This window comes from Schistocerca piceifrons, chromosome 3 (genome assembly GCF_021461385.2).
Source record: "Schistocerca piceifrons isolate TAMUIC-IGC-003096 chromosome 3, iqSchPice1.1, whole genome shotgun sequence".
Classification (NCBI taxonomy): Eukaryota; Metazoa; Arthropoda; class Insecta; order Orthoptera; family Acrididae; genus Schistocerca; species Schistocerca piceifrons.
In genome coordinates, this window is record NC_060140.1 from 108,090,852 (window position 1) to 108,202,194 (window position 111,343).

Sequence of the window (111,343 nt, forward strand, 5' to 3'; positions counted from 1 at the left end):
TCCCAATCAGTTGTTGGATGGTGAAAGTCTTTTGCAACATATGTACTAGCGGCTGAGGTTTTCTCTAAAGTTTTTTATACACCTGGAGTGAGTCTGATGATCGACAAAAAATTACAGTTATAAATTGACAAGCCAAAACATTATGACCAATGCCCACTGCGATGTTGGCTGCGACTTGGTGGCGTTGCCGGCTTGTGACGTGGTAGAAAAAGTGCACTAATGCCCATTAAAATTGCAACACCAAGAAGAAATGCAGATGATAAACTGGTATTCATTGGACAAATGTATTATACTATAACTGATATGTGATTACATTTTCACGCAATTTGGGTGCATAGATCCTGAGAAATCAGTACCCAGAACAACCACCTCTGGCCGTAATAACGGCCTTGATACGCCTGGGCATTGAGTCAAACAGAGCTTGGATGGCGTGTACATGTACAGCTGCCCATGCAGCTTCAACACGATACCACAGTTCATCAAGAGTAGTGACTGGCGTATTGTGACGAGCCAGTTGCTCGGCCACCATTGACCAGACGTTTTCAGTTGGTGAGAGATCAGGAGAATGTGCTGGCCAGGGCAACAGTCGAATATTTTCTGTATCCAGAAAGGCCCGTACAGGACCTGCAAGATGCGGTCGTGCATTAACCTGCTGAAATGTAGGGTTTCACAGCGATCGAATGAAGGATAGAACCACGGGTCGTAACGTCCACTGTTCAAAGTGCCATCAATGCGAACAAGAGGTGACCGAGACGTGTAACCGATGGCACCCGATACCATCACGCCGGGTGATACGCCAGTATGGCGATGACGAATACACGCTTCCAATGTGCGTTCACCGCGATGTCGCCAAACACGGATGCCACCATCATGATGCTGTGAACAGAACCTGGATTCATCCGAAAAAATGACGTTTTGCCATTCGTGCATCCAGGATTGTCGTTGAGTACACCATTGCAGGTGCTCCTGTCTGTGATGAAGCGTCAAGGGTAACCGCAGCCATGGTCTCCGAGCTGATAGTCCATGCTGCTGCAAACGTCGTCGAACTGTTCGTGCAGATGGTTGTTGTTTTGAAACGTCCCCATCTGTTGACTCATGGATCTAGACGTAGCTGCACGATCCGTTACAGCCATTTCGATAAGATGCCTGTCATCTCGACTGGTAGTGATACGAGGCCGTTGGGATCCGGCACGGCGTTCCGTATTACCCTCCTGAGCCCACCGATTGCATATTCTGGTAACAGTCAGTGGATCTCGACTAATGCGAGCAGCAATGTCGCGATACGATAAACCGCAATCGCGATAGGCTACAATCCGACCTTTGTCAAAGTCGGAAACGTAATGGTACGCATTTCTCCTCTTTACACGAGGCATCACAACAACGTTTCACCAGGCAACGCCGGTCAACTGCTGTTTGTGTATGAGAAATCGGCTGGAAACTTTCCTCATGTCAGCAGGTTGTAGGTGTCTCCACCGACACCAACCTTGTGTGAATGCTCTGAAAAGCTAATTATTTGCATATCACAGCATCTTCAACCTGTCGGTTTAATTTCGCGTCTGTAGCACGTCATCTTCGTGGTGTAGCAATTTTAATAGCCAGTAGTGTATGTAAGCGGAGCAGATGCGGACGGGGAATCACCTTAGCGAGGATATAGGCTGCAAATGGGGAAATCCACTGAGATAGGTAACTTTGACAAAGGGAAGATTATTATTACGAAAAGAATGTCAATGTGTATCTCGAAAATGGGAAAGGTGGTCAAATGTTCATGTGCTAATGTCGTGAGCATCTTTTGAAAGATGTAGAAGAATAGTGAAACCTATCACTAGGCGCTAAATGGTGGGGCGTCCATGAGTCTTCAAAGAACGTGGGGTTCGGAGGTTTTTCTGCTCTGTGAAGTGGGGTGGATGGTGATCTCTGCCGAAAGAGCACAACTGGTACATGCACAAGTGTTTCGGAACATACCGCTCATCGTGCATTTTGAACATGTGGCTCCGCAGCAGACAAACCCTATGTGTTGATCCAACGACATCGTCAATTACGACTGCAATGGGCGTTGGACCACCGGGATTCGACTGTCGATCAGTAGCGACGGGTCTCCTCTTCGGGTTAATCACCTTTAGGCTACACTAGGTCGATGTTCTTCTCCATAAACGCCGTCGTCGAGGTGAACGACGGCTCGAAAGGTGCTGCCACCCACGGATGGGGGCTGGTGGTATCAGTATGCTATGGGAGTTATGCTCCTGCGCTTGCATGGGAGCTGTGGTAGTTATCTAAGACATGCTGACAGTTGTGAACCACCTGCATCCCATCATACTTGATTTCTTCACCGATGGCAATGTCATCTTTCTACAGTATAATTATCTGTCTCAGAGCCAGAACCGTGCTGAAGTGGTTTGAGAAGCATTGTAGTGAATTCACGTAGATGTCTCGGCGACCAAATTCGCCTGATGTAAATCCTATGGAACTCATCTGGGCCGCTATATGGCGCCATCACCGCGTACGCAAATCAGGAGCCAGTTATTTATTGCGAATTACATGCTCTGTGCGTGACATCTCATGCCACGTAGCTCCACTAACCTACCAATAAAGTGTCGAAACCTGATACGCAGAATCAGGATGTATTTCGTTCCAAAGCCGGGCAGACAAACTATTAAGCAGCTGGTGATATTGTTTTGGCTCATAGCCATCCATGATACTCGTATTGCGGCTGTAAGTAGGCTGTTTAGGTTTTTATGTTGGCGACGCCACGTAGCGCTCTGTATGAAAATCGCCGACTGTGCTGTGTGCAGTCTGTGGCTGGTTTGCATTGTTGGAATATTTGCTATTGTAGTGTTGGGTAGTTGGATGTGAACAGCTCGTAGCGTTGCGCAGTTCAAATCTTTCATTTGCTAACTATGCCTATCAGTAGTTAGTGCCTTCAGTAGTTAGAATCTTTTGTTTGGTTGGCAGTACTGGCGCTCGCTGTATTGCAGTAGTTCGAGTAACGAAGATTGTTGTGAGGTAAGTGATTCATGCAAGATATAGGTTATTGTTAGTGAGAACCATTCTTTTGTAGGGATTATGGAAAGTCAGATTGCGTTGCGCTAAAAATATTGTGTATCAGTTTAGTGTTGATCAGAATAAGTAAAGAGAGAAATATCTGAGTACGTTCAGTTCTGCTCAGCTGTTTGAAAATCAAATAACGTAAGAGGTTTATCAGCACAGTTATTTAAAAATTTTCCAAAGGGGACGTTTCACAGCTCGTTGAAAATATCTTGCATACTGATTTAATTTCTATCATGGTGCATTTGAGTTTCTTGTCTACTGCGACAAATACACCACATTTTTACACGTTAGCCCTGAATGGAGTCCGCTTGCCCGATAAACTAACGGTTTTCCGAGCTCAGTTGTGGTACAAAACACGTTGCTCTTTCGCCTGCATCGGCTCTGTTGTGCCAACAGCACTTCTAAATTACGCTACCTGTAACAAGAGAGAGAGAGAGAGAGATAGAGAGAAGGAAACAGATGCTGTCAGAGAACATGTCATAAAAACTTTATGAGTTAAGTTACCATTTGCAACAAAATACATTGCAGTATACAGGATGAGTCGCGTAAGACGTAACACCCCCTTTATTCCCGAAGCGATTGCACGTATCGGCATGCGGTTTTCGGCGAATCATAGCGGACTATGGGGCACATACGTTGGTACATGCACAATAATCACAACGTTTATATTGACCGAGATAACGAAGCAAGCACATGTTTTTTTAATGGGACCCTAAACTTTTTTTACCATCATTCGAACGCTCTGGAAAAGACGCGTATAGTGATATAACGCATGCTGCTATTGTGATTCAAACTTTGCTTTAAAGAGGATGGATGAGGATTTACGTACGTAGTGTAGGCCGTGCATGCTGCAGAGCACGGCAACCCGGCCTGCGGATCGCGCGAGGCGTGTTTACAGTCTGCAGCCGCTTCCGACCGCCTCGACCTTCAATCGTACAATATTTCGCAGCGTCTTTTAAGCGAAGTTTGAATCACAATAGCAACATGCGTTACATCACTATACGCGTCTTTTCCAGAGCGTTCGAATGATGATAAAAAAGTATAGCGTCTCATTTAAAAAACATGTACTTGCCTCATTATCTAGGTCAATATAAACGTTGTGTTTATTGTGCATGTATCAACGTATGTGCCCCATAGTCCGCTATGATACGCCGAAAACCGCATGCCGATACGCGCAGTCGCCTCCGGAATAAAGGGGGTGTTACGTCGTACGCGACTCACCCTGCATAGAATAGTTCCTTAGAAACAAATTTCTGTAATCAGTGAAAAACATTATATTCACCATGTAGATTCAAGAAAGTCTTAAAGTGAACGTGTGCATTGTAGGAGAACTCAGCCAGCGCCACGAACGTCGTTGACGTGCAGCGATCGTGCGTTGATGCTGGCGTGGGACACGGCCTATGCCCTATGGGATTCGCGGCGGTTGTCCGGCCAACAGACGCCGGATAGCCCGCGGCCGTATCTTGCTCTGCTGGACATTGCTCCTGCCGTGACGTCACGAGAAGACTGCGCCTGCCAGGTGTAGCAGGCCGGCGGGCAGTCACCTGTAGGAGCAGCAGACACTCGCAGCCGACCACACCTGCAGTTACAGCGACAGCGGCAGCGACAGGTAGGCTGCATAGCGCGGCGCCGCTGCAACTGCCAAGCGTGTGGAGGCCCACCCGGCCACGGGCGACTGTTGTAGTCATATCGACCGTTGCTAATCCGACGACATCTTTAGTCAGCTTTACACCGTAGCGAATAAAAGTGAACACAAGCGAACAAGCATTTGTAGACAATTAATCAGTGCTCACTACCAGTCGCTGCAATCCGTGAACAAGTGTCTACTCTAGAGCACTGGTTGGCAACCTTTTGAGACCATTACCCCTGACTGCAATCACACCAATATTCAAGAAAGGTAATAGAAGTAATCCACTAAATTACAGGCCCATATCGTTAACGTCGATATGCAGCAGGATTTTAGAACATATATTGTAACACCCCACCCGTCACTTAGCTGGTCTTGGCGTGTGTTCACCCCAACTAATTCACTAACAGATCAACAGAGAGTGCAAACTGCCGCAATATCGGATAACGCAAAAAAGTAATATGGCCCTGTGACTCCTGATTGAACTGCAGTGGCAGTGTTGACATTAATTTATTCAGAATTGATCACTTTTAATTAAAAAGCGGCGCACATTGATGTTTTATTCAGCTATTCAACACCAGATGCAAATGTGGAACGTAAAATTAATTAAGAAAGTGACTTGGGATTTCAACTACTTGATTGAAAACAGATGCAGTCAATTAGCACAAATTTATTTCAACTCAAGACCTTCAATCATGACATTACAAGACTCTCCTAACAGGCAGTGGTAATAAATTGCGTTTGCGTGGAGTAAAGTGCGATAAATCAAAAGTAATTCCTATCGACTGACCCAGGCATAATGCGAAGTGCGAGAAGAATTCCACAATACACAGCCCATGAAACCCTCATGGAAACTTTGCCGACGTGACCCAACAAATTAATCAGTGGCCGGAGCGGGCGCAATATCACCGAATACAGCGTGGTGGAGCGGCGTCGTTGTGTGGACGTCGGCCGACCTCGTGGTGCTGCAAGGCTGCGCTCGTCTATTCACTCCTAGCTATCTTGATCAGTACATAGCTGAACCAAAACTTCCTATCTCCGAGCTCAATTGTTCCCTTTGCTAAGTCCTAAACTACAGAAATACTCACTCTTTCTCAGGCAAGCTGAGTCAAGAACGCCACGTCCACACTCTAGGCAACCTGGGAACGGAAGACTTCTGCCAGTCTGCTCTTCGCATCGGTTTCCCCTCCAGCAAAATCACTTACGCCAATTGCAGCGCAAGTCGTGTTAATTATACGTCACTTCCCAGCGCCGACCAATACCTGCTCTGGGAAGTGAACAGATTCCCACAAAATTTCCCTTCCTCTCAACTTCTTCTATTTAGCTCCCCCCAGGCCACCCATCAAGGTTAGCGTCTGCACAAACACCAAGTTTTCCGGAATTCTGACTCCCAGGAGAGTACTTCAAATTCCTTGGTCCTACATTCCCATCAGAGGTCAGCATATTTTCGTACTGTCGCTCTTCACCTGATTTACTTCAGGCTCTACGGACCGTGAATTCAGCGTGAAGTTGCTATAGTCACGAACACGCATATTTTGACCTCTGTTGACCACTCCACCGTAGCTTCAGCGGCTTTGTCGCATGTTTCACAGAAAACGGGACGACGGACATTTATCAACAGGCGTACAAGTTCTCCGTCTGTTTCCCGGTACACCAGCATGGAGTCGGAGTCAACAACCCACTCACTGTCACTCATATTAAGGTGGCTGGAGACCGCGCCGCGTTACCGCTTTCTCAGAGCTTGAGCCGCCCTAAGCTGCCTATTGTCGCTTCCCTTCACCGTTCCCCAGCCGGCCACGGTCAACTCCAAATACTTCCCTGGGGTAAACTAGCGTCCAGTAAATCGACTTGTTTCCACAAAGTTTTCATGTTGTGTGAATTACTTTAAAACCATCACCCGACATTAATTATTCCACTACATCCATACTATACCCTCTAGAAGATGCATTGTGCCTTGTCAGTCATTTTGTTCAGCCCTACTGTTCGCTCAATGTGAGTTAGGTGATCTTTAATGACTTCATGTAAGGGGCATAGTTCTTGCGATCTCACAATATTGTGTTCGAACATAATGAATTACCTCGAAGGAAACGCTCTATTGACACACAGTAAACATCGGTTTAGCAAACATTGTTCTTGTGTCTCGCATTGTCATCTATAAAAGTGAAATCGGAGCAGAATGCACCCCTCAAAGGACGCACATAGGGAAGGAGAACAGTGTCACAGTAATGCTGACCAGTGAGTATACCGTGTTCAAACATATAGAGGTAAGTATGCACATGCGCAACTAGCTCTTTATTCACATGAAGTGCTGAGTGCTATTGACAAGACATTTCAGATCGATTCCGTATTTCTGGTTTTCCGGAAGGCTTTTGACACTGTGCCACACAAGCGGCTCGTAGTTAAATTGCGTGCTTATGGATTATCGTCTCAGCTATGTGACTGGATCTGTGATTTCCTGTCAGTTCGTAGTAACTGACGGAAAGTCATCGAGTAAAACAGAAGTGATTTCTGGCGTTCCGTGAGATAGTGTTACAGGCGCTTTGCGGTTCCTTATCTATATAAACGATTTGGGAGACAATCTGAGCAGCCGTCTTTGGTTGTTTGCAGATGACGCTGTCGTTTATCGACTAATAAAGTCATCAGAAGATCAAAACAAACTGCACAACTATTTAGAAGAAATATCGGAATGGTGCGAAACGTGGCAGTTGACTTTAAATAACGAAAAGTGTGAGGTCATCCACATGAGTGCTAAAAGGAATCCGTTAAACTTAGGTTCCACGATAAATCAGTCTAATTTAAAAACCGTAAATTAAACTGAATACCTAGATATTACAGTTACGAACAATTTCAATTGGAAGGGACACACAGAAAATGTTGTGGGGAAGGCTAACCAAAGACTGCGTTTTATTGGCAGGACACTTAGAAAATGTAACAGACCTACTAAGGAGACTGCCTACACTACGCTTGTTCGTCCTCTTTTAGAATACTGTTGCGCGGTGTGGGACTTACCAGATAGGACAGACTGAGTACATCGAAAAAGTTCAAAGAAAGGCAGCACGTTTTGTATCAGCGCGAAATATGGGAGAGAGTGTCACAGAAATGATACAGGGTTTGGGATGGATATCATTAAAAGAAAGGCGTTTTTCGTTGCCACGGAATCTTCTCACGAAATTCGAATCACCAACTTTCTCCTCCGAATGCGAAAATATTTTGTTGACACCGACCTACATAGCGAGGAACGATCACTACGATAAAATAAGGGAAAAGAGAGCTCGTACGGAAAGATATAGGTGTTCATTCTTCCCGCGCGCTATACGAGATTGGAATAATAGAGAATTGTGAAGGTGGTTCTATGAACCCTCTGCCAGGCATTTAAATGTGATTTACAGAGTATCCATGTAGATGTCCATGTAGATGTAGATATTAGCAACTATCCCCAACCCAGTTTGAAAACTTTTATTTTTTAAATGATTAAACATTAGTGATATTTCTTTTTTGTAGCTGTTTTATTAAACCACAAATTAATGAGTCGATGAGACAATTCTCATTGCTTATATCTAACCACTTTTCTTGGATTTGGTCTGTTGTTCGTCAGTGCACATGGTAAGTAACACTCCAAGTCTATTCAGTTCCTTGTTTGTGTTCTCATTGCAGTCATAGCCAAATATCTGCTTTCATATCAATGACTCTTGAATGTCATATTTCTTTTTCCCGTGCTTTGTTTGAGTAGTATGTGTGTTAGAATGAATGCTGAAGCAACTGCCAGTACATTGTGAGTGTTATGTACAACTCTTAGCCAGAAAAGAAAGCGTAACTGTCCACAGTGGCGGTAGACACTTGTTACAAAAAGTTCTTCCCCTGCCCCACCCATGTCCCTAGCGGGAGTTGCTTCATCCAAACCCTGCACCCTATTAAAAATAAACCAAGTTAAAATGTCTGCAGTATACTTACTGTTTATAAACCACGTAATAGCTAGACTGCTTGCTTCTGGACTGGCAGAAACTGAAATACTTCAGGCTGCTAAAGGTTTGTGTCTGACCGCTGCCACTAATAATAGTTACTAATAATACAGTTTACAACACTATAGTCGCCAATATGTAGTTACTTTTGTGTATTGTATCGACGTATATGTAGTTACAACTGTGTTGTGTTTCAAAGTCAGTTAAGAAGCGATTTCTGGTACACTGCAGGAACTACCTACAATGTGGAGAAGAAATTTTCACGTGACATTAAGCACTTTATACGTGTCTCACTCTTATTGTCATATATGCACAGTACATGGCATAAAGAATGTGTAGGGGGTGGATATGTGAAGAATGTCACTTTAATTCTTTCGTCTCCCTAGCAGCAACCCCAACTCCCGTGCCACGCAGTAATGATAGTATTTGGAAACAGTAATTATTGGTCTTCTGCAATCAATATTAAGAATCTTACAATATGTATGATAGTAATAACAATCTCTTAAACAGAGTTTTGAGACTGAGTCGTAAGGAGAACCGTCTTGGTTTCCACCCCTCAAAAAATTTCATTTTATCGTTCAGGGGACGATTACCCTCAGGTTGGGAACTTCTGCACTAGAGGGATATAAGAGAACATAAGTTAACGAGCATAGCCCTGTAACAATGCGTTATTGTTTTTTGCCTCTAATAATCGGCACGCAGGATACAAAACACACACGCACACACAGTTTCATTCTTGCTTTTTCGATTCTGTTGCCGAGTACATTCCAATCGAAGCATCCAAATGAATGCACACATCTAAAAGGATGCGCAGTCGGACACGGAAAGGCACAATGAAATTTAAACTACAGTTATCATACTAGTAAGAGGTACATAATTTAGCAGCTGATCTAAAGTAAGTGGACACCTATTAGTGGAAATTAACATGCCGTGTTCCCACCCTGGCCGGCCGCTGTGACCGAGCGGCTCTAGGCGCTTCAGTCCGGAACCACGCTGCTGCTATGGTCGCAGGTTCGAATCCTCCCTCGGGAATGGATGTGTGTGATGTCCTTAGGTTAGTTAGGTTTAAGTAGTTCTAAGTCTAGGGGACTGATGACCTCAGATGTTAAGTCCCTTAGTGCTCAGAGCCATTTGAACCAATTTTGGAAGCTGACATATCTCATCCAAGAGGCTTTTCAGTGGGGTCAGGTCGGGAGTCTGGGTAGACCACGCCATTTCAGGAATGCTGTTGTCTACAAGCAGATGCTACTTTATGATAGGTCCACCGCCATGCAAGAAGTCACCATCTCCGAACAGTTCCTCTAATGTGTGCATTAAACAGTAAAATGTGTTCATATGCTTCCGCTTTTAGCGTTTCATTAAGCGCGATGAGGGTACCACACCACAAACCGTGGAAAACGCCCCCACAGCGTGGTGCGACCTCCTCCCTACTTCACTGTTAGCGCTACACATGTTGGCAGGTAACATTCTCCGGGCATTCATTACACCCGAACCCTTCCACAGCGTATAGTGTCATTTTCATCTCCACAATTCACTCGTTTACAGTCATCCACTGTCCGGTGGCTTTGCTCTTTACTCCACCTCAAGCCTCGCTTAGCACTGGCTGTAGAGGTGTTTGGCTTATGAGGAAATGCTCGGCCATTGTACCCAATTCTTTTTACGTCCTTACGTACAGTTATTGTAAGTGGTTGTCTCATGTCAGCGCTTTGAAACACAAAAGTGAATACTTTGACTGATTTCATGCGATTTTTACACCCTTTGCAATGATCGACGGTCCTCTTACGTCAGTACACGAGGTCTGTCTGATCTTAATTAAGTTGTGGTTGTTACTTCGCATTTACACTTCGCAATTACGTCATCAACAGTCAACTTGGACAGCTTTAGATGGGTTCAAATTCCCCTGATGAAATTGTTGCTCAGATATACTGCGACTATTCCACGTTCAGAATCTCCCTACTGATCCACTCTGCTGTTATTGCGTCTCCACTGGCAGCACAAATATCCCCACATCCCTTTACACTGGGATGTGTATGGAAACACCCCTATGTAATGCGGAACTGACCACAACTTCAAGAGGTTGTAGATTGTGTCTTGATGAATCCATCGATGATAGAAATCTGTGTCCGGAAACGTCATCAAACTCCACAACAGAGCATCAAAGTCCTAGGCGCAACAAACTGCACTTTGTATACTGACAAGCCGTAGGCATTCAGTGATCGCGACTGATTGCCTCAATCGCCAGTGGAGATGATTGAGCTAGTTGCTACGTAGACAGGCCTTATCTCCTATGAATACGTTGCTACGTTGCCTGGGTGGATGACGGTTTCTGACTCGTGTTTCCATCCGCAGTTTCCTCTTCTCCTGGAACCCACTAAAATCACCATTGTTTTTCGGTATACATGAAAAAAAACTGTTTAAAGGAAATCCGTGTCTGAAACTGATATCCACCAAGGCACCATGGCATCGCACTCGTAGGAGGCAAAGCCTGTCTATGCAGCAACTTGCTCTGTCTTCTCCACTGAGGATCTTGGCAATCAGTGGCAATCACTGGTAAACAAACAACATTGCGAGACGTTCCGCCTATGCTCCATCAGCTTGCGAGGTCTCGTTTGCTGCCGAAGAGGTAGCCTAGTGGTAGGCGCCTACACATATAACATCGACGCTCTGTAGCGTCGTTGGATGATGTTTCCTATCCTCGATTTGTTCCTCAAAGCTCATTCCTCAACCCCTCTGAGTTTGTCGCAACATTTTCGGGATACCCTTTATATCCAGTGGTGGCATCTCCTTTACACCTGAGGGTAATCTCCAAAAACCTTCGTTAGAATCGTTGAGGGGAACGATTTATAAAAATAATATGAAGGCCTAAGTATGTGTAAGAGTACTGGGTGGTTATGATTAAAGTGCAACTACGCACAGAGGTCCAAGGTGGGCTGTAATTATTGTATGGCAGTCAAACTTAGTGCGTTAACGTAGAACCGATTTGCGCTGGAAATATATTAGTTCTGATTCCGGCCACCAGGTGAAAATCTGACGCTGTATACAGTTTGTATGACGATACGACACCCTTGCTGTCATTCAACAAGCCATAACGTTAGTGAACAATATGGCTATCGAGAAGGGAGACTGTGCGCTGTTAGTGAAACTTCTTCATGTGAATGGCAGCAATTACACAGTTGCATTGAGAGGAAGGTCTGAGGAGAGGCCCAATGTCATTAAACGGATTAAAGAAGGTGATAATGAGATTCGAAAACACATGTGAGCTTGATGTTGTACATGGAGGAGGAAGGCGACCTATCCCAGTGGAAGTTATTGACGAGGTTGCTGTTGCTGTAACTGACCATGCAGCATGTGCCCTGGCTAGCGCTAGTGGTCGGGCACTGTCATGAGAATTGTTCATCCCATGGTTGTTGTTGTTGTGGTCTTCAGTCCTGAGACTGGTTTGATGCAGCTCTCCATGCTACTCTATTCTGTGCAAGCTTCTTCATCTCCCAGTACCTACTGCAACCTACGTCCTTCTCACACTGTTTAGTGTATTCTTCTCTTGGTCTCCCTCTACAATTTTTACCCTCCACGCTGCCCTCCAATACTAAATTGGAGATCCCTCGATGCCTCAGAACATGTCCTATCAACCGATCCCTTCTTCTAGTCAAGTTGTGCCACACACTACTCTTCTCCCCGATTCTATTCAATACCTCCTCATTAGTTATGTGATCTACCCATCTAATCTTCAGCATTCTTCTGTAGCACCACATTTCGAAAGCTTCTATCCTCTTCTTTTCCAAATTATTTATCGTCCATGTTTCACTTCCATACATGGCTACACTCCATACAAATACTTTCAGAAACGACTTCCTGACACTTAAATCTATATCGATGTTAACAAATTTCTCTTCTTCAGAAACGCTTTCCTTGCCATTGCTAGTCTACATTTTATATCCACTCTACGTCGACCATCATCAGTTATTTTGCTCCCCAAATAGCAAAACTCCCTTACTACTTCAAGTGTCTCATTTCCTAATCTAATTCCCTCAGCATCACCCGACTTAATTCGACTACATTCCATTATCCTCGTTTTGGTTTTGTTGATGTTCATCTTATATCCTCCTTTCAAGACACTATCCATTCCGTTCAACTGCTCTTCCACGTCCTTTGCTGTCTCTGACAGAATTACGGCCGGCCGTGGTGGCCGATCGGTTCTAGACGCTTCAGTTCGGAACCGCGCGACTGCTGCGGTCGCAGGTTCGAATCCTGCCTCGGGCATGGATGTGTGTGATGTCCTTAGGTTAGTTAGGGGACTCATGACCTTCGATGTTAAATCCAATAGTGCTCAGAGCCATTTGAACCATTTTTGACAGAATTACAGTGTCATCGTCGTACCTCAAAGTTTTTATTTCTTCTCCATGGATATTAATACCTACTCCGAATTTTTCTTTTGTTTCCTTTACTGCTTGCTCAGTATACAGATTGAATAACATCGGGGAGAGGTTACAACCCTGCCTCACTCCCTTCCCAACCACTGGTTTCCTTTCATGTCCCTCGACTCTTATAACATCCCATGGTTAACAGTACGAAAAGCTTTGCGATCTATTTTACACTGGCAGGCGAACAAGATCCAGACGGTGCAGCAACTGTAACCTCTTGATCTGCAGCAACGTTCTGAATTTGCTCTTCGGTTTCTGGCACGGATCGAAGTTGATAATATGTGCTGAGACAATATTCTATGGAATGATGAGACACATTTTACGCTTCAGGATGCACCGAATACACAACTGTCCAATTCTGGGTGCTCGAAGTGCGATTGCACTCGCCGTATGTGATTGTGTAGTGTGGATTCACAAGCACCTTTATCGTCAGTGCGTTCTTCTTTGAAGTGGATACACCAAGAAGGCCTGTCAGGTGTCCCATGACGTCTGCACATTATCGAGACCTGCTTGTGATTCCTGCTTTGGAAGAGCACAACTGTGTGAAAACCACTGTTTTCATGCAAGATGGGGCAACACCTCAGATGGCCTGTCCAGTGAAAGATTTGCTTAATGCTACGTTCCATAAACGTGTTAGCTTCAGAGGTTTTCTAGATGGGATGCAAGATCACTTGATCTTCTTAATCCATGTGACTTTTAGCTGTTGGGATATCTAAACAAAGAAAAAAACACCTAATTTACCAGGGACACTGATCTGAAGGCCAGTGCGCAAGAAAACGTTGCTCATATTGCATCGGAGCTGCAACAGTTCTTCACGAGATTTTATGGATGAGGCATCTCGTCGACGCCTTCAATGCTCATACTGAACAAATTGCGTAAGCGGCAGTTAATAAAAAAAACATTATGGCTTACTCACTTGTTTGACCCATTCTGCCCACGTCCCATTTTTAATCCGTTACATCCATTACATATGGAAACATTAGAAGACTATTCTGGACTTGCGGTATGTTTTGAGAGACGACAAGCGACTCTGAGTTACTGCCCAGACAGCAATCAGTCTAATTAGTGAACCTTCCACCTGACTGCCTGTCCCATGTGTCCGCTAAATTGATTTCACCCTTTAACCCTTTGAGCCTCATTGATTTCTAGCTGAACCCACCATTATACGTATATACAGGGTGAGTCACCTAACGTTACCACCGAGCGAGGTGGCGCAGTGGTTAGACACTGGACTCGCATTCGGGAGGACGACGGTTCAATCCCGCGTCCGGCCATCCTGATTTAGGTTTTCCGTGATTTCCCTAAATCGCTCCAGGCAAATGCCGGAATGGTTCCTTTGAAAGGGCACGGCCGACTTCCTTCCCCGTCCTTCCCTAATCCGATGAGACCGATGACCTCGCTGTCTGGTCTCCTTCCCCGAAACAACCAACCAACCAACCAACCTAACGTTACCGCTGGACATATTTCGTAAACCACATCAAATACTGACGAACCGATTCCACAGACCGAACGTGAGGAGAGGGGCTAGTGTAATTGTTTAATACAGATCATACAAAAATGCACGGAAGTATGTTTTTTAACACAAACCTACGTTTTTTTAAATGGAACCACGTTAGTTTTGTTAGCACATCTGAACATATAAATAAATACGTAATCAGTGCCGTTTGTTGCATTGTAAAATGTTAATTACATCCGGAGATATTGTAACCTAAAGTTGACGCTTGAAACCTCCGACGTTCAGTTGCGTGTTGTAACAAACACGGGCCACGGTCGGCGAGCAGCATCTGCAGGGACATGTTTACGATGACGACCGTGTTTACGAGAGTGGCTGTAGTGCACTGTTGTGGTTTGGTCTAGCTGTCGCAGTGTCCGCATGTAGCACTTGCTGTTATTGTTATTCTGCATTCGTCTCCGCACGCAGACTAACTGTAGTACACCGTGTTACCAGACGTCTGTGATAGTGTAGTGTTGTAGGAACTGTGACCATGGCGTATTCGAACTCTGAAAAGGCGGAGATGATACTCATATATGGCGAGTGTCGACGAAATGCAGCTGAAGCCTGCAGGGTGTATGCAGAACGGTACCCGGACAGAGAGCATCCAACGTGCCGCACATTGCAAAACATCTACCGCCAACTGTATGCAACAGCTATAGTCGTAGCACGCAAACGGGTCCGTAACAGGCCCGTCACAGGAGAAGCGGGTGCAGTTGGTGTGTTAGCTGCTGTTGCCATGAACCCACACATGAGTACACGGGTCATTGCGAGAGCCGGTGGACTGAGACAAAGTAGTGTCACGCGCATACTGCATCGTCACCGCTTTCACCCGTTTCATGTGTCGCTACATCAGCAATTACATGGTGATGACTTTAATCATCTAGTGCAATTCTGTCAATGGGCATCAACAGAGAATGCGTTGCAGTTCTACCTGTTTACCGATGAAGCGGGTTTCACAAACCACGGGGCAGTGAATCTACGGGACATGCATTACTGGGCCGTGGACAATCCTCGCTGGCTCAGACAGGTAGAGCGACAGCGACCGTGGACTGTAAATGTATGGTGCGGAATCATTGGCGACCACCTCATTGGTCCTCACTTCATTGCAGGTGCCCAAACAGCTGCAACATACATCACGTTTCTACAGAATGATCTGCCAACGTTGCTCGAAAATGTCCCACTGGAAACGCGTCGACGTATGTGGTACCAGCATGATGGTGCACCTGCACATTCCGCAATTAACACTAGGCTGACCCTTGAGAGGATGTTCGACGTGTGTTTCATAGGACGTGGAGGACGCATAAATTGGCCAGCCCGTTCTCCTGATCTTACACCTCTGGACTTCTTTCTGTGGTGTACGTTAAAGGAGAATGTGTACCTTGATGTGCCTACAACCCCAGAGGGTATGAAACAACTGTAAGTAGGCTGTTTAGGTTTTTTTTATTGGTAACGCCACCTCTGTATGAAAATCACTGGCTGTGCTGTGTGCAGTCTGTGGCTAGTTTGCATTGTTGTCCGCCATTGTAGTGTTGGGCAGCTGGGCTGTTAACAGCGCGTAGCGTTGCGCAGTTGGAGGTGAGCCGCCAGCAGTGGTGGATGTGGGGAGAGAGATGGCGGAGTTTTGAAATTTGTCATGAACTGCTATATTTATATATGATGATATCAAGGTAAATACATACTGCTATATATATTATGACTATTAAGGTAAATACATTGTTTGTTCTCTATTAATATCTTTCATTTGCTAACTATCTCTATCAGTAGTTAGTGCCTTCCATAGTTTGAATCTTTTATTTAGCTGGCAGTAGTGGCGCTCGCTGTATTGCAGTAGCTTGAGCAGCGAAGATTTTTGTGAGGTAAGTGATTTGTGCAAGGAATAGTTTAATGTTAGTCAGGGCCATTCTTTTGTAGGGAATTTTGAAAGTCAGATTGCGTTGCGCTAACAAAATATTGTGTGTCAGGTTAAGCACAGTCGTGTATAATTGTTCAAAGGGGACGTTTCATATGTCGACCCTTAGCCGAGGATACCTCACTGGAATCTTCTGATTTTTTTTCTTGTAGTTTGTGTAATTAGTGTAGATTTTGTTTATTGATAGCACGTAATCATAGAGAGAATTTCCTTTGTTGTTGTAGTTTTTCATTGTTGTACAGTAAAACAGTTGTGGCATGCATGTAGATTTGCACCAAGTATTTCGCAGCTGCGCTGGCAATTAAGTAGACATTATTTCCATTGCTATGTTATTTTATTTTGCTCTTCAAATTATGCTTTTCTGTGTTATCGTGTGAAATATTGTGACAATTATGGCGTGTGAAAAACGTAATACTAGGCTCCAAAGTAAACTGAGAAATGACAGTGAAGACGAAAGCAGTGTGTTAGCGCCACCGAGTAATGAATTAACTGATGTTCAAAGTAGTAATTTGGTAATTGTGCATAGGGAAATGGAGCGGGCGGCAAACAATGGCGTGGACAGTGAAACAATTAGTGAAGAGGGAAGCATTATCGATCGATCGGTCGGCAACAGCTCGCCTCAGGAATCCGAAATGACAGGACACAATTTTGCAAATACTGTAGATTCAGGTTTTGCGTCCTCACCGTTTTCCCAAGTGAGTCAAGACACGTTTTCCGCTTCTCAAAATGTGAATGTTGCCGGTGCAAATTCACTGCCGACAAGCCCTGAGGAATATGTTTCAGACACCAGTGCATTGTTATTACAGTTAATGCAACAAATGGGACAAAAGCTACAAAAGTTAGACACAACACTTGAACAAAATCAGAAACAAATGGGACAAAATCTTCAAAAGTTAGACGCAATGGAACAAAATCTTCACACCACGCTTGAACAAACACGTGAAGATTTAACTACTGAGTTACATAACATTGAATCGAAATGTCAAAAAGTCTGTAATGATGTAAAAACACAAATTTGTGAGCATTTTCAACCTATTTTTTCGCGGCATGAAAATGCATTACAGAATCACGAAGCAGCCATAAAAGAACTGCAAACCATTGTTCATGAAAATCATGAGACCTTGTGGGCTAAAATTGACTCAGTTGCATCTACCGATTCGGTTACGCAACTTGCAAAAACTCAGGAAAGCTTAAAGGACACAGCAGATTCGATTTCAACACAAATGGACACTCTGAAACTTGGTTCAGAAAAACACACTGAGGAAATGTGTTCACTATCAGAGAAAGTAGCCGAACTTTCGGATCAGGTCACTAACTTATCTACAAAGGTAGATGATGATCTGAATAACACAACACCTGTAGCCTTCACTGACACTGAAGAGTATGTAGAAATTAGAAAATTCAAACAAAATCAAAATCAAATCAATACACAGTACAAAAGAGAAATCCGGGAAGTGCAAGATCAGTTGGCACAAGTAGTACAAGAATTACGTATTTCAGAGGACACCCGCGCCCCAATACGGGAAGAGGGACATAGAAATACGGAACAGCCACAAAATAATAACACAGCGCATTTCGGAAATTATGAAAGAAATTGGCAATGTGCACCGAATTTTGAGATCGAACAGCCGACACGACGTAACAATGACCGATATGCGACTCGCCGACATGATGATTTTGACTATAAGCTGTTCATTACTACACGTAAATTCAAAACCTTTAAGAATTCTGGCAACGACATTCATCCACAAGCATGGCTCCATCAATTCTCGCATTGTTTTCCTCTCAACTGGTCGTTAGAACACAGATTAGAATTTATGTGTGGCTACTTGGAGAATGAACTAGCTGTAAGAATGCGATCGGTAATTCACGATTGCCACTGTGAAGGAGAGCTTTACCACGCCTTCCTCTCAGCATATTGGTCTCAAGCCACACAAGACCAAGTAAAACATAGCATCATAATGATGAAACGTTTCGAACAATCTGAATTTTCCAGTCTTATGAAATATTTTGAAGACATGTTGCACAAGAATCAGTACCTGTCAAACCCATACAGCCCCTCAGAACTCATCGGCATTTGCTTAATCAAATTACCTGAACATTTACGACATATTATTTTGGCAGGACGTTGCAAAGACAACATTGAAGCTTTTCAGGGACTGTTACAAGAACTGGAAAGTGACACTGACAATCGCGGAACGCAGGAGCACAACAATTACAGATCACAACAGTCGCAATTCCGCGATGAAAGAAATAATAACTGGACGCGACAAGGCTATTCTCACAACACAAATCGTGACCGAAACAGACACCACCCGTATGACAAACGTTGGCAGAGTAGTAATAATTACAGGGAAAGATCACCTCGCCGCGGTAGTGACTATCACAGAGACAATAAGAGAAACAGACAGTTTGGGAACCAAAATAATTATTATCAAGGGAGACAGAATAACTTTAGACGCAACGGTCCAGCGCGCAGTTACGATTCAGGGAGAAATTCTCCACCACTTAACCGACAAGAAAGAAATTACAGGAACTACCGACATTACGACAGACGATGTGATCGTAACGACAGACCTGAATTGCATCAGAACTGGCGGGATTTAAACAGGGCAGGGCCCTCTCGTCACGGTGAATTTGTAGAAGTTAGGTCTCCAAATCCCAATAACGACGCGCGCCAACAAAGGGACAGACAATGACTCGCACCGCAAGCAGCTGCTTGCGCCGGCTGGCTCAGAGAAAAATGACATAGACGCTAACCTTAAGAAAAATTCCAGTATTGTTTAACGACGTATACCGCATGATAATTGCGTTGAAGTTCAAACTTTGGGTACTAGGAAGAGTAAAGGTTTACATCACATTTCACATGTAAAACCGTTTATTGAAAGATAATGTGCTTTTTAACTTTGTCATTGCCATAAAACTTTTCACTTTACATTACTAGTATGCTTGTCAGACTTAGAATCTGTTAACATGCAACAATGTTTGAAGTTAAATATAAAGTCAAGAACCAAGAGAACTTATTGAAACAGAAATGATGAATGCATTGTTAGAGTGAACAGACGTCACAGTGTTATTGTGTGTGTACATTCTTGCTTGTTAGTTGCACGATTATGGAACGACTATAAGGCTTACATACTTAGAACATTTACCAGTACTGCTAATGAGATTTTAATGCAACATTTTGGTTTACTTGAAAATATATTCTGGATTTAAAGTACTTTCAGTGAGATACCAGATGGCACAGTGGTTAGTTTATGTGACAGCTACACGATTTTATCACGACGCTACTAATGAGTGACAATTTACAATGTTGCTTTTGCAGTGTTTCTGTTTTATATCTGCACAGTTTTCTGTTTTATTCTGGAAAGTAAAACAGGTTTTAGTAGTAACTTTTGTGGTATAGCTACAATGACACTGCCTTTTCCGTAGCACAACAATACGTTACAGCACAGTACTTTCCTCATCACGGCAATAAGCGTAATAACTAAGACATTTATACGCAAAGCATTTCACTTTTGTGTATTATGAGGTAAGTACATTGACTTCTGCAGAACTTAGCTTTCGGTGGACGATAACTACGACACTTCCACACAGATTATGTTGCAACAAGACGCACATTTAACGCTACAGTACACGTATTTGAGTGATTAATTTTGTACTTAAAACATTTATTTTTAAAGATTTTTGAATTACAAAGAAAGTTTTCTGTGATACATTTCATTCCATTGCTGTAATCTGTAACACCTGAGGGTATAATTACATTAATCCTCAGGGGGGTACATGCTTACTTTGTGTACCATGTGTTTGGGAAGCACAAGGAACCCTAGCTAATATGGTATTTGCTTATACAACTTTACACATCGGTACCATATTTCTCTAAAACATAAATTACACAGCTATCTGATCATTTAACTGAGAGATAAACATGTTTTTTACTACGTCAGTGACACATGTTTACGTAATTACACCGTTGGATAACTTCACACTTACGAAATTGTATTTTGTCTGTACTGTGTGAACTCTTCATATTTTTTCGGAACCATTGTGATACTATGAGAGCTTTGAATGATGTATTTGGTATGAGATCATGATTTTTAAAGTACGTTTGAGGCAGATGACACTATTGAAATGAGCAGAGAATATTTTTTAGGTTTTGAAATTATTGGAGGAAGCTACGACGATTTTGAGAGTTGACTAAGATGTTATGATATTATTACGACAACGATGTGTCTTATACTGTTGAGGTATGTTTATGATTAATAAGATGATGATACTGTATATGAGGAGTTTGATTATGCTACATATTTCTTATGATGAAATATGGAATAATGGGTAGTGATTAGGGACTCTGATTTGTGAAAAAGGTTGTTGGAAACCAAGAATCGTACTTTAAGAGTTATGAAATGTGTGTATATGCGTGAATGTATCACAATGCCGGCGAAAATTTTTTGGACACTGTTATATTTATAGGGTTTTGTTTCTACACATTTGCAACGCAAATTCTCGACCCGTGAAATTTTGTATATGATACTGTCACTGTAGCGGAAACTGCTGTCATAAATATTTCCGTAAGAAAGTTAAGTGACCACCTGCACGTAATGCGTCGTGGGCACACAGCTGTGTCAGACGCCGGGAGGACAAGTCATTAGTGAGTGCCTCGTCAGAAGTACAGGTAGAAAAAAAGAAAGGGGAGGCCATTGTCCTCGCTATTGACATTCCTTTGTAGAAAGCATCGCAAATATTACACGCTCATTACCTGAAAACATATGATTACTCGTACTTTGTGCTAATTACTGAAATGCTTATGAATTGATGGGAAATATTCGTACATCTGCACACCTGATTATGACAAGTGTCTTTCTACGAGAGTTGAGAGCTACTGACTTACGAAATGCCACATGACTATTGAATGATATTTTTATGCTTTGGTTTGTGTAATTGCTTATTTCACTTGACATCTGTTTTCCAGCTGTGTTGCAGCATTGGTTTCATAAAATAAAATTAAATGCATTTGCTAATGTGAACACTTTCTGTCAACAGATCTATTAAATAATAATTTTGTGATCCACATTCTTCAAAAAAGGAGCACTTGGAAAGGAAATAACAATAAGAAGGGACTAGTAACAGTAACTGCATACATAATATTCTTTTCAAGTACATGGTAATATTTTTTTTACAATAAGTTGTTGTGGTGCACCACTTTAATTACTTAGACATTAAGATGTGATTATACATTTCCCTTATCTGCATTGTTATCTTTAGTGTACTATTTTTTCTGCTTGAGCTATGTCATGTTTAGATATAAGCTGCTGTTTGCCAGGCATAGTGCTACTGAACTTTAATTTGTGTTACTCTGCTAAGCCAGATTTATTTTTTTGTTTGCTGTGCATTGCCTCATATTTGTTGTAATGTTGAATTGCTTGGTAATTTAGATTTACTGTAGCTTGCTTTGCGATTTTCCATTTTTTTTATTGCTGTTTATATTAATTGTTTTATGTGCTGCTGCATTGCCTCGTCCCTTAGTTTAGCATCTGAGCTCAGTAGATTTAAGTTAGCTTAAGAGGGGGTAGACTATATAAGAAACTGACTATGGAGAATAGGTAAAGAATGCGTTGCGAAGTTATATGAAATAGCTTTGGGCCAAAATGAGTATTGTACAATCAGAAATAATTATTTTGAAAGAAATATGAAGAGAATACAGAAAGCAGGGATAGATAGGACTTTTTGGGAATAATGATGAACAAAGGGAGATCTCCATGGAAAGTACTGCAGTAAAACAAACCCTGTCCTTTCCCTTTTGTGTTATCCCACTATATGTTTGTGTACCCTTGTGTATTTGTTTTCTTCCTGTCTCTGTGTACTGTTTCATAGAACTTTTTTCTCTTCTGATACTAAGTTACATTCACTATGATGCGGAATACTGTTATCCTCAAATACAATTGGCATTAATAATGTGTTATTTACTTTGTAAAGATGTTTAGACATTATTTATTCTGTTTTGTGTTAATGCTCATGTGTGAAGTTGATGTTTCAAAAGTTATTCTGATCTTTTATGTATTTACTTATGTCATAATTCCTGTAACACTGATGTATATGTTTATTTCTATTCTTTTGTAAAGCCCCTATTACTACAAATGTTATCTGTATTGTTATGTTCTTTAATGATGTATTTTGTACCTTTGTTATTGTATTTTTATGTTATCAAATTGTAATTGTTACCAGTTCTTCAAATTAAGTTACATTTCACTGCACACGTTTCTGTTGGTCATAGTAATGCACAATATGTGAGACGAAAGGACTGATAGTGTTTGCACGTGTGTTAATGATTCAGCAAGGGACTGGATAACAGCATTGCAGGTTCTAAGGACAATTCCAAAAACTTTGTGAGTGCACAAGTGGTGGTTTATGGACTTGCTATATTATCCACAAGACTCTTCAATGGTGATTGTGCACCTGCACAGTCACAACAGATGGCTGCTGGCTATCTCTACAAGGACTACAGTGGGTCTACATCTTTGATGATCCATCAATACCATTATTTCTACAAGGACTGCAGTGGGTCTGCACCTCTGGTGGCCCACCAATACCGTAATCTCTACCAAGACTACAGTGGGTCTACTCTGTGATGACCTACCTACCAATATTCTTCAAAATGTCGAATGACTCTGCTGTGGGTTTGCTCTGTTGTGCCCATTACCTGTCAGCATGTCAAGAGTCAGCACTGTCTTTCCGTTGGAAGGACAACACTCCTTCTTCAAGACTGCATGGAAATCCACTACTTCCGTGTGCATTTTCTTTTACTGCTCAGACTTTGAGAAAAACTCTGCATTTTTACTGTGATGAACAATCTGGACTGTCTTTATGGACTGTGAGAAATTTTTAGCTTTTGACCAACATTGTATCAATAAGTGTGTGCATTTGATTTCTTTGTTATTGTAATTATGAAAAATTTTATCAAATCATTATTGGCCACTGCCTAAAAAAAAATTTGTAAAATTTTTTGTGGGGAGCATGGGGGCTATGTAAGTAGGCTGTTTAGGTTTTTTTTATTGGTAACGCCACCTCTGTATGAAAATCACTGGCTGTGCTGTGTGCAGTCTGTGGCTAGTTTGCATTGTTGTCCGCCATTGTAGTGTTGGGCAGCTGGGCTGTTAACAGCGCGTAGCGTTGCGCAGTTGGAGGAGAGCCGCCAGCAGTGGTGGATGTGGGGAGAGAGATGGCGGAGTTTTGAAATTTGTCATGAACTGCTGTATTTATATATGATGATATCAAGGTAAATACATTGTTTGTTCTCTATTAATATCTTTCATTTGCTAACTATCCCTATCAGTAGTTAGTGCCTTCCATAGTTTGAATCTTTTATTTAGCTGGCAGTAGTGGCGCTCGCTGTATTGCAGTAGCTTGAGCAGCGAAGATTTTTGTGAGGTAAGTGATATGTGAAAGGTATAGTTTAATGTTAGTCAGGGCCATTCTTTTGTAGGGAATTTTGAAAGTCAGATTGCATTGCGCTAACAAAATATTGTGTGTCAGTTTAAGCACAGTCATGTATAAATGTTAAAAAGGGGAAGTTTCACAACGTATTGTGGCAGCCTGCGGCGACATTACACCAGATGTACTGCGACGTGTATGACATTCATTATGCCAGAGATTGCAATTGTGTGCAGCAAATAATGGCCACCACATTGAACATCTATTGGCCTGACGTGTCGGGACACACTCTATTCCACTCCGTAATTGAAAACGGAAACCACGTGTGTACGCGTACCTCACCCCTCACGGTAATGTACATGTGCGTCAGTGAAAAAGACCAATAAAAAGGTGTTGGCATGTGGACGTAATGTGCTGTTCCAGTCTTCTGTACCTAAGGTCCATCACCGTTCCCTTTGGATCCCTATGTAAATCGGTGCTCTCCGATACACACGATCGAACAGCGGAGGAGTGGTACTCAAACGTCAACTTTAGGTTACAATATCTTCGGATGTAATTAACATTTTACAATGCAACAAACGACACTGATTACGTATTTGTTTATATGTTCAGGTGTGCTAACAAAACTAACGGGGTTGCATTTTAAAAAACGTAGGTTTGTGTTAAAACATACTTCCGTGCATTTTTTTGGTTTGTATTAACCAATTACACTAGCCCCTCTCCTCACGTTCGGTCTGTGGAATCGATTCGTCAGTATTTGATGTGGTTTACGAAATATATCCAGCGGTAATGTTAGGTGACTCACCCTTTATATATATATATATATATATATATATATATTTAAGAGCCAGTGTCTTTGCCATGAAATCACTGATGACACTGCAAGACAGAGACTTCTAGTGGTATTGACCGACCACGGCATTACTGCACTTGGCCTTCTGTGGCCGATGTCGGAAACACGCGGTGACGTTAAGTAAACAAGTACAGCGGTGTCTAAGGAAAACTCATTGAACTGAGAATGATTTCAAGACAGTTGCGCATATACTATCAAGGGGTTCAGCGAGTCCTTGTGAAATATCCCGATAAAAGCTCTGTGGTAAGCCAACCGAAGACCCCTCACTCCCAGGTGCTACATATGGTAGTCGACTAAAGTACTGACGTACGTCTGTGAGCGTAGTGCACTGCAGAAATCACTCATAGCGTTCAGAGCAACAGTCGTGGTGGAGATTGTGCTATGCGAGAGTAGGAAATTCTGACAAATTTTATAGTGGCCATATTGGGAGATCACTGACAGTGAAAGTAAGTATATGTAAGTTATTGCAACATAAATTTGATTTTCTACTACGGGTTTTATGAGTATTATCGAAATGAAAACACTGCGATAGTATATAGTTGTGAAAGATAATTTATTAAATTTTAGGCCGATTTTTGATTGTTATTTACAACTATAGTTTGTTTTAAGTATTATGACATCAAATAAATGTGTGTGAAATTCCTAAGTGACCAGACTGCTGAGGTCATCGGTCCGATAGACTTACATACTACTTAAACTAACTTATACTAAGAACAACACACACACACACACACACACACACAACCATTCCCAAGGGAGGACTCAAACCTGCGGCGGAAGGGTCCGCATTATGACTTCATGGAAGCTTCGAGATGTGGGGATTTTTTTTAGGAAAAATGCCAGATTGCTTTGAAATACATCACATAAAATGATGAATGAAAGGTTGAAAAGCGAAACCATCTCTTAAAAAAAATTGACTGTTTACTTTTCTCCAGTGCTTACCCATAGTCATTGCTTGCTATGATAATAAACGTTAATTATGCGAAAAATTTTAAAATTGTGTTTCTTCATGTTGTTAGTAGTCATAGTCCGCCTCCGTAGCGTAGCGGTAGCTTTACTGCCTATCACGCAGGGGGACTGGGTTCGATTCCCGGCACGGAACTGGATGTTGTGTTATTTTCATCATCATTGACTAGCAAGCCGCCGAAATGGCGTCAACTGAAAAGGACTTGCAATACGGCGGCCGAACTCCCTCCCGGCCAACAATGCCATAAGATCATTTCCATTTATTTGGTAGCCATAGGGTTAACTGTTTGTTGCTGACAGCCTGTATTAGAGGCTATCACAGTTATGAGAATCTAAATGAACCTCTGTGCTGAAACAATGTTGATGATATGTGGCCCAGTGTCATGGCGCATTGTCATCCATAAAGAGTGCATCGTTATTTGGAAACAAGAAGTCCCTGAATGGCTGTAAATGGTCCCAGTTGGCTTAGTTGGGCTAGAGGACCCAGTCCATTCCATGTAAGCATAGCCCATACCATTATGGAGCCACCTCCAGTTTGCACAGTGCCTTGTTCACAACTTGGGTCGGCTGGTCCCGGCAGAGATTCGAGTCCTCCCTCGGGCATGGGTGTGTGTGTTTGTCCTTAGGATAATTTAGGTTAAGTAGTGTGTAAGCTTAGGGACTGATGACCTTAGCAGTTAAGTCCTATAATATTTCACACACATTTGAACATTTTCTTTATTAATGAGACTTGTTTTCTACAATTTCAAAATGGTTCAAATGGCTCTGAGCACTATGGTACTTAACATCTAAGGTCATCAGTCCCCTATAACTTAGAACTACTTAAACCTAACTAACCTAAGGACATCACACACATCCATGCCCGAGGCAGGATTCGAACTAGCGATCGTAGCGGTCGCGCGGTTCCAGACTGTAGCGCCTAGAACCGGACGGTCATCCGGCCGGCTACAATTTCAAATGTAATACTTGTTTCTGCTGTTTGCTTTCACAAAGTTACCCCTGTTATCTATGGAATTTCCAGCAGCTGAAGATAATTTGTGTAGAATTTAACTGTCATACCGAATAGTCTACCCGTGTAACTTATTTATACCACCTTACCCATACTTAATCAGGTCTCCAGACTTATCGGCAGCAGTAAAAATTTTCCACGAAATCTACAAACACGTTTCTCCACTTGTAAACAAAATGATTTTGTGGCCAGTTCAGGTACAATTAACGTACTTGTAGCTTCCATTACTAATGGCAGTACTATGCGAGAACACAGTGTAGCTGACCAGTACGCTGGGTGTTGACCAGACTACCCACAAATATTATAAATATGTATGTATGTATGTGCGTATGTTCAACATCTCTCCTAAATCACTGGACCGATTTCAAAAAACGTGGTACGCATGTGCCTTTCTGTCAGGCAACAATTCCTGTGGGTGTAAGAACTACCTGCCTATCATAGGAGATATGACGGCATAAGCAACGAGATGCGCCAAAAAATACTGTATCACCCGAGAAGCTTTAATACATTTATTCTTTACTACAGGGCTTCTCTTAGAATCGAATCAAGTTATGGTAATCCCTGACATCGGTTGCTCTTTTGACAGCATTCAACTACTACCAAGCGCAACGGGCTGTAGACGAAAACAATGACCGTCTCTAGAGCTATGAATATGTGTAGCCATAGAGACGTTTACAAAATCTCGTTGTAGACAGGCAAAGTAGCTGCGCCCATTGTACAGAAACTGTTTCGTAATTTAAAAAGTCATTTCACTAATACATAGAATTTTTCCGATTTTACACTATAAACACAGTTCATTTTCTGTTTTCGTCTATAACAGAAAACTGACGCAATGAATACACGAGGAATGCGGTGTGTGTCAGCTAGTTTAAGGGGAAAAAAAGCTAAAGTATGCTATTGTCATAAAGTAACACTTCAGTCACAAAGTTGCCCAGTTTTTCGGCATTTCATTTTACATACATCGAGAAGCCATGACTTAGTTCCTTAGAATATTGTAATGCGGGCCGCCGTTAAACTGCATAATGAACAGAAGTAAAACGAACTGCAAGATAGTTGTAATTGGCGATTTCTTTGTTTGTCACAACCGGTTTCACTGAATTAAAACAGCATCTTCAGGTGAATTACATAAGAAGGAAAAGTTCCGACGTAATACGTGTGATCAAAATACTACAACAACTTTTTTAAAAAATTTTAACCTCTCAATAACAATGTCAGAAAGTTGCGATTTTAACTTGTGTGTCCTCCATTTCATGAATTCCAGATGGATACGCTTATCGGCTTGACATTTAATCATAACGGTGTACGGCTGAGTGAAGGGGGAAGGGTTTGAGAAAGCGTCGGTGGGTGGGGTTAGCCATTTAGTTCGTAGAATGCCCCAATTTTGATCATTCCTTATTTATGTGTCTCGTTTTAAGTGATCGTATTTATATATAGCTTTTTTTTTCTCGTGGAGTGCCACCGCACTATTCGCCTCGATGTCCTGTTTTGTTTATTTTGACGACTTAACCCTCTTGAGGGATTTGATTTTTGACTACGAACGTTGGGGGTATCTTGGTGCGCAATTGTGTGACTGTTGGTAAGTACGTTTTAATTCTGATATATCTGTCAGGTTAAATACCGGGTGATCAAAAAGTCAGTATAAATTTGAAAACTTAATAAACCACGGAATAATGTAGATAAGGGGGGAAATATTGACACACATGCTTGGAATGACATGGGGTTTTATTAGAACAAAAAAACAAACAAAGATCACAAAATGTCCGACAGATGGCGCTGGACAGCAAAACGTCAGTGACTACGCATGGCAATCGTGTATAAAAGGAACTGTAATGAGAGAGAGAATCAGATGCGCCAGCAGTCGCAGCATGTTGACATTACCTGAAAAGGCGCTTTTAGTGAAGCTGTATTATCAGAATGGGGAATGTGCTAGTTCAGCGTTACGATCCTATCACCATAGGAAGGGGACTCGAATGGGTAAAGGTCCGTTGACAAACGCAGCTGTGAAGAGAATGATTTCGAAGTTCGAAGCCACGGGTTGTTTAGACGATAGACCCCGTAGTGGCCGACCGAGCACAAGGCGTAATGCTGCTGAGACAGTTCAGGAAGAAATGGAGACTGTAGAGGGTTCGTCTATGCACGGGGAAGTCAGCGCTCGTGCAGTCGCACGTCGCACCGGCATTCCATACATTACTGTTTGGTTGGCACTGAGGCGTACCCTCCGATGCTATCCGTACAAAATCCATCGGCATAATGAACTGCTACCTGGCGAGTTAGTGAAGCGGAGAACATCTGCGGTGTGGGCGTTTCAAAAGATGGCGGAAGATGACGATTGGTTGAGTAACGTGTTGTGGACCGACAAAGCTCATTTCACGCTCCGTGGGTCTGTCAACGCTCACAACTCTAGAATTTGGGCTACCAAAGATCCTAGAACTGTCGTGCAAACTCCATTGCACGACGAGAAAGTCACGGTATGGGTTGGATTTACCACATCTACCGTTATCGGCCCTTTTTTCTTCGAGGAAATGCGTGATTCTCGTTTTGTAACTGCTACCGAGACGGGTGGGAGGTACACCGATATGTTACAGAATCGCATCATCCCCAGCCTGGCCGATAAACACCTGCTGGAGCGTACGATGTTTATGCAGGATGGCGCTCCACCCCATATTGCTAGACGCGTGAAAGATCTCTTGCGCGCGTCGTTTGGTGATGATCGTGTGCTCATCCGCCACTTTCGTCATGCTTGGCCTCCCAGGTCCTCGGACCTCAGTCCGTGCGATTATTGGCTTTGGGGTTACCTGAAGTCGTAAGTGTATCGTGATCGACCGACATCTCTAGGGATGCTGAAAGACAACATCCGACGCCAATGCCTCACCATAACTCCGGACATGCTGTACAGTGCTGTTCACAACATTATTTCTCGACTACAGCTATTGCTGAGGAATGATGGTGGACATATTGTGCATTTCCTGTAAAAAACATCATCTTTGCTTTGTCTTACTTTGTTATGCTAATTACTGCTATTCTGATCAGATGAAGCGCCATCTGTCGGACATTTTTTGAACTTCTGTATTTTTTTGGTTCTAATAAAACTCCATGTCATAACAAGCATGAGTGTCAATTTGTACCTCTCTATCTACATTATTCCGTGATTTATTCAGTTTTCAAATTTATACTGACTTTTTGATCACCCGGTACTTTACATAAGATGTATTAAAATATCCAAAAATTATAAGAAATCTCGAAAAAATTTTAAAAAGTTTTAAAAAAAATTTGGGACGTTGGTGTAGCATTTCGATCATATATACTTCATGGGATCTTTTCTTTCTTATACAGTTCACTTGAGGATTCTGTTTTAATGCGGCGAAGTCCGTTCTGGCAATAAATATATCACCAATTGCAGCTGTCTTGCGATTCATTTCACTTCGATTCATCATTGTATTGTTATCAGAACGGAAAATCTTGATAAATGAAATAGAACGCAGGCACCTAGCAGTTGTTGCTGCAGAGCTACTCAAAGTGGTCTTCATAACCAAAACCAGTTATGCACTCGCGCGGCAAATAAGACGAACTGAGAACGCTTAGCCATCCGAATGTTGCTGAGACGGTGTCCCGTGTTGCAGGATGGACCCCTCTGGCAAGGTGGCGCTGATCACGGGGGCGGCCGGCGGTCTGGGCAGAGCCTTCAGCAGGGCGCTGCTGACTGCAGGCGCCAAGGTGAGTCGCTGCTTCTCCTCATACCTCACTTACAGCCTTGGCACATACCATGTCGAATAGCCTGAGCACTATATGGCTAGCGCTACCCCTAACATGTTGTACAAATCTACTGTGTGTCTTTCTCCTTTTAGACTTCTCTTTTGTCAAGTTTTATTATTATTCTTATTATTACTACTTTTTTCCAAAGGCAAAGAAAATCTGTCATAATATTTGCTTAGAATTAAGAGAGAGCTTGGAGCAGCTAATCTTGTCACATGAAATCACCGCATTCATAAAGAAAAAGGAGTCAGATAATTCCGAGTAGGACTCGCACACCGAGGGCTCCGTTCAAACTTAATTACGTGTACTAACGGTTCATTCATCCCGCAAATGGAGAATCTCGACGATTATTGCCAATTATCGATATCGATACAGGCAAGATGTGCGTGTACCCATTCCCGAGGAAATGAGGTCTTAACATACGAATAAAATGGTTCAAATGGCTCCAACCACTATGGGACTTAACATCTGAGGTCATCAGTCCCCTAGACTTAGAACTACTTAAACCTAACTAACCTAAGGACATCACACACATACATGCCCGACGCAGGATTCGAACCTGTGACCGTAGCAGCAGCGCCGTTCAGGACTGAAGCGCCTAGAACCGCTCGGCCACAGGGGCCGAAACATATGAAGAGGCAGACGATCGCATAACAATGACAAAAAAAATTTACGTGTAATATAACTTTAAATCAACAATTTTCGGGTGCTTTTCCTTCGCTTGTATTGCGAAGCTTCGCTTCTTACCGAATATCAAGATTCTATAGCAACGGGAAGAACCAGCGCCGGCTTTAGGGTGGGGCGACTCGGGCGGTCGCCCAGGGCGCCGGGGCCCAAGGGTCGCCACGTACTAAACGCATGTAAAAAAAAAAAATTACAATTTACAATCACCCATTTCGCGAAACTAAAATATTATTCAGTCTCATTCAACATACGTCGCTAATCTCACGAATGCGCGATGAATTCGGGGTAGCAGAAGAGAAATCATGCTGAATGCAATCTTCGTATTGTCTGCAACCATCCATGTTTGACGCGGGCTAGCACGGGCTCTACCAAAGCGCCTCTCTTATTTGTTTCAAGAACTGCAACAAGGAAGAGCCCATGCAGCCGCATCATCTCTCGTTTACAACAGAAACTACCGGTCGCTCCAAATAAAAGAAAATACAGACTGTGAAATATACATTACACTATGATTTAATTAATACGAATGTATTTATATCGAATATTTGTGACTTAATGACTCATGTACATTAATTAATAGATCATGCAACGCGTGCACTGCATTCATAGAGAATTCTCCCCTAACTTACTGAAATAATGCAGCGCCACACAATGTTTGTTAGACTGCGTATGTTGGCAGCGCTACGATTTGCACCCGCATGTCAGTAATTGTCAGTAAGAGTCGGAGGCAGCGGTCATGTTTTCGTGGCTGAATAATTGTGAGTGAAACGAGTGTCGTGACTGTGTCAACATTTTAATTTTCTGGTAGGTGCGAAAAACATTTTTATCTTTCAGTTCAGGTTTTTTTCTAGTTACGTCTACTGATAGGTGAATTTCTTTATTTGTTATAGATCGAATATTGTGGTCGCGAAATAGAGCAGTGTCCAAGCAATAATTTGTCAAATTATTAAATCATGCCAGAAGAGAAGGAAATGATTAAAAAAAAGCTTTCTGGTTCAGAAAATCGAAAAAGAAAAGCTGAAAAAGAAAAAGTTCTTGAAGAAACTAAAAAGCACATGAATATTTATAAGTACCTTAAAGGAAATTCTAAGGCAAATACTTCAGATATTGAATCAAAAGTCCATGTATCAGCAAATATTTCTTCAGACTGTGAACAATTATACACAAAAAATATACAATCACCTATTGAAGGTGATCAAATTGACCAGCGCAGTACATCTTTGCATGAATCCTCTGATATTTCTCCAAGTCAAAATCAACACATGACATCTGTGGTCGATGAAAGTATCAACGTTCTTGCAATAAAAGAATACAATGTTTCTGATGTAGGTACGTGGCCAAAAGTACTTAATGCTAGAGATATAGATCGCATTATAATATGTGGACCCTCACAAGTATGTCTAAATAACTTTCCAAAAGATGAAAATGGGCGTCATTTCTCTTCAACTCATTACACAAGAAAACTATCAAACGAAGAAACTATCAGACGACGATGGCTAGTTTATTCTGTATCAAACGACAGTGTCTTTTGCTTTTGTTGTCGACTGTTTGATTTAAAGTCAACTACTAATTTGACTACTACTGTGGGCTTCAGAAATTGGAAACATTTAAGTGAAGCTCTGAAACTGCATGAAAATAGTCCTAACCACAAAAAAGCATTTACTCAATGGACTGAAGCTGAAATCAGGTTTAAAGCTGGATTAACTATTGACAAGGAAGAACAAAAGCTAATTTCTAAAGAAAGTTTACGATGGAGCAATGTGCTTCAAAGATTGATGCACATTACTTTGTATTTGGCTGAAAATAATATGGCATTCAGAGGGTTATCAGATAAATTATTTACCCCAAATAATGGAAAATTCTTAGGTCTTGTACAGTTATTGGCAAAATTTGATCCAATCATGGAAGAGCACGTCAGACTGGCATTGAATGGTGATTTGGCTGACCATTATTGCGGCAAAAATATACAAAATGAATTAATAGAACTCATGGCATCACACGTTATGTCTACAATCGTATCCCGCATAAAGGGTTCAAAGTATTATGCAATCATAGCTGACTGTACTCCAGATATAAGTCACAAAGAACAACTTTCGATAACTTTAAGATGCGCCGACATAGCAGAGGATGGCGTAAGTGTGAAAGAACATTTCATCTCATTTCTGCAAATAGATGATACAACCGGTGAAGGCCTCACAGAAAGCATTTTAAAAACAATGAGTGATCTTGACCTTAACATTAATGACTGCAGAGGACAGGGCTACGATAACGGCGCGAACATGAAGGGGAAAAATAAAGGCGTCCAGAACAGAACTAAGAAGTTAAATCCACTAGATTTTTTTGTGCCATGTGGATGCCATAGTTATAATTTGGTATTGTGTGATGGGGCAAAATCATCAGTAAAATCCGTGACACTGTTCGGAATGTTACAAAAAATGTTTAATCTATTTGCTGGATCGGTAAATAGATGGAAAATTTTGACCGACCATTTGAAGATATACACCCTGAAAAATGTATGTGACACACGCTGGGAAGCTCGAATTGATAGCGTCAAAGCGGTTCGTTATCAATTATGCGAAATGCATGACGCTTTGGTTTCCTTGGCCGATGCTACTGAACAAAGCGATGCTGCGGTGTCACACGAAGCGACAACACTAGGAGGACAATTAAAAGACTTGAGCTTCATTGTTTCTCTCGTGACATGGTATGATGTTCTGTTTCAAATTAACGTTGTGAGTAAAGCAAGTCAGTCACACACAATCAACTTTGTCGAGTTTATGGGAATCCTTGACAAATGTTGCTCTTATTTGGAAACATATAGGTTTCGAACAAGCTATTGTAACAGCAACTGAACTGGCTTCGGATCTTGATACGCAGCCATTATTTAAACCACAAATGCGATTGAGACGTATTAAACGCAGGCCGGGTGAAGAGGCTGTTGATGATCAAATAACTGACCCAAAAAAGAAGTTTAAAGTAGAGTTTTTCAATGCACTGTTGGACACCGTGCACATATCCATGAAAGAAAGATTTGAACAGATGCAAGAATTTTCTGCGACGTGGAGTTTCTTGTTTGACATTAAAAAAAATCAAAATAAAGAAGAACTAATACAATGCTGTTCTAAATTACAAGAAAAGTTAACTGTCAACATGAAGTCAGATATTGATGGAAATTGGCTGTGCGACGAAATTTTAGGCCTGCAACACTATCTCGAAGACAGCCAGGCAACGCCTATTGAAGCCTTTAACTTCATAAAAAAGCATAATCTTCAAGAGTTATATCCCAACATCTGGATAACGTTACGTAGTTTGCTAACAATACCAGTGACTGTCGCAAGCGGCGAACGCAGTTTTTCCAAACTGAAGTTGATAAAAACGTACTTGCGGTCTGCAATGTCTCAAACAAGACTAACCAGTTTGGCCTCACTGTCTATTGAAAATGAAGTTGCAGAAAACCTGGACTTTGCTAATCTGATCAGAGACTTTGCCGACAGAAAAGCGAGAAAAGTAAAATTTTAGTCGTTTATAATTGTTTTCCATTAGGCGTAATATGTTTTGTGTTCAGATGACTGACAGAAAATATAGGTTTATGGCTTACAGTTATATTAAATTCAATAATAATATGGTACCCAATTCAAAATTAGTGTTTTTTCGTTATACATATTACCTCCTATATATAAAAATCAATTGCTGTGTGTTAGTCTCACCAAAACAAAGAAATGGCTTGACCAATTTGAATAATTTTTGTTTTGTTTTGTTCGCTTTAGTACAGGGGTGCTTCAGAAAAGAAAAGAAATATTTGGGATGTACGAGCCTGTTTCAACCACATTTTACGCATCTTTTCTTTGTTTGGAACACGCAAAAACAATTTTCTGGAGTTGTTGTAGATGTACAGTGCAGTACTACGCAATATTTTTAGACAATTTCCCAAAACGTGAATGCCCAAACAATATATCACTGCTATACTGACTGTTAACGGCAGCGACAGCAGCATGCTGGACTGACGTCACAGGCTACACAAGACTCACATGGAGCGTCTTAGCGGGCTTTCAGATTATTTGGATTTCATTTCCATTTAAAAAAATAAAATACTCAAATTTACGATGGAAAAAACCATGTTATGATCATAAGTTGACGCCATTAACCACTTAAGACGATTTCTAGAAAACAGTCAAATACCGTGTTGCAAAGCACTGCCAGGTTCGCTATTTATACAATAAAGGGCGCCAACTGGACGACTCGCCCGGGGCACCTGGATGGCTAAGCCCGGCCCTGGGAGGAACCCTACAGGTTTTGATGAGTAAGTTTTCGAGTATCGAAATAGCGAATAGCGTTGCCTTAGAAGTTTACATTTACTACACCACCAATGGTCCGTACACCTCACTATGACGCATCAATTTCAACTTCATACGCCAGTCCGTTCCTGACAGAAGGGGTCATAACAGGCGCACAGGCAGGCACACAATTAAATAAGAAATGACAATTTTTTGTTTGTGCTATTATTACAAATCGACAGTTTCTTGATTTTTTCCCTTTCTTGTCCTGCGAAACCTTGCTTCCTGCCAAATTTAATGATTCTAAGTCAACGGGAAGTACCCTATAGTTTCCAATGAGGCGTTTTGCGACTGTCACAATGTCTGACGTAAATGGCCATATCTTTCGATTGCATTGACTTAGAAGCTGCCTTTTTACACTGCCAAGGGACCATAGAGATCAGCAAGTGACATAAATTTTAACTTCATAACGTGTGCCTGTTCGTGGGAAAAAGGGTTTGTAACAGTTGGACAGACAGGCAGACAGACGGATGGATGGACGGCCAACAAAATGACTCTGTAAGGGTTCTGTTTTTACCGACTGAGGTACGGAACAATAAGAAAATAATGGAAAAGCACATGGAGGCTGTGATGCGTCAAGGGAAGTAGTTAAAAACGGAAGAGAAGTAAATATGATGAATTTTCTTATCGGATGCATGCATGAATTACTTTCACAATATATTCAATGGCAGGATAGTGGGAATATATGGTCAATCAACAAATAAGACCTCTGACAAATCGTTTGTGTGCCCCTTTTTAGTAAAAAATATGGAACCCGCGTACCTAATTATACTGACATCGGACACTGGTCGTAGACGAAGAAGGGTGGTCTGAAAGGTCACAGGTTTAAAATTTCCGTGCAAAAAATGTGCCAGAACCGTTGACCATTCCATGAAAGCCTATCTACAAACATTCATTAAGCAGTATTAAGTGAAGAGTCTAGCTGTATTATCAGATTAGAGTATTTACAACACTCACAGAGGTATCTAAGGAGCCATTCTTCCCACGCTCCAGATCGTGAATGGAACGGGAAGAAACTTAAACACGCAGTACCGTGCTAAGGAGGAGGAGAGGAGCAGATTAGAGACGGACGACAAACTCGGATTACGAAACGATGGGGAAGGAAATTGGCTGTGCCCTTTCAAAGGAATCATCTCGGCACTTGCCTCAAGTTGTTTAGGGAAGCCGGCCGGTGTGGCCGTGCGGTTAAAGGCGCTTCAGTCTGGAACCGCGTGACCGCTACGGTCTCAGGTTCGAATCCTGCCTCGGGCATGGATGTGTGTGATGTCCTTAGGTTAGTTAGGTTTAATTAGTTCTAAGTTCTAGGCGACTGATGACCTCAGAAGTTAAGTTGCATAGTGCTCAGAGCCATTTTTTTTGTTTAGGGAAAAAGCGGAAAACCTAAATCTGGATGGGTGGATGCGGCTTTGAACCGACGTCATCCCGAATGTGAGTCCAGTGTGCTAATCACTGCGCCACCTCGCTCGGGAATACCATGCAGAACACCGCCTTGCAGAGTAAGGATCCAGAAATATATCCGAGGAAGACAGTTCTCCAAAATTAGAACAATGCTTTAATTTTTCTGCTTCACAAGACCGGGGACACTCTACTCACAGAGTTTCGAGAGCCAGCTTTAAGTGATGAATCTAGACATATACCACAGTGCCCTACGTGGTGACCACGAAGACAAGATGGGACTAATTACAGCTCTCACAGAGGCGTCTGAGCACTCATTCTTACCGCGCTCCGTACCTGAATGGAACGAAAAGAGGCTCTAATTACTGATGCTATGGGAAATATCCTTGCTATTCACTTCACAGAAGTTTTCCGAGCATATGCGAGTGTCGGGACATTAATAGAGGCAACTATTTATTCACAACTTACACAAAATGGATACATGTTTTTAAGTTTTACTGTCCTTCACCGTAGTCATCAGAATTTCGTGTAACCCGTTGTTTAGTGATATGGGAGTCGTAGGAGTCACAGCGCCAGCTGTGTTGATGTTCGAGTGGAGCGGTCTGCTGCCTGACGAATCTCTGAAACAGTTCTGAAGCGAATGTCGTGAAGTTCGTCCTACAATTTAGGAATCAAATTGAAGGCGCAAGGACTTATGTGTGGCCAATGTGGCAGGTGTACTGCGCTTCCCTGCACCATGGACCGAAAAACTCGATCACAGCTTCCGCTACATAAAATGAGGTGCGGATCATGCAGGAGGAGTCGCCTCTTCTTTCTCTTAGTTGGACACAGGCTGTGTTCCAAAAATGAAGAGCTTGGAGAGAGACACCGGCCAGCATTGCACAGTACAATGCTCGGACGCCTACGAGCTGGGCTGTGAACGATTTCTTCTCTCGATGAGGCTGGAAAGTGCTGTAGCACCCACCACACTCCCCGGACTTAAGTCCTTGTGACTTCAACTTGATTCCTAAACTGAAGGAAACGCTTCATGGCATTCGCTTCGGAAGGGCTACAGATGTTCGTCAGGCAATAGACCACTCCACTCCAACTATCAACACAACTGGTGCTGCTAAGCAGGGTCTCCTACGACTTTCACATCCTTGGCAACAGGCTCTACATAAGGACTGTAACAGATGTAGATGCAGATCAGTAACAATGAAAGTCAGTTAGGTCTGGAGGCCCGCTCACATGACTTAATGACTCAGCCGACTGCTTGCGTACAGCAGATTTTTTTTTTCCAGGTCGTGGCGTCGGACGCTGACGAGGCGGCAGGGAAGAAGGCCGTGGAGGAGCTGGAGAAGCAGTTCGGAAAGGGGAAGGTCGTCTTCGTCAAAGCGGACGTCACCGACAGCAGCTCGCTGGAAGGTAGCGCCCCCTCTCTGGAACCACTGAAGGTGTCTTCCAGGAGGCCTCCAAGGCTCTTCATGTTATTGATTCTACTGCTCATTCTGCACAACGCTGGCAAAGTAAAATGTCGTATCTTCCAGTTTGGTAGCTAAATAAGAGGTTGAGGGTTGGGTTGTTTGGGGAAGAGCCCTGAAAGCGAGGTCATCAGCCTCATTGGTTTAGAGAAGGATTGGGAAGGAAGTCGGAAGTACCCTTTCAAAGGTACCATCCCGGCATTTGCCTGAAGCGATTTAGGGAAATTACGGAAAACTTAAATCAGGGTGGGCGGACGTGGGATAAGACCGTCGTCCTCCCGAATGCGAGTCCAGTGTGCTAATCACTGCGCCGCCTCGCTCGGTCTAAATAAGATTTTAATGTGTTTTGGAAAAGAGACGTGTTAAACTAATTCTTTAGATTAGTTCTAGTTACCATTCTGTAAGCCATTACTAGTGTGATCTCCCTTCCCACTCCTGTCTAAGCACACTGTTCTGATTGTCGTGTGATTCTACTTACACGCGCCGTGAATCAGCGTCAGATCCAACGCAATCTCTTCCCTGTTTTCTTGGAAAACTGTATTTCACGTTTCATAAATACGAGGTGCATTCAAGTTCTAAGGCCTCCGATTTTTTTTCTCCGGACTGGAAAGAGATAGAAACATGCGCATTGTATTAAAATGAGGCCGCGTTCATTGTCAATACGTCCCAGAGATGGCAGCACCGTACGGCAGATGGAATTTTACCACCAGTGGCGATAATGAGAACTGTTTTAAACACTCAAAATGGCGACGTTTTCCTTACTTGAACAGCGTGCAATCATTCGTTTTCTGAATTTGCGTGGTGTGAAACCAATTGAAATTCATCGACAGTTGAAGGAGACATATGGTGATGGAGTTATGGATGTGTCGAAAGTGTTTTCATGGGTGCGACAGTTTAATGAAGGCAGAACATCGTGTGACAACAAACCGAAACAACCTCAGGCTCGCACAAGCCGGTCTGACGACATGATCGAGAAAGCGGAGAGAACTGTTTTGGGGGATCACCGAATGACTTGAACAGATCGCCTCCAGAGTTGGCATTTCTGTGGGTTCTGTGCACACAATCCTGCATGACGACCTGAAAATGCGGAAAGTGTCATCCAGGTGGGTGCCACGAATGCTGACGGACGACCACACGGCTGCCCGTGTGGCATGTTGCCAAGCAATGTTGACGCGCAATGACAGCATGAATGGGAATTTCTTTTCGTCGGTTGTGACAATGGATGAGACGTGAATGCCATTTTTCAATCCAGAAACAAAGCGCCAGTCAGCTCAATGGAAGCACACAGATTCACCGCCACAAAAATATTTCGGGTAACCGCCAGTGCTGAAAAACTGATGGTGTCCATGTTCTGGGACAGCGAGGGCGTAATCCTTACCCATTGCGTTCCAAAGGGCACTACGGTAACAGGTGCATCCTACGAAAATGTTTTGAAGAACAAATTCCTTCCTGCACTACAACAAAAACGTCCAGGAAGGGCTGCGCGTGTGCTGTTTCACCAAGACAACGCACCCGCACATTGAGCTAACGTTACGCAACAGTTTCTTCGTGATAACAACTTTGAAGTGATTCCTCATGCTCCCTACTCACCTGACCTGGCTCGTAGTGACTTCTGGTGTTTCCAACAATGAAAGACACTCTCCGTGGCCGCACATTCACCAGCCGTGCTGCTATTGCCTCAGCGATTTTCCAGTGGTCAAAACAGACTGCTAAAGAAGCCTTCGCCGCTGCCATGGAATCATGGCGTCAGCGTTGTGAAAAATGTGTACGTCTGCAGGGCGATTACGTCGAGAAGTAACGCCAGTTTCATCGATTTCGGGTGAGTAGTTAATTAGAAAAAAAAATCGGAGGCCTTAGAACTTGAATGCACCTCGTATTTCTGTTTGAAGTAAATGACGGATAAGAGCAAGCGAGAACTCCGATACAAATTTGGGATGCTGTTGGTACATTAATTACAGTGGTAAAACAGTCCCTCAGCGACACGAAAATTTCTCCTCAATGCCAAACAGCTCATAAAATTCGCAGCTACCTTACGGTTTACCGCACCGAAAAGGTACTCACTCTGCCATTGAAGAATGGCGCCATAGAGACCTGGGGACGAGGACTGTCTGCCGGACTTCAGGGTGCCAGTACCAAAGGTTACTTCGTCGAGCGACTTCACTCCGCTGCCTTCTGCTTTGTACAGGGTGGTCAAAATAAAACTGGCCTGGAAAATATTTTTGGCACGTTAAAGCAGGCAACACAGCTCGCAAAGCTGCCAAACATATTTTCCGCCCTCCGTGCAGGTGATGTTGGCTACCTTACGATGCATGAACACACTGTTGTGCAAATCTTAATGACAAAAGTAACTTTCGCTTGATGTGTCTCTGTGACGTAGCTCGATCAAATATGGACTATACATAATTAGGAAGAATTGCTACGGTACAGCACGGAAGGTAACTCTAAGAAATAAGGAATGTGACGAATGAAAGTGACATTTTTGTTCAAAGACAATAATTTCACTGGTCACTGCAATTCAAGGCGGTTTGATGGGCCTCATAAACCGCGGGATATGGTATTCAGTGGGCTGTGTGATCACCACCGACGGGAATGCGGGCTCTACGACGTTCTACTGCGTGGGCCACGAGGTTGGCGAAGACTTCTTGTTGTAGGGCGTTGGTGCACGTGGAGGTTCTGCAGCACGTCTCGGCAACGCATCCCACACGTACTCGGTGCGATTTAAGTCGGGGGAACGAGCAGGCCAGTCCATTCGCCGATTAGCCTCTCGTTCCAAGACTTCCTCCACCTGGGCAGTATGATGCGGTCACACATTGCCATCCATAAAATGAAATGTGGGTCGAATGCACCCCTGCCAAAAGTACACGGGGAAGGAATTCAGTGTCTCAATAACTGTGGCCAGCGAGTGTACCGTGTTCAAAGATCTGCATGTGAGTACGTCGATGCAAGTTGAACGCTGCTACTGCTACCATTATTACCCCCAGCGAAACCACAAATTCGCGTTCCCAGCTGTCATCGCATATATAAAATTATATGCTTCTGAAATAAACCGCTTTCATCTGTATATTAACTTTTACAGGAACACGACCGGTTTCTTTATTTCAGCTCACATCTTCCGCTGTACATCTACAAGATAGGAAACGTGCAATCGACATTATGATAAAAAACAAATACTTAATAATCTGCGCTCTGTGACAAGCAATATGAAATACTCTCGCATCAGTAAAACATTTAAGCCGTGATACGGGAAGGAGGCCGACTCAGCCTCTTCAAAATTAAATACTGTTACCCGAAATAAACAGGCGTCATAATTCAAAATGACCAGTTGCAAAACTGACATGTTAAAAGCGGGTTTACCTACAGCGAATGACACCAAAATAAGGAAAGATAAAAGCCTCAGCTAGCAACACTGAAAGTCCATGATTAAGAAAACTCACTTCATAACAGGAAGCGGTGGAAAGAAACCCTTCCAACCGACTCGCCTTGCAAGGCCACACTGCGCGTGTGAGTATTCCACATTGTTAGTCATAAAGCACAAATTATTAGGATAGGTATCTGTTTTTTTATCATAATGTCGACTGTACGTTTCCTACGTTGCAGATGTAAACCCGAAGATGTGATCTGAAATCACGAAACCGGTCGTGCTCCTGTAAAAGTTCATATACAGCTGAAAGCGATTTCTTTCAGAAACATGGGTTTCTTCAGAAGCGGTTGCCCTCAACAGAAAATTATTTGTATAAATTTATAATAATTCCAACTGCCTTAGACATTATTAGAAACAATGTTTTAATTAGTTTACAGTTATTTAAGTGTAACATTATGCACGTCATAATACATAAACATAGTTCATACGATTTGTTTCATTAAATACATTTATGTTTCTAAAATAACATCGTGAGTAGTTTTATTAAGTAATATTACAAAATCTTAATTTTTACACATAATTAAGTTATAATTTCACTCGCTTCCAGTTCAGGTAGTTCTTTTTAAATATTCACATTATTTTATGCAAGTTACTATATTCCAATTTGTACTGGAGATTATAAATGTGACATTTGTTTACATTAAAAACAAATATACAGCCATTTGAGAAAAATTACAAAGATGTTACAAAGATTGCATATATATATATATATATATATATATATATATATATATATATATATTCTAATAGAGTCATTTCTACGAATAGCATGACATACCATTAATAATAATAAGTGTCAGCTGAAAATAACATTATGACCATGTAATGTACATATATATGTCATGGAACTGAAACGTATCATGTTGTATTCTGGCCCAGTGTATCATGTACTACAATATGTGAGTCTCAGTCTGTTAAGTCTGTTACATTACATGCTCAATATAACTGCTCTGGTTACAAATTCCCAGATACTTGATAGCTGTCACTGATTCCACTAAATGATCGAAGATCGTGTAGCCAAACGACAGCGAAACTCTTTGTTTATGCATATTGTACACACATCAAAAAAAGTTTTGCATCATCCCAATTCCCAGAACTCCTGAAGATAGACGTTGACTGTGGATGTTGTATCACGGACACAGTCCCTTTGTTCAGAGATGTCACTAAACCTGCCCAAAGATGTAAACAACCATGCATGAGCAGCGCCTATTAGACAGAGGGGATCCGACAGCCGATCAGTTCCAGTGATTTCATCAGGCCCCCCAGGGGGTCCACAACTCTTTTGTGGATACGTGTGTGGCGAGCACGGGGCCACGAGCTAGTGCAGTTCTCCTTCTTTTCCGGGCTTCCCTACCCCCCCTTCCCCATCCCCCCTCGTCCCCAATTCCCCCCCCCCCTCCTACCTCCCCTTCACACTCCCTCTTCTTGGGAGTAATGTATCGAGCCTTCGTCCGGAGATGGACATTTGGAAGCTCCAGGATCTTGTTCCCTTTGTTTTTCTCCATCCTCACGCTTTCTTCCTCTATTGGTCTTTTCCTACATTCCCTCTTCTCCTTGATTTCATGCCCTTACTTCAACCTCTGCCTCATTCTCTTTGCCCTATTCTCCTTGTCTTCTTTTCCGTGCCTTATTCTCCGCTTCGGCGTTTGAGATTCTTTCTTCTGTCCCTCTATCCCTCTCTCTCTCTTTCCTCTCTTCTTTCCTCCCTGTGCGTGTCTGAAGGCCGACCCACGCGTTCGCACGCGAAGCTGGTGACGGGGTAACGCTGTCTTCAGCGTTGTCTAGACCGTCTATCTTCCTGGAGTGTCGCTAAAGTTTCCGTTTTTCTGGTGAGAAAACGGTCTGTATGAACTTCTGGCGTTACAAACAGTTTCTTCCACCATCCTTACATCTACATCTACATTTATACTCCTCAAGCCACCCAACGGTGTGTGGCGGAGGGCACTTTACGCGCCACTGTCATTACCTCCCTTTTCTGTACCAATCGCGTATGGTTCGCGGGAAGAACGACTGTCTGAAAGCCTCCATGCGCGCTCGAATCTCTCTAATTTTACATTCGTGATCTCCTCGGGAGGTATAAGTAGGGGGAAGCAATATATTCGATACCTCATCCAGAAACGCACCCTCTCGAAACCTGGCGAGCAATCTACATCGCGATACAGAGCGCCTCTCTTGCAGAGTCTGCCACTTGAGTTTGCTAAACATCTCCGTGACGCTATCACGGTTACCAAATAACCCTGTGACGAAACGCGCCGCTCTTCTTTGGATCTTCTCTATCTCCTCCGTCAACCCGATCTGGTACGGATCCCACACTGATGAGCAATACTCAAGTATAGGTCGAACGAGTGTTTTGTAAGCCATCTCCTTTGTTGATGGACTACATTTTCTAAGGACTCTCCCAATGAATCTCAACCTGGTACCTGCCTTACCAACAATTAATTTTATATGATTATTCCACTTCAAATCGTTCCGCACGCATACTCCCAGATATTTTACAGAAGTAACTGCTACCAGTGTTTGTTCCGCTATCATATAATCATACAATAAAGGATCCTTCTTTCTATGTATTCGCAATACATTACATTTGTCTATGTTAAGGATCAGTTGCCACTCCCTGCACCAAGTGCCTATCCGCTGCAGATCTTCCTGCATTTCGCTGTATACTACAGCATCATCCGCGAAAAGCCGCATGGAACTTCCGACACTGTCTACTAGGTCATTTGTACATATTGTGAAAAGCAATGGTCCCATAACACTCCCTTGTGGCCGCCAGAGGTTACTTTAACGTCTGTAGACGTCTCTCCATTGATAACAACATGCTGTGTTCTGTTTGCTAAAAACTCTGGTCTGATATTCCGTAGGCTCTTACTTTGTTTATCAGGCGACAGTGCGGAACTGTATCGAACGCCTTCCGGAAGTTAAGGAAAATAGCATCTACCTGGGAGCCTGTATCTAATATTTTCTGGGTCTCATGAACAAATAAAGCGAGTGGGGTCTCACACGATCGCTGTTTCCGGAATCCATGTTGATTCCTACATAGTAGATTCTGGGTTTCCAAAAACGACAAGATACGCGAGCAAAAAACATGTTCTAAAATTCTACAACAGATCGACGTCAGAGATATAGGTCTATAGTTTTGCGCATCTGCTCGACGACCCTTCTTGAAGACTGGGACTACCTGTGCTCTTTTCCAATCATTTGGAACCTTCCGTTCCTCTAGAAACTTGCGGTACACGGCTCTTAGAAGGGGGGCAAGTTCTTTCGCGTACTCTATGTAGAATCGAATTGGTATCCCGTCAGATCCAGTGGACTTTCCTCTGTTGAGTGGTTCCAGTTGCTTTTCTATTCCTTGGACACTTATTTCGATGTCAGCCATTTTTTCGTTTGTGCGAGGATTTAGAGAAGGCACTGCAGTGCGGTCTTCCTCTGTGAAACAGCTTTGGAAAAAGGTGTTTAGTATTTCAGCTTTACACGTGTCATCCTCTGTTTCAATGCCATCATCCTCCCGTAGTGTCTGGATATGCTGTTTCGAGCCACTTACTGATTTAACGTAAGACCAGAGCTTCCTAGGATTTTCTTTCAAGTCGGTACATAGAATTTTACTTTCGAATTCACTGAACGCTTCACGCATAGCCCTCCTTACGCTAACTTTGACATCGTTTAGCTTCTGTTTGTCTGAGAGGTTTTGGCTGCGTTTACACTTGGAGTGAAGCTCTCTTTGCTTTCGCAGTAATTCCCTAACTTTGTTGTTGAACCATGGTGGGTTTTTCCCGTCCCTCACAATTTTCCTCGGCACGTACCTGTCTAAAACGCATTTTACGATTGCCTTGAACTTTTTCCATAAACACTCAACATTGTCAGTGTCGGAACAGAAATTTTCGTGTTGATCTGTTAGGTAGTCTGAAATCTGCCTTCTATTACTCTTGCTAAACAGATAAACCTTCCTCCCTTTTTTTATATTCCTATTAACTTCCATATTCAGGGATGCTGCAACGGCCTTATGATCACTGATTCCCTGTTCTGCGCTTACAGGGTCGAAAAGTTCGGGTCTGTTTGTTATCAGTAGGTCCAAGATGTTATCTCCACGAGTCGGTTCTCTGTTTAATTGCTCGAGGTAATTTTCGGATAGTGCACTCAGTATAATGTCACTCGATGCTCTGTCCCTACCACCCGTCCTAAACATCTGAGTGTCCCAGTCTATATCTGGTACATTGAAATCTCCACCTAAGACTATAACATGCTGAGAAAATTTGTGTGAAATGTATTCCAAATTTTCTCTCAGTTGTTCTGCCACTAATGCTGCTGAGTCGGGAGGTCGGTAAAAGGAGCCAACTATTAACCTAGCTCGGTTGTTGAGTGTAACCTCCACCCATAATAATTCACAGGAACTATCCACTTCTACTTCACTACAGGATAAACTATTACTAACAGCGACAAACACGCCACCACCGGTTGTATGCAATCTATCCTTTCTAAACACCGTTTGTGCCTTTGTAAACATTTCGTCAGAATTTATCTCTGGCTTCAGCCAGCTTTCTGTACCTATAACGATTTCAGCTTCGGTGCTTACTATCAGCGCTTGAAGTTCCGGTACTTTACCAATGCAGCTTCGACAGTTTACAATTACAATACCGATTGCTGCTTGGTCCCCGCATGTCCTGATTTTGCCCCGCACCCTTTGAGGCTGTTGCCCTTTCTGTACTTGCCCGAGGCCATCTAACCTAAAAAACCGCCCAGTCCACGCCACACAGCCCCTGCTACCCGTGTATCCTCTTGCTGCGTGTAGTGGACTCCTGACCTATCCAGCGGAACCCGAAACCCCACCACTCTATGGCGCAAGTCGAGGAATCTGCAGCCCACACGGTCGCAGAATCGTCTCAGTCTCTGATTCAGACCCTCCACTCGGCTCTGTACCAAAGGTCCGCAGTCAGTCCTTTCGACGATGCTGCAGATGGTGAGCTCTGCTTTCATCCCGCTAGCGAGACTGTCAGTCTGCACCAAATCAGATAGCTGCCGGAAGCCAGAGAGGATTTCCTCCGATCCATAGCGACACACATCATTGGTGCCGACATGAGCGACCACCTGCAGATGGGTGCACCCTGTACCCTTCATGGCATCCGGAAGGACCCTTTCCACATCTGGAATGACTCCCCCCGGTATGCATACGGAGTGCACATTGTTTTTCTTCCCCTCTCTTGCTGCCATATCTCGGTCCTGTTGCTCTCCCATTCGTGGAGACAGCAAAATTCTCAGGTCTTACATTTGACAGGAAACTTTGCTGGTCTCCACATGTGTCTTACTTGGCTGCTCATTGTACCTGTTCCCTAAATGTTCTCCGTGTTTTCTGCTTATATCGGGCCATTGTCCGATCAAAACTGGATTATGGGAGCTTTGTCTACTCTTCTGCCTGGTCGTCCGTCTTACGCCGTTTAAACTCTATCCACCATCGGGGGTTCCGTCTGGCGACTGGAGCGTTCTACACCATCCCTGTTGAGTCTGTATGCCGAAGCTGCCGCTTTACCGCTAAACTACCGGCGTGATATGTTGCTTTGTCGGTACGCCTGCCGACTGATGTCAATGCCCGACCACCCATCATATTTTCCTTCTTTGACAACTCTCTTTACCGCCAATACGGGTTGTATGTCTCTGCTCTGTTACCTCCTGGATTTCGCTTTCGTCGCCTGCTTCAGCAACTTAATTTTACCATCCCTACGACTTTTCGAGTGGGTGAGAGCCCGACAAAGGCTCCAGGCTCAGGATCGCGTTCACCTTGAACTGAGCTCGCTCCCAAAGGAGAGGACCGAGGATTCGATATACCGCTCGAGGTTTGTCGAACTTCGTTCGAGGCTCGCTAATAACGTCTTTATTTACACAGATGGCTCCAAGACTACTGCTGGCGTCGGATGTGCCTTTGTCGTTGGGGATAATACCTTTCAATACCGACTCCTTGTTCAGTTTCTCAAGCGGCGACATCGTCGACAGTGACCCGTATATGTAATAAGTTTCCTTTAAGGGGCTCCGGAAAGGCTCAAAATCATGAAAAGTTCAATTTTTACTTTTTTGCGTTTTCTGAATCTGCAGACTATTAGCTTTTAATAGATATATAATTTATTCAATTCCGAAGACTACAACTATTTTTAAAATTTTTTTGAAATGTGTTCTACATGGGCGTGACCCACTGTGGCGCTGTCAAATGGTGTTATTATTAACGTCCGCGTTCATCAGGTACATTTTAGTGATGTGAGATAAAGTATGTGTTGTGGCTAACCTGTGATGGTTCAATATATATCGCTGGTGTGATTGTCGATTGTTTCATGTTTATTTACTCTGTTGTTATCTCGAAAATATTCGTAATTAATTCTGTTTCTTGAGTCTCTGTTTTGTTGAAGTATAATAATGAGTAAAAGTAAAGTTATTAGAAATCCTCTGAAGGCTTTTAAGAAAAGGAGAAATGTTGGAAAGCCAAAGGTATGTGTTATTACTGTAAACAATAAAGACGATAACCAAGTGAGTTAACCTAACCTCTCAAGTACATCTGCCCATAGCAGTCAAAGTGGGAAAGAAAATACTTCACAGAAGAAGCTTGGTTCAATGAGTGAAAACTATGAATGTTTTATGGGCGAATCGGATGCGAATGAAATATTTGATATGTCGGTTCTCAAAGGAATTTTTTCAGACTGTGTAAGATGTATTCATTGTAGTGAAGTTGGTCTGGAACTCTCCATAATAAAGCACGTAGGACTTGCTAGTGAAATACAACTGAAATGTGATAAGTGTTCATACATGACCACCTTTTGGAACAGTGTTGCAGTAACTGCAACTGAAGAAAATGGTAGCAAAATCTACGAACACAACAACCAGCGATGCTTGCTTTAGACAAGGAACGCCTTCGGGCTGCAGACAGGGCTGTAAATAGTCTAGAAATACAAGCAAGAGTAAACAGGAGGAGGAACAAGAGGAAGCTTGAGGAGGAGTTTGCAGAGGATGAAGATAATCCATCCTATGGACCTGGAATGCACTAAAAAGTTAATCCAATCTTTGTCGCTCGATTCCCAAAACTTTTATTTTATCATACTAATTACATGTTTTCTAAGGATCTTCCAAACATATTTGTTTCAAACTTTCAGTAAATGTTACGCAGTACCTTCTGCATAATTTAACACAGCCTTTTTCCAAAAAACTGTATATTTTTGAATATATAAATAAAAAAATTGCAAAAAAATGTTGCGAATTTTCAATACAATTGAAAAAAAATCATCTTTAATAACTGAACTAAAATTTTGTAAAATCCCTGTGTTAAGTTGTAGCCCATATTCCAATAAATAATCTGTAAATAGTTCAACTTTCTACCTCAAATACTTTGTGAGGAAAGATGTAATTTATAAGCGTTATTTTAACATTGCAAGTATAGGGCGTTCCGGAGCCCCTTAATTTAAGCCTATGGTCACAATCTTTTCTGTTTAACAGATCACCGGTTTTGGTCTTTAATGGCCATCATCAGATCTGTATCATAAAATCAAAGTCCTAATGCACTGCAATGTTGGAAAGCCAAAGGTGTTTGTTATTACTGTAAACAATAAAGACGATAACCAAGTGAGTTAACCTAACCTCTCAAGTACACCTGCCCATAGCAGTCAAAGTGGGAAAGAAAATACTTCACAGAAGAAGCTTGGTTCAATGAGTGAAAACTATGAATGTTTTATGGGCGAATCGGATGCGAATGAAATATTTGATATGTCGGTTCTCAAAGGAACTTTCTACCTCAAATACTTTGTGAGGAAAGATGTAATTTATAAGCGTTATTTTAACATTGCAAGTATAGGGCGTTCCGGAGCCCCTTAATTTAAGTCTATGGTCACAATCTTTTCTGTTTAACAGATCACCGGAGGGATAACGTCGGGGATTGGCTTCAGCCGAGGCTCACTCCCTTCTCAACCACAGGTTGCCTTTCATGCCCCTCGATTCGTATAACTGCCGTCTGTTTTCTGTACAAGTTGTGAATAGCCTTCCACTCTCTGTGTTTTACCCCTGGTACCTCAGAATTTCAAAAAGAGTGCTCCAGTCATGATGCTATTCAAGTACTCTTTATGAAACATTGTCAGGTATGTGGGGGACGATATGAACAATACATCGGCACGTCAAGGTTGAACACACAATAAACAGACTAATTCACTAAATGCTCGTGCCCCATATCATACACTACACTGTGCACTTCATTCTCGCAAGGTCACCGCTAGACTCGCTGGACTGACTGGGATGAAATTCACTGTAGTGTGTGGTATGGGATATGAGCTTTTGGTAAATTGCTATGTATATTGTGCCCCCCCCCCCCCCCCCCCCCATGAACCATGGACCTTGCCGTTGGTGGGGAGGCTTGCGTGCCTCAGCGATACAGATAGCCGTACCGTAGGTGCAACCACAACGGAGGGGTATCTGTTGAGAGGCCAGACAAACGTGTGGTTCCTGAAGAGGGGCAGCAGCCTTTTCAGTAGTTGCAAGGGCAACAGTCTGGATGATTGACTGATCTGGCCTTGTAACAATAACCAAAACGGCCTTGCTGTGCTGGTACTGCGAACGGCTGAAAGCAAGGGGAAACTACAGCCGTAATTTTTCCCGAGGGCATGCAGCTTTACTGTATGATTACATGATGATGGCGTCCTCTTGGGTAAAATATTCCGGAGGTAAAATAGTCCCCCATTCGGATCTCCGGGCGGGGACTACTCAAGAGGATGTCGTTATCAGGAGAAAGAAAACTGGCGTTCTACGGATCGGAGGGTGGAATGTCAGATCCCTTAATCGGGCAGGTAGGTTAGAAAATTTAAAAAGGGAAATGGATAGGTTGAAGTTAGATATAGTGGGAATTAGTGAAGTTCGGTGGCAGGAGGAACAAGACTTCTGGTCAGGTGACTACAGGGTTATAAACACAAAATCAAATAGGGGTAATGCAGGAGTAGGTTTAATAATGAATAGGAAAATAGGAATGCGAGTAAGCTACTACAAACAGCATAGTGAACGCATTATTGTGGCCAAGATACACTCCTGGAAATGGAAAAAAGAACACATTGACACCGGTGTGTCAGACCCACCATACTTGCTCCGGACACTGCGAGAGGGCTGTACAAGCAATGATCACACGCACGGCACAGCGGACACACCAGGAACCGCGGTGTTGGCCGTCGAATGGCGCTAGCTGCGCAGCATTTGTGCACCGCCGCCGTCAGTGTCAGCCAGTTTGCCGTGGCATACGGAGCTCCATCGCAGTCTTTAACACTGGTAGCATGCCGCGACAGCGTGGACGTGAACCGTATGTGCAGTTGACGGACTTTGAGCGAGGGCGTATAGTGGGCATGCGGGAGGCCGGGTGGACGTACCGCCGAATTGCTCAACACGTGGGGCGTGAGGTCTCCACAGTACATCGATGTTGTCGCCAGTGGTCGACGGAAGGTGCACGTGCCCATCGACCTGGGACCGGACCGCAGCGACGCACGGATGCACGCCAAGACCGTAGGATCCTACGCAGTGCCGTAGGGGACCGCACCGCCACTTCCCAGCAAATTAGGGACACTGTTGCTCCTGGGGTATCGGCGAGGACCATTCGCAACCGTCTCCATGAAGCTGGGCTACGGTCCCGCACACCGTTAGGCCGTCTTCCGCTCACGCCCCAACATCGTGCAGCCCGCCTCCAGTGGTGTCGCGACAGGCGTGAATGGAGGGACGAATGGAGACGTGTCGTCTTCAGCGATGAGAGTCGCTTCTGCCTTGGTGCCAATGATGGTCGTATGCGTGTTTGGCGCCGTGCAGGTGAGCGCCACAATCAGGACTGCATACGACCGAGGCACACAGGGCCAACACCCGGCATCATGGTGTGGGGAGCGATCTCCTACACTGGCCGTACACCACTGGTGATCGTCGAGGGGACACTGAATAGTGCACGGTACATCCAAACCGGCATCGAACCCATCGTTCTACCATTCCTAGACCGGCAAGGGAACTTGCTGTTCCAACAGGACAATGCACGTCCGCATGTATCCCGTGCCACCCAACGTGCTCTAGAAGGTGTAAGTCAACTACCCTGGCCAGCAAGATCTCCGGATCTGTCCCCCATTGAGCATGTTTGGGACTGGATGTAGCGTCGTCTCACGCGGTCTGCACGTCCAGCACGAACGCTGGTCCAACTGAGGCGCCAGGTGGAAATGGCATGGCAAGCCGTTCCACAGGACTACATCCAGCATCTCTACGATCGTCTCCATGGGAGAATAGCAGCCTGCATTGCTGCGAAAGGTGGATATACACTGTACTAGTGCCGACATTGTGCATGCTCTGTTGCCTGTGTCTATGTGCCTGTGGTTCTGTCAGTGTGATCATGTGATGTATCTGACCCCAGGAATGTGTCAATAAAATTTCCCCTTCCTGGGGCAATGAATTCACGGTGTTCTTATTTCAATTTCCAGGAGTGTAGATACGAAGCCCACACCTACTACAGTAGTACAAGTTTATATGCCAACTAGCTCTGCAGATGACGAAGAAATTGAAGAAATGTATGATGAAATAAAAGAAATTATTCAGATTGTGAAGGGAGACGAAAATTTAATAGTCATGGGTGACTGGAATTCGAGTGTAGGAAAAGGGAGAGAAGGAAACATAGTAGGTGAGTACGGATTGGGGGACAGAAATGAAAGAGGAAGCCGCCTGGTAGAATTTTGCACAGAGCACAACATAATCATAACTAACACTTGGTTTAAGAATCATGAAAGAAGGTTGTATACATGGAAGAACCCTGGAGATACTAAAAGGTATCAGATAGATTATATAATGGTAAGACAGAGATTTAGGAACCAGGTTTTAAATTGTAAGACATTTCCAGGGGCAGATGTGGACTCTGACCACAATCTATTGGTTATGACCTGTAGATTGAAACTGAAGAAACTGCAAAAAGGTGGGAATTTAAGGAGATGGGACCTGGATAAACTAAAAGATTGGCTCTGAGCACTATGGGACTTAACAGCTGTGGTCATCAGTCCCCTAGAACTTAGAACTACTTAAACCTAACTAACCTAAGGACATCACACACATCCATGCCCGAGGCAGGATTCGAACCTGCGACCGTAGCAGTCGCGCGGTTCCGGACTGCGCGCCTAGAACCGCGAGACCACCGCGGCCGGCAAACTAAAAGAACCAGAGGTTGTACAGAGATTCAGGGAGAGCATAAGGGAGCAATTGACAGGAATGGGGGAAATAAATACAGTAGAAGAAGAATGGGTAGCTTTGAGGGATGAAGTAGTGAAGGCAGCAGAGGACCAAGTAGGTAAAAAGACGAGGGCTAGTAGAAATCCTTGGGTAACAGAAGAAATATTGAATTTAATTGATGAAAGGAGAAAATATAAAAATGCAGTAAGTGAAACAGGCAAAAAGGAATACAAACGTCTCAAAAATGAGATCGACAGGAAGTGCAAAATGGCTAAGCAGGGATAGCTAGAGGACAAATGTAACGATGTAGAGGCCTATCTCACTAGAGGTAAGATAGATACCGCCTACAGGAAAATTAAAGAGACCTTTGGAGATAAGAGAACGACTTGTATGAATATCAAGAGCTCAGATGGAAACCCAGTTCTAAGCAAAGAAGGGAAAGCAGAAAGGTGGAAGGAGTATATAGAGGGTCTATACAAGGGCGATGTACTTGAGGACAATATTATGGAAATGGAAGAGGATGTAGATGAAGGTGAAATGGGAGATATGATACTGCGTGAAGAGTTTGACAAAGCACTGAAAGACCTGAGTCGAAACAAGGCCCCCGGAGTAGACAATATTCCATTGGAACTACTGACGGCCGTGGGAGAGCCAGTCCTGACAAAACTCTACCATCTGATGAGCGAGATGTATGAGACAGGCGAAATACCCTCAGACTTCAAGAAGAATATAATAATTCCAATCCCAAAGAAAGCAGGTGTTGACAGATGTGAAAATTACCGAACTATCAGTTTAATAAGTCACAGCTGCAAAATACTAACACGAATTCTTTACAGACGAATGGAAAAACTAGTAGAAGCCAACCTCGGGGAAGATCAGTTTGGATTCCGTAGAAACACTGGAACACGTGAGGCAATACTGACCTTACGACTTATCTTAGAAGAAAGATTAAGGAAGGGCAAACCTACGTTTCTAGCATTAGTAGACTTAGAGAAAGCTTTTGACAATGTTGACTGGAATACTCTCTTTCAAATTCTAAAGGTGGCAGGGGTAAAATACAGGGAGCGAAAGGCTATTTACAATTTGTACAGAAACCAGATGGCAGTTATAAGAGTCGAGGGACATGAAAGGGAAGCAGTGCTTGGGAAGGGAGTAAGACAGGGTTGTAGCCTCTCCCCGATGTTGTTCAATCTGTATATTGAGCAAGCAGTAAAGGAAACAACAGAAAAATTCGGAGTAGGTATTAAAATTCATGGAGAAGAAATAAAAACTTTGAGGTTCGCCGATGACATTGTAATTCTGTCAGAGACAGCAAAGGACTTGCAAGAGCAGTTGAATGGAATGGACAGTGTCTTGAAAGGAGGATATAAGATGAACATCAACAAAAGCAAAACAAGGATAATGGAATGTAGTCTAATTAAGTCGGGTGATGCTGAGGGAATTAGATTAGGAAATGAGGCACTTAAAGTAGTAAAGGAGTTTTGCTATTTGGGGAGCAAAATAACTGATGATGGTCGAAGTAGAGAGGATATAAAATGTAGGCTGGCAATGGCAAGGAAAGCGTTTCTGAAGAAGAGAAATTTGTTAACATCCAGTATTGATTTAAGTGTCAGGAAGTCGTTTCTGAAAGTATTTGTATGGAGTGTAGCCATGTATGGAAGTGAAACATGGACGATAAATAGTTTGGACAAGAAGAGAATAGAAGCTTTCGAAATGTGGTGCTACAGAAGAATGCTGAAGATTAGATGGGTAGATCACATAACTAATGAGGAAGTATTGAATAGGATTGGGGAGAAGAGAAGTTTGTGGCACAATTTGACCAGAAGAAGGGATCGGTTGGTAGGACATGTTCTGAGGCATCAAGGGATCACCAACTTAGTATTGGAGTGCAGCGTGGAGGGTAAAAATCGTAGAGGGAGACCAAGAGATGAATACACTAAGCAGATTCAGAAGGATGTAGGTTGCAGTAGGTACTGGGAGATGAAAAAGCTTGCACAGGATAGAGTAGCATGGAGAGCTGCATCAAACCAGTCTCAGGACTGAAGACCACAACAACAACAACATATTGTGGCCTTGACTTGCAGCTGCATCGTTCAACTTGCTGCTGTAGGTGACATGTAATAGCCTTTTATTGAGATGTGAAGATGTTAACCATGCTTACACAAGCCGGTAATCAACAATAAAGGTTGAAACGTCCTGGCAGATTAAAACTGTGTGCCCGACCGAGACTCGAACTCGGGACCTTTGCCTTTCGCGGGCAAGTGCTCTACCGCGAAAGGCAAAGGTCCCGAGTTCGAGTCTCGGTCGGGCACACAGTTAATCTGCCAGGAAGTTTCATATCAGCGCACACTCCACTGCAGAGTGAAAATCTCATTCTGGGAACAATAAAGGTTGTTAACAAGCGATCTCGGCTAAGTTCACCTTCTCTCAAGCAATTATCACAAATCATTCCTGACAACTCCAGATGAGTAAACTGATAATTTTTAGTGTCTTTATTAAGACACAAATAACTGTCTCATCTAAGGAATTGTTACATTGCAGTAATTAACTAATGATGATGTCTCGAAAAACGTAATGCATAATTGGCTAGTTAATGAATTATTATTTTTAAGTAATTAACAGAAAAAACGGATGTTGCTGCACTTAACATGGTTTTGGCAGACATCACTGAAATTGCCTATCTATTCGAGCAAAATTATATTTTGTAATAACGCATCACCAAGTAATTGTAATCACTACAACCAATCACTTTTTAGATCAGTAAATAATTATAAAATACTGGCGAAGTTATTTCTTTCTCTATACTTTGTGCAGGAACTGGGTCGGTGGCTGCTGATTAAGTAGGAAGAGACTTCTACTAACAGTGATATTCCTCAGGAAAGACTCCCTTTTGAATAACTGTATCAGGCACTTATTTCTCTTGAGACTTATTCTCAGAATCTTACGTTGAGGACTTTGAAAGTCAATATTTGTCATATTTAAAGGATGTCCTTTACGAAATGTATGTATTTCTTTATGATATGATGACTGATTCCTGGTTTGTATTTTCGGTACACTCATTGTGTTACCAAGTACAAAATCCTTCTACCTTGTGTAATCACATGTGCAGAAGCTTCTACAATAGGAATACCTCATTTCATCCGAAAAACTTTTGTGGCAATTGTGTCTACAGCTTTCACAGCTCACTGGCTTTGGATTTTTAATCTCAGGTGCAATTCTTTTCAAATTTTCGGCATCACATTTTTCGATCTCGATCGTTTACCGCTGATAATCTCTTTTGCAGCCCTGATTTATTTATTCAGGAGATCTGTATCACTGCAGGTTGGTTTATAGTCAAGTTCCTTGGTCGAGTAATCAGTCAGCATTTATTCATCTGCAATGTGCTTGACCATTTCATTAAAAGCATCCTGCTCTGTCTCCCCCCCCCCCCCTCACTCAGTTGGTAAAATTACTGCTTTCCTTCTGCTATTGTAGAGGGACTTAATCGTATACTCTGCGTGTATAATCCGTTTCGTTTCCAACTAACGCACTTGATTATTCACATTCATTTCCTTAAGATATAAATATGAAATAAAATTAATTTATGCATATTTAGAATACCTAAGTATCATAAGAATTCAGTTCATGTTTAGAGTATAATTTTATTGCTTACCACCAGTTTCATCTTTTGTGGGTATCATTCTCATCGCCAATGACACATGCAGGACGCCTCTTGAAAACTTTTTCACAGTTAAATACGCTGTGAGCTACAGGCTTGGTGCTACAGCACTCACTGAACGCATAGCAGCGTCTGATACACTGGGCGTTCTGCCATTCGTGGACATACAATAAGATAATTGACAGTAATACTGGTCTAATATTGTTCAACTAATGTGACATTATTACATGCTAACTTTGAATCATCTGCACTGTTTTCGGCTGTTGAGAATACAAAACACAGATTTACCAAAGCGTGATAATACACTGATCCGGTCTCGTAACCTGACATATGACTGGGGGAGCGGTGTGCTGACACATGCCTTTCCATATCCGCAACCAGTGACGACTGTGGCCTGAGGATGACACGGCGGCCGGTCGGTACCGTTGGGCCTTCATGGCCTGTTCTGGAGGAATTTAGTTTTTTTTTAGTTTTATATAATACACTGAAGAGCCAAAGAAACTGGTACACCTGCCTAATATCGTGTAGCTCGCAGATGTGCCGCAACACCTTGTGGCATGGACTCGACTAATGTCTTAACCAGTGCTGGAGGGAATTGACACCACGAATTCTGCAGGGCTGTCCATAAATCCGTAAGAGCACGATGGGCTGGAGATCTCTTCTGAACGGCACGTTGCAAGGCATCCCAGATCTGATCAATGCCTGACGAGTTTGGTGGCCAGCGGAAGTATTTAAACTCAGAAGAGTGTACTGTAGCCACTCTGTAGCTATTCTGGACGTGTGGGTGTCACATTGCCCTGCTGGGATTGCCCAAGTCCGTGTTGCCTGTCAGAGGCGTATCTGGACGTGACAGTGATCCCATATAACTCCAACTGCTCATGCCCCACACCATTACAGAGCCTCCACAAGCTTGAATAGTCCTCTGTTGACATGCTGGGTCCATGGATGAGTATTCTCCACACCCACGTGTGTCCATTTGCTTGATACAATTTGAAATGAGACTCGTCCGACTAGGCAACATTTTTTCTGTCATCAACAGTGCTGACGGTCCCACGCGAGGCGTAAAGCTTTGTGTAATCCAGTTATCAAGGGTACATGAGTGGCCCTTGGGCTCCGAAAGCCTATATCATTGACGTTTCGTTGAATGGCTCGCGCGCTGACACTTGTTGATGGCCCATCATTGAAATCTGCAGCAATTTGCGGAAGGGTTGCACTTCTGTCATGCTGAACGATTCTCTTCAGTTGTCGTTGGTACCATTCCTTTTTTCGGCCGCAGCGATGTCGGAGAGTTAATGTTTTATCGGATTCCTGATGTTCACACTACACTCGTGAAATGGTCGTATGGGAATTCCACACTTCATCGCTACCTCGGAGATGCTGTGTTCCATTGCTTGTGCGCCGACTAGAAGACCACGTTCAAACTCACTTCAATCTTCAGAACCTGTCATTGTAGCAGCAGTAACAGCTCTAACAACTGCGCCAGAAACTTCGTCTTATATAGGTGTTGCCGACCGCAGCGCTGTATTCTTCTTTGTATTTGAATACGGGTGCCTATACCAGTTTCTTTGCCGCTTCAGTGTAAAATCTGTCTTCGATATCTTTCAAATAACGGACCAGACAGTAATATGTATGTCTCTCTGTTTATATAGTGTAATATTATTATGTCACACATTTAGGTAGTGTAATATTATTGTACACCAATTTCAGATCACTGTTTAGTAGCTAAGAAACACTCGCTCACTCTAGTATACTCATAAACTTTGTCTTCTGTATACCGTGCATCTTTTTTGCTGGTATCCATGAAGTGCACTTCATGATTTATTCTTTTATCAAACCTATCGGCAACGTGCAGGAAAAATCTTTTAATTGAACTTAAACGATTTTTGCTGTGTAGTATGATCAACTAAGCGCTTATCTGATCTCTTCTACGTCTGTTTAACTCTGAGTGAGAACTCTACTTAACTGCTTTTTCCGTACGAAACATACACATTTTATGATACGGAATGGATCAATAACCCAAAATTGACTAAATCTGGACTTAACTTGTTCTTGCAGTAAGCCTATATCTGTTGTGTTTGTATGCAAACATGCCGAGACTTTTATTAATGGTGTCCCTTTATTGTTGTTTCAGAGGCCTTCAAGGCAGCCAAATCCACATTCAACCGTCTGGACATTGTTATCAACAATGCAGGCATCATGAGAGATGCAGTTTGGGAGAAGGAAATCGACATAACGTGGTAAGTGAGAGACACTGAAGAAGAAGGACCACTACGCAGAAGTGGTGGACGGTAAAGAGTATGATTTCTACACTATGTGACCACACGTCAGGAAAACAGACATTAAGGAACATGCGAAAAAGGTTTCTGACTGTTTCATTTCTTTACAGCATGCTGGTTCACCTTTGGATCGCAATACAGTAGCGATTCGGCATGCAGTCAGCAGGTTTCCGCAAGTATATCGCACGTGATGTCTGCTCACAGGTCACACGAATCCCATAAATTGCAGGCTAGTGTTTTATGAGCACAGAGTAGGCGACTGATAGCGTCCCAGATATATCTCATCGGGTTCAATTAAGGGGAATGTGGTAGCCGCTTCACACGGCTGCAACGCAACTAGACGGTGGTCATGATATTTAGCCTCATCAGCGTACGTAGCTATTAGGAGGGTACTGTCGCAGAGTATCTCTGTTTCTCTTAGATAATGATACACTGTACCAACCATTGGCAACTTTTCGTGACCCACGAGGCTGATTCACATACTTATGCTCTAGGGCCGCCTAGTCACGTGACGCTAAAGCAGCACTCCTCGACATTTTTTTTTTTTTTGTGGTAGATGAGAGATGGTGCATTATCGTCCGGGTTTTGACTTTACTGGGTAACTGTGGTGGTTGATCGTAGTATTAATATACTTTTGCCTTACCTAACGACATGTGTTATGAATAGCATAGTGTAATGATTTTTACTTTTTATTTATAGTTCTTAACTACATCAGTAGTAAAAGAGCTACAAATAGAAGGCTTGTAGAAAACATCTTACAATATCAGCCATAGTCTTTTGTATGATAGTATCGCTGGTTAATTATACACTGTAATGGTATTTACTGAATAATGATATAAGACATAAGCATGGGAACTTATCGTTATTATTTCAGCTCAGTTTACCATTGTGTAGGTCATTGTTTTACAGACATCACAAATGAAATGCGAAATATTCTTCTGATACACACATCGAACATGTGACCAGCCTGTACATCTGGCACACATCTGTCGAGGGAACATACACTAGTGGCCATTAAAATTGCTACACCACGAAGATGACGTGCTACAGACGCGAAATTTAACCCACAGGAAGAAGATGCTGTGATATGCAAATGATTAGCTTTTCACAGCATTCACACAAGGTTGGCGCCGGTGGCGACACCTACAACGTGCTGACATGAGGAAAGTTTCCAACCGACTTCTCATACACAAACAGCAGTTGACCGGCGTTGCTTGGTGAAACGTTGTTGTGATGCCTCGTGTAAGGAGGAGAAATGCGTACCATCACGTTTCCGACTTAAATAAAGGTCGGATTGTAGCCTATCGCGATTGCGGTTTATCGTATAGCCACATTGCTGCTCGCGTTGGTCGAGACCCAATGACTGTTAGCAGAATATGGAGTCGGTGACTTCGGGAGGGTAATACGGAACGCCGTGCTGGATCCCAACGGCCTCGTATCAATAGCAGTAGAGATGACAGGCATCTTATCCACATGGCTCTAACGGATCGTGCAGCCACGTCTCGATCCATGAGTCAACAGATGGGGACGTTCGCAAGACAACGACCATCTGCGCGAACAGTTCGACGACGTTTGCAGGAGCATGGACTATCAGCTCGGAGACTGTGGCTGCGGTTACCCTAGACGCTGCATCACAGACAGGAGCGCCTGCGATGGTGTACTCGACGACGAACCTGGCTGCACGAATGGCGAAACGTCATTTTTTCGGATGAATCCAGGGACTGTTAATGCTGTTTGTGGATGACGGTAGAGTTGTCACCTGATGATGTTGCATATTTGCTCGATTGGAGAACTGGTGATCGAGCAGGGCATGACAACCTGTCGACTCAGTATAGAGCATTGCGTGTTCAACAGTGGTATGTGAGCGAGCTTCATCCTGTTGGATATCCTCCATGGAAATCTGTTCGTGAAGGCAGCATGACAGTTAGAATGAGCAGACTGTCGTACAAATTTGCAATCAGGGTGTAGGGTGTATGGGAAAACCACAAGAGTGCTCCTGCTGTGATTTGATATCGTACCCCAGACCTCCTGTTAACCAACACACGACCATCACTTGGACCGAGGCAGAACCAGCTTTCATCAGAAAACACAAGAGATCTTCGCCCTGTCCTCCAATGAGGTCTCGCTTGATACCACGCAAATGACGGTGGTTTCGAGTCTGTTGAATGCACGCTACAGGACGTTTGGCTGGGAGCTGTCCCAGAAGTAACCGATTTGTAACAGTTTGTTGTGTCACTCTGGTGCTCTTGAAATTGATGGTGCAGGAGCAGTACGATGCGTCTGAGCCATACCCTGAAAACGATGGTCTTACCTCTCGTTAGTGCCACGTGCTCATATGGAGCACGGTCTTTATGTCACCGTGCATTCACGTGACAACTGCTGCCAGCAATTCTGTACAGTGGCTAGATTCCTGCCAATTCTTTCTGCAGTATCGCAGAAGGAACAGCCAGCTTTTTGTAGCTATATTACACGACATCGTTCAAACTCAGTGAGGTGTTGACTGCGGCGAGTTTGTCGCCTTAAAGGCACTGTGACTAACATCAACTCCCATGTCGAATCCCAAAGGCAACTAAGACACACAACTGTTACGAGGTTTAAAAATGGTTCAAATGGCTCTGGGCACTATGGGACTTAACATCTGAGGTTATCACTCCCCTAGACTTAGAACTACGTAAACCTAACTAACCCTCGCGTCCGGCCATCCTGATTTAGGTTCTCCGTGATTTCTCTAAATCGCTCCAGGCAAATTCCGGGATGGTTCAAATGGTTCAAATGGCTCTGAGCACTATAGGACTCAACTGCTGAGGTCATTAGTCCCCTAGAACTTAGAACTAGTTAAACCCAACTAACCTAAGGACATCACAAACATCCATGCCCGAGGCAGGATTCGAACCCGCGACCGTAGCGGTCTTGCGGTTCCAGACTGCAGTGCCTTTAACCGCACGGCCACTTCGGCCGGCCGGGATGGTTCCTTTGAAAGGGCACGGCCGACTTCTTCCCCATCCTTCCCTAATCCGATGAGACCGATGACCTCACTATCTGGTCTCCTTCCCCAAACAACCCAACCCTAACTAACCTAAGGACATCACACACATCCATGCCCGAGGCAGGACTCGAACCTGCGACCGTAGCAGCAGCGCGGTTCCGGACTGAAGCGCCTAGAACCGCTCGGCCACAAGCGGCCGGCGCGTATTTAAACCAAACCTGAACAGCATCCTCGTAGTGGCGCTGCTAGTGCCACTCTTATGGCACTGGCGAGAAATTTGAATGGGCACTGCCTTTCAGATTTAGAAACACTCCTACAGACTTTCGTTTATGTCGCAGAACTCCTTCTTAGCGTTGCGAATTTTTTTCCGTCAATGTATATGCGACAGTAAATCGGTCACGATTTCGCTTCTAAAATGCTGAACCGATTTTTAAGAAATTTGTTATGGATAAATCTTGAACCCTGAGGAAGAACATAGACTACCTTAAAAAGTAAAAAACTGAAAAATTCGACGCTTAAATGCTTGATTTAGGGTATGAAACACGTTTTTTACATCAGTGAACGACTTTACACCATGTTAATGTTGTTAAATTTTTTTCATACTGTACACACCGTATAATGTCTAGCTAGTTCAATATCACACTGCATGGATGAGCGCGTATGCACACGTGCGTCTGCATGCACCGCTCGTCAGCAGCTGTGTATGCTTGCCACTCCGTCGTGTATTCTGGTCGTTGGAGGGGGCGGTGGGTGGGGGGGGGGGGAGGAGAGGGGGCAGGCGCATCGTGCTATGCTTACCCGAACTGGCAGACACGGAGAGCCGCTGACGCTATAGCGGGCGCAATAGTCTACTTACTCAGCATCACTCAACATAACAAAACTACTGCTATACGTGTGTAGCTGGGAGTAACAGATAGTAGCAAACATTTGTGACTATCCTTGGATTAGTTCTGTGGATATTGGCAGGTATGGCGGATGATGATTTTATAGGTACCTTGTCTAAGATTCTAGGGTAGAGCTGTTCCGATATTGCCTGAGTGTTTTAGAATGACAGAAGAGACCCTGTGCGGTTGAACACGTTTGGTGGTTTGTGTGTGCCTACAGAAGGGCGTGGTGCACGGCATCCTGCTGGCGCACAAGTACATGGGCAAGCAGAACGGGGGCGCTGGCGGCCTGGTGGTCAACGTGTCTTCCGTGGCGGGCCTCGACGCCGTCCCCCATACGCCTATCTACAGCGGCACCAAGCACGCCGTGTGTGCCATGACGCGCTCCTACGGGGTGAGTACCGATTCTGGCACCGGTACCTGCAGCACTTCTAATGTCCAGCATATGTACAAGTTGCGAGTGTGAATAATTTTGACATATACTTTGCAAGGATTGAACTACCTCAAAGGCACCGTTAAGAAATTTCACAGTACTACTATGTGTGCTCAGCATGCCACATTCAAACATTTTGCAATTAAGGTGGCCATGTGTTGTGTCTAGGAATTCTGCATACTCAGTGCGCTAGACAATCAAACAACTCGCATAAATGAGTTTTATTATGACAAGACATAAGCGAATAGTTCACTTTGAATCAGTCTTCTTCAGAATAGACAAACACAAGTAATACTTCTGGTCCTAGCGGCTGCAACTAACGAAAGTCTAGTCTACTCAACTGTAGGGACTGCTGATCTCTAACTGAGCTATGTAGAGATTCTAATGAACAGGCTACGATGCTCCAGCTAACGAAGTGGCTAATGTTGAAGCTGCTACAGAAGTGGGTTGCAACCAGTCGGTCAAGGCACTTGTGTTTTTTTCATCTAGGGGCCCCTGCTCCTGCGTTGTCGTCCTGGAGGGAGGTCGGTCAGCATGCTGTTGGATGACCTCTTCTTAAAGCCATTTGTCGTTCTCGACTGGCGTAACGACGCTGACTTTACACTGTAACATTCCTCTCCACCCCCCCCCCCCCCCCTAAAGCGTCGGACCGTCACCGTATATTTAACACAACAACGGTGGGGTGGGGGAGGGGGGAGAGACGGAGTCGTGGATGCTCTGATGGACCGGAAGCAGTGACAGCAGGGGACGTCAGACTTCCGGTCGTACCCCGCCATCCGGCTTTCGCTCTGGGGAAACGTCCCCTGGAAAAACCACAAAATGGGTACGCGTCCTCCTCCTGAGGCCCATAACCAGATGTAGAAGGCGTCGGCTGCTGCGGCGTGGGCGGGTCCAGCTCCAATGGTAGGACGAGACGAGGCGAAGGCTCCGTCTCCATGCGGTCTTCCCGCGGTGTCGTGAAGACACCCTCTGGCGGATGCTGTGGCCGCGCTGTCCTCAGAATCCGTGAATCTGGAGGAAGAGATACAGAAGGATCACTGTGCCCATGTCAGAGGCGAAGTTGTGAGACGCCCGCAAAACCCGCTGGGCAGAACAGGTGATCAGGATTGTTGAAAGGGCCAAATAAGGTTGGGGTCAGTTTCACCTTAAAGTCATAATTTATCGTAATTTAATAATACATTTATAACCAAAGCGGCACATAGCCGAACCTCTACAACTACGATTTTCAAAATGCAACTCTTTCATGGCTGAAGGCTTTCAAACAAGAAATCTTAAAAATCAATAAGATAAAAATACTGTTAAATGCTAATAAAATAATTTAAAAAATATATATCACACCTGTGAGAAAGACAGTAAAGACAACAGCACTCAGAAGCCTCCAGGGGGTCGGTTTGCCCTCTTTCACTTGGGTGAGACAGGTGGTGAGCCCAACTACACTTGATGCGTCGGAACCCAACCAAGGGACAGCCACAGACCGACCGACGAACGACTTGCTGCCATCAGTCGGTACATGGGAATTCAAACACAAAATTTTATGGGCGTGATTATCCACAATCAAATATGTATATGTATTAAGCTGTCAAAACTACACACCGTGTTGGACAGTGACAACGCCGGCCGGTGTGGCCGAGAGGCTCTAGGCGCTACAGTCTGGAAGCGCGTGACCGCTACGATCGCAGGTTCGAATCCTGCCTCGGGCATGGATGTGTGTGATGTCCTTAGGTTAGTTAGGTTTAAGTAGTTCTAAGTTATAGGGGACTGTTGACCTCAGCAGTTAAGTCCCATAGTGCTCAGAGCCATTTGAGGAGAGGAAAGGACACTACCTGCAGTTACATTAGTGGCCAGAGCAGGTAACCAGAACATTAACGGCCACAAGGCAGAAAATTCCGCTGGTGCACTTGAATTGTAGTGAGCCAATATAGTTAGGTCCACCGCATGACGGCTAAATTTCAGCAATACAAACACTCGGTGTTGCTTACAGAAAAACTTCCCCAACAGCGAACCACCGAAGCGAACCACCACAACACGAATGGACATGGCTTGGGTACTTGAAACCACTACTCTACTTTGACGTCCTGGGTCGTGAACCACGAAGCTCATAGCGGTCGGACAGCTCCACACACGCTCCGACACTGCGCAGGGGCTGCCAGCGGCCCCAGCCGACTGCACCGCGCGGAGATAACTTCCCTCGTCCGCAGCAACCGACCGACTGCCCGCTGGTCCGTCCGCGACTGCTGCTCCGTTGCAACTGCACTGCTGGTGCGTCTCCCACTCACATCCAGACACACGATGGCGGAAATACTGGCTCGGACCCAACCATGCAGAGGAAACACGCTCACTGGCTAAACAACATCCCTGCACCATGAAAGGACTAAGTTCCACAAGATGGTAATAGAAGGGGCCCAGAAGCGCTCGGAGAACCAGTTACACGTCGCCCGATGAGACGACCGACCTCTCAGAGCCAGTATGCCGACAACATATAAGTAACTTCTCAAAGGAAATCACACCAACTACACACACACGATACCCGCCAGTAATTAAGCGCGCACGAAAACAAATTGGGAGTCGATCGCGCGCGCGCGCGCACACACACACGCACACACACACACACACACACACACACACACACATACACACACACAGCCGACTCATGAACGATCGGCGAGCCAAAACGCGGCGTCCGGTAGGATGACCGACCGACGATCCACCAAGACCGTGGCCCCGTTCAAGTTATGCGTGGCGGCAATGGTCGGGCGAGCCATGTCGACGCAGACCTCACTGCTGTTGCAACCCGAGTGCACTAGTGCCGCATTGCAACTGCCAGACTGCCAGGTCAGGACTGCGCTCCAGACGCGTTCCAACTGACTGGCCGAGCCGAACTCGCCTACGACAGACAACGGCCGGGAAGTAATAGCAGTTGAGCAAAGATATTACGAAAGGGGAAATATCGATACGCTGTGCTAGCACCGGTCACGGTCAGGCAAAGCAGCAACTCAGTGACAGCAGTAACTTAAATTAACGTAGTGAGGTGGAAGTACGTTAAAAACAGGGTGTAAAATACATGATGGCGGGAACACGAGCCACGCACGGCTCGAGTTGATTGTGATCTCGGCGCTGCAATCCGTCTGGGCTTGAAATGAGATACATGCAAGCACCATGTCGACGGACGATCTCGTCTCGCGCCCACTGTCTGCTGCCGCTAAAAACCCTGAAACACACAATATCATTCGGATCGAAGCGATACTTGCAGCCTTCCTTCGGCGCCGGTTGTTGAGGATGGTGAATCAGGTGGAGCAGTGTCCAATGGCGGCGGCCCTGAAGCAATTCCGCCGTCGATGGTCCATCTCGTGGACGCGAACGATAGGAGGCGAGTACTAGTTGCAATGCTTGGTCCCTTGTGTGTGCGGTGCCAAGTTTGGCCCTCTGCTGCTTGAAGGTTCTGACATAACGTTTCTCTTCGCCCTTTGATTGTGGATGGAACGGTTCACTTCTTAGATGCTGTATGGCACTGCATTCACAAAATGTTTCAAATTTATTTGACGTGAGCTAGGGGCCGTTGTCCGACACTATGACTTCAGGAAAACCTTCGAGGCAAAAAATAGACAACGCCAGAACAGTGCTAATTGACGTCGTCGAGTTCATTAGCATACCAAAAGGAAACCTGCTATGAGCGTGTACCGCAGTCAACCAACGAATGTTCCAACAAGGACCCGCAAAGTCTATGAGCACACGTTGCCACGGTGATTGCGACTTAGGCCGAGCAGAGAATTTTTGCGTCGGAGCGGACTGATTTTCCGCACATGCGTGGCAATGTGCGTCATCTGAGGGTATCCATACCCTCCCAGGTACAGTGGCAACACGCTAAGTGTTTCGTACGAACAATCCCACCGTGTCCTTGGTGAAGTAACTGCAACACTTCTTTTTGCAAATCTTTAGTGATCAACACACGCAACTGTCCACTGTCATTTTGAAGAAGAATCGCAGCTTGCTATACAGTGGGTCTATGTCGACGTGCAGAGTATCTGCGCACTACAGAGTTCTTTATGCTATGCAATGAACGAGGCCAAGATGAGCGAATGTATTTTAGCAAAATGTTCAAATCTTAGTCAGCTTCCGTGGCCTGTGCAGTTTTCCTATACTTCAGAGGAGAGCAATTCAGAATCGTGAGCATCGATGTGACAAGATACAGCAGAAGCGTCAAAGTCGGTTATCAGGGCCAATCGGAAGACGTGAAACTGCGTCCGCTTTACCATGTTGAGCTGTCGGGCGATACACAATCTCGTGCTGGTATTGAGACAGCAAAAAACGCATCTTTGCAATTTTTGAGCAGATCTACATCTACATACATACTCCGCAATCCACCATAAGGTGCGTGGCGGAGGGTGCCTCGCACCACAACTAGCACCTTCTCTCCATGTTCCACTCCCAAACAGAACGAGGGAAAAATGACTGCCTATATGTCTCTGTACGAGCCCTAATCTCTCTTATCTTATCTTTGTGGTCTTTCCGCGAAATGTAACTTGGCGGCAGTAAAATTGTACTCCAGTCAGTCTCAAATGCTGGTTCTCTACATTAGTAGCGATTCACGAAAACAACGCCTCCTTTCTTCTAGAGACTCCCACCCGAGTTTCTGAAGCAGTTCCGCAACACTCGCGTGATGATCAAACCTATCAGTAACAAATCTAGCAGCCCGCCTCTGAATTGCTTCTATGTCCTCCCTCAATCAGACCTGATAGGGATCCCAAACGCTCGAGCAGTACTCAAGAATAGGTCGTATAAGTGTTTTATAAGCGGTCTCCTTTACAGATGAACCACATCTTCCCAAAATTCTACCAATGAACCGAGACGACTATCCGCCTTCCCCACAACTCCCGTTACATGCTTGTCCCACTTCTCATCGCTCTACAATGTTACGCCCAAATATTTAATCGACGTGACTGTATCAAGCCTTCCCGTACACCACAGCATCATCAGCAAACAGCCGCACATTGCTATCCACCCTATCCAAAAGATCATTTATGCAGATAGAAAACAACAGCGGACCTACCACACTTCCCTGGGGCACTCCAGATGATACCCGCACCTACGATGAACACTCACCATCGAGGACAACGTACTGGGTTCTGTTACTTAAGAAGCCTTCGAGCCAATCACATACTTGGTAACCAATCCCATATGCTCGTACCTTAGTTACGAGTCTGCAGTGGGGCACCGAATCAAACGCTTTCCGTAAGTCAAGGAATATGGCATCCGTCTGATACCCTTCATCCATGGTTCGCAAGATATCATGTGAAAAAAGGGCGAGTTGCGTTTCGCAGGAGCGATGCTTTCTAAAGCCGTGCTGGTGCATGGACAGCAACTTCTCTGTCTCAAGGAAATTCATTATATTCGAACTGAGAATATGTTCGAGAATCCTGCAACAAACCGATGTTAAGGATACCGGTCTGTAATTTTGAGGATTCGTCTTTCTACCCTTCTTATATACAGGCGTCACCTGCGTTTTTTTCCAGTCGCTCGGGACTTTACGTTGGGCAAGAGATTCAGAAAAAATGCAAGCTAAGTAAGGAGCCAATGCAGTAGAGTACTCTCTGTAAAACCGAATTGGAATCCCATCAGGACCGGGCGATTTATTTATTTTCAACCCATTCAGCTGCTTCACACCCACAGGGATGTCTATCACTATGTCCTCCACACGGGAATCTGTACGAGACTCAAACGGCGGTATGTTTGTATGATACTCCTACGTGAAAGATTTCTCAAATGCTAAATTTAAAATTTCAGCTTTAGTTTTGCTGTCTTCCGTTGCCAGGCCAGACTGATCAGTGAGTGACTGCATGGAAGCCTTTGACTCGCTTACAGATTTTACGTAAGACCAAAATTTCCTTGGGTTTTCAGCAAGATCTTTTGCTAAGGTATGACGGTGATAGTGGTTGAATGCTTCGCGCATCGCTCTTTTTACAACAGCACGAATCTCTACTTACTTTTTCCTGTCCTCATTCTCCTGATCTTTCTTGTACCGCGAATGGAACTGCCTTTGCTTCCTGAGCATTCTCCGAATTGCGCTGTTAAACTACGGTGGGTCTTTTCTGTCCGTAACCCACTTTTTCGCCACTTACTTGTCCAATCCGTGATTTACAATGTGTTTAAAATTTGCCCATAATTCTTCCACGACCATCGTACCGGAAGTAAATGAAGTCGATTCATTTACTAAGTGGGATGCTAACAACTGCTTATCTGTTCTTTCTAGTGAGAATACTCTCCTAGCCTTCTTGACCGACTTTTTAACTTTCGTAACCATAGTCGTAATGACAACATCATGATCACTAATCCCTGTCTCAACACTGACACCGTCGATGAGGTCTGGTCTGTTCGTGGCTACCAGATCTAAAATATTTCCATTACGCGTTGGCTGTCGATTTAGCTGCTCAAGACAGTTTTCGGATAATGTGTTCAAAAGTAATTCACACGACGGCTTGTCTGTACCACCTGTAATGAATCCATAGACATCCCAGTCTCTACCAGGTAGGTTGAAGTCGCCTCCGACATGATCCCGGTTCTTCTGCGATACAGAATGTAGACTCCCTTTGAATGATTCGTACAGGAACCGGCTTCATCGGATGAAACGCGGACTGCAGTGGCTTGTGATCCGTTACTAAGTAAAATTTTGTGCCATACAAAGAGTGGTGGAATTTGGTGACACCATACATAATAGCCAAAGACTCTTTTTCAAATCGTGAATAGTTTCATTGAGCTTTGGACAACACTTTTGATACGGAAGCAATAGGCCTGTCGACATCACCAATTCTGTGCGTATACACTGCATCCATTCCGTAAGAGGTTCAAATGGTTCAAATGGCTCTGAGCACTACGGGACTTAACTGCTGAGGTCATCAGTCCCCTAGAACTTAGAACTACTTAAACCTAACTAACCTAAGGACATCACATCCATGCCCGAGGCAGGATACGAACCTGCGACCGTAGCGGTCACGCGGTTCCAAACTGAAGCGCCTAGAACCGCACGGCCACACCGGTCGGCTCCGTAAGAGGAAGTGTCAACTTCCAATACTACCGGTTTTTCAGGATCAAAGTGAACTAAGCATCGATCACTGAGCAAAGCATCTTTAAGTTTTTGAAAAGCTACTTGGCACTCATCTGTCCATACAAAGAGGACATTCTTGCGATCCAAGCGATGCAATGGATCCGCGATTTGTGCAGTATTCGGTATGTACCGAATACAATAGTTCATTTTCCTTAAAACTAACTGCAATTCTGTGATATCTCGAGGAACAGGCAAGTCTCGAATGGCTAACAAATGCGACTGCAGAGGATGTACACCTTGAATGTTTATGAAATGACCAAGAAATTGCAACTGTAGTTTAAAAAAAAATCACACTTGTCCAGTCTACACTTCAGTCCTGCTTCAGATAACACACGAAACAAAGCACGTAAATTTTCAGCGTGTTCTTCAGATGTGCAACCTGCTACGACAGTATCGTCCAAATAGTTGGAACAGTTTGGCAGTTGTGCAGTTAGTTGTTCCAAATACCGTTGGAAAATGGCGGTTGCGGAAGCACTGCCAAAAGGCGAACGCAAATATTTGAACAAGTCACACACTTTTTGTGATTCTTCATCAAGCAGTATTTGAAGATACGCGTCACCCAATTCAATTTTTGAAAACTAGCACCTGGCGCCTAATTTGTAAGTAAGATCCTCTGTGTGTGGCAATGGATAAGTATCAATTACAGTTTATGAGTTGAGTGTAGACTTAAAGTCAACACAGAGGTATGCGACCTGAATGTATGGGGAGCAAAACCAGTGGACTTGGCCACTGACTAGCTGATATGGGCGCAATAACTGCGCTATCTTGCAATTCTTTACGTTCAGCAGCGGCTTTGTCCCGTAACGCAATGGGAACAGTTGCTGCTCGCCAAAATTTCTGTTGAGCATTTTCTGTCAGCGTAATATGTGCAACAAAATTGTTAAATTGTCAGCTTTGCCTGAACCTTCAGAAAAGAGTTCCGGGAAGTCTTTCAGCTAGCTAGCTACACTGTATTTTGCATTGAATGCAGACACTGACAACACATTTGAAACGTCCCCTTAGAACAATTATACATGACTGTGCTGAAACTGACACACAATACTTTTTTTCAGCGCAACGCAATCTGGCTTTCAGTAATCCCTACAAAAGAATGGCCCTGACTAACATTAACCTATACCTTTCACAAATCACTTACCTCACAAAAATCTTCGTTACTCGAACTACTGCAATACAGCGAGCGCCACTACTGCCAGCTAAATAAAAGATTCAAACTACAGAAGGCAGTAACTACTGATAGGGATAGTTAGCAAATGAAAGATTTCAATAGAGAACAAACACTGTATTTACCTTAACAGTCATAATATATATAGCTGTTCATGACATCCATTCTTACAAATTTCAAAACTCCGCCATTTCTCTCCCCATATCCACCACTGCTGGCGGCTCACCTCCAACTGCGCCACGCTACACGCTGTTAACATTCAGCTGCCCAGCATTACAATGGCAGACAACAATGCAAACTATCCACAGACTGCATACAGCACAGCCAGTGATTTTCATACAGAGCGCTACGTGGCGTTACCAATAAAGAAAAACCTAAACAACCTACTTACATAGCCCCCATGCTCCCCACAAAAAATTTTACAAATTGTTTTGGGCAGTGGCCAATAATGATTTGATAAAATTTTTCATAATTACAATAACAAAGAAATCAAATGCACACACTTATTGATACAATGTTGGTCAAAAGTTAAAATTTTCTCACGGTCAATAAAGACAGTCCTGATCATTCATCACAGTAAAATTGCAGTGTTTTTGTCAAAGTCTGAGCAGTAAAAGAAAATGCACACGTAAGTAGTGGATTTCCATGCAGTCTAGAAGAAGTGGTGTTGTCCTTCTAACAGAAAGACAGTGCTGACTCTTGACATGCAGGCAGGTAATGGGCCACAACAGAGCAAACCCACAGCAGAGTAAGTCGAAGTTTTGAAGAATATTGGTAGGTAGGTAATCACAGAGCCGACCCACTGTAGTTCTGGTAGAGATTACGGTATTGGTGGGCTACCAGAGGTGCAGAACCACTGCAGTCCTTGTAGAAATAATGGTATTGGTGGGCCATCAAATATGCAGACCCACTGTAGTCCTTGTAGAAATAATGGTATTGGTGGATCATCAAAGGTGTAGTAGACCCACTGTAGTCCTTGTAGAGATGGCCAGCAGCCATCTGCTGCGACTGTACAGGTGCACAATCACCATCGAAGAGTCTTGCGAACAATATAGCAAGTCCATAAACCACCACTTGTGCACTCACAATTTTTTTTTTTTTGAAATGTCCTTAGAACCAGCAATGCTGTTATCCAGTCCCTTGCTGAATTATTAACACATGTGCAAACACTAACAGTCCCAACTGCTCACATACTGTGCATATATTATGACCAACTGAAATGTGTGCAGTGAAATGATACTTAATTTGAAGAACTGGTGTCTATACAATTATAAATTTACAACATAAGAACACAATTACAAAGGTACAAAATACATCATTAAAGAACATAACAATACAGATAACATTTGTAGTAACACAGGCTTTACAAAAGAATAGAAATAAACATATACATCAGTGTTACAGGAATTATGACATAAGTTCATACATAAAAGATCAGAATAACTTTTGAAACATCAACTTCACACATGACCATTAAAACAAAACAGAATAAATAATGTCTAAACATCTTTACAAAGAAAATAACATATTATTAGAAAAATTCCACAACATAACTCATATCAGCTAAACACATAAAGACAGGAAAAACACAAATATACAAGAGTACACAAACACATAGCAGAATAACACAAGAGGAAAGGGCAGGGTTTGTTTTCAGTGTAACATTTGGTACTGCAGTCCAACCTAAAACTTCATTCCATAGATCTTTCGTCTTATTTCAACATTTGTTTCCACAAAAAAAATCCTATCCAAGCATGCTTTCTGTATGTATATGTTCATATATTTCTTACCTCATTATTTATTTTCCATTATATTACATCATTTATTTCCAAGAAAATCCTACCTAAACATGTTGTCCCTAAACCCTACTTTTTTGCTCATATGCTCTTTCAAAATACTTTTTTGGCCAAACCATTTTCGTATAGCTTCTCAATGCATTTCTTCCAATTCATCACAACTCGTTCTCTCATATAACCTATCCCATCTTAAGATAACTTAAATCTACTGAGCTCAGATGCTAAACTAAGGAACGAGGCAATGCAGCAGTGCAAAACACTTAATACAAACAGCAATAAAAAAATGGAATTTGGTGAAGCAAGCAGCATTATAGAAATTAGCAAAGCAATTGCAATATTACAACTAATATAAGGCAATGTGCAGCAAACAACAAAAATAAACCAGTAGTAAAACTGGCTTAACAGAGTAATACAAAGTCAAATTCAGTAACATTATGCCTGGCAAAGAGCAGCAGCAAATGCAATAATTTATATCTAAACATGACAAAGCTCAAGCAGAAAAATATTACAGTAAAGACAACAATGCAGATAAGGGAAATGTCTATTCACATCTTAATGTCTATGTCATTAAAGTGGTGCCCACAAAAACTTATTCTATGAAATAAATTACCAAATACTTGAAAAGAAAATTATGTATGCAGTTCCTGTGAAGGGAAATGTCTTTTTGTGCTCCCTCATTTTTTTTGGAAGTATCACAAAATTATTATTTACTGGATCTGTAGACAGAAAATATCTATATTAGTATACCTATAAAATTTTATTTTAACCAATGCTGCAGTGCAGCTAGAAACTAGATATTAAACAAAATAGGCAAAGCAAGGCATGAAACGTCATTCACTAGCCATATGGCATTTCATAATGCAGTAAACAATCCTTCAACTAGCAAGACAATAGACATGAAATGTTTCTCATCATTTCATTTCAGTAAATATCATAAATTAAGAACTCTACAGTGTAATCATGTTTTCAAGTTTGAGGGCGTCGTATTTATGATGCTTTCTACAAAGGAATGTCAATAGTGAGGATAATGGCCTCTTTTTTTTTCTTCTCCACCTGTGCCTCTGAAAGGCACACACTAATGGCTTTTTTCCAGGCGTCTGTCGCGCAGCTGGGTGCCCATGACGCATTACGTGAAGGTGGTCACTTAACTTTCTTACCGAAATATTTACGACAGCAGTTTCTGCTACAGTGACAGTTTCATATAAAAATATTTCACAGGTCAAGAATTTGCGTTACAAATCTGTAGAAACAAAATCCTATTGATATAACAGTGTCCAAAAAATTTTCGTCGGCATTGTAATACATTCACGCATTTACATACATTTCATAACTCTTAAAGTACGATTCTTGGTTTCCAACAACCTTTTTCACAAACCAGAGTCCCTAACCACTGCTCATTATTCCTTACCTTATTCGTTGACACTTCTTCAATATTTCATCATAACAGATACGTAGCATAATCAAATAACTCATATGGCATCTGATTATTGGTCATAAACATACCACAACAGCATAATACACATAGTCATCGTAATAATAACATCATAACACCTCAGACAAATCTCAAAAACGTCATAGCTTTCTGCAATAATGTGAAAACCTAAATAAAAATTCTCTGCTCATTTCAATAGTGTCATCTACCTCAAACGTACTTTAAAATCATGCTCCCTTACCAAATACATCATTCAAAGTTCTCATAATATCACAATGGTTCCGAAAAAATATGAACAGTTCACAAAGTACAGACAAAATACAATTTCATAAGTGTGAAGTTAACCAACTGTGTAATTGCGTGAACATGTGTCACTGATGTAGTAAAACAATGTTTATCTCTCAGTTAAATGGTCAGATAGCTGAGTAATTTGTGTGTTAGAGAAATATGGTACCGATGTGTAAAGTTGTATAAGCCAATACCATATTAGCTAGGGCTCCTTGTGCTTGCCAAACACATGGTACACTAAGTAAGCGTGTGCCCCTCTGAGAATTAATGTAATTATACCCTCAGGTGTTACAGATTATAGCAATGGAATGAAATGTATCACGGAAAAACTTTATATCATTGTACTTCAAATATCTTTAAAAATAAATGTATTAAGTACAAAATTAATCACTCAAATACGTGTACTGTAGCGCTAAACTGTGCGTCTTGTTGTAAAATAATCTCTGTGGAAGTGTCGTAGTTATCGTCCTCCGAAAGCTAAGTTCTGCAGAAGTCAATGTACTTACCTCATGATAAACAAAAATGAAATGCTTTGCGTATAGATATCATAGTTATTACGTATCTTACCGTGATCAAGAAAGTACTATAATGTAACGTATTGTTGTGCTACGAAAAAGGCTGTCTCATTGTAGCTATATCACAAAAGTTACTACTAAAACATGTTTTACATAAAACTGTGCAGACATAAAACAGAAACACTGCAAAAGCAACATTGTAAATGGTCACTCATTAGTAGCGTCGTGATAAAATCGTGTAGCTGTCACATAAACTAACCAGTGTGTCATCTGGTATCTCGCAGAAAGTACTTTCAATCCAGAATGTATTTTCAAGTAAACCAAAATGTTGCATTAAAATCTTATTAGCAGTACTGGTAAATGTTCTAAGTATGTGAGCCTTATAGTCGTTACATAATCGTGCAACTAACAAGCAAGAATGTACAAATAACAACACTGTGTCGCCTGCTCACTATAACAATGCTTTCATAATTACTGTCTAAATATGTTCCCTAGGTTCTAGACTGGATAATTAACTGTAAAACATAGTTGCATGTTAACAGGTTCTAAGTCTGACGAAGCGTATTAGTAACGTGAAGTGAATAATTTTATAGCAAAGACTAAGTTAAAAAGCACATTATCTCTCAATAAACGGTTTTACGTGTGAAAAGTGTTGTACACCTTTACTCTTCCTAGTTTGCAGAGTTCCAACTTGAACGCAAATATCATGCGGTTTACGTCGGTAAAGAATACTGGAATTTTTCTCAAGGTTAGCATCTATGTTATTTTTCGCTGAGCCAGCCGGCGCGCACGTGGCTGCCTGCGGTGCGAGTCATTGTCTTCTCTTTGTTGGCGCGCGTCGTTATTGGCATTATGAGACCTGACTTCTACAAATTCACCTTGTCGAGAGTGCCCTGCTCTGTTTGAATCTCGCCAGTTCTGATGCAATTCAAGTCTGTCGTTACGATTATGTCGTCTGTCGTCATGTCGGTAGTTCCTGTAGTTTCTTTCTTGTCGGTTAAGTGGTGGAGAATTTCTCCCTGAATTATCACCACACGGTGGACCATTGCGTCTGAAGTTATTCTGTCTGCCGTGATAATAATAGTTCTGGTTGCCATATTGTCTGTTTCTATGATTGTATCTGTTATATTCATTACTACGGAATTGCGATCTTTATCTGTAATTATTACTACTCTGCCAATGGTTGTCATACGGGTGTTGTCTGTTTTGGTCACGATTTGTGTTGTGAGAATACCCTTGTCATGTCCAGATATTATTTCTTTTATCGCGGAATTGCGACGGATGTGACCTGTAATTGTTGTGTTCCTGTTTTCGCGTTCCGCGATTATCAGTGTCAATTTCTAATTCTTGTAAGAGTCCCTGAAAAGCTTCAATGTCGTCTTTGCTACGTCCTGCCAAAATAATATGTCGTAAATGTTCAGGTAATTTGATTAAGCAAATGGGGATGAGTTCTGACGGATTGTATGGGTTTGACAGATACTGATTCTTGTGCAACATGTCTTCAAAATATTTCACAAGACTGGAAAATTCAGATAGTTCGAAATGTTTCATCATTGTGATGCTATGTTTTACTTGGTCTTGTGTAGCTTGAGACCAATATGCTGAGAGGAAGGCATGATAAAATTCTCCTTCACTGTGACAATCGTGAATGACCGATCACATTCTTACAGCTGGTTCATTCTCTAAGTAGCCACACATAAATTCTAATCTGTGCTGCAATGACCAGTTGGGAGGAAAACAATGAGAGAATTGATGAAGCCACGCTTGTGGATGAATGTCGTTGCCAAAATTCTTAAATGTTTTGAATTTGCGTGTAGTAATGAACAGTTTATAGTCAAATTCATGTCGGCGAGTCGCATGTCGGTCATTGTTACGTCGTGTCGGCGGTTCCATCTCAAAAGTCAATGCGTCTTGCCAATTTCATTCAAAATTTCCGAAGTGCCCTGAGTTATTATTTTGTGGCTGTTCCGTATTTCTATGTCCCTCTTCCCATACTGGAGCGCGAGTGGCCTCTGAAACATGTAATTCTTGTATTACTTGTGCCAACTGATCTTGTACTTAACGGATTTCTCTTTTGGACTGTGTATTGATTTGATTTTGATTTTGTTTGAATTTTCTAATTTGTTCATACTCTTCAGTGTCCGTGAATGCTACAGGTCTTGTGTCATTCAGATCATCTTCTACCTTTGTAGAAAAGTTAGTGAACTGATCTGAAAGTTCGGCTACTTTATCTGTTAGTGAAATTATTTCCTCTGTGTGTTTTTATGAACCAAGTTTCAGAATGTCCATTTGTGTTGAAATCGTATCTACTGTGTCCTTTAAGTTTTCCTGAGTTTTTGCAAGTTGCGTAACCGAATCGGTAGATGCAACTGAGTCAGTTTTAGCTTGCAAGGTGTCGTGATTTTCATGAACAATGGTTTGCAGTTCTTTTATGGCTGCTTCGTGATTCTGTAATGCATTTTCATGCCATGAAAAAATAGGTTGAAAATGCTCACAAATTTGTGTTTTTACGTCATTACAGACTTTTTGACATTGCGATTCAATGTTATGTAACTGAGTAGTTAAATCTTCACGTGTTTGTTCAAGTGTGGTGTCTAACTTCCGAAGATTTTGTGCCATTGTATCTAACTGTTGCTGTGTATGTCTCTGGTGTTGTTCCATTGTGTCTAACTTTTGAAGCTTTTGCTGTGTTTGTCTCTGATTTTGTTCCATTTGTTGCATTAATTGCAATAATAAGGTATTAGTGTCTGGAATGTGTTTCTCTATGCTTTCTGGCAGTGCATTTTCACCGGCAACACTCACGTTTTGACAAGCAGAAAATGTGTCTTGACTCATTTGAGAAAACGGTGAGGACCCAAAACCTGAGTCTACAGTATTTGCAATATTGTGTTCTGTCATTTCGGATTCCTGAGGCGAGCTGTTGCCGACTGATCGATCGATAATGCTTCACTGTTCACTAATTGTTTCACTGCCTACACCATTATTTGCAGCCCGCTCCATTTCCCTATGCACAATTACCAAGTTGCTACTTTGAACATTAGTTAATTCATTACTCTGCGGCGCTAACACACTGCTTTCGTCTTCACTGTCATTTCTCAGTTTACTTTGGAGCCTAGTATTACGTTTTTCACACGCCATTATTGTCACAATATTTCACATGACAACACAGAAAAGCACAATTTGAAGAGCAAAATAACAAAACACATTAACATAGCATCTAAATAATATCTAGTTAATTGCAAGTGCAGCTGGTAAATACTTGGTGCAAATCTACATGCATGCCACAACTGTTTTACTGTAGAAGAATGACAAACTACAACTACAAAGGAAATTCTCTCTATAATTACATGCTAGCAATAAACAAAAGCTACACTAATTACACAAACTACAAGAAAAAAATCAGAAGATTCCAGTGAGGTATCCTGGCAGGGTCGCCATATGAAACGTCCCCTTAGAACAATTATACATGACTGTACTTAAACTGACACACAATATTTTATTTTAGCGCAACACAATCTGACTTTCAGTAATCCCTACAAAAGAATGGCCCTGACTAACATTAACCTATACCTTTCACAAATCACTTAACTCAAAAAAATCTTCGTTACTCGAACTACTGCAATACAGCGAGCGCCACTACTGCCAGCTAAATAAAAGATTCAAACTACGGAATGCACTAACTACTGATAGGGATAGTTAGCAAATGAAAGATTTTAATAGAGAACAAACAATGTATTTACCTTAATATTCATAATGTATATAGCAGTTCATGACATCCAGGCTTACAAATTTCAAAACTCCGCCATTTCTCTCCCCACATCCACCACTGCTGGTGGCTCACCTCCAACTGCGCAACGCTACGTGCTGTTAACAGCCAACTGCCCAACACTACAATGGCAGACAACAATGCAAACTAGCCACAGACTGCAACAGCACAGCCAGAGATTTTCATACAGAGCGCTACGTAACGTTGCCAATAATAAAACATAAACAGCCTAGTTACACATTGTCCTGAATGTTAAAACGAAACAAAGCAAACGAATCAAGACCAAATATGTTCTTAGAATCGCGTGATTGTAGCACAGTGAAAGTCACTCTTCGCGTATGCAAGCGATACGTGGCAGGCAAAGTACATTTTCCGAGAATGGGAAAGTCTTGTCCATTATAAGCCGTCAATTGTGTGCTAGTTTTGGACAGGCATGGGGAGCCTAGCTGTTCATATGTGTGACGATTCAGCATTGCAACAGAAGCACCCATGTTCAACCAAAATTTCTCGTGTTTTTTTTCTTAAGATGCAAATGAACAAGTTGGACTGGCGTAGCACTGAAGGAACTGTTTGCTTGCTAGTTTTGCTACTGCCTCCAGCAGGCTTTGAATACACTGCATTGATGAGATGGGCCTTGTGAATAGATTTTCGTGAGCGGGCAGAATTCTTATTTTGTTCTGTTGCAAACATACGTATTGTACGTGACCTTCCTTGCCACAAGCGTAACACTGAGATTGTCGGGACGGACAATCTTCGCGGCTGTGCCGTGAATAGTGGTGGTAGTGTATTCGAAGACGGCAAAGCCACAGTTCAAACAGCTCACACTGAATGGGACTGGTTTTGTGAGCATGAGTGTCAATTGTGGCATCCTTCCTGGCCACCACAGTTACCAGACATCAATATTGTTCAGCCTTTGTGACCTCCTTTGGAGCCGGCCGGGCTGGCCGAGCGGTTCTAGGCGCTACAGTCTGGAACCGCGCGACCGCTAAGGTCGCAGGTTCGAATCCTGCCTCGGGCATGGATGTGTGTGATGTCCTTAGGTTAGTTAGGTTTAAGTAGCTCTAAGTTCTAGAGGACTGATGACCTCAGAAGATAAGTCCCATAGTGCTCAGAGCCATTTGAACCATTTGAACCTCCTTTGGACAGAAGCATGCGTGATGACTATCCACGTCTGGTATAAGATTCCCTTGAAAGCTGTACAGGACCTGTGTTTAACTATTCCGAGACGACTGGTTGCTATTTTGAATGCCAACAGCTTTGATACACTGTAATAGGTGTGGTAATGTGTCGTGTTTTTTGAGGTCCCATACTTTTGCCCAGCCCCCTGTACGTCAACTCGTGAGATTGCATGTTTGGTGTGCAACTTGATCCAAAATACTGGAAGTTGTATCACCACTGACAGTGTGCATGACTGCATAGGAGGTTGGGCCTGTGACATGTTGTGTCGTGTTCCAGGACGAACTGCACGTGAATCAGACGGGCGTGAGGATGGTGGCGCTGTGCCCGGGACCCACAGACACACCACTGGCGAGAAACGTCCACCTTTACTGCCTGCACGACTACATCAAGCAGCCGCTGCTCGACGCCATAGCCGCCATGGGTTCCCTCTGCACGTACGTACCACTTCGGTATTCAATTTTGTCGGCGTTTGTGGTACTTACCCGAAGCCAGCGCCATGTTACATTGCCATTTAACATACTTTAGCGTGTACAAAGTACTTGTTGATATGGTCTCCAGTCCTGCGGGTTTGACGCAGCTCGCCTAGCTACTTTACCAGACTAAGCTTTTTCATCTGTGAGTAACTACTGCAAGCCGGCCGTGGTGACCGAGCGGTTCTAGGCTTTTCAGTCTGGAATCACGCGACCGCTACGGTCGGAGGTTCGAATCCTCTTTCGGGCATGGATGTGTGTGATGTCCTTAGGTTAGTTAGGTTTCAGTAGTTCTAAGTTATAGGGGACTGATGACCTCAGAAGTTAAGTCCCGTAATGCTCAGAGCTATTTGAACCATTTTTAACTACTGCAACCGATATCCACGTGTATCTGTTTACTGTTCTTAAGCTTTGGTCTCCCTCTAACAGTTATTCACCTTCACCCATTACTCCCTTTCACATCAGGCTATAAAACACAGTTCACGCCATACAAACCTGAATACCATACCGTTGCTCGGTTACTGATGGAAAGGCTCCTTCGTGCTGGACACCGAGCAATGGGCCCCTATGGGATTCACGTGGATGACTAACTGCCTTTTGGAAATGTGTGTTGCTGGTTTTAACGTTTTACGCCAAGATTGGAGCAGGTTTGCACATTGCCTCCTACACAGGCCCAGAATTATTTAAGACTTGACGCATTTTAAGAAAGATTACACTCCATATTTTAAGTTTTAATATCTTTTCTTTTTTTAGGTAGGCATCACGGTTTTAAAGTTGTGTACACAGAAGGTTCGCAACAAAGGAACTCCCTTGGCTGTTTAGTCATATTTCCCATTCGAGTCTTCAAGATGCCCTTCCTCGTAACTATACTGTATTTTTCACAGAGGTTCAGGTGGCGGTGAAGGCGCTATAGCTGATGAAGCTATTTCAGGGCAACCAATTTCTCATCTACTCCTATTCCCTTGGTGCTCTACAACCGCTGTAACACGCGTACCCAGCAGAGAAGATGCTCCATCTCACACATGACCAACTGTACGTCCTACAGCGGCAGGGTAAGATGTAATAGTGCTGAGCACCGGGGCACATGAAAATTCAGGGAAATGAATACGCAGACAAAACCGTTAAGGAGGCCTGCAGGGAATGTGACGTTACACAGTGCCCCATTCCCCTGCAAGCTGTCCGTCTGATGGTGTTCGGAGATCCATGCAGTTGTGGGAGGAGCAGTGCCTGTCAGAGGCGAACAATAAGCCGCGGTTCTTGAAACCAACGATCTAGCCATTGCGTTCCTCACGTCGGTCGCTGCCCACCTCTGAATTGGGTTCAAAAAATGGCTCTGAGCACTATGGGACTTAACATCTATGGTCAACAGTCCCCTAGAACGTAGAACTACTTAAACCTAACTAGCCTAAGGACATCACACACATCCATGCCCGAGGCAGGATTCGAACCTGCGACCGTAGCAGTCGCGCGGTTCCGGATTGAGCGCCTAGAACCGCTAGACCACCGCGGCCGGCTCTCTGAATTGGGCAATTCGGCACTGTCCTCTAATGCATGGCTTTTTACACTTGCGAGAGAGCCCCCAATATGTGATGCACGTGGCGTGCAAATCACTGTACGCCACATTTTAACTGAGTTTATTTTATTTTGTGATAATCAGAAAGATGTAACTTTATATTGGGGGTCTGCCGTCTGTTTTGGTTGATGAGATGAGTGTGGTGGTTTTTTAAAGTTTGTTACGTGCCTGGACTCCGGCCTAAGCTTTCTGCCTCGATATTTTAACCTGTTACACAGTGGCTGGCTCTTCCCTATTCTTTCCACTACTTTTTTCTTTTTTTATTGTGTTTTGTATCTGACAACATGATTTTTGTTGTTTTGTGTGTAAGTGGGCGTGTGTGGGGGTGATGTGCGCTTTGTGTGAATGTGTGTGTGCAAATTTTTAGGACGTTCTTTATGGTTTTATCGACAATTTCCGTTTTAATAATTTTTCGGCCTATATCCAAAGTTGTCTCTTTAAATTTTAGCATGGGTGCTAAATATCTTGCCATCGTGTGACCACACTACCACACCATCACCATCATCGTCTCTTCTTTCCGGCCAGTCGTACCACACATTTAATTTACTCACCGATTCAATTCAGTACTTCTGCATTGGATATGCGCTTTGCCTTTCTAACTTTAAGCATTCCTCTGGAACATTGCATTTCTCAGCCTCCTGTACTCGCCTTGTCAGTACTGTTTATCGTCCACGTTTCGCTTGCTTATAACAGCTTTTTAAACGAAAACTTTCAGGAAAAGTATTCCAAACACTTCAATTTTTGTTAGATTTTAAGAAATTTGCCTTGCCATTCCCAGTCTGTATTTTATGTCTTCTTTACTTCCGCTGCTATCACTTATTTCGCTTTCCAGGTAACAAAACTCATCTAATACCTACTTCCTAATATAATTCCCACAGCATCATCTGACTTAATTGGACTAAAGTCTCTCACCCTTGTTTTACTCTTGTTGATATTCATTTTATAACCCCTTATTAGAAACTATCTGTCCCTTTCAACTCACCTTCTAAATCCTTTTCCTTCTGTGACAGAACCAGTGTGATCGCAAACCTCCTTTTCTGTGAACTCTGATTCTTTGTCTGAATTTCTACTGGTTTCCTTATGCTCCGTGTACACACTGGATAACATTGGGGATAGGCTACAACGCTGTTTCACTTCCTTCTGAATTATTGCTTTCGTGCCCTTCAACTTTTTTAATTTTAGTCTGGTTTATGTCCTAGTTGCAGTTAATATTTAGCTCCCTTTTACACGTGCTACCTTCAGAATTCCAAATTATTTATGTATTCCACTCTACAGTGACATAAGCTTCCCCAAAATGTACAATTGTTATAAATTTAGGTTTGATTTTCTTCAGTCAACTTTTTAATAAAATATGTAGGGAAATATTTATTGGACTCTTCCTGTATTTCTCCAGAATACAAAATTATATGTCCTCAATAAAAAAAGGTTGCTTCTACAAACAGCTCCATTCTCCTGTACAAAATGTGCCTTAGTGTTAAGTAACCATGCATTACTAAACTAATGGTTCGGTTATGTTCATATCTTAAGCACCTGCTGGTCAGATAAATATAAGGTAATATCAACAACGGTGGAAAATGGTATAACAAGAGTACAATTTGTTATGAACAGGAAGGCAGGACAGAGAGGGCGTAGTTGTAAACAGCTAAATGACAGGATGATTCTTATCAGAATCAACAGCAAAACAATGCCTAAAAATACAGTTCAGCTATATAAGCCGTCGTCAGAAGTAGAAGATGAACAGATAGAGTGAGAGATAATGTGGAGACACTGAATAGAGAGAGAGAGAGAGAGAGAGATGATACGGAGACAGTAATGGGGCAACACAGCATTTAAAGAAAGATGAAAATCTAATAGTCGTGGCGAACTGTGACGCTCTAGTACGAGAAGCAATGGAAAACAGAATTCTGGAGGAATATCGACTTGGCAGTAGGAAGGAGAAAAACTCCATGACATCTGAAATAAATTTCAGGTAGTAATAGTAAAGAGACTGTTCAAAAACATGAAAGAAGCAGGTATCCTTGCTATAGGCCTGGAGACACACGGAGAAACGAGCTGTGTTAATTCCTGATGAGACAGCAATTCTAAAAACAGATATTGGATTGTACCATGGAGGAGACATAGATCAAACCACACTTTAGTAATGAAGAAGTGTAACAGGAACAGGAAGGATCAGTATGTAAATAAGTAGCATATTTTAGTACTGAGAAACGATGCAGTGAGTTTGAAATTCTCTGAAGCTGTAGATACTGCAATAATGAATACCCCAGTAGGTAGCTCAGCTGAATAGGAATTGACATCTCCAAAAGGGCTCTCACAGAAAGTAGAGAGATAGCTATAGATACAAGAAAGGTACGTGCGAAGAAACCTTCAACTGAAGAAATAATTCAATTAATCGATTAAAGGAGGAAATACAAAAACATTCAGGAAAGAGAAAGGAGTAGAGTAACGCAAATCACGTAGGAATGAAGTTATATGAAATGAAAGGAAGCTAAAGCGAAATGGCAACGGAAAAAATGTTAAGAAATCGAAAAAGAAATGCCCAGGCTTAGGAAAACTTTCGGTGAATTTGAAATCAAGTGTTTCAGCATGCAGAATGTTGAAGGAATTCTACCGTTGAATGTATCGTAGATCACATCAACGGCCCCTACAAGGGAGAGAAAGAAGAGCTGTTTGATGATGTGATAGAAGAAGAAATTGAAGTCGATTAGGAAGACATTGGAGAATCAACTGTTAGTGTGACAGAACTTTGGAAGAATTGCGAAGAGATTGATAACATTCCTTTGGAATTTACAATATCATTGGAGTAAATTGGAAGCAAACGAGTATTGTAGTTTGTGCGCAGCATTTATGAGACTGCAACCAAACGAATATTCAAGTTGGTATGTAGAATCTACAGTATTAGTCTGGAGACATACCATCAGGCTGTGGGAAGTATATCATCAACAAAAACTGACTGCTAGCGAGACCGGAAAAATGCGACAACTATCGCACAATCAGCATAACATCTCATGCATCCAAGTTGCTGACTCGAATAATACACAGACGGATAGGAAAAAGCTGAGGATTTGTTACATAAATTCGTCCTTAACGAAGATACAGGCACCAGGGAGTAAGTTCTGAAATAGCGATTGATAATGGAAACTAGACTAGAAGTCAAGAAACAAACGTCTCACCGAAAGCAGCATAACTTGGAAAATATTAGAGGAATTGCGTCTATGCTAGGATTTCACTGTGTGTCCCACCTGTCACTCACAGAGCATTAAGGCGATATGAGAGCTTTGCAATGTACATGTCAGTACTGCAGCGGCAACAGTTGTGAATGCCCCCTACTTAGCAATCATATACAACCGCTCGCTCACCGATAGATCTGTACCTACAGATTGGAAAATTGCGCAGGTCGCACCAGTGTTTAAGAAGGGTAGTAGGTGTAATCCATCGAACTACAGACCTAATCATTGATGGCGGTTTGCAGTAGGGTTTTGGAGCATATACTGTATTCAGACATTATGAATCACCTCGAAGGGAACGATCTATTGATGCGTAATCAGCATGGTTTCAGAAAACATCGTTCTTGTGCAACGCAGCTAGCTCTTTATTCGCACGAAGTAATGGCCGCTATCGACAGGGGATCTCAAGTTGATTCCGTATTTCCAGATTTCCGGAAAGCTTTTGACACCGTTCCCCACAAGCGACTTCTAATCAAGCCGCGGGCCTATGGGGTATCGTCCCAGTTGTGCCACTGGATTCGTGATTTCCTGTCAGGAAGGTCGTAGTTCGTAGTAATAGACGGCAAATGGTCGAGTAGAACTGAAGTGATATCAGGTGTTCCCCAGGGAAGCGTCCTGGGACCTCTGCTGTTCCTGATCTACGTAAATGACCTGGGTGACAATCTGAGCAGCTCTCTTAGGTTGTTCGCAGATGATGCTGTAATTTACCGTCTAGTAAGGTCATCCGACGACCAGTATCAGTTGCAAAGCGATTTAGAAAAGATTGGTGTATGGTGTGGCAGGTGGCAGTTGACGCTAAATAACGAAAAGTGTGAGGTGATCCACATGAGTTCCAAAAGAAATCCGTTGGAATTCGATTACTCGATAAATAGTACAATTCTCAAGGCCGTCAATTCAACTAAGTACCTGGGTGTTAAAATTACGAACTACTTCAGTTGGAAAGACCACATAGATAATATTGTGGGGAAGGCGAGCTAAAGGTTGCGTTTCATTGGCAGGACACTTAGAAGATGCAACAAGTCCACTAAAGAGACAGCTTACAGTACACTCGTTCGTCCTCTGTTAGAATATTGCTGCGCGGTGTGGGATCCTTACCAGATGGGATTGACGGAGGACATCGAAATGGTGCAAAAAAGGGCAGCTCGTTTTGTATTATCACGTAATAGGGGAGAGAGTGTGGCAGATATGATACGCGAATTGGGATGGAAGTCATTACAGCAAAGACGCTTTTCGTCGCGGCGAAATCTATTTACGAAATTTCAGTCACCAACTTTCTCTTCCGAATGCGAAAATAGTTGTTGATCCCAACCTACATAGGTAGGAATGATCATCAAAATAAAATAAGAGAAATCAGAGCTCGAACAGAAAGGTTTAGGTGTTCGTTTTTCCCGCGCGCTGTTCGGGAGTAAAATGGTAGAGAGATAGTACGATTGTGGTTCGATGAACCCTCTGCCAAGCACTTAAATGTGAATTGCAGAGTAGTCATGTAGATGTAGATTCGTGCAGGAAGAGTAGCCGTGTCACTGACAAGTGTTGTGTACACGCGAGGCTTGACGTAATCCCACGAAAAGAAGTCTGTAGCGTCACATCTGGAGGGCGCAGAGGATATGCGGTGGGACCATCACGACCCAGGCGGTTGTCAGGAAACGCGTCACTCAGCACACCCACACCTTGGATCTCCAATGCGGGGTTGCGCCATCATACGGGAAGACGATACATGGCCGCAGCTCATCGACCTTTGGCAGCGAAAACCATTGGAGCATGCCTAAGTAAACATTTCCAATACCTTTTTCTCTGTGAAGAAAAATGGTCTAACCTATCATGAATTAGGAGACACCAAACACTAACCGATCTGTTCACGTGAGTTGCGCGCGTTTCCGGAGCCCCAAATCCTAAGGCTGTTTAGAAATGTGTAACGTTGCTTCATTTGGGAACAGTCACTTCTCCAGGTACTCATTGTCAGCCTCTGTAGGGACCAGCCTGGAACACTCTAATGCGTACCGCAGAGAACGAGCGTTTGGCTGCTACACTTGGAGCATTTGGATTTTGTAAGTAAGTGCTTTTAAAATACTTTACAGACAACTGATCGTGCTTTCCGCAAATCGCGTTCAACACCTGTCTAAAGTTCTTGAACCATCTCATTATGCTTGTTTCTGCCCATGGTGTCTTCCCACGCTGGTGTCGATAATTATGTAGTATCGTACTCACAGACATGGATTCGGCGCACCGGATGACACATGTACCTTATCCTGGTCTGTCACCTATTTGATGCAGTCCAAGTCACATCTGCAAGAAATTGCACAGGAAAACAATTTTGATAGTCCTAAACGTTTTAAAACAAATCTCGTTTCTGTGTCTCTAATAGTTTCCAAGGCATGATTTTTTTAAAAAATGGCAATGGCAGTTCCACCTCCCCCCCTCCCACCATGAGCCATGGATCTTGCCGTTGGTGGGGAGACTTTCACGCGTCATCGATACAGATGGCCATACCGTAGGTGCAACCACAACGGAGGGGTATCTGTTGAGAGGCCAGACAAACGTGTGGTTCCTGAAGAGGGGTAGCAGCCTTTTCAGTAGTTGCAGGGGCAACAGTCTGGATGATTGACTGACCTGGCCTTGTAACAATAACCAAAACGGCCTTGCTATGCTGGTACTGTGACTGGCTGAAAGGAAAGGGAAACTACAGCTGTAATTTTTCCCAACGGCATGCAGCTCTACTAAATGGTTATATGATGATGACATCTTCTTCGGTAAAGTAGTCCCCCATTCGAATCTACGAGTGGAGATTACTCAGGAGGACGTCGTTATCAGGAGAAACAAAACTGCCGCTCTATAGATCGGAGCGTGGAATATCAGGTCACTTAATCGGGCAGATAGATTAGAAAACTCAAGAAGGGAAATGGATAGGTTAAAGTTAGATGTAGTGGTAATTAGTGAAGTTCGGTGGCAGGAGCAACAGGACTTCTGGTCCGGTGAAAACAGGGCTATAAATATAAAATCAAATAGGGGTAACGCAGGAACACGGACAATCTGTTATGAACAGCATAGTGCACTCATTATTGTAGCCAAGATAGACACGAAGACCACATCCACCAAAGTAGTACAAGTTTATATGCCAACTATCTCCGCAGATGAGGTGGAGATTGAGGAAAATGTGTGATGAAATAAAAGAAATTATTCAGGTTGTTAAGGGGGCTAAAAATTTAATGGTCATTGGGTACTGGAAATCGACGGTAGGAAAAGGGAGAGAAGGAAAAGTATTAGGTGAATATGGACTGAGGGAAAGGAATGAAAGAGGAAGCCGCCTGGTAGAATTTTGCACAGAGCTAATTTAATCATAGGTAACACTTTCTTTAAGAATCATCAGGGAAGGTTGTATACATGGAAGAGACCTGCAGACAGGGGAAGACTTCAGATTGACTATACAATGGTTAGTCAGAGATTTAGGAACCAGATTTTAAATTGCAAGACGTTTCCAAGGGCAGATGTGGATTCTGACCACAATTTATTGGCTATGAACTGTAGACTAAAACTGATGAACCTGGAAAAACGTAGAAATTTAACGACATGGATGGATCCATGGATAAACTGAAAGGAAAAAGGTTTTAGATGGTTTTGAAGGTACGATTGACAAGAAAAAAGTAAAGGAATAGACTAGAAGAAGAATGGGTACGTAGCTTTGAGAAATGAAATAGTGAAGGCAACAGAGGATCAAGTAGGTAAAAAGACGAGAGCTAGTAGAAGTCCTTGGGTAACGGAAGCGATATCGAATTTTATCGATGAAAGGAGAAAATATAAAAATGTAATAAATGAAGTGAGCGAAGGGAATACAAACATCTCAAAAATGAAAACGACCAGAAGTACAGAATGGCTAAGTAGGAATGGCTAGAGGTCAAATGTAAGGATGTAGAAGCATGTATACTGCCTACATGAAAATTAAGGAGCCTTCGGAGAAAAGAGAAACACTTGTAAGAATATTAAGAGCTCAGATGGGAAACCGGTCCTAAGCAGAGGAGGGAAAGCAGAAAGGTGGAATGAGTATATAGAGGGCCTATACAAGGGAGGTGTACTTGAGGGCAATATTTTGGAAATGGAAGAGGACGTGAAGAATTTGAAAAAGCACTGAATGACTTAAGTCGAAACAAGGCCCCAGTAGTAGACAGCATTCCATTACAACTATTGATAGCCTAGGGAGAGCCAGCCATGACAAAACTCTTACATCCGTGAGCAAGATATATGAGGCAGTCGACATACCCTCAGACTTCTTAAAGAATAAAATGATCCCAATTCCACAGAAAGCAGTTCCTGACAGGTGTGAAAATTATCGAACAATCAGTTTAATAAGCTTCGGCTGCAAAACACTAACACGTATTATTTACAGAATAATGGAAAATCTGGTGGAAGCCGACATTGGGGAAGATCGGCTTGGAATACGGACAAATGTTGGAACAAGTTTCTTCTCGTAGAAGATAGGTTAGGGAAAGGCAAACCCACGTTTACAGCATTTGTGGACTTAGAGAAAGCCTTTGACAATGTCGACTAGAACACTCTCTTTCAAATTCTAAGGCTTGCTGCGGTAAAATAAAGGGAGCAGAAGACTATTTACAGTTTGTACAGAAACCAGATGGCGGTTATAAGAGTCAATGGGCACAAAAGGGAAGCAGTGGTTAAGAAGGAAGCGAGACAAGAGTCTAGCCTATCCCCGATGTTATTCAATCTGTATATTGAGCAAGGAAACAAAGGAAAAATTTTGAGCGGGTATTAAAGTCCAAGGAGAAGAAACAAAAATGTTGAGGTTTGCCGATGACGTTATAATTCTTTCGGAGATAGCAAAGGACATGGAAGAGCTGTTGAATGGAATAGGCAGAGTGTTGAAAGGAGGATATGAGATGAACACCAACAAAAGCAAAACGAGGATAATAGAATGTAGTTGAATTAAATCGGGTGATGCTGTGGGAACTAGATTAGGAAATGAGACACTTAAAGTAATAGATGAGTTTTGCTGTTTGGGAAGAAAAATAGCGGATGATGGGTGAAGTAGGGAGGATATAAAATGTAAACTGGCAATGGCATGAAAAGCGTATATGAAGAAGAAAAATTAGTTAACATGGAGAATAGATTTAGATGCCAGAAGGTCCTTTCTGAAAATATTTGTATGGAGTGTAGGCGCGTATGGAAGAGAAACATGGACGATAAACAGTTTAGACAAGAAGAGATCAGAAGCTTCTGTAATATGGTGTTACAGAAGAATACTGACGATTATATGTATCCATCATGTAACAAATGAGGAGGTACTGAATACGATTGGGGAGAAGAGAAATTTGTGAGAGAACCTTACTAAAAGAAGGGATCGGTTGGTAGTACACATTCTGAGGCATCAAGGGATCACATACTAAGTGCTGGAGGGAAGTGGGGGAGGGGGGTGGTGGGTAAAAATCGCAGACCATGGGATGAATATAGTAAGCAGATTCAGGGGGATGTAGGTTGCCATAGTTACTCAAAGATGAAATGGCTTGCTCAGGATAGAGTATGATGGAGAGCTGAATCAAACCAGTCTTTGGACTGAAGACAACAACAACAACAACAACCATGAGACTTTACAGACACCCTGTATAACATGTACAAGACTGAAGGGGGACAATAAGAAGACCAACAAAGAAATGGTTGGCTTAAAAAGTGACTAAATTTGCATCCTTGCCTTCTCTCCCTTACTCTTCAACCTCAGTGTTGATGAAGCAATGACAGAAAGGAATGTCAGGACCATTTCATGGGAGACCACCAATAAGATTCGCTGAAAGTGTGGAAGACTTAGGACCTGTTGATTGGGATGACAAGTCTGCTGAGCACAGAATATGGATTGAGAGAAAACTAAAGAAAGACTAAAATAATGAGGAGTAATAGGGACACGAATGGCGATAAATCTAACATCATAACTGGGGACCACAGTCTGCACACATTTAGGATTCCTGCTACCTTGGAAGTAAAATAGAAAAAGTAAATAACGATTAACTTCCTTGGGCGATTGGTTTCAGTACATGGATTATTACCTTTGTGTTTTGCACTAAAACACGAACTAACATACACACATCAAAAAAAGTTTTGTATCACCCCGATTCCCAGAACTCCTGAAGATAGATGTTGACTTTGGATATTGTATCACAGACACTGTCCCTTTGACTGTTCAGAGATGTCACTAAAGCTACCCAAAGATGTAAACAACCATGCATGAGAAGCGCCTGTTAGACGGAGGGGGTCCGACAGCCGATCAGTTCAAGTCATTCCACCACGACGGAGATGCTCGGCTCGTGTTGTTTGTAGTTCAACCATACCGCGGTTCGATCGCGTCCGCATTGTTACTTTGTGCCAGGAAGGGCTCTCAACAAGGGAAGTGTGCAGACATCTCGGAGTGAACCAAAGCGATATTGTTCGGACATAGAGGAGATATAGAGAGAGACAGGAACTGTCCATGACATGGCTCGCTCAGGCCGTCCAGTGGGCTACTACTGCAGTGGATGACCGCTACCTACGGATTATGGCTCGGAGGAACACTGACAGCAACGCCACCATGTTGAATAATGCTTTTCGTGCAGTGTTACGACTCAAACTGTGCGCAGTAGGATGCATGATACGCATCTTCACTCCCGACGTCCATGGCGAGGTGCATCTTTGCCACCACGACACCATGCAACACGGTACAGATGGACCCACCAACATGCTGAATGGACTGTCTAGCAAGTGCTACAAGGTGAAGATTCCCTGCTGTTTTGGGGTGGCATAATATGGGGCCGACGTACTCCGCTGATGGTCATGGAAGGCGCCGAAACGGATGTACGATATGTGAATGCCATCCTCCAACCGATAGTGCAACCATATCGGCAGCATACTGGTGAGGCATTCGTCTTCATGTACAACAATTCGCACCTCCATAGTGCACATCTTGTGGATGGTTCAAATGGTTCAAATGGCTCTGAGCACTATGGGACTTAACATCTATGGTCATCAGTTCTTGTGAATGACTTCCTTCAGGATAACGACATCGCTCGACTAGAATGGCCAGCATGTTCTCCAGACATGAATCCTATCGAACATGCCTGAGGTAGATTTAAAAGGGCTGTTTATGGACGACTTGACCCACCAACCACTCTGAGGAATCGGCGCCGAATCGCCGTTGTGGAGTGGGACAATCTGGACAAACAGTGCCTTGATGAACTTATGGGTAGTATGCAACGACGAATACATGCATACCAATGCAGAAGGGACCGGTGTGTACAACAATCTGAACTCGCTGTATGGTGGTAAAAAATGCAGTGTGTGGTTTTCATGAGCAATACAAATGGAGGAAATGATGTTTATGTTGATCTCTATTCCAATTTTCTGTACAGGTTCCGGAACTCTCGGAACCGAGGTGCTGCAAAGTTTTTTTTTATATTTGTATTTTATCCAGTTTATTTCATTAGTCCACCCCAGTTAGATTTTTTAAAACTAAGCTACATCGAGATACATGTGCAGTAACATCATGTCCTGTTAATTTGTGGTGCACATGAAGATGGTGAGTTTCCCATCTCTAAATGTAACCTGATGGACCCTAGCCAGAAACTCACTCCAGAAATTATATACATAAGATATGAAATAAATTGAAGCAGTAGTAAGCCAGGTGCTGTGCTGTGATTTTTGGCCATCTTTGTCCATTATATATAATTATACTGCACTTGGCGATGGTACATTGTTAACCTTCGTCTATTGCTGATTACTGCTCTCTCACTTCTGAAGCATACACTCTACAGCAATAAAATAATTCCTCCGGTAATTCCCAGCTAGTACTTAACTTCATGTGGAAGTTGGAATTACAGATTTTGTTATTTATTGAGCTATGTTCTTCTGGAACAATGTAAATAAAGTGCGTGTGTTATCTTCACAGGCCTGACTTCATCGCTGAAGGCTTGATGACTGCCATCCGAGATGGCAAATCAGGGTCTGTCTGGATGGCCGACAACAACAAGATCAAGGGGATTGTCTACGAGCGGCTCGTCCAATAAGAACTGTTCTACATGCCATTTTGTACACATCACATTATCATGAATAAAGTATACCTGATTCGAGTGATGACTTATACAGTAATAAGAATCACTCTAAATAGTTGCCACCCACTAGACAATTTCCTTTGTGGGAATCTTTTCCTACAATGCGAAACGGTGTTTGACGTTAAACTCAGTCACAAAGGCTATTCCTTCAAATGCACAGTGTTTGAGGCTGAAGTCAATTTCTATCAAATTGTTGGCTGGAGCCCACGACATGTTACAAAATGATATTTCAGGGTTTTGGCCAGTATTTCAAGTGGCCATCATAATATGAAACAATGACTAATATGTGCAATAAATTATTCAAACAGTAATTCAGATAATGTTGGCAGATAAGAAAATGTTAACACGTGGGGAGAAGTTACTAAGGGATCACTCAAGTGTTCAGTTTTGAGCCCGCTCCTCTTTCTTACGTGTGTGACTCACCTTAAACTTTATATTCATCAGGCAGAATTGGTACTTTCTGCAGACGATACCAGCGTTATAGTTTTGTCGTATGACATATACAGGGTGGTTCAAAAAGAATACCACAACTTTAGGAATTTAAAACTCTGCAACGACAAAAGGCAGAGCTAAGCACTATCTGTCGGCGAATTAAGGGAGCTATAAAGTTTCATTTAGTTGTACATTTGTTCGCTTGAGGCGCTGTTGACTAGGCGTCAGCGTCAGTTGATGCTAAGATGGCGACCGCTCAACAGAAAGCTTTTTGTGTTATTGAGTACGGCAGAAGTGAATCGACGACAGCTGTTCAGCGTGCATTTCGAACGAAGTATGGTGTTAAACCTCCTGATAGGTGGTGTATTAAACGTTGGTATAAACAGTTTGCAGAGAATGGGTGTTTGTGCAAAGGGAAAAGTTCTGGACGGCCGAGAACGAGTGATGAAAATGTAGCACGCATCCAGCAAGCATTTGTTCGCAGCCCAGGAAAATCGACTCGCAGAGCTAGCAGAGAGCTGCAAATTCCACAATCAACTGTATGGAGAGTCCTACGAAAAAGGTTAGTTATGAAACCTGAACGTCAACTACCCGAGGCGATGGATCGGCCGTCAGGCAGCCCGTGACAGAGCACTTCATCACTGGCCTCCAAGAAGCCCTGATCTTACCCCCTGCGATTTTTTCTTATGGGGGTATGTTAAGGATATGGTGTTTCGGCCACCTCTCCCAGCCACCATTGATGATTTGAAACGAGAAATAACAGCAGCTATCCAAACTGTTACGCCTGATATGCTACAGAGAGTGTGGAACGAGTTGGAGTATCGGGTTGATATTGCTCGAGTGTCTGGAGGGGGCCATATTGAACATCTCTGAACTTGTTTTTGAGTGAAAAAAAAACCTTTTTAAATACTCTTTGTAATGATGTATAACAGAAGGTTATATTATGTTTCTTTCATTAAATACACATTTTTAAAGTTGTGGTATTCTTTTTGAATCACCCTGTATTATGACAAAACTTCGATTTTGGCCACAGAAACGACCTTTTGGGACTCCATTAACAAAGAATCCGTTGAAATATTCATTGCGGAAAATCTAATGAACCGCGACAGTGGTTACCAACTGAATAACGCGTGGAATCCCGTCATCTCCGAAATGGTTGAGACGAAGACGCCAGAAGACTTCGATAGCTGCGGCCAAGGACAATACCGACGGCAACTGAGTCTTGCAGTTCCACCAGCGAGGGCGCTGCCGCTGGGCGGCGTGGTCCTTCTGTCTCCGCGACTTCAACGCATGCGCGGCAGTACCATCAGCGCGGAGAACGTCAGTCCTCGTTCGGCTCACCTGAAGATGGTTGGCAGTTATCCAGCCGAAATATCGTGGAATGAAGTTTACGACGACCGGCTGCAATCCCGAAATCTCTTTGAACAGCGTGATGTGTGGCTAATGAGCAGCCGTTCGATCATGAAATCCAAGTTTCCTCACTTCCCGCCTAACTGTCATAGTACCTGCAGTGGATCATGATTCAGTTTGGAATTCCTGTGAGATGGTCTGGATAGATGTCTGCCTATTACACATTACGACCCTCTTCAACGGTCGGCGGTCTCTGTCAGTCAACAGACGAGGTCGGCCTGTACGCTTTTGTGTTGTACGTGTTCCTTCACGTTTCCACTTCACTATCACATGGAAAACAGTGGACCTAGGGATGTTTAGGAATGTGGAAATCTCGCGTACAGACTTATGACACAAGTGACAGCCAACGGAGCTCCACGATCAGGGAACTGTATGGCGATTCGAATTCCAAATCCACTCATCAGTCATGCAAATGCTTGTAACAGTAAAACTGGGTTTCTAACAATAAAACCTAGGCTATGGAACAGTGGAAGAAAGTAATTTGGTCGGATGAGTCTCGTTTCAAATGTTTCCAACTTCTGGCCGAGCTTACGTCTCAAGAGTGAGACATGGCGGGGAATCGGAGATGACTTGGGCAGCCATGTAGTGCAGTTCCATTGACCCCACTGGTACTTTGCAAGATCGCATGAATGCCTCGTATTATTTGAGAATTTTGGCCTATCAGGTTCATCATTTGGCAGAATACTTGTTCCCTGGTGGTGATTCTGTGTTTCAAGCCGAAAGAGCCCATGTTCCCACAGGTTGCATCGTCCCAGATTGGTTTCGTAAGCACGACAATGAATTGTAGTATCTCCCCTGGCCACCAGCCACTGGTGGCGATGGAAGGCGCCGTAATGGCTGTACCATACGTGAACACCATCCTCCTACCGATAGTGCAACCATATGGGCCGCATACTGGCGGGGAATTCGTCTTCATTGACGACATTCGCGCCCTCGTCCTGCACGTCTTGCGAATGACTTCATTCAGGATAACGACATCGCTCGACTAGAGTGGCCAGCATGTTCTCCAGACATGAACCCTATCGAACATGCCTGGGATAGATTGAAAAGGGCTGTTTATGGACGACTTGACCCACCGACCACTCTGAAGGATCTACGCCGAACCGCCGTTGCCGAGTGGGACAATCTGTACCAACAGAGCCTTGATGAACTTACAGGTAGTATGCCGGGACGAATACAGGCATGCATCAATGCAAGAGGACGTACTATTGGATATTAGAAGTACCGGTTTGTACAGCAATCTGAACCTGAACTTCTGAAGGTCTCGCTGTGTGGTGGTACAACATACAATGTGTGGTTTTCATAAGCAATAAAAAAGTCGGAAATGATTTTTATGTTTATCTCTAGTCCAGTTTTCTGTACAGGTTCTGGAACCTTCGGAACTGAGGCGATGCAAAACTGTTTTTTGTGTGTGGACATTCGCACTGCATGTGCGAGTGTGCAGGTACACCATCGTGTGGTACCGCATTTGCTGTAGCACATTGAGTGGAACATGTTCCAACAACTCTGGAAGGATTTCTCGCAAATACATTAAATATCTGTTGATATTCAATTGCTGAGGAAAAATGTTTGGACTAATCAAGCTATCGCCTACCAAGACGGTCCAAATACTTACAGAGAAGCGATTTTGGTGACAACGAACAAAGGCGGCGTGCGGGGTGCCCACACGTGTTGATTGTAGTTGTTGTACATACCCTCTTAAGTAAAGAATGCCTTATCCATAAAAAGTTCACTGTCCACATAGTCAGGTCGAATGTCATACCTTTACGAAAACCACTGGGAGAATTCTATTTGGAAAAACGTCTCTGTTAAGGGGGTGAAGCTTCTGAAGGCGGTGAGAATCCAAATAATCTTAATGCCACACAAACCAAATAGTGGAATGGCTTACATCCATTTCACGTGCAACACGCTGAGAATTTCTTGAGGGTGTGTATTCCAACGGTGCTAACCCCTCCTCTTCAAGCTCTGGTGTATCCAATGTGCGTTGGCGACCACGTCCTTCATCCTTTCACACCTGCGACACAAAATAAATACATTGGGTTTCGAAGTAGGCCTTAAACGCACATCTGGCATTATGAGAACGTGTCAGTGGAAAACGTAACCTCAGGTGAAGCTGCCTCTCTTAGGGACCTGTGGATGGCAGTAAATATGCGTGGTTCTGGCATTCGACGATTCTGAAACCGCTGAACGTACAAACAATGAGCAGCGTGTAGGGTTGCCAGAATTTGTTGCTAGCAAACCGGGACGTTTCTCTAAAATTAATCAAAAAGTCCATAATTTGTGAATCATAAACCGGGACATTTCGAGACACTTTTCTTAACCGTTTCAGGCCCAACTATTTTCTGAAGAAAGAAAATTTTTTCTTTATGTGGTAATGGTACTATGCGATTTTGTAATGATTTTAGGTGAAAGATTTATACAAAAGTAGGTGCCTGCTTCCAAAACATACTTTATACAATTTGCTTCGTTTTATTTACTAAAATAGCTAATTACGAAATATTCTCTATTGTATTAAATAATAAAAAGATCGTTCAATAATTTCCATACAAAATAACAACAACAATATTCAGTTACACAGTGGAATACAGCGAACCAACCACCTCCATGCATTCTGGTGGTCATGAGCTGCTGCATGAGCTACATTCACTTGCTGGTATTTTCACAGTGATGTCCAACAGTTGGCAGCTCTTGAGCATGATGGAAAGGTTGAACATGCACAAACGTGTATCTCAGGTTTCCATTGGGAAAAAATACTACTGCTACAGCTAAGACACAGTGAAAGTTAATGTACACAATTGTAGCCAGAGGGTCTGAAAGGGTTAACGTTAAAAAAGTGAAATATTTGTGCAAATTACTGTTGTAGTCAATTGATTTAGTAAAATAAATAAACAAATGAACACTTTATACTGTAATTAATTTAATAAAACCCAAGGGGCGGGGGAGCAATCAAATGACAACATTATTTTACAATATAAGTACTGGTAACACAACAATTTTTTATTTTGAAACATTAATACGAGATACAAAATTGTCTACTGAAACACTGTATGTTGCAGTGCAAAGTTCACATAATTTGTTATCCTACGCCTCACATTTATCTGAATTTTGAGCTATGGACAGAAGATTTTGGCGCTGTGTGATGTATTCATAAAACTTAGAGCAACTCATTTGATAATTAAAAACACATTTACTTATTGCTTTGGCTGCTGGTACTTGTAATCTGTTACGTTCCTCTGACCATTGCACATTCATGAGAGAAAATAACTCGTTCCACGTTTGCATTATGCCCTGGAATACTGAAGACAAATTTCCACAGATTCAGCAACTGAGAATACAGTTCTTTGCATACAATCTGTCGAAAGAAATATGTACATTTCTCCTGACATGATTTACTATCCCAGTTATCGCTATTTTTCTTGATTTCTGATTCAGTGAACTACTTGAGTAAAGAAAACTGGTCAAACAATAAACTATGATCTACTGACAATCCTCTACCTTGGACAAATGTTATTGTCCTTGTGACATTGCTCCACTCAGGTTCTGCATCCAGCAACCTCTATTTGAAAATGGAAAAATCGTTGAGATTTGTTGAACATTTTTCTAAATAAGGTGCACACCTTCATAAGACTGTTCTACCTAAACATGAAATTTTTGAATTTCACTAGTTAATGCAACCTATCGTTATTTTGCAAGAGAGATGTCACTTTGAGTTGAATAAAACTTTCTTCTTTACGACGTTCTATGATTCTACTAGTATTTTCCAAAATCGCAGCTCCTTCTATAACACTGCTGTCTGTTTTCTCAAGTTTAAGTATTTGTCTCTGAAACATGCCCAACTGACTATGCTGGAACCACAGATATGTTTCAGTTAACGGATTCTGGAATAGGCTTATCAGAAATTTAGGTGCCTTTTCTTCTAAAAGTAAGAATGATTAAGAGCATCATACAACTTCAGTACTCTCTCTACAGCAGCAAACAAAGATAACCACCTTGTTTTTGTGTGTGACAACAATGCATGACAATCTATGTCCACAAATTCACAAAACTCCTTTAAACGCTCCGTTCGCACTGTGTATATGGAGAAGTAATTGAAAAGTTTGATTTATAAAGGTTTCTACGTCAACACTCATTACGTCAGCGCCTTTCTTGGCAGCATTGTGTAGTATGTGAGTAGGGCAGCCAGTACCTAAAAGATTTTCATTTCCTTCACTTTTCAGTCTAGAAAATATATCGTTTGTACCTGCTCGTGGGACCCCTCCAAAATTAGTGTTAGCACTGTCACCGCAAAATGCAATTCACTTACTCTTATAAATTTTATTTTCCTGTAATGCAGTAATGCAGTAAGAACTTATTGTAGAGGTGCTTTCATGTGGCAGCGAAACTAATTTAAGCAATTTCACTTGAATATCAATCTGAGGTGTAAAATATTGAACAAGTAATACGAGTAGAAATATTTTTTCAGCCTTGTGATTACTCGCATCTGTAGCTATTGAATAACAGCGGGCCAGTGAAAGGTCGCATATTTGTTTGGCAGATCAGGTGTTTTGATGAGTTTGAAATAAAAGAGCTGTCTTTTTTTTTTTTTTTTTAAGTGCTAGCAGAGCACTTGTTTGATTTGTGCTTTTGGCTGCCTAAATGGTATGTAAATCTGCCCTTCCTTCATGTGAAGTGGAAACATAACATTTGTATATTCCACATTCCGCTTCACAGTCATGTCTTTCCCGCTTGATGAAAAAGCATCCTTCTGTATATTTCTGTTGAAAGGAACTCTTCCGCTTTGGCATTTGGAACTCACTTCACACACACGCAAATGTGAACCAAGCACAATAAGCATCGGACAGAGAAGCACGTAGCTGCAACGTCTTAGCTGAAATGAATTCAAAGACAAGAGTTAATAATAGACAGAAGCGTTAAGCGCAATAAAGGTCCTTCATAGACGCTGGCAGGTACAACAATGAAACAAAAGTCATTATTTTGCCTAACAGTGACAGTTAAAACACAAATCCACGCCAGCATTTGGGAATAAGTAGACGATATGAGAGTACTTCTTTGGCATTACAAAACCGCGGCTAAACTGGCGTCCCGGAAGCAGTTTTCGGGGCGCTCATTTTTTTTAATCCAAAACCGGAACTGCCCCTGAAAACTGGAACGTCTGACAATCCTGGCAACGTGAGCATTTCTATCCGCATCCGCGTAAGCACAGTGCTTATTTGCCCTTTCCTCGCAACAACTTGCTTCAAGTCAATCAGTACATGAGAACCCCAACCAGCAATGTTACAAACGTGATAACCCACAATGGAGTACGCATTAGCTGTCAAAATTACACACCATGTTGGACAGCGACAACTGAGGAAAGGACGCTGCCTGAAATCACGTTAGTGGCCAGTGCAGGTAACCGCAACACTAACGGCCACTAGGCAGAAAATTCCCCTGGTACACTTGGATTTGAAACACAGTAATAGTTAACTTCACCCAAAAGAACACTGCGTGAATTTACGTCAGTGCCCAGGCAGGTAACGGCCACAAGACAGAAAATTCCGCTGGTGCACTCAAATCGTAACGACCAATATAGTTAATTGCACCGCATGGCGGCTAAATCTCAGCAGTAGAGCCACTCGGTGTTGCTCATCGGAAAACCTCCCCAACAGCAAACCACTGGAGCGAACCACCACAACACGAATAAGATGTGGCTTGGGTAGTTGAAACCACTATTCAACTTTGACGTCCTGGGTTGGCGAACCACAAAGCTCGTAGCAATTGGACAGCTCCACACATGCTCTGACACTGCGCAGGGACTGCCAGCAGCCCCAGCCGACTGCACCGCGCGGAGATAACTTCCCTCGTCCGCAACAACCGACCGACTCACTCCAGACCCCTTTGCCGGAAACTACATATATGCACCAAACCAAAGATGGTACACGGCGCAAATATCCCCTTTCCTGTCCGTTCCACACAGTAAAAAACACAGAAGTGTCCCCGTTTGTGGCAAACAGAAGCTGGGTGAACCAGACACCGAAATGTGCACACCTGTCAAACAGGCATTCGCACAGCCAAAAACAATGCGTTCACATCCCGGTAAGAGGTGGAAAATCCGTAGTGACCCGTCTGGAATATCTGCAACTGTGTCGGGTACAAGCCTGAGCGGTTCTAGGCGCTACAGTCTGGAACCCCGCGACCACTACGGTCGCAGGTTCGAATCCTGCCTCGGGCATGGATGTGTATGATGTCCTTAGGTTAGTTAGGTTTAAGTAGTTCTAAGTTCTAGGGGACTGATGACCTCAGAAGTTCCATAGTGCTCAGAGCCATTTGAATCATTTTTCGGGTACAAGTTTTCAAAATAAAGTCATAAAACTTCAACCCGATGCTTCTTATAACTTGAAGTCAAAATATATTGAAATCGTTGCCCTGCAGACCTCCTACCCGAAAAAAACTTGTATAATATTATTTCATCTTATAGAATTGGTTAGAAAGCAAAACTATTAAAAATCTTCAGAAAAACGCATTAATAGGGTAATTATGAGGAGATCTTCTTCTCATTCATCTTGCCCTCTTCTTCGGTGTTTGTTGTGTCTCGTAAAACTCGTTGTATTCTGTAGTATTATGTTGTGCACGTTTTTGTAGATCCTTTAATTTTTCTCAATATTGGAACACTACAAGTGAAGCATGCTTTCTCGTAAGGTAGACTCGGAGGGATATTGCAGCATTTAAGAGAAAATGTGTGCTTGGCTAGTCCATCAACAAACTCAAGGCAACATTCCCTGTCATATCTTATTTATATTCCATATATTTCAACTTGGGCAACTGAAAAATAGCTTGATTTTCCTTGGGACAGCCTCCTTCTGCTGTCTCATCTGACAGACACATTTCTTGAAAGTTAGAATATCAACTGAATTCACCACTTCCATGGAGTAACGTCCAGACACCCTGCTCTTTTTCAAAAGCTGAAGTATCCTTCCACTTATGTGTTCTGTCACTACTCCCGATTAGCAGTTTAACAACACCAGAGGCCCTGCCAGTAGACAGTATGGGATGTCCTCGTATAGGGAAATAGCATGCTACAATTTTCAATATATGGTTATCAACTATATTAAGCAGAGACCGAACCAGCGCGTGATTTTTTATTTTCTCGAGGGCATGCGCCACTGAACAATTTTAGATGCTGTACCTCTTGATCTTTATTATTTTGTTGAATGTAGTCCAACAAAAAGCTACAGTCTTTATCAGGAGTTCTAGTGACAACTTGTTCATGGTAAACATACAGTGTCACATGGCCAGTCTGTATGTTGCGTATAAAGAAGGGGGCACTGTCATCTGTCTTACATAAAATACATCTTGATTTTAATGTCCGGCAGAGAAAGGTCGTGCATAAAGTCGAAACACAGTACTAAGGTATGATTGGCAGATTCTGGGTTTTTCTGAACACTCATTTTCAATTACAGTGGCTTAGGGTAATATTTTCGTGTCCGCCCTTTATGAACGAGTAATACCTACAGTCTCTGCTCCGCAGAAAGGGAACAGTAGTTCTTAATATGGCCATTTTCCGTCTTTCATGGTAATCAACAGCCAGCGAATCATGTTCCAGAGGGTATATGTGTGACTTTTCTGGACATAGCGTAGAGCTACATTCCACCTACCACTTGATGCAAACAAACGAAAGTTTCAAATTTTGTTAGACATGCACTTTCTACATCTTATACGTCAAAGATCGCAATAATGCCAAATAAATAAGTGTGCATCTTTTATGTTGTAACGCTTTGTCCCGACTGCTCCTTCATGGCTAATGGCGCTTCGAATCTGATTAACTGTCTATTGCTGAGCCGAAATTCCGTCACTCATTCCACTTATATATCGTGCATAGTTATGAGCAGTGCAGTGATCTACGAGCGACGTTCAACAGGTAATACAACACATTTATCTCAGAAAGCATGTAGGTTTTATTCAGGATTCCAGTAGATCATAGTAGTCCCCACTCTTTGGGCTACAAAACCCTATTTTTCAACATAGTCTCAGCTGATTGTGGTGGCCTTACGCCACCTTACTGGAAGGGTCTGTGTGGCCGCATAATGGCACTCTGCTGATCGACGTCAACGCCTTGCTGCATCAATAACCTCTCCATCAGCCACGTACTGCTTTCCGCAGAATGCATCCTTCATTGGGTCCAATCGATGGAAGTCCGTGGGTGCGAGGCCCCGACTGTAAGGTGGATGAGGAAGAACAGTGCAAAGAAGTTTTGTGAGGTTCTCTTGAGCGAGATCTTACGTTGTCATGGAGGAGAAGTTTGTTTGCATGTTTGTGGCGAGAGACATGCTCAAGTCGTTTCATCAGTTTTCTGAGGGCATCGCAATACACTTCAGAGCTGATCGTTGCACCGTGAGGGAGGACAGTAACCCCCTGAGAGTCCCAGAAGACCGTCGCCATGACTATAAGGGCTGTGGTCGCGCCTTTGAACTTTCTCTTCAGAGGAGAGGTGGTGTGGTACCAATCCATGGATTCCTATTTTGTTTCCGGTTTCAAGAGATGAACCAATGTTTTATCTCGTGTGATGGTGATCAACAAAAAATTGTCACAATCAGCCACGCAATTATCAAGAAATTCCGCACAGATTGTCCTGCGTTGCACTTCATGGTCTACTGTTAGGCGACGACGAACCCAGTGGGCACACAGATTTGAGTACACCAATTGGTGGACGAGTGTGTCAGCACAACCAACGGAGACGTCCAGTTGAGCAACGAGGTGTTTCATTGTGACCCATCCGTCACCGTGAATGAGAGTGTCCGCACGTTCCAACAGCGCAGGAGTCACAGTGTGTGCGGACGGTCGGCACGGGGGAGATCGGACAGGTTCACGCGACCTGGTGGTGGTGGTGGTGATGATGACAGATGCCTCGCTCAACGACTCACCGTGCTTTTGTTTACTGCCACATCTCTGTAAGTCATTCTTCAAGTGCCTATGAAGATCTGCGATGCTCTTGCTTCGAACGCGTCTCTGTTACAGACACCATTTTGCAAAGTATGTATTGTGCCGCTACCAACTGAACTTGGTGAAACTATAGTGGCTGAAGGGTAAATATTGCACGATGTCCAACAACAAATTCCTTACGTTTTCAAAGGAAATTGGCCGAGAAAAAAAGTGTTGTATTACTTATTTAACGTCTCTCGTAAATGAAGACCATCGTTTCTGTAAATGATGTGGGATCAAAAGTTTAATGGCATTAGCGTTTCTATTCCACCCTGTTCGCGTGTCTACGATCACATCTGCGGCTGTCACAAGGCCGTCGATGTTTTGGCCCGTCGGTAGCTCACTGACGCAGCTGCCCTCCAAGCGGAATGTTGTGGATCGTCTTCGGTCCCTCACTCCACATACCTTTTCACTTTCTCTAAGGGCGACGGTCTTGCCTTCATAACGTGTTTCCTGCGAAAATGCAAAACGTCACGCAATAGAAGGGAATAGCTAACCAAACAATTGTTTACTATTCTCAACTAATTAACGACTGCAATTGGTGTAACAGTGCTGGCTCCTACGACTCCAAGCTGCCTGATATTGCCGTTTAATTAGCAAATGCTGAAAGAAGCAACGCGGAAGACACTCTCTGGACTTCAAATAGTCTGAAACTACGTCCATACATGCATACAAACATGTGAAAATGTATCTCTTTCTCTGGACAAAAAGTAGAAGTTACCGAAGTGGACAGATTGCTTGAAATAGTCTCAATAACAAAAAAAATCTTTAACTTCATGAATCCTTCAGTGCAATAATATGAGTTCATACATGCCGTAGCCATTGTGAAACAAGGCACAAAGGTATTAAAGACATTAGCTGCCAGTGGCGTTGATTTATATCACTGGGGAAAGTTGAAAATTTGTGGCAGACCAGGTCTCGAATCCAGGTCTCCGGCTTACTAGGCAGATTTACTGACAATTATGTCATTCGGTCACAGTGATCTCTACAATCGCATTGTCTACCCTAGCACGCCTTCCCTACTCCTGAACTTACCCCACGCAGTACTGGTGTAATGCCACTGCTAATTAGCCTCATTACTCGCAGCATCTCGCTGATTCTCGGAGGAGTTCAAGCTTGGTGTGCATCTGTTATGGAGGGATGATCCGCCACCATCGCCTTAATTGGTGTCTGTTCTTTTGGACATGCCATCAGTAGTGTGTGGTATAAGCTGTGAACATGGGTGTGATGGGACGAGTACTAGGGCAGTCCGTGCGGTTGTGGAGACCACTGTGACTGGATGGCATAATAAGCGGGAGGCCTGGGTTCGAATCCCGACCCAGCGCAAGTCTCCAATTTGCAAAATTGATATAAGCCAATACCCACTGGCAGTTAATGTCTTTAATTCCCTTGTGTCTTAAAATGAGTTCTATTCAGATGGAACTACTTCTACATGATTACTCTGCAATTCACAATTAAAAGCCTGGCAGAGTGTTCATCGAACAACATTTAAGCTAACTCTCTGCAGTTCCACTCTCGAACAGCGTTCCGAAAGAACGAACATTTAAATCTTTCTGTGCAAGCTCTGATTTCTCCCACTTTATTATGATAATCATTTCTCCCTATGTAGGTGGGCGCCTACAAAATATTTTCAAGCTCTGCGGAGAAAGTTGTTGATTGAACTTTCGTGACAAGGTCCTGCCGCAGCGAAAAATGCCTTTGTTTTAATCCCTACCACACCAGTTAGTGCACCACATCCGTGGCTATCCGTTCTATTTCACGATAAAACAGAAATAACTCCCCTTCTCTGAACTTTTTCGATGTGTTCCGTCAATCCTTTTTTTGTGATGATATGAGTGACTTCACACTTCATGATTTAGAGTCAATTGCCACTTTTTGTACCATATCGACATCTTGTCTAAATCATTTTGCAATTTGTTTTGATCATTTGATGACATTACATGGTGGTATAAGACAGTATCACTTGCAACCAGTCTAAGAGGAATAACAGCGAGTCTTTAACCCTTCCTTGGGGAACGCTGGACCTTACCTCTGTTTTACTCGACGACTTTCCGTGAATTATTATGAACTGTGATCCTTCGGACAGGAAATCACGGATCCAGTCACACAGCTGAGACAATACTCCATAGGCACGCAATTCAATTAGAAGTCGCTTGTGAGAAACTGTCTCAAAAGTCTTCTGGACATCTAAAAATACTGAATCAATTTGACGTACCCTACCGATAGCACTCATTACTTCGCGAAAACAAACAGCCAGTTGTGTTTCACAAGAACGGTATTTTGTGAATCCATCTTGGCTATTTTTCAATACATCGTTATCTTCGAGGTGATTCATAATGTTCGAGCACAGTACACATTCCAGAATCCTACTGCAAATCGACATTAGCGATATGGGTCTGTAATTCAGCGGATTGCTTCTATTTCCTCGCTTGGGTATTGATGTCATTTGTGCAAGTTTCTAGTCTCTGGGTACGGATCTCTCTAGAGCGTGTGCTAAGAATGGAGCTATTGTATCAGCATACTCTGAAAGGAACCTGACTGGTATACAATCTGGACCTGAAGCCTTGTCTTTCTTAAGTGTTTTAAGCTATTTCGCTACATTAAGGATATTCACTTCTAAGTTACTAATGCTGACAGCTGTTCTTGATTCTAATTCTGGACTATTTCCTTCTTCTTTTGTCAAGGAATTTCGGAAAACCATGTTTAGGAACTGTGCTTTAGTAGCGGCTTTAGTAGCCTGCAGTGAAAAGTATTGATTGCGTCTTGCCGCTGGTGTACTTTACGTATGACTAGCATCTCTTTGGGTTTTCTGCCAGACTTCGAGACAGAGTTTCATTGTAACAACCATTAAAAGCATTTCGCATTGAAGGTAGCGCTAAATTTCTAGCCTCTGTAAAACTTCGCCAATCTTATGGATTTTGCGTTCTTTTAGAGTAGCGTGACTAAGCGTCCCGAAAACCGGGATTGTCCCGGTTTTCATCACTGTGTTCCGGTGTCCCGATAATTTGTTTCGGGACGCTCAAAAGTCCCTGGATTCAGTTTTTAAACACATTTCGTGAAACTTTCCCAAATTTTTGGGATTTCGCTATATTAAAGGAAATACAATACAAGAAATTAATATATTTTAGCTTATTTGTCTAAAACCTCCATTGTCCCATACTAGTAATCACAGTATCAGTATTGATACACTCAGGCAATAATTTACTTTGAGCGGTACTTTGGCCAACAAGTAGTAAGTTGTATTATTGTAACAGAGCTATGAAACCGTCCGATTGTCGCGCCACTTACTCACACACACATTGTCAGAACAGTGTAGTAGTTGATGTTTTGTCAGACAAACTGCAATAGTTTTTCTCATATCAGTGGTATTATTGCTGCAGTACTGTGAAACGCAATGCCGAAACGTGCCTGCAAGTTCAGTGACTGTTATTCCAAGGAATGGAATTTCATTAAGAAAGGTCGTTTTGATTACGAAGCAGAGTGTTCCGTATGTAAATGTTTTATTAGTATAAGTCATGGTGGACGTTCCGACATAGTTGATCACATCAGGTCAAAGAAACACATTAACAGATACAGTGCACCGAGCTGCAGTAAAACTCTGCAAAATTATTTTGTGAAACATCAGTCAAGTGAAGAGACGAAAGTTCGAACAGCCGAGCTTACAATAGCTACCACACGGTAAAACATCTCCAAACTTATAGATCTAGTGATTGTACTCATAAGCTTAACAGCATTATGTTTGATGATTCTTCCATTGCAAAAAAGTTTAGTTCAGCAAGAACTAAAGTGTCAGCCTTAGTGAAACGAGTTATTGCTCCCCAGTGTGTAAAGGAAAGCCTCGAATACATAAAAAAGTCTTCTTTCTACGGGATATCAACTGATGCCAGCAATCATAAGGCCACTAAAATATTTCCGTTTGTTGTTCAGTTTTTCGATATTAATCAGGGAATTCAGAGCAAACTTTTGAAGGTGAGTTCCCTACCTAATGAGACAACTGACGAAATTTCAAGATTTTGTATGAATACTATCGAAGTATTTGATCTTGAGAAAAATAAATGAGTGGCATTTTGTGGAGACAACACCAACACAAACTTTGGTGGTTTGAAAAGACAAGGCAAATGCAACGTATTTACCAAATTAAAGGCAACACTGCATGAAAACATTGAAGGCATAGGGTGTCCTGCACATGTTTTAAACAATAGCGTGCAGACATCTGCTGACAGTTTAAGCTGTGATGTTGAAACTATCGTCATGAAGGTATACTCACACTTTTACGTATATACTGTTAGAACAGAGAGGCTTAAGGAGTTCTGTGATTATGTGAGAACTGAATATATGAATGTAATGTGTCACTCGAAAACTCGCTGGTTATCACTGTTTCCAGCAGTTGAAAGAGTAATCCGCCTGTTTGAACCGCTAAAAGATTTTTTCCTAAATGAAGACAAAGCCCCCAAAATATTGGTTCAGTTTTTCAGTAACCCTTTAAGTGAAGCCTACTTACGGTTCATACACAGTCAGCTTAGCACTTTGCAGCATTGGATAAAGGAAATTGAGGGAAGCACGAAAAGTGTAATAGAGGTAAATGATGTTTTGAAAAATACTCTGGAAACTGTTACTAAGAAGAGAGAACAACAGTTCATTTCTTTTACTGTTAAATCTGTCCTTAAAAGAGCACAAGTATCAGAAGCAGCGGAAAGGAGTTTTAGAGAAGAAGTTAACAAGTTTTATGACACTTGTGTAGAATATCTCAGCAAGTGGAGCGCCTCATATTCACCCTCATCGCCGGTGTTTGATTGGATGCTACTGAAGAGAGTGCAAAAATGGGAAAGTGTTGAAGAGACAGTTTCTTATTGAAGAGTAAAGAGATTGAAATCGATGATTCCACTCTCTTTGATCAGTTCGGCATACTGACAAATTTTGTTGAAGAAAGTCTTCACAAGTAGAATGATGAAGGAAAAAAAAAACACAATTGGAATGTCATGAGAAGTGGGTGAGTTTTTTTAAAAGCTGTGACTGTCTTCAGCATTATTCTGAGTTGGTAATAACTGCAAGGTATTTATTTGCAATCCCAGCTCATAATGCCAATGTGGAAAGAATATTTTCGTTCATGAATATCCAGTGGACTGATGAAATAAACAGAATGGAGGTGGACTCTCTTGAAGCAATCCTGCAGATCCTGTACAACTACAAAATGGATTGTGCAGTTTTATCATTGTGTCTCAAAGAACAAAGACATGATCAAGAAGGCTGGAGGCAGTGAAAAATACCCTTTTCTCCAAGGACAGTCAATTCCATCTACAAGTGCTCAGTAAGATTAAAGCTCATGTTAATATTAATTGATTAAAAGTTGAATGGCTGTAAAATTTTGTAAAATCGTAATACATTTCTTTATTACAATATACGTTTATTAAATGTCATTAATTATGCAGATAATCTAGATTATATCAATCTTTTGTATCCTCTTATTAGTTATAATAATCGGGTTAACAAAATGTATCAACAAGACATCAATATTTAAAATTAAGAAACCTGGGTACATGTGGAATGAGGTGTCCATTGGCACCCAGGTGAATGTGTCCCGGTTTTCACCGAAAATAATTTGGTCACCCTATTTTAGAGAGGCTAAAATTCGTTAGATTTTAGATCTACTGAGGAACCATTAACTGAGCAAACTGCTGTAAGAACTGCCGACTCGTTGGGCACAAGTCTGTGTCTTCCCAGTCCGATGGACGTTACTCAGTTCTTGGCGGTATCGGAGATGCAGCGCCCTTGGCGATAGCAACTGCTGCGTAGCGCATCCTCGTAAATTCCTTACCTTCCGACGTCCTTTTAATCTGTAAGCCGGAAAGACGCTTTAAGGTGCGTTTGAAGGCAGATAATCAAATGAGATAGACCCGAGCAGACTGGTAATAGTGTTTGTAAGCAGTTCAAAAATTCATTGTTGTCCACTCAACAATTGTGTTAACGCATTTGGCCACTCCCCTGTGGATACACAAACATCACGTGTTGAACGAGATTTTAAAGCAAACCGCGCGTAACGTTCAAAGAGTTCCTTTGCATATTACAGTTTTCATACTACTGCCTCGAATTAGTTCATTGTATTGTATAGCAACTGCATGCCAGTATTCTTGCCGTGAGCGTTACGTACGATATATGAAATCAGAATCTGCCTTAGAAAGTGCGGACAACTGGACCGCCGCTCTCACGCCTGAATCACGACACGTACACCATCTTGAATTACAAAAACGTTTGTTCTTCGAATTGTGCTCGCGACCCAAAGCTTTTACAATCCAACACATGTTCCCCACATCCGGCACCCCAAAGTGGACATTCTGCCTGCCTCGCTAAGACGAAAGGCTATTGTCGGCTGTTTCATATACCTCCCGGGACTGGCATTCAGTTGGTATTTTTATGGTAAACCAGAGCTTTACTTACAGAAATTTTATATATATATATATATATATATATATATATATATATATATATATGTGCACTGCAAGAAACACGATTCACAGACGAAGACCATTTCAACACGGAGAATTTCAGAATATACAAAGGAAAACCATCGAGACAACTGAAAAACCTAAGGCCTTTTGGCACAGGATTTGCAGTACACAGGTCCATCACGGACAGCATAATCGACTTTTCGTCACCAAACGAAAGAATCAGCACCATCACAGTGAAATCAGCCTATAAATCCTACACAATAATCAACGCACATGCACCGACTAATGACTACAACAGGAAAAACCCGGACGAAATGGATGACTTC

The 111,343-nt window shown here is 42.8% G+C and overlaps 1 protein-coding gene across 1 annotated transcript; it reads left to right on the forward strand.

Moving 5' to 3' along the window:
- The first annotated feature begins 30,336 nt into the window (after positions 1 to 30,336).
- LOC124788434 (15-hydroxyprostaglandin dehydrogenase [NAD(+)]-like) lies at positions 30,337 to 93,726 on the forward strand. The gene is made up of 7 exons (XM_047255705.1): positions 30,337 to 30,429; positions 38,159 to 38,282; positions 58,736 to 58,841; positions 58,991 to 58,997; positions 62,971 to 63,144; positions 80,697 to 80,854; positions 93,609 to 93,726. Exons 1-7 carry the CDS (start codon positions 30,337 to 30,339, stop codon positions 93,724 to 93,726), a joined length of 780 nt encoding a protein of 259 aa, XP_047111661.1.
- The last annotated feature ends 17,617 nt before the right edge of the window (positions 93,727 to 111,343 follow it).

What these genes read in the sequence shown, in the direction of transcription:
- LOC124788434 (XM_047255705.1), top strand. Translation starts at nt 30,337, where the DNA reads ATGGACCCCTCTGGCAAGGTGGCGCTGATCACGGGGGCGGCCGGCGGT. An exon ending in TGCTGACTGCAGGCGCCAAG is followed by an intron (nt 30,430 to 38,158) that starts GTGAGTCGCTGC and finishes TTTTTTTTCCAG; the next exon opens with GTCGTGGCGTCGGACGCTGA. An exon ending in CCATGACGCGCTCCTACGGG is followed by an intron (nt 63,145 to 80,696) that starts GTGAGTACCGAT and finishes GTCGTGTTCCAG; the next exon opens with GACGAACTGCACGTGAATCA.